Here is a 113,359-nt window from a genome sequence, read left to right on the forward strand (position 1 = left end):
TGATCAGGCTGGTCTTGAACTCCCCACCTCAGGTAATCTGCCCACCTTGGCCTCCCAAAGTGCTGGGATTACAGGCGTGAGCCACTGCGCCCAGCCAAGTTATTATCTAAGGACCTGAAATCAATAGAAAGGAATTGTCTGGCTTAAGATAAGGGGTTGTGGAGACCAAGATTCTGAGGTGGGAGGCAGGACTTGACTCCAGAGGTGGGGCTAGGACACCAGACCAGTTGAAGACTAGCTAAAAACAGGTCAGGGTGCGGGGCGGGGTGGGGTGGGGGGCAGAAGCACATTCTCATAAGACATACCCACCAGTGTGCCATGTCAGTTGACCATTGCCATGGTAACACCTGGAGGTTACTGCCCCTTTCCATGGCAACGACCTAACAACTGGGAAGCTATCACCCTCATTCTAGAAATTTCTGCATAACCCCTTTAATTTGCATATAATTAGAAGTGGGTATGAGTGCAGACCTGCCTCTGAGCTGCTACTCTGGGCACACTGCCTATGGGGTAACCCTGGTCTGCAAGGAGGAGGACCTCCGCTGCTGCTGGTACACTGCTGCTTCAATACCAACCTGGCCAACATGGTGAAACCTCGTCTCTACTAAAAGTACAAAAATTAGCTGGGCATGGTGGTGTGCGTCTGTAATCCCAGCTACTCAGGAGGCTGGGGCAGGAGAATCACTTGAACCCGGGAGGCGGAGGTTGCAGTGAGCCCAGATCGTGCCATTGCACTCCAGCCTGGGTGACAAAGTGAGGCTCCGTCTCAAAAAAAATAAATAAATAAAAAAGATAACATAACTCTTTCAACCAATTTCCAGTCAGAAAATCTTTCAATCCACCTATGACCTGGAAGCTGCTGCCTTGAGTTGTCCCACCTTTTCAGGCTGAATTGACGCACACCTGACACGTACTGATTGGTATCTGTGTAACTTCTGTCCCCCTAAAATGTATAAAATCAAGCTGTGGCCCGAGCACCTTGGGCCCATGTTCACAGGACCTCCTGGGTCTGTGTCGTCGGTCTTGGTCACTCATTTCGCTCAGAATAAACGTTTTTAAATATGTTACACTTTAGCTCTTTTTGTCGACAGCAGCCCTGAGAAGACGCTATTTTGGAGAATATTCCCAGTGCCCGCCTTTCTTGTGCCAACTGAGAAAACTCCTATTCATCATAACTTGCATTCTCACGGAGAGTCGCTTGTTCCTCACCAGGCAAACAAACCGTGGTTTTCCAGGTAACTGTAGGCCCTCTGTATCCACAGATTCCACCTCTGCCATTACAGAAGGCTAAGTGTATGTAAAACCTGTCATTTAGAGCCACGTGATTTAAAGAAAAATATCTCACTCATGGGTTTGATGGGTACTGATATGACTTGGCTATAAGCTATTGGTGTATCCACAAGCTCATTGGAACAGAAACCCAAGTATTACAACAGACCTGAAATTTTGTGAGCTCTCAAAAATTTCTGCTCGAAAAATAGATTCTCACTTTCTGCTTAATTTTTCTGTAAATCTAAAATTTCTCTAAAAATAAAGTCTATTAATTTAAAAAATGTATACTCTGGAAATGGGCAATATTGTCTTTAAGAAAAACTTGTAGTCAGTGTGTTCATTGTTAAGCAGTTACAAAATTTAAGTTATAGCATTTCTGACTTCGATTCTTAGAAACAAAACTAGATTTGTTTTGCTTTAGAAAGAATGTAAGGAAAGCTAATTTGTGAAGTAAGTACTTCCTAAAATGAAGATGAATTCCTGTTTAGATAAACCAGGAGAGGAAGTTAAACTGAGTGAGCGTGGAAAGAAAAAAAAAAAAAAAAGATTCCTTTGAGAGATGTGCCTTTTGAGCATAATTGAAAGTGAGTGAGATGTACAATAACGAGGGAACCAGGCAATAATTCATTAATGGAGCAGCAGCATTACTCTAAACAAATATTTGCTTTTACATAATTAACCAAACTAAAATGATCTGAATGGAAAAGTAGTTTGGAGTATTAACTGTGTACATGATTACTCTCAAGCAGATTACGGGCATAAATGGCCGTTGTATTTCACATAACTGCACATCAATAGCTTTCAAAAGAATCTCAACCCTCCACTGACCACAGTTCAGACAGATTTTCCATTTAGATGCCTGTTTGATGCCTCAAGGCCTTAGACATTGCCAGAAATAACAAATGACAGTTGTCCTGGATATTTCTAGGAACACCAGTTACTATGCTCAGAATGTTATAGTAACTCTTCTATTTATTACCTACAGCCAAAAATCTAGTGATGGTTATTTTATAGTGTCTCTGGAAATCGGAAAGGTAATCATGACCTCGAACTTCTACAAACAGAGTTGGGGGGAGACTTAAAATAAAAAGGCTTGAATTATATAATTAATAAATATCGATTTTTAAGCATAAAATCCATCGGGTTTTTTTATTATTTTGGTAGTGTTAGGTACATAGCTATAAGAAGGTATCCCAAGCCCGTTTTCTCCTCCCAGTTCTGTGTCCTAAAATTTTCCTGATGTGTCAAGAAAGTGTCACTATAGCTCTGTGAATTAGTAGATATCGCTCTAATGAGATATTTACGCAGGATGAAGTTGGGAGAAAGTAAAGGAATGCCTAAGCCAGAGATCTCTGCCAAGATTCACACCAGCACCTTTCAAAACTTTGCAGCCTATGAAGAGCCAAATATTGCATAATCCAGATCATGTTTTCCAATATTGTCAATGGAAAATCCTAAAGTAAGAGATTCTGAGAATCAGAGATACTACTTCAACCCAGATTCTTGTCTCGGTGTGGGTGGTAAAGACAAATAGGTTTGACTCTGACTTGGTACTTTCTTCTATGTTCCTAAGCTATAACATAAATATGCAATACTAGAAGGTCATAATTATTCACAATAAAATGTCAATGCATTTATTTATTAATATGCTTCATTTCAGACAGAATTAACAATCTTATTCTTCTAACATATAGCACGTAGTGAGCCCAGTGAATAAACTCTTGAAAAAACCTTAATCAGACTCTGACTAAATACAGGTTTTGGCAGATGTCTTAGTCCATTTTCTGCTGCTATAACAGACTGTCACCAACTGGGTAATTTATAAAGAATAGCAGTGGCTGCCAGGCACGGTGGCTCATGCCTGTAATCCCAGCACTTTGGGAGGCCAAGGTGGGTGGATCACAAGGTCAGGAGATCGAGACCATCCTGTCTAACACGGTGAAACCCCATCTCTACTAAAAGTACAAAAAATTAGCTGGGCATGGTGGCGGGCGCCTTTAGTCCCAGCTACCAGGAGGCTGAGGCAGGAGAATGGCATGAACCCCAGAGGTGGAGCTTACAGTGAGCCCAGATCACACCACTGCGCTCCAGCCTGGGCAACAGTGCAAGACTCCATATCAAAATAAATAAATAAATAAAATAAAATTTAAAAAGAATAGCAGTTTATTTGACTCACAGTTCTAGAGGCTAGAAAGCCTAAGAACATGGTGTCAGAATCTGGCAAGGACCTTCTTGCTGCATCAACTCATGGCAGAAGGGCAAGCAAGCACACAAAACAGAGAGAGAAAATGGAGACCTAATTCCCACGATAACTAAGCCGTTCCATGATAACGTCAGTCTATTCGTAAGGGCCAAGCCCTCATGACCTAATTACCCTTTAAAGGTCCCATCTCTTAATACTATCATGATAGCAGTTAAATTTCAACATGGGTTTTGGAGGAGACATTCAAACCATAGCAGCAGGTGTGAGCAGGTTTAAGTCAGAAGTCCATTGCTAGCTGTGACTTACTGATGGGAGCCATTGAAACAGTTAAACACCTAGGAAACTACCTTCTTTTGACTCTTCAAGACATTTTGTACCAGATTATATTGGATTGTATGAAGGTGGAAGCAGGTTTTCACATGCCCTCACTTGCAGTACATATTTCCTATGTTAGGCTCTTCTGTGAAAACTTCTTATTAATTTTTCAAATCTGATACTTACTGAGTAACTCTACATTTTTGCACTTCTCGTTTCCAGTAATCCATTTTATCTCTGATTATTTCTGCTTGTCTTCATTACTGCAGTTTTATTTTAGCCTTGCAATCTATTTGATCTTTTCACTAATATTTCCTAGTCTTTTTTACTCATTTTCTATGAATTCTAACTCATGCTTCAGCTACTTTGGTACGCCTTTAAATTCTTTAGTTTCTAATAAGCTTTCCAAAATTCCTAAGGATAGCTAAGTAATTAAACATTGGAAAAAGTGCCTTTAATTTTTATAAACAATCACTGTTATGTCACCTATTAAATGTAAACATTTCCATAAGAACCAGTGTAGTTTTTTCCTGATCACTGGAGACTTGCCCATTTGTGAGCTACAGTGATCACATGAAAACCTCAACAACTAAACCATTTCCCATTTTATGATTTTGTTTTTTGTGAAACTTTTTAAATTATTAGATTATAAACTATATCAGACATACAAAAAAGTATAAGCATTTTATATGAAGAAATTTCATAAGAGTAGTCTCTTGTTACTCTTTTTATCATCTTACACTGAATGACCTTCGTATTTTTCCTATTTAAAAGCTTTGGGAGCCAAATGCTTTTATGGGGGTATGAAATAAAATGTATAGGAGGCCATTGGTTTTGGCTGAGCTCCTATACTAAGCCCAACAGACCAAACCAAAATGGAGTCGCTCATGCTACAGGTCCACATCATCAAGACAAAACTAAGTTGTTTATCTGACCTTCCAAGAAATCAGGAGAGTGAGACATAATAGCCAAATCCCCAAACAACCCAATTTTAGCTGGTAAATAAGGAAGTCCACTCTGCTTTAATCTTTACAAGGAAAATAACTCTGAAACAACCCATCTACCTTTTATTTTCTATTTCTGCTTTCCTCAGCCATTTTCTTCCAATAAAACCAACCACCTCTGCTCAGCTCATCAGAGCACTCATTCTATTTTGTAGGATGAGGTGTTACCTTATTCTAGAATGGCAAATAAAAACTAATTAAGGTCTCTAAATTTGTTGTAATTTTGTCTTTTGTCTTTTGATGGGGGTTAGCCACTTTTGTATCCTCTGATAATATTTTATTATGTACAACATGTACACCTGTACACCATTCTCCTTCATTTGTTTACAAATATGGCCATTTTTTCTTCATGTCAAAAGTATCTACGTCCATCGTAAAAAAAATTTAGGTAATTTGGATGAACAGAAAAGAAGAAAAATAATATAAAAACCATACAAAATTCTACCACCTTGAGATGTTTCTTTTTTGTATAGTTCCTTTTGTGTAACCAGGGAGGAGGCCTACACTGCTTATTTCTCCTTATAAAGGAATTTCCACTCATATAACTCCTGTTGCTAATGCTGCCTTATTTTGTGCCACGTGGCCCCATTCCACAAGTCACGCAAATCACACTGACGATGAAAACCCTACCTATATTAGTCAAGGTTTAGTCAAGAAAACAGACACCACCCTAGACTTTTCAAACCAAATAAAGAGGAACGTTAATAAGGAAATTGGTTACACAGGAAATGGAAAAGCTGAGAAGCCAAACACAGGATGAGATGATGAGGCCACTGAGAGGTCAGCAACAGCCAAAAGCAACTGCCACCCTGGAACTAAAGGGTCAATGGGAGGAGGTAGTTTCATCAGAGCACAGAAGTTGAGGCCAAACAGAAAGAGCCAGAACTAAGGAGAGGGTATTTCCCCCACAGGAGCTGGAACCACAGAAGGAGCGTTTGTTTGGGAGGAATTGGAGACACACAAGAAAAGCTGTCACAGAAAACAGAGAAATAGGGAGCAATATCCTAGCCTTTCCCCTCCTCCCACCCTCCAGTCATCTGCTATCATCTTTCTGTGGCCAAACTTACCCAGAAGACTTCAGGCAAAGGAAATGATGGGAGGTGGGGTGGGATGGGAGTAAAGCACAGGCAACTGGCCAACAATTGTCTAAGAGTAGCCCCTGAAGTGACTGGCCACACATCACCTATGGTGTAGTCTTGCTAAAAATGTTTAAGCTGAATCTAATCATGAGGAAACAATCAGGCAAATCCGTATTGAAAGACATTGTACAAAACAACCAGCCTAGATTCTCCAAAACGTCAATGTCCTAAAAGACAAAAGAGGACAGAGAACTTATCTAAATTAAAGAACATTAGGGAGGCTCATGCCTGTAATCCCAACACTTTGGGAGGCAGAGGCGGGAGGATCACTTGAGCCCAGGAGTTCAAGACCAGCCTGGGCAACATAGTGAGACCCCATCTCTACATACAAGAAAAATCAAAAAATGAGGCGGGAGGATCACTTGAACCCAGGAGGTCAAGGCTGCATGATCAAGCCACTGCATTCCTACCTGGGCAAGGGAGTGAGATCCTCCTGTCTTTCAAAAAAAACGGAACATTAGGGAGACATGGCAACTAATTTTGATGTGTGATCATAGATTAAATATTGGATCAAAAAAGAATGGTATATAAAGGACACTATGGGCAATTGTGGAAATATGAATATAGTTAGTACACTAGATGATAGTTGTATATAAATGTTAAATTTCTTGAGTGTGGTAATTTGGTTGTGGTTATGTAAGAGAATGCCCTTGTTCTCAGCAGATATATGCTAAAGTATTTAAAGGTAAAATGTCATGATGTCTTCAACCGACTCCATATACAGATGCATGGAGAAAGAATGTGTGATCAAACAAATGTGGCCAACGTTAAAATTGGTGAATCTAAGTGAAGCGTCTATAGGCATTCGTCGTACTGTTCTTACAACTATCCCAAAGGCATTTTTTTTTTTGAGACGGAGTCTCACTCTGTTGCCCAGGCTAGAGTGCAGTGGCACGATCTCGGCTCATTGCAACCTCTACCCGCGGGGTTCAAGCGATTCTCCTGCCTCAGCCTCCCAAGTAGCTGGGATTACAGGCGCCTGACACTGCACCCGGCTAATTTTTGTATTTTTAGTAGAGACGGGGTTTCACCATCTTGGCCAGGCTGATCTTGAACTCCTGACCTTATGATCCACCCGCCTTGGCCTCCCAAAGTGCTGGGATTACAGGCATGAGCCACCGCGCCCGGCCCGAAGGCTTTTCAAAATAAAAACTCAGGAAAAAAAAAAAAAATAGGATGGCCTCTGATCTCCGACCACTGACACGAGGTAAAGAGGTGAATTAAACCAACTGTTCTTAGGAATTTAAACCTAAACAAAGAAAAAGAATTTGCTACTTAGCAATAAAGTTGGAGGTGACAGAAAAACACGTAGAGTTCAGCTATAGCAAATTAAAATTACGTACACACCAAAATTATGAGGTGGAAGAAAAGATACGGCAAATTGTTTGCAAAAATAGCTGCCACAAATGCTTCTCATCTAGTAAGCACTTCTCCCATCATAAGGTGAAATCTATGTCTCCCTGCGTTCTAGACTGCCCTTGTGACTTACTTTGACCAACAGAATGCAGAGGTGACACGGTGCCAGTTCTTGACCACGAAGAGGCTTGACATCTTGCACTTTCCTTCTCTTGGAGCCCTGAGCCACTGTATAAAGAAGACCAACTGCCCAGGAAACAACAGGTGCTGGAGAGGATGTGGAGAAATAGGAACACTTTTACACTGTTGGTGGGAGTGTAAATTAGTTCAACCATTGTGGAAGACAATGTGGCAATTCCTTAAGGATCCAGAACCAGAAATACCATTTGACTCAGCAATCCCATTACTGGGAATATACCCAAAGGATTATAAGTCATTCTACTATAAAGACACAAGCACACGTATGTTTACTGTGGCACTATTCACAATAGTAATGACTTGGAACCAACCCAGATGTCCATCAATGATAGACTGGATAAAGAAAATGTGGCACATATACACCATGGAATACTATGCAGCCATAAAAAAGGATGAGTTCATGTCCTTTGCAGGGACATGGATGAAGCTAGAAACTATCATTCTCAACAAACTAACACAGGAACAGAAAACCAAACACCGCATGTTCTCACTCATAAAGGGGAGCTGAACAATGAGAACACATGGACACAGGGAGGGGAACATCACACACTGGGGCCTGTTGGGGGGTGGGGGGCTAGGGGAGGGATAGCATTAGGAGAAATACCTAATGTAGGTGACGGGTTGATGGGTGCAGCAAACCACCATGGCACGTGTATACCTATGTAACAAAACTGCGCGTTCTGCACATGTATCCCAGAACTTAAAGTATAATAAAAAATAAGAAGAAGAAGACCGACTGCCTGCTGGAGAGATTGGTCTGGCCAGTCTTTTGCTGTTCTAGACACCTCTGCTGAGCAACACAGGTAAGTGAAACCATCCGGACCCTCCAGCCCCAGGCAAGGCGGCCCAGCCAACACCACATGAAACAAAACCAAGCTGTTCCTGTCAATCCCTTCCCAAAGTTCAGCATTGTAAACCAACAAATAAGTAGTAGTTGGCTTTTTTTTTTTTGGAGACGGAGTCTTGCTCTGTCGCCCAGGCTGGAGTGCAGTGGCGCGATCTTGGCTCACTTTGCAAGCTCCGCCTCCCGGGTTCATGCCATTCTCCTGCCTCAGCCTCCTGGTAGCTGGGACTATGGGCGCCTGCCACCGCGCCCGGCTAATTTTTTGTACTTTTAGTAGAGACAGGGTTTCACCGTGTTAGCCAGGATGGTCTCGATCTCCTGACCTCGTGATCCGCCCGCCTCGGCCTCCCAAAGTGCTGGGATTACAGGCGTGAGCCACCACGCCCAGCCGGTTGTTATTTTAAGACAAAACATTTTGGGGAGATTCGTTATACAGACAATCCCCAACCCACAATGGTTCAACTTGGTATTTTTCAACTTTAGGATGGTGCAAAAGCAATATACATTCAGCAGAAACTGTACCTCAAGTACCCATACAACCATTCTGTTTTTCACTTTCAGCATAACATTCAATAAATTACATGAAATAGTCAACACTTTATTATAAAATGGGCTGTGCGTTAGATCATTTTGCCAACTTGAGGCTAATGTAAGTGTTCTGAGCACATTTAAGGTAGGCTAGGCTAAGCTACCTTAGCCTAGGGTAGGTGTATTACATGCATTTTTAACTTAACGATATTTTCAACTTACAATGGGTTTATCAGGATACAGCCCCATCATAAACAGAGGAGTGTCTGTAGAGCTAATAGAGAACAGAGCAGACAGACACACAGAGATGCCTGTAGGAAATGCTAAATTTTACTATTCCGGTTCCTTCCGTGCGTAGGCTCAAAACAACTCCTACTCTTTTTGAGTTACAGCGAAAAAAGAGCCAGAGAAAAAAATGTCTCTTCCTGGCTGCTCTGCCTATGGAGTATAGCCATTCTTTTATTCCTTCACTTTCTTAATAAACTTGCTTTCACTTTAAAAAAATAAAATGTAGGGTCGGGCGCAGTGGCTCACGCCTGTAATCTCAGCACTTTGGGAAGCCAAGGCGGGTGGATCACGAGGTCAGGAGGTGGAGGTTGCAGTGAGCCGAGATCGTGCTATTGCACTCCAGCCTGGGCAACAGAGTGAGACTCCGTCTCAAAAATAAATAAATAAAATAGGCTGGGCGCGGTGGTTCACGCCTGTAACCCCAGCACTTTGGGGACCGAGGCGGGCGGATCACGAGGTCAAGAGATTGAGACCATTCTGGCCAACATGGCGAAACCCCATCTCTACTAAAAATACAAAAATTAGCTGGGGCTGGTGGCAGGCGCCTGTAATCCCAGCTACTCAGGAGGCTGAGGCAGGAGAATTGCTTGAACCTGGGAGGCGGAGGTTGCAGTGAGCCGAGATCACGCCACTGCACTCCAGCCTGGGCAACAGAGCAAGACTCCCTCTCAAAAAAATTAATTAAATAAATAAATAAATAAATAAATTGTCCCTTCTTATCCTATCTCTTTGCAGGTATTTTTGTTATCCAAAGATTCAGAATAAATATCCCTTATTTCTAATTGTTTCATTGACTTCCCCTTTTATTGAGTAACAGCACCTGATTTTTTTTTTTTTTTTTTTTTTGAGACGGAGTCTCACTGATGCCCAGGCTGGAGTGCAGTGGCGTGATCTCGGCTCACTGCAACCTCTGCCTCCTGGGTTCACGCCATTCTCCTGCCTCAGCCTCCTGGGTAGCTGGGGACTACAGGTGCCCACCACCACGCCCGGCTAATTTTTTGTATTATTAGTAGAGATGGGGTTTCACCGTGTTAGCCAGGATGGTCTCGATCTCCTGACCTCGTAATCCATCCTCCTTGGCCTCCCAAAGTGTTGGGATTACAGGCGTGAGCCACCGCACCCGGCCAGCACCTGATTTTTAAAATGGCTTGTTGTAAAATGCATCATACAAATAGAAGGATGGATAAAATTTGCTCAATTGAAATATTTAAAAGTAATGGCAAAAGCCGCAATTACTTTTGCACCAACCTAATATTATAATAATAAGGTAAATAATCATCCACCCAGTTTAGGGTATAAAACATAACCAGTCCTTTAGAAGCCTCTGCTTATCCCTCCCCAATTGTGGTCTCTTCTCCACCCGCAGTGATAACCACGGTGATGACTTATGTTAATCATTCTCCTGTTTCCTTTACAGTTTTCCACCAATATATACATCCCTAAACAACATGACTTAGTTTTGAAATAATGAACAGCAAGCACCAATCTAGAATAAGGAAAGGGTGATGTTACCACTGTTTGAGGAAGGCTCAAGAGGAGAAGATAAACTGAACAGCCTCTCGGTCATTGTCTGGCTTCAGCTTCCCTAAGCATTTATAAGAGCTTTTTATGGGAAAATCATTGAGTAAGATGATGAGTAACACTGGGAATCATTGGGCTCAGCACAGGTGAGACATACGGTAACACTGGAGAATGGGCCGGGTTTTAGATGTTTGGCCGGGATATAGTCAGAGGGAGATGGCTATTGTGTATATTCTGCTTATCACGAATTTCCCTCCACTTCCCAGAAGAGGTCAAGGCAGAACATTTCTAGATGACACCCATCGTAGATCAAACATCAGAGCACTGGAGGAATGAGCAGGAACTTTATCAGCATGTGGTCAAAATAAAGTAAGTACAAAGGAAAAATCTGGGCCAGACTCTGGGTATTGAGTCCTTGATTTAAAAGTTAGCATGATGGCAGTGGGGACGGTGGTGATGGAAGCCCTCAGTGTGTCTCTCCCTGGAGTCCTGGTGTCCCACTTCTTCAGGCTGGACTTGTTTCCTTCTGCACCTAGTGCATAACTGTCATTCTGGACTCTCCCATCACCCTTACCCTAGAGTCCCTTCACCACTCTCCTGTGTTAGATTCCTACCTGTTGTGTCCATATGTTCTTTCTCGGCTTGTCCTCTCATTCAAGAAGCACAGCCTCCAGTAGCCCCTTAAGAAAGAATGCATGGGAAGTAAATCTTGCATACCTGAAAATGCCCTTATTTTACACTCATGTTTGATTGATAATTTAGCTGGGTGCAGAATTCTAGGCTGAGAATAGTTTTTCTTAAGAATTTTGAAAAGCATTGCTCTGGTGTCTCTTGCCTCTACCATTGCTTATTGAAGCCGGCAAAGCCAAAGCTGATTCCCGATCCTTTATATTTGATCTTCGTATGTACCCTCTCCCTTGCTCTCTAAGCTTTTAAGATCTCTGGGACTTTGTTCTGAAACTCCATGATAATGTGCCTTGACAGGTCTTTTTTCATCCATTTCTCTGGGCACTTGAAGAACCCTTTCAATCTGGAGACTCACGTCCTTCATAAGTTTTGAGTAAACTTTTCTGTATGGTTTTATTGATGACTGCCTCTCCTACATATTATTTTTCTCTCTTGAACACCAATTATTCAGATATTGAACATGCCAGTCTTTTTTTTTTTTTTTTGAGACGGAGTCTTGCTCTGTCGCCCAGGCTGGAGTGCAGTGGTGCGATCTCGGTTCACTTCCAGCTCCGCCTCCTGGGTTCACGCCATTCTCCTGCCTCAGCCTCCTGAGTAGCTGGGACTACAGGTGCCCGCCACTATGCCTGGCTAATTTTTTTGTATTTTTAGTAGAGACAGGGTTTCACCGTGTTAGCCAGGATGGTCTCGATCTCCTGACCTCGTGATCCACCTGCCTCGGCCTCCCAAAGTGCTGCGACTACAGGCGTGAGTCACTGCGCCCGGCCTGAACACGTCAGTCTTAATCTCTAATCTTCTTTATCTTTGCTCTCCTATTGTTCATCTCTGTGTCTTCTTGGGCGATTTCCTCAAGTTTATCTTCCAACTCTTCTGTTACATTTTTCAGGTCTACTCTCTTGCTTTAATTTTTAAGGGCCCTTTTTTCTTCTCTTAAAATTATCATGATCTTATTCTGTTCTTATAACATGGGTGCAATCTATTCTGTACCTTTCTAAGTAAACTAATAGTAGACTTTTAAAGTTTTTGTATCCTTGTTTATTCAATGGGGTTGTTTTGTTTTTCTTTACTTTTGTTTTGGGCTTTATAGTCAATGTCTGAAGCAGCATCTGATTCTTCTTTGAAGAACTGCTGCCTCCCATATTCTCAATCCATGTGAGTGAATGCATCATTTGCTAATTCTTTCAACTTAAGTAATAAACTTGCTTTAGTTTGGATGTTTGTCTCCTTCCAATCCCATGTTGAAATTTTATCCCTAATGTTAAAGGTGGGGCCCAATGGGAGGTATGTGAGTCGTGGGGGTGGGTCCCTCATCAATAAATTAGTGCCTTCCCTCAAGGGTAAGTTCTTCCTCTATTCACTATCAGGAGAACTGATTGTTAAAAAGAGCCTGGCACCGCCTCCACACCTTGCTTCCTCTCTCGCCATGTGATCTCCACACACGCTGGCTCCCCTTCACCTTCCACCATTAGTAGAAGCAGCCTGAGGCCCTCACCTGATGCAGATGCCAGTGCCATGCTTCTTGTAAAGCTGAAGAACCATGAGCCAAATCAGCCTCTTTTCTTTAGAAATTACCCAGCCTCGGGTGTTCCTTTATAGCAACGCTAAATGGACTAAGACAATAATTAACCTGCCTGAGCTTCAGTTTCTTCATCCATAAAATGAGGATGGACATAGAATCTGTTTCACTAGGATTGCCAAGAGAATTTAGTGAAATAATAAAGAGGACACAGATTATGTGTTCTTTTCTGGTTTAGGAAGATTAAATTGCTCAAAGTTACACATCAAATCATGGGACTCAGACTCATAATCTGACACATGGTCAATACTCAATAAATTTCAGCTATCATTATTATGACATAGTTCAAATGGGACTCACACCTCCTCTCAGTTAAAGAGAAGAGTACATGAGCCAGACCTGGCCAATGAGATTCAGCCCTAGGATTGTTGCTAGAATGATTTGAAAGGAAATTCTCTTGTCCTGTTAGGTTATTAAGTTGGTAAAGCATAATCCCAGAGCTGCTGGTAGCTCTCTTTAACAATGCTTTTAGAGGGTCTATCTGAAAGTAAAGCCAAACCAAGAGATGGAAACAGATTACTGATGATGAGGCTGGATGCAGCCTTACCTGAAGGCATTGTGGCCCTGGACTTTCCAGTATTATGAATCAACATCTTCCTTTTCTTTCTCTTAAGCCATTTTTAGTTGAGTTTTCATTACTTGCAACAGAAAGAATCCCTTGTAATACAAAAAAATACTGTTTTGAAACTATTTATTTCACTGAATGTAACATTATCATATGTTCATGTTATTAAAAGTATTCTTCAACATTATTTTGTGTCTGGTATTTTAATATTTTATGAAGTCCATATTAGTAGACAGATACATTGTTATTAATTTTTCAATATTATAAATAACACTGAAATGAATACCCTCATAGCTAAATTTTTGTGAATATCATGATTGCTTCCTGAAAATAAATTCCTAGAAGTGGAACTTCTGGGTTAAAAGTTGCATGGAATATTAAGAGTTTTGTTATATATAGTAAAATTGACTCCTTGAAAGGTGGTACAAATTTGGTTTCATACCAGAAACATATAAGAATGTCTATTTTCTCCATCCATTGCCTATAGTTGGCAGTATTTCTCTTAAAATCTCTGCCAAGTTAGTAACCTCTGCACAAAAATGGTACCTCATTTTACTTCATATTTATGTATTGAGTTATCTACCATGCACAGATTTTTCATTAATTTGTGCTACATTCAGTTGGTTACTATTTTATTTAGGAATCCTGCATCTATATTCTGAAATCGGTTCTTCTGGTAGTCTATGTGCTCAGGCTTTTTTCTAGTTTTATACAATAAATTTTAAACATAGAGGTTTGAAGATGGAAAACCTGGGTTCGAGTCTGTATTCCACAATACGATGTGGAACCTTGGGCCATTTAATCTTCCTAACCCTGAAGAAGAGTAATGCAATGGCAAGTGAGCCACTAAACCCCCCCAGAACCTGGAAAGGCTCAGCCCTGGGAGGTTCAACGTGGAAAGGTGAGCCATAGAGCCAAAATCAAGGGGGTGCCTAACAGTGTGTCATCGAGGATCAACCACCAAATCCCCTCCTACCCCACACACGCAGGTGAAAAACTGTTGTGTATACTCACTGTGATTGTGGTTACATGAATCTATACATGTGTGAAAATGTGTAGAACTGTATACCAAAAAGCTAATTTTACTGTATGATAATTTTAAAATAAAAAAATTTGAAGGCCAGGCACAGTGGCTCACGCCTGTAATCCCAGCACTTTGGGAGGCCAAGGCGGGTGGATCACGAGGTCAGGAGATCGAGACCATCCTGGCCAACACGGTGAAACCCCGTCTCTACTAAAAATACAAAAAATTAGCCGGGCGTGGTGGCAGGCGCCTGTAGTCCCAGCTACCTGGGAGGCTGAGGCAGGAGAATGGCATGAACCCGGGAGGCGGAGCTTGCAGTGAGCTGAGATTGCGCCACTGCACTCCAGCGTGAGACTCCAGCTAAAAAAAAAAAAAAAAAATTTAAGAGACATAAAAGGATATCAAAGGAGGGCTAGGGAACTGTTAGATTTTAATAGAGACAAGAGACCAAATGCAATATGTGGCCCTGGATTTGAACCTGGATTCAAGGCACCTAATGTTATTGATTGATCAATTGATTGATCGATTGATACAGAGTCGCTCTGTCGCCCAGGATGGAGTGCAAATGGCGCACTCACTGCTCACTGCAAGCTCCACCTCCCGGGTTCAAGCGATTCTCCTGCCTCAGCCTCACAAGTAGCTGGGACTACAGGTGCATGCCACCACGACTGGCTAATTTTCGTATTTTTAGTACAGATGGGGTTTCGCCATGTTGACCAGGCTGGATGCGAACTCCTGGCCCTCAAGTGATCCACCTGCCTGGGCCTCCCAAAGGGCTGGGATCACAGGTGTGAGCCACCACACCCGGCCCAAAGTAACTAATTTTAAAAAGACATTTTAAAACATAAGTGAAAATATAAATGCATAATAACTATTAAATGATATCATGGTATTATATATTATGATATGATAAATGATATGGTAGTTATATATGAAGGCTATGTATTTTTAAAGTCCTTATCAGTTAGAGACACATACTAAAATATTCAAAGGTAAAATGACATGATGTCTGGGATTTGCTTTTAAATACTCCAGAATATATATAGAGAGAGAGAGTAAATATATGGTGTGTAACAGAATAAGAGTGGGATTTTTTTCTCTTTGTTTACTGCTGTGTCTTCAATTTCTACAAGTTTGGGGGTATGTGGTAGATACTTAGCAAATATTAGTTGAATGAACACCTCTTATTGCCTGTCTCACAAACTGTGACTGTACATACCTCTACTGATGTCTCTGTCTCTTAGCTCGACTATCACTCCTGACTGCTCCCATGTACAGTACTGCAACTGTGCATTGATGAATCCATGTCTAAAATCCTGCTCAGATAGAAAGAAAACTCTTTGCTGGTAAAGTTCAATAAGCAGAGTCATCACGAGTTTTCCATTTTCTTTTATAGTTTTCACTGTACATATGAGCCCATGGTAATCTGGCCCCTGACTAACTTTCCAATTACACACTCCCACTGTCTCCTTCCATGAAATCTACATCCAAGTCCCACAAAAAACTTACTGTCCATCACAAGCACCTTGATATATTAAATTTCTCTGCCTTTGTACCTGGAGTTCCCTCTGTTTAGGATGCGATTTTCTCTTCATACATCTAGTAGTGAGTTCTGTTCATTCTTCAAAATTCAGTCCAGGAGTGAAATCAGTAACATGGCAGAATAGGATGTTCCAGCTCTCATCCCCCCATAGAAACACCAGTTAAGGCAAGCAGTGACAGATGAGAATCATTATGGGAGGCCTGGAGTCTGGCTGAGGTTCCGGCACCCCGCTGGAGCAAATCAACCCAAGAGTGGAAGCATCGAAAAGGGTAAGAAGTGCAGTTCCACTTTCCCTGCATCAGCCCTCCCCCAAGGAGGCACAGCTTGTGCTGACAGAAGCTCCTTTGGCCTTCAATCTCTCCACAGGGGAAGGTAAAAGCATAGCCAACACCTGGCTTCCCCAGACTTGAATAACATTGCCCAGGAGGCTCACTTCTGTCTCCCTGCCCAGAATACAGATGATCAGCATGAAGAACATTGAATACAGAATACAGATGATCAGCATGACTGATCATCTAGGAACAGGGAGAAGGGAATGGACTGCACAGCAACCAGCATGTGGTTTCAACAACCAACCACAGATTCTGCCACCTAGCTCACAGACTCCAGCAGGAGACTTGCCCACAAATCCCACCAGATGACTCACGTGACGACCCTCCACCCAACGAGTCTATGCAAACTGCATGCCCCACCCCATCATGAATGGGGCCCAACACACCACTCTGCATGGCCCACATTAACTGTTGCAGAGACAACATGAACATTAACAACAGGCATGGATCTTAGCAGCTGGCTCAACTCTGCTGGACTTATGGGAAAACATCAAGCAAACTAATATACATATTATAGGAATCCCAAAAGGACCAGAGAAAGAGAAAGGAAAAGAAAGCTTATTTTAAAATATAATGACAGAAAACTTTCCAAATCTGTAAAGAGAAAAAAAAAAAAACTCAGATCCATTAAGCCCAAAGAATTCCATATACATTGAGAATAAAGAGGTCTTCACCAAGACACATTATAATCAAATAGTCAAAAATCAAAGACAAAGAGAGAATTTTTTTCCTTTTGTTTTATTTTATTTATTTTTTATCTCCTCAAATTCCTTTCACCAGAGAATTTTTAAAGCAGCAAAAGAAAAACAACTCAACACATACAAAGAAACCTCCATAAGATTATCAGTGGGTTTCTCACCAAAAACCCTGCAGACCAAGATAGAGTGGAATGATATACTCAAAGTACTAGAAAAAAAAAAACTGCCAACCAAAAACATACCCAGCAAAGCCATCTTTCAAAAAGGAAAGAAAGATAAAGACCTTCCCAGACAAACCAACACTGAGGAAGTTCATCACCCCTGGACTTGTCTTACAAGAAATATGAAAGGGAGACCTTCAAGTTGAAATGAAAGGAACATGTATCAGCAACATGAAAACATATACTCACTGATAAAGGTAAGTATATAGTCAAACTCATATACTGTGTCCATGCGTTCTCATGTGAACAATGAGAACACATGGACACAGGAAGGGGAACATCACACTCTGGGGACTGTTGTGGGGTGGGGGAAGGGGGGAGGGATAGCATTAGGAGATATACCTAATGCTAAATGGTGAGTTAATGGGTGCAACCCACCAGCGTGGCACATGTATACATATGTAACTAACCTGCACATTGTGCACATGTACCCTAAAACTTAAAGTACAATAATAATAATAAATAAATAAATAAATGGGATTATATCAAACTAAAAAGTTTCTACACAGCAAAGAAAACAATCAACAAAATGAAAAGTCAACCACAGAATGGGAGAAAACATTTGCATACCATGTATCTGATAAGGGGTTAATATTCCACATGTATAAGGAACTCATACAACTCAACAACAACAACAAAAAAAAACCTGATTTTTAAAGTGGGCAAAATACCTGAATAAACATTTTTCCAAAGGAGACATACAAATGCCCAACAGGTATATAAAAAGGTGTTGAACATCAGTCATCATCAAGGAAATGCAAATCAAAATCACAATGAGACATAATCTCACACCTGTTAGCATAAGTATTATCAAAAATTCAAAAATAACAAAGGTCGGCCAGGTGCGGTGGCTCACGCCTGTAATCCCAGCACTTTGGGAGGATGAGGTGGGCAGATTACCTGAGGTCAGGAGTTCAAGACCAGCCGGGCCAACATGGTGAAACCCCGTCTCTAGTAAAAACACAAAAATTAGCTGGGCATGGTGGCAGGTGCCTGTAGTCCCAGCTACTCAGGAAGCTGAGGCAGAAGAATCGCTTGAACCCAGGAGGCAGAGGTTGCAGTGAGCCGAGATCATGCCATTTTACTCCAGCCTGGGCAACAGAGTAAGACTCTGTCTCAAAAAAAAAAAAAAAAAACAAAAACAAGGGATGCAGGGAGGGGAAAATGAGGAGGTGATAATTACAGGGTACAAAGCTTCAATTATGCAAGATAAATAAGTTCTGGAAATCTACTATATGGCACACCGCCTGTAGCTAACGATGCTGTATTTTGTACTTAAAATTGCTAAAAGAGTAGATTTTATGGTAAGTGTTCTTGCCAAAAAAAAAAGAGCCACACATCATCATCATCATCATCATCATCAATATCACAGAAGGCGACAGGTGGAAACTTTGGGAGATGACGATGGGTTTGATGGTAGTGTTGGTTTCACAGGCATATATTTAACTGCAAATTCATTGATATGTGATAATTAAATAGGAATAGCTTTTCATATCAATCATACCTCAATAAAAGTGGTTTAAAGACTTCAGTACTAACTTCTCATTGAAAACTCCCCTGACCCTTCCAATCTCTGTGCTCCTAGGCTTCAGTCAGGATTCTTTTTTTTTTTTTTTTTTTTTTTTTTTTGAGATAGAGTTTTTCTCTTGTTGCTCGCCCAGGCTGGAATGCAATGGAGCAATCTCAGCTCACCACAACCTCCGCCTCCCAGGTTCAAGTGATTCTCCTGCCTCAGCCTCCCGAGTAGCTGGGATTACAGGCACCCCCACCACCATACCCGGCTAATTTTGTATTTTTAGTACAGACGGGGTTTCTCCATGTTGGTCAGACTGGTCTCAAACTCCCAACCTCAGGTGATCCACCCGCCTCGGCCTCCCAAAGTGCTGGGATTACAGGCATGAGCCACCGCACCCAGCCATGCCAGTCAGGATTCTTACACATTTTATTTGTGTTTTCACTGCAAGGCTTATTTTCCCAGTAGACAGTGGGTCATAATAATAATAGTTATTATCATACACTAAACCAGTGCTTACTAGTTACTATTCCGATCATTTCACTTGTATTGACCTTTAATTTTTGCAAAAATCATTCAGGGTAGGTACTTTTTTTCACAATTTACAAATGAAGCAACTGAGGCACAAAGGAGATGAAATAACTTTCCCAAGATGACACATCTAGTAATAACAGAGACAGAATTGCAAACACAGGTGGTCTGGATTCGTGGTCTCTACTCTCAACAACTACTCTACACACAACAGCTTCTCCACACAAAGTGCCGGGTGCTTGGCTGCAACCTCTGCCTAACGTCATTTTAAGGTCTGCCAAACGTATTTGTCTAAAGAATGCATTTTAAGTTGTAATACATCGATGAAAAGTCAACAAGGATTCAAGATATGTACTATATGGCTGAGTTTTAAAAGGAAAAAAAGAATAAAAAACTATAGAAAGGAGGGAAAGAGGAAGAGAAGGAAGAAGGCAAAAGAAGGATAGAGGGATAGAGAGAGGAAGATAGAAAGAAAATAAAACTGGTTTCAAAGTCACAAGAAATGACCGAAATTGAAAATTAAAATTCTACAGAATACTGAGAAACGTTAACACATAAGTAAATAATAAAGAAGTATACCATGCCCATGGAGCAGAAGACTCAGTATAGTTGAGATACCAATTTTCGGCCAGGCATGGTGGCTCATGCCTGTAATCCCAGCACTTTGGGAGGCCAAGGTGGGCGGATCACCTGAGATCAGGAGTTCAAGACCAGCCTGGTCAACATGGTGAAACCCCGTCTCTACAAAAATACAAAAATTAGCCAGGCATGATGGCAGGTGCCTGTAATCCACTTCTTGAGAGGCTGAGCAGGGAGAATTGCTTGAACCCGGGAGGTGGAGGTTGCAGTGAGCTGAGATCACACCATTGCACTTTAGCCTGGGCAACAGAGCAAGACTCCATCTCAAAAAAAAAAAGACATCAATTCTTCCTAGACTGATTTAGGCATCGATAAAAATCAGAACCTCAGACAGCTATTTTATAGAAGGGGACAAGCAGAATCTCAAGTTTAAAGAGAAAAGCAAAATATCTAGAAGATCCAAAACAATCTGGAAAAATAAGAACAAAGTTGGAAGACTGATACTATCTGACTTTCAAGACTTAGCTAACTATAAAGCTAGCTCAGTAATAGATATTAATATATGAAACAGTAATATATATTATTAGCAAGAGTGTTGGCATCAGGATAGACATATAGATTAATGGGACAGAGTCCAGAAATAGACCTACATGTATATAATCAATTGATTTTCAACAAAGGTATCAAGATAATAGAGGATAATCTTCACAAAAGGTGCTGGAATAATCAGATATCCATATGCAAAACAATGGAGCTCAACTTTATCTCACACCATATAAAAATAATTCAAAATAAATAATAAACCTCAGTATATGAATTGAAGCTATAAAACTTTTTTTTTTTTTTTCTGAGACAGAGTCTCACCCTCTCACCCAGGCTGGAGTGCAACAGTGTGATCTCGGCTCACTGCAACCTCCGCCTCCTGGGTTCAAATGATTCTCCTGCCTCAGCCTCCCGAGTAGCTAGGATTACAGGCACCTGTCATCATGCCCAGCTAATTTTTGTATTTTTAGTAGAGACGGGGGTTTCACCATGTTGGCCAGGCTGGTCTTGAACTCCCGACTTCGTGATCTGCCCACCTCAGCCTCCCAAAGCTATAAAACTTTTAGACAAAAAACATAGGAGAGAAATGTTGTACTTTGGCTCAAGCAAAGTTTTCTTAAATAAGACACAAAAACACAAGCTACAAAAGAAAAAAAGAACAAACTTCATCAAAATTTAAAACTTGTTGTCTTCAAAAGACACAGTTAAGGCAATGAAAATTTCAAGTCCAACAAAGCTTTCTTTTTAAAAAGACTACAAAAACACAAGGCACAGACTGAGAGAAAAAAATTTGTAAAACATATATCTAATGAAAGATTGTATTCAGAATATATAAAGAACTTCTACAACTTCATAACAAGAAGAGAACCCAATTAAAAAAAACGAGGCCAAATTTGTTAACAGACACTTCACTGAATAAGCTATATGAATAGCAAATAAGTACATGAAAAGATGTTCAACATCATCAGTCACCAGAGAAACGCAAATTAAAACTAGAATGACTAAAACTTAAAAGACTATTAAAACCAAACATTGGGGAGGTTGTAGAGCAACTGGAACATTGCTGGTAGGAAAGTAAAATGGTACAACTCCTGTGAAAAACAGTTTGACAATTTCTCATAAAGTTACACACACAATTACCACATGACTCAGCACTTCCACTCCTAGGTGTTTACCCAAGAGAAGTGAAAACAGTCCACACAAAGACCCGACAACATATATTCATAACAGCATTAAATTACGTTCAAAGCAGCACTGTTTCCTAAAGCCAAAAGCTGGAAACAATCCAAATGTTCATCAACAGGTTGATGAAATGGATGATCAAATTGTGACATTTCTATACAATGAAATATTGCTCAGCTATAAAAAGGAATGAACTTAAGATTAAATAGAGGCACTTCTTCCTATACTTCCCACTAAGTATAGCTAAAACCATGGATATTACAGATAAAACAAACACTAAAAGTCTCTTGAAGGTGGAGAGAAGACAGAACAGTTGGAAGCCTTGGGACCTCGGGAATGGCATGGCAGTGAGATCCCTGGGTTTTCTTTTCTTCCTCATATATCTGGAACTGGATGCTGGAGAAACCACTGGAAAGACCAATGGGCACAAACCAAAAAAAAAAAAAAAAATCCCCAAGAAAGCCTGGTCTCTCTGGCCAAAAGACCAGGAAAGGACTAATTTGGCAAGACAGAAAACTTTTAGACAAAAATCACACCATCCTGGCCAAACATCATGGAAAGAATCGCAACCCTGTTGCCATCCCATTAGCAAATGCTGAGTGGCAGCCTGGATTTCTACCCTTGCCTGACTGGGACAGGGCACACTTAAAATTCCCCTGCTGGGCCAGGCGCGGTGGCTCACGCCTGTAATCCCAGCATTTTGGGAGGCCGAGGGGGGCAGATCACATGAGGTCAGGAGTTCAAGACCAGCCTGGCCAACATGGTGAAACCCCGTCTCTACTAAAAGTACAAAAAAATTAGCTGAGCATGATGGTGCACGCTTGTAATCCCAGCTACACAGGAGGCTGAGGCAGCAGAATCGCTTGAACTAGGGAGGCAGAGGTTTCAGTGAGCTGAGATTACACTATCGCACTCCAGTCTGGGTGAACAGGCTGAGACTTTGTCTCAAAAAAAAAAAAAAAAAGAAGTTTCAATGAGCAATTATAAACACGCTTGAAACAAATAGAAAATGAAAAACATCAGCTGAGAAATAAAAAATTTAAAAAGAACCAAATGGAAATTTTAGAACTGAAAAATAGAATAACCAAGATAAAAAGCTCAATGTATGGGCTTAATAGCAGAATGGGGGAAACAGAGGAGAACTTAATGAAATGCCAGACAGAATAGAAATTGCCCAATCTGAACAACAGAAAGAAAATGGGCGGAAACACAAAATAAAATAAAATAAAATAACCTCAGGGACCTGAGGGGCTACGACAGAGGATCCAGCAATCCCATCACTTTAGTCACAAAAGGAAAGGAGACGGGGGTGGAGCTGAAAAAATATTCAAAAAAAAAAGATGAAATTTCCCCAAATTTGGCAAAAGATCTAAACCTACCTTAGCAAACCCCAAACAGAGTAAACTCAAAGAAATCTATGCCAAAGACACATCATAATCAAATTTCTGAAAACTAAAGACAAAGAAAACAAATTCTGAAAACAATGGGAGAGACAGACATTATACCTTCAGGAAGAAACAATTTGAGTGACAGCAGATTTCTCATCAGCAATCACGGAAGCCAGAAGGAAGTAGAACAGCCTTTTTTAAATACAGTCACACATCACTTAACCACAGGGATACATTCTGAGATGTACATCACTCTGAGAAATGCATCACTAGCCAATTTCAGGGTTGTGCATACATTATCGAGTGCACTTAAACCTACATAGTATAACCCACTACACACCTAGACTATATAGTATAGTCCATTGCTCAGAAAACCTGCACAGCATGTTACTATACTGAATATTGTAGGCAATTGCAACACAATTGTGAGTATTTGTGTATCTCAACACAGAAAAGGTACAGTAAAAGTATGGTATTCAAGATTCAAAATGGCACACCTGTACAGGGCACTGACCATGACTGGAACTTGCAGAACTGAAAGTTGCTGCAGGTGGCTCAGTGAGTGAGTGGTGAGGGAACGTGAAGACCTAGGGCATTGCTGGACACTCCTGTAGACTTTATAAACATTGTACATCTCCCCTACACTAAATTTATCTTTAAAAACTTCTTTCAGCTGGGCACGGTGGCTTACGCCGTAATCCCAGCACTTTGGGAGCCCGAGGCGGGCAGATCACGAGGTCAGGAGTTCGAGACCAGCCTGACCAACATGGTGAAACCCCGTCTCTACTAAAAATACAAAATTTACCTGGGCGTGGTGGTGCACGCCTGTAATCCCAGCTACTCAGAGGCTGAGGCAGGAGAATCACTTGAACCCAGGAGGCAGAGATTGCAGTGAGTCAAGATCGCACCACTGCACTCCAGCCTGGGTGACAGAGTGAGACTCTGTCTCAAAAAAAAAACAAAAAAACTTCTGTCTTCAATAATAAATTAACTTTAGCTTACTATAACTTTTTTACTTTATAAACTCTTTAATTCTTTTTAACTTTTTGACTCATTTGTAGTAATGCTTAGTTTAAAACACAAATATATTTTACACTTGTACGAATTTTTTCTTTATATCCTAATTTCATAAGCTTTTTTCTATTTAAAAATTTTTTTTTTACTTTTATTGATTTATTTATTTATTTTTGAGACGGAGTCTCACTCTGTCGCCCAGGCTGGAGTGCAGTGGCGTGATCTCAGCTCACCACAACCTCCGCCTCCCAGAGTCAAGCGATTCTCCTGCCTCAGCCTCCCAAGTAGCTAGGATTACAGGCGCCCTCCACCACACCCAGAGCATTTTTGTATTTTTAGTAGGGACAGAGTTTCACCATGTTGGCCAGGCTGGTCTCGAACTCCTGACCTCAGGCAATCCACAAGCCTTGGCCTCCCAAAGTACCGGGATTACAGGAGTAAGCTACTGCACCCACTGCACCCAGCCTTTTTTTTTATTCTCAATTTTTATTTTAGATTTGGGATACATATGCAGGTTTCTTTCTTTTTTTTTCTTTTTTTTCTTTTTTTTTTTTTTTTTTTTTGAGACAGAGTCTGGCTCTGTTGCCAGGCTGGAGTGCAGTTGCCCGATCTCAGCCTCAGCTCACTGCAACCTCCGCCTCCCAGGTTCAATCGATTCTGCTGCCTCAGCCTCCCGAGTACCTGAGATTACAGGCGCCTGTCACCATGCCTGGCTAATTTTTGTATTTTTAGTAGAGACGGGGTTTCACCATGTTGGCCAGGCTAGTCTCAAACTAGTGGCCTCAGGTGATTCACCCACCTCGGCCTCCGAAAGTGTTGGGATTACAGGTATGAGCCACCGCACCCAGCATACATATGCAGGTTTCTTACAAAGGTAGATTACATGATGCTGAGGTTTGGAGTATAATTGAACCCGTTACCCAGGTAATGAGCATAGTACCAAATAGGCAGTTTTTCAACCCCTGCCCCGTGCCCTCCCTCCCCACTCTTGTATTCCCCAGTGTCTATTGTTCCTGGTTTTATGTCCATGTGCACCCAATGTTTAGCTCCCACTTGTAAGTGAGAACATGTAGTATTTGGCTTTCTGTTTATGCATGAGTTTGCTTTGGATAATGCTCCACCTGTATCCATGTTGCTGCAAAGGACATGATTTTGTTCTTTTGATGGCTGCATAGTATTCCATGGTATAGATGTACCATGTTTTCCTTATCCAGTCCACCATTGATGGGTACCTGGGTTGATTCCACGTCTTTGCTATTGTGAATGGTGCTGCAATGAATGTATGGATGCATGTTTTATTGCTGGAATGATTTATTGTCCTTTGGGTATATAACCAGTAATAGAGTGGCTGGGTGAAATGGTTGCTTAACTCTTAGTTTTTTGAAAAATCTCCAAACTGCTCTCCACAGGGGCTGAACTGATTTACATTCCCACCAACAGTTCACGAGCATTCCTTTTTCACTGCAGCCCCACCAACATCTGTTATTTTTTTTACTTTTTAACAAAGCCCATTCTGACTGGTGTGAGATGGTATCTCATTGTGGTTTTGATTTGCATTTCCCTAATGATTAGTGATTACGAGCATTTTTTTCATATGTTTGTTGGCTGCTTTTATATTGTCTTTTGAGAAATGTCTGTTCATGAGCTTTGCCCACTTTTTAATGGGGTTATTTGGTTTTTGCTTGTTGATTTGTTTAAGTTTCTTATAAATTCTGGATATTAGGCCTTTTTTGGATGCATAGTTTGCAGATATTTTCTCCCATTCTGTAGGTTTTCTGTTTACTCTGTTGATGGCTTCTCTTGCTGTGCAAAAGCTTTTCAATCAGGTCCCACTTGTCAGTTTTTATTTTTCTTGCAATTATTTTTGAGGACGTACCCATAAATTATTTGCCAAGGCCAATGTTGAGAAGATTATTTCATTTTCTTCTAGCGTTTTTATAGTTTAAGATCTTACATTTAAGTCTTTAATCCATCTTGAGTTAATTTTTGTTTACGGTGACAGGTAGGAGTCCAGTTTCAATCTTCTGCATATGGATAGCCAGTTATCCCAGCATCATTTATTGAATGGGAAGTCCTTTTCCCATTGCTTATTTTTGTTGGCCGTGTCGAAGATCAGACAGTTGTATGTGCAGCCTTATTTCTGAGTTCTCTATTCTGTTCCATTGGTCTATGTCTCTGTTTTTGTACCACTAACCACTACCATGTTGTTTTGGTTAATGTAGCCTTATAGTATAGTTTGAAGTAAGCTGGTGTGATGCCTCTGGCTTTGTTCTTTTTGCTTAGGATTGCTTTGGCTATTTGGGCTTTGTTGTTGTTGTTGTTCCGTATGAATTTTAGAATTTTTTTTTCTAATTCCATGAAGAATGGCATTGGTAGTTTGATAACAATAGCACTGAATCTGTAAATTGCTTTGGGCAATATAGCCATTTTAATGATATTGATTCTCTCAAACCATGGGCATGTTTTTCCATTTATTTGTGTCATCTATAATTTATTTCAGGAGTGTTTTGTAGCTCTCCTTGTAGAGATCTTTCACTTTCTTGGTTAGCTGTATTTCTATGTATTTCATTTTCTTTGTGGCTATTGGAAATGGACTGTGCTCGTGACTTGACTTTCAATCTAGATTCTAGATGTTATTGGTGTATAGAAATGCAACTGATTTTTGTACATTGATTTTGCATCCTGAGACCTTGCTAAAATCATTTATCAGATCTAGTAGGCTTTTGGCAGATTCTTTAGGGCTTTCTAAGTATAAAATCATATTGTCAGTGAAGAGACATAGTTTGACTTCTTCTTTTCCTATTTGGATGCCTTTTATTTCTTTCTCTTGCCTGACTGCTGTGGCCAGGACTTCTAATACATTATGTTGAATAGGAGTTGTGAGAGTGGGCATCCTTGCCTTGCTCCAATTCTCAAGAGACATTTCTTCCAGCTTTTGCCCATTCAGTATGATGTTGACTGTGGGTTTGTCATCGATGGCTCATATTATTTTGAGGTATATTCCTTCAATGCCTAGTTTGCTGAGGGTTTTTATCAGGAAGGAATGTTAGATTCTATCGAAAGCTTTTTCTGCATCTATTGAGATGACCATATGAGTTTTGTTTTTAATTTTGTCTATGTGGTGAATCACATTTATTGATTTGTGCATACTGAACTAGTCTTGTATCTCAGGAATAAAGCCTACCTGATCATGGTGAATTAACTTTTGGATGTGCTGTTAGATTCTGTTTGCTAGTATTTTGTTGAGGATTTTTGTATCTGTGTTCATCTGGAATATTGACCTAAAGTTTTCTTTTTTCATTGTGTCTGCCAGATTTTGGGATCATGATGATGCTGGCTTTGAGAAATAAGTTAGAGAGGAGTCCCTCTGTGATTTGGGGGAATATTTTCAGTAGAATTGGTACCAGCTCTTCTTTATACATCTGATAGAATTTGGCTGTGAATCCATATGGTCTGGGGGTTTTTTGGTTGGTAAGTTTTTTTAATTACTGATTCCATTTCAGAACTCATTATTGGTCTGTTCAGGGTTTTAATTTCTTCCTGGTTTGATCTCGGAAGGCTGTGTGTTTCCAAGAATTTATCCATTTCTTCTAGATTTTCTAGTTTGTGTGCATAGAGGTGTTCATAATAGTCTCTGGAGATCTTTTGTATTTCTGTGGGGTCAGTTGTAATGTCATCTTTGTAATTGCTGATTGTGCTTATTTGAATCTTCTGTCTTTTTTTTTCTTTGTTAATCTAGCTAGCAGTTTATTAATCTTGTTTATCCTTTCAAAGAACAAACTTTTGGTTTCATTGATCTTTTGTATGGATTTTATGCATTTCTATTTCATTCAATTCTGCTCTGATTTTGGTTATTTCTTTTCTTCTGCTACCTTTGGCATTAGTTTGTTCTTGTTTTTCTAGTTCCTTTAGGTATAATGATAGATTGTTCATTTGAGATCTTCCTAACTTCTTGACGTGTTTAGTGCTGTAAACCTTCCTCTTAACACTGCTTTGGTTCTTTCTTTCTTCCTTTCTTTCTCTCTTTCTTTTCCTCTTTCTCTCCCCTTCCTTCCTTCCTTTCTTTCCTTTTCTTTCTTTCTTCTTTCTTTCTTTCAAGATGGAGTTTCACTCTGCCGCCCAGGCTGGAGTACAGTGGCCACCACCTCAGCTCACTGCAACCTCCAGCTCCTGGGTTCAAGCAATTCTCCTACCTCAGCCTCCCAGGTACCTGGAATTACAGATGCGCACCACCACGCTTGGCTAATTTTTGTATTTTTAGTAGAGACAGGGTCTCACCATGTTGGCCAAGCTGGTCTCAAACTCTGGACCTCAAATGATCCACCCGCCTTGGCCTCCCAAAGTGCTAGCATTACAGGCATGAGCCACCGCGCCCGACCTTAATGCTGCTTTTGCTGTATCCCAGAGATTTTAGTATGTTATGTCTCTGCTTTCATTAATTCCAAACAATTTTTTGATTTCTGCCTTAATTTTGTTGTGTGCCTAAAAGTCATTCAGGAGCAAGTTGTTTAATTTGAATATAATTGTGTGGTTTTGATCTTCTTGGTAATTTTTTCTTTTTAAACTTTTTTTTGTTAAAAACTGGCCAGGCACAGTGGCTCACTTCTGTAATCTCAGTTACTGAGGAGGCTAAGGCAGGAGGATCACTTGAGGCCAGGAGTTCAAAACCAGCCTGGGCAACATAGTGGGACCCCCATCTCTACAAAAAAAACAACAAAAGATGTACATGGGACCTCTTAGTCCTATCTTTGCAATTTCCTGTGAATCTAGAATGATTTCAAAATAAAAAAGGTTTTAAAAATGAATGAGCTACATACACCCCTTCAGAAATGAGATATTTTATATATGATTAATTTTAGAAAGATTTTGAAGCTGGAGTTTGTCCATGTGATTTAAGATCAAAGTACAGTATGTGTATATGCAAATATGTATATTTGCAATTTTCAAATTATAATTTCCTATTACAATAGTCTTTATTTATATCTATTAAAGTATTGCTTTGCCATGTGGTTTGTTAGGAATTTTTTTTTTTTTTTTTTTGAGACAGAGTCTCACTCTGTCACCCAGGCTGGAATGCAGTGGCGCGATCTCGGCTCACTGCAACCTCTGCCTCCCAGGTTCAAGTGATTCTCCTGCCTCAGCCTCCTGAGTAGGTGGGATTACAGGTGTGCACCACCATGCCCAGCTAATTTTTGTATTTTTAGTAGAGACGGGGTTTCACCATGTTGGTCAGGCTGGTCTCGAACTCCTGACCATGTGATCCGCCCACCTTGGCCTCCCAAAGTGCTGGAATTACAGGTGTGAGCCACCGTGCCCAGCCAAGACATTTTTTTAGGTAATGAATTACAGATAGCCACAATAAAGTGAATAAATTACAAAGACATGATGCTGAGTAGATAAAGCCAGATACAGAAGAGTATATTATATATAATTCTATTTATATACAACTTTAGAAAAGACAAATCTGTAGTGACAGAAAGCAGACCAGCTGTTTCCTGGGGCCAGGGAGACCGACTGGTATGAGCACAAAAGAACATTTAAGGTAATGAAAATGTTCCCTATTTTTATGTAGTGATGGATACACGGGTGTATACATTTGCTGAAACTTGGAAATGTACATTTGAAATGAATACATTGTATTGTACATGAGCTATACCTCAAATACACTTGATTTAAAATCCCTTCACAAAACATTAGAAAGATAATCAAATTATATCATTTTATGAAAAAGAAAAGAACAAAATAATTTAAGATACAGTAAAATATTTAACTGTATATTTTTTGTTACAAAATACGGCATATTTGGTCATTTGAGTTTAAGATGATTGAGAAACTCCAATCCAATTGTAAGACATATCCTACACATATGCAAAAGCCTTACTAACACTGATACTTTGTATAAAACAAAGTCATATATTGTGCATCCTCATATTATCCTCAAAATCTGATAGGTGGAACCTTAAAGGCCTATTTTCACTGATCAACCACTTCACTGGCTGTGCAGAAATGTATCCCACCATAAACCAGACAGCAACCACAGTTGTATAGATATAATGAGAGGGAAATGCTGCTTCAATAGAGGAGTTTCTTGACATACTCTACTCAGATTACAGGCGACTGAGATCCAGCTACTACTTGAAATATTTTACTTAGCCGTTATACAAGAGTACAGGGTCACCACAAATAACCCCAAAGAGAACCCCAAACCTAAAAATTTTTAAACAAATTTCAAAACATTGGTGATAAATTCTCTGTACTACCTTTGCAATTTTCCTATAAATCTAAAACCATTCTAAAATTTAATGTTTATTTTTTAAAGCTATTGTTTTATAAAATAAATCACGGAATATTTTTTAATGTTGGTAACACCGTGGCATGACCGGGTGGTGTGACATTTCTGAATCACACATCAGTGGAATCTTGATGTCACCGATTTTACATGTTACTTTTTGAGGTTAGGTGGAGACTGCACGTCCTCACAGATTAATGCTGTAAAGTAGATTTATGAAAGGGAGACTTTAAAAACCTCACCCAAGACACACTCCCAAAAAAAGTATTGCTGCTGCTAGCAAAAATACCTCCAGATACCAGAAACCACTGAAAAGATAATAAATATTACTATAAAATTAACACCAACTAGAGCCAAGTGTGATGGCTCACGCCTGTAATCCCAGCACTTTGGGAGGCCGAGGTGGGTGGATCACCTCAGGTCAGGAGTTCGAGGCCAGCCTGGCCAACATGGTGAAACCCTGTGTCTACTAAAAATACAAAAATTAGCCAGCTGTGGTGGTGGGCGCCTGTAATCCCAGCTACTCAGGAGGCTGAGGCAGGAGAATCACTTGAACCTGGAAGGCGGAGGTTGCAGTGAGCCGAGATCACGCCATTGTACTCCAGCCTGAGCGACAGAGCGAGACTCCATTTCAAAAAAAAAAAAAAAACAAAACAAAACATTAACACAAACTAGCTGGCCAGCAGTAAGGTGATCTCTACATAATGATAGAGAAATTTGGAAGATTATCTGTGTAAGAATACAAGTTGAATAGGAGATGCCAAATCAAGGTGGCTGACTTTAAAGGACCTCCTCTAGGAGCTGGTGGACAGAACTGTCGATAGGATTTGAATATCCGGCCCCTCCAAATCTCATGTTGAAATGTGACCCCCAGTGTTGGAGGCGGGCCTAAGTGGGAGGTGTTTGGGTCATAGGCGCAGATCCCTAGTGAATGGCTTGGTGCCATCCTTGAAGTAATGAGTGGTAATAAGTTCATACAAGATCTGGTTGTTTCGAAGCGTGTGATACCTTCTTGCTCGCTCCCTCTTGCTTGCTCTCTTGCCATATGACATGCCTGCTCTCCCTTTGCCTTCCAACATGATTGGAAGCTTCCTGAGGCCCTCACCAAAAGCAGAAGTTGGCACTATGCTTCTTATACAGCCTGCAGAACTGTGAGCCAAATAAACATCTTTTGTTTATAAATTACCCAGCCTCAGGTATTCCCTAATAGCAACGCAAAGCAGACTAATGCTAACACAACTGTCTTCTATCCCTCCTAAGTTTAATGGGCAAGAACCAAGATAATAATAATAAAATAATAATAATAATAAATTCTCTAGAAAAAAAAGGGATGACTACTTCCAACTACATGAAGAATTTTAAAAGAAATATTAAATAGTGAGTCAACATGCAACTGTAAGGCCAGTCACTAGGCAGTCTTCTCATACCCAAATGCAGTGACCTTTATCCTGGCTGACTCACCCACAGAAATATGAAAAAAAACCTAGGAGAAGCCAACTTCCCACCCCTGAGGGGTGAAGGTCCCAGCAATTTCGAGAAAATATCCCCACTAAAAGGACCCAGGTGGCTGGGCACGGTGGCTCATGCCTGTAATCCCAGCACTTTGGGAGGGTGAGGCGGGCGGATCACCTGAGGTCAGGAGTTCAAACCAGCCTGACCAACATGGAGAAACCCCATCTCTACTAAAAACACACAAAAAAATTAGCCAGGCATGGTGGTGCATGCCTGTAATCCCAGCTACTCAGGAGGCTGAGGCAGAAGAATCACTTGAACCTGGGAGGTGGAAGTTGCAGTGAGCTGAGATCCCATCATTGCACTCTAGCCTGGGCAACAAGAGCATAACTCTGTCTCAAAAAAAAAAAAGGACCCAGGTATGAGGATAGCAAGAAATTCACTCCACAGGCAAACTCACTTGCACAAATCCTGGACTGCCAGGAAGAACGCCACTCACAGGCTGGTACATTGTTTGAAGTCACTAGTTTTTTAGCCCCAGTCTACAGTTGCCCAGGTGCTCCAGCCTAGAGACCGTTCCTCTGCTTCACCTCTGGCATTACCCAGTACTCTTTTGTCTACATGTAACAGAAAGTGAATTCAAAGTGGCTTTTTAAAATAGGCATTTTTAGGCTGGCGCAGTGGCTTACACCTGTAATCCCAGCAGTCTGGGAGGCCATGGTGGGTGGATCACCTGAGGTCAGGTGTTCAAGACCAACCTGGCCAACATGGCGAAACCCTGTCTCTACTAAAAATACAAAATTAGCCAGGCATGGTGGCACATGCCTATAATCCCAGCTACTCAGGAGGCTGAGGCAGGGGAATCACCTGAACCAGGCAGGCGGAGGTTGCAGTGAGCCAAGGTTGCACCACTGCACTCCAGCCTGGCAACAAGAGTGAAACTTCATCTCAAAAAAATAAAAAATACAAAAATAAAATAAAATAGGCATTCTTGTCTCACCTGAGTTGGAGGGAAACAGAAAAAAAAACAATAAAGATAAAAGGAATTTATTGGTTCCTATAACATAAAAGGTCAGGGTTAGTCTGACCTCAGGCATGGCTGGATCAAGGGGTTCAAAGAATATCATCAGGATGAAGGCTCACTCTCTTGCCCCCTCTCCGTGACCTCGATTTGCTTTCCTGTCTGTTGGCTTTATTCTCTGATGGGCTTTCTCCAAGAGTGTCACTGGAGTCAACAGGCCTGTAGTCTACCAGCTTGGCAGCCACCATGGAAACACAAAGATTTCATTCCATTTCCATCAAAGCCCCAGAAAAAGCCTCGTTAGCTCTGATTAGCCCATCTTGGACCATATGTCCATCTTTCAACCAATCACTGTCCAAGAAGATGTGATACTCTCATTGACCAGTGTTCAATGGGGACCTACTCTCCTAGCAGTAGACTAGCAGAAAAATAGTAGGACACCCTGAGATTCACCAGAAATATCGTATGTGAGTAAAAGCAACAACAGCCAAAGAGAACAGGAATCTCTGGCTGACTGAGCAGGTTTTCAGGCTTTGTTCTTCCAAAGATAATAAGAAGTGCTAACCCATAAAACTTAACAAGCCTCTCTAAGGAGTCTGGAGTTGTTATGAGTTATTATATGTAAAAAGCACTTAGAAAAATGTCTGGCCCAAAGTAAGTACTGTAGAGCTGTTAGCCAACATCCTGGAAGAAGGATCTTGGAGAAGGGAAAAGAACATATTCTAGTAGTCAGGGTGGAGACACAGAATTGTTTAAATATTAAAAGGAGTGTAACCTAATTTTGTAACAAACTGGTGAAGCAGGATATATGAGTTAAACTACTTTTTGCTTCTTTGATTCATAATTTGAGAATGACAAAACTGTTTTAAAATAAATATTTTCCGTCACCAACACAAGGGGATTTGATGTAAAATAAAATATCTGGCCAGGTGCGGTGGCTCATGCCTGTAATCCCAGCACTTTGGGAGGCTGAGGCGGAAGGATCCCTTGAGTCCAGGAGTTGGAGACCAGCCTGGGTAACATAGGTTGACCCCATCTCTATAAAAATAAGAAAATTAGTTGAGTGTGGTGATGCCTGCCTATGGTTTCAGCTACTTGGGAGGCTAAGCCAGGAATATCACTTGAGACCAGGAGATTGAGGCTGCAGTGAGCTATGATCACATCACTATACTCCAGCCTAGGTGACAGAGTGAGACCCTGTCTCAAAAAAAAAAAAAAAAAAAAAAAGGAGAAGAAGAAGAACAAAATATCCAATACTGGTTATAAGATGATGAACTAATAGATACTGCAGTCTACCCTTCTACACCAAATTCTAACCACAAAAACAATAGAAGCATACTATTAATAAATTAATAATTATGCTCAAAAACCAGAAATGCTTGCTGGACTGGGGAGAGAGAACATGCTAAAAGACAGAAATCATACTGAGGTAGGAGGCAGGTGGGACTCATCTCCAGACCAGATTGAAAACTGACTGAAGGCCGGGGGTGGTGGCTCACGCCTGTAATCCCAACACTTTGGGAGGCCGAGGCGGGCAGATCACTTGAGGTCAGGAGTTCAAGACCAGCCTGGCCAATATGGTGAAACCCTGTCTCTACTAAAAATACAAAAATGAGCCAGGCATGGTGATGCACACCTGTAATCCCAGCTACTCAGGAGGCTGAGGGAGGAGAATCGCTTGACTCCAAGAGGTGGAGGTTGCAGTGAGCCAAGGTCGCACCACTGCACTCCAGTCTGAGTGACGGAGCCAGACTCCATCTCAAAAAAAAAGAAAAAGACAAAACAAAACTGACCGAAACCAGAAGAGGTGCTGAAAGAACCTCTCATTGCCAATCACCATAAGACATTCCTATCAGCACCATGACAATGTACCATTGCCACAGCAACACCCAGAAGTTACTGCCCATTTCCTAGCTATTCCTGAATAATGTACCCCTTAATTAGCATCTCAGTAAAAGTGGGCATAAATATGGCTGCACACCACCCTGCACTGTCCTCTCGGACTGCCTCCGGTGTAGCCCTGCTCCCCGGGAGCAGTCACAGAGCTGTGACACGGCTGCCTCCCCAGTAAAGCTGCTTTCTTCCAGCACTGGCTTGCTCTTGAATTCTTTCCTGAGCAAAGCCAAGATCCTGCCCTTCATCAATACTAGATTAGACGGAAAGGGGGAACTGTAGCCTACAGTACCTGCAGGAATACATAGAAGACTTCTCCCTCAGGAGGAAGCAAGAGCATGCCCTGAGGTGTGGTAACCACAGGAAGCACTCCACAGGGAGTATGGAACCATCACACCCTGCACACACACCTCCCATACACCTCAAGAGCAGCCCAACCCACCCACTCCCAACTTTCAGTGAAAATAAATACCTATCCGCCAGGCATGGTGGCTCACACCTGTAATCCCAGCACTTTGGGAGGCCAAGGAGGGCGGATCACCAGGTCAGGAGATCGAGACCATCCTGGCTCACATGGTGAAACCCTGTCTCTACTAAAAAATACAAAAAATTAGCCGGGCATGGTGGCAGGCAGCTGTAGTCCCAGCTACTCAGGAGGCTGAGGCAGGAGAATGGCATGAACCTGGGAGGCGGAGCTTGCAGTGAGCCGAGATGGCGTCACCGCACTCCATCACGGGTGACAGAGCGAGACTCCGTCTCAAAAAAAAAAAAAAAGAAAGAAAATAAATACCTATTAACCCATCGCCTAGGTATTATGCCCAGCAATGCATCTGCTCTTTTTCCTAATGCTCTCCCCCCAAACTCCACCCTCTCCTGACAGGCCCCAGTGTGTGTTGTTCCCGTCCCTGTGTCCACATGTTCTCATTGTTGAGCTCCCACTTACAAGTGACAACAAGCGATGTTTGGTTTTCTCTTCCTGAGTTAGTTTGCTGAGGATAATGGTTTCCAGCTTCATCTGTGTCCCTGCAAAGGACATGATCTTGTTCCTTTTTATGGCTGCATAGTATTCCATGGTGTATATATCACAGTTTCTTTATCCAGTCTATCATTGATGGGCATTTGGGTTGACTCTTTGCTATTGTGAACAGTGCTGCAGTGAACATATGTGTGTATGTATCTTTATAGCAGAATGATTTATATTCCTTTGGGAATACACTCAGTAATGGGATTGGCGGGTCAAATGGTATTTCTGGTTCTAAACCTTTGAGGAATCACCACACTGTCTTCCACAATGGTTTAACTAATTTACATTCCCACCAACAGTGTAGAAGCATTCCTATTTCTCCACAGCCTCACCAGCATTTGTTCTTAACTTTTAAATAATCACCATTATGACCTGGCACACATTTGCCCATGTAACAAACCTGCACATCCTGCACATGTACCCCAGAAACTCAAATAACTTAATTTAATTTTTTTAAAAAAGAAAATAAATACAAGGTGTAACCCTGACAGCAGTGGCAGCACCCTCTCCCCAACTGAGCTGTGAAAGCCAAGACAGCAGTCTAGTAAATAACATCAACTGTAAACAGCTGTGCCCCAGAAAAAGACTCACCAAACAGTTGAGAAGTTCCTAACACCATAAGAGAGAAACAAAGTCAAAAAATTGGAGGAACTTACACCCAATAAATTAATAAGGTATCAGGATATGACTTTAAAAATAAGTATAATGAATGTCTTCCAAGAGCTAAGTGTGGGTAGTATAATCATGAAACAAGAACTGGAAGTTACTAAATGAAGCAATTAGTGATCTTCAAAGTAAAAAATGATAATTGTTGAAATTTGGCCGGGCACGGTGGCTCACGCCTGTAAGCCCAGCACTTTGGGAAGCCGAGGCGGGCGGATCACGAAGTCAGGAGATCGCGACCATCCTGGTTAACACGGTGAAACCCTGTCTCTGCTAAAAATACAAAAAATTAGCCAGGTGTGGTGGCGGGCACCTGTAGTCCCAGCTACTCGGGAGGCTGAGGCAGGAGAATGGCGTGAACCCGGGAGGCAGAGCTTGCAGTGAGCCAAGATCACACCACTGCACTCCAGCCTGGGCAACAGAGCGAGACTCCGTCTCAAAAAAAAAAAAATGATAACTGTCGAAATTAAAACTCAATGGCAGGATGGACAGAGCTGAAAAGCCAACTTGTGAATTGGAGGACTCAGCTAAGGAGTTCTCTGAAAGTGCACCACATAGAAATAAGGCTTTGTAATGTGAGGAAGAAACATTGAAAAACATGGAGAACAGGTCCAGAAGTTCTAATCAGCTTCCAACAGTTCAAAAAGGAGGGACTAGAAAAATGAGGGGAAGGCACTATTTAAAGAAATAATGTTTTGCAGTTAATCATGAAGGACTGAACAAATGCTCCCTTCTTCACTCTCCTCCCTCCCCACTAAAATGCCAGTTGATGGGTTAAAAAGGAAGACATAAGCCCACCAATACAAAGAGAATTGCAAAGATACACAAGTATATGAGAAATGGCATCTGGCTGGGCGCAGTGGCTCATGCCTGTAATCCCAGCACTTTGGGAGGCCTAGGCGGGCGGATCACCTGGGCTCAGGAGTCCGAGACCAGCCTGGCCAACATGGAGAAGCCCTGTCTCTACTGAAAATACAAAATTAGCCAGGCGTGGTGGCGCATGCCTGTAATCCCACCTACTTGGGAGGCTGAGGCAGGAGAATGGCTTGAACCCAGGAGGCGGAGTTTGCGATGAGCGGAGATCACACCACTGCACTCCAGCCTGTGCAACAAGAGCGAAACTCCGTCTCAAGAAAAAAAAAAGAAAGAAATGGCATCTATATTTTGGAAGCTGAAAGCAGATAAACAAAGGGTAATCAATTCAGCAGACCAGGGAAAGTTAAAAGTCAAATGCTTGCAGTATGTAGGAGAAGCAATAAGCACAACCCCTTAGAAAGACTCAGGAAGAGGAGTACAGATGATTTCCCCTCATCTGTGGTTTTGCTTTCCCTGGTTTCTGTTTCTCGCAGTTAGCCACAGCCCAAAAATAGGTGAGCACAGCACAATCAGATATTTTGAGAAAGGTCACATTCACCTAACTTTTACTATAGTAGATTGTTATAATTGTTCTATTTTATTCCATTTTATATTAGTTATTGTTGTTCCTCTCTTTTTTCACAGTTTTCTTTTTTTTTTTTTTTTTTTTGAGATGGAGTCTCGCTCTGTCACCCAGGCTGGAGTGCAATGGCATGATCTCGGCTCACTGCAACCACCACCTCCAGGGTTCAAGCGATTCTCCAGCCTCAGCCTCCCAGGTAGCTGGGATTACAGGCACCCACCACCATGCCCAGCTAATTTTTTTTATAGGTTTTTCTTTATTTTTAATTTGCATTTATATTTGTTTATTCCTAATGTTCTTAATCTCTTACTAGGCCTAATTGATATATTAAACCTTATCATAGAGATGTATGTACGATATAGGAAAAAACATATACAGTATCCCTCAGTATCCATGGGGAGACTGTTCCAGGACCTCCCATGGTCTAAGACGAGTCCCCCCTCTCTTATACCAAAATCCTCAGATGCTCAATCCTCAAATGCTGTACAAAATGGTGCAGTATTTGCATTTAACTTATACACATCATCCCACACACTTTAAACCATCTCTAGATTACTTATAATACTGCATATGATGTAAATGCTATATGGAAAGTTGTAATACTATATTATTTGGGAAACAATGACAGGAAAAATTCAAAAATTTTGAATTCTGGTCAGTGCAGATGCAAATTTTTTCCAATATTTTCGAAACACGGTGGGCTGGATCAATGGGTTCTGCCCCCATGGATAAGGAGGGCTGACCGTATCTATAGGTTTGGTATGTCTATGGCTTCAGGCATCCACTGGGGATCTTGGAAGTTGGAAGGTCTCCCCACTAGATAAGGGGGGCTACTGTACCAATAACTACTGAAGGTAGGGGTACACATGAGGCTGAACACAGTAGATTTGATTGAAAGTCTATATAAAGGCCAGGCGCAGTGGCTCACGCCTGTAATCCCAGCACTTTGGGAGGCCAAGGTGGGTGGATTGCCTGAGGTCAGGAGTTTGAGACCAGCCTGGCCAACATGGTGAAACCCCATCTGTACTTAAAATACAAAAAATTAGCTGGGCATGGTGGCGCGCACCTGTAATCCCAGCTACTCGGGAGGCTGTGGAAGGAGAATTGCTTGAACCCAGGAGGCAGAGGTTGCAGTGAGCAAAGATCATGCCACTGCACTACAGCCTGGGGGACAAGAGCAAGACTTCATCTCAAACAAACAAACAAACAAAAGAAAGTCCATATAAAAAGCAAATAGCCCCCATATTCCTTTATCATCCACTAAGTCGGGCAATTCTCCCTCCTCTCCAGCAGAAGACTAGAAGTTTATCATCTGATAGAGCAGAGGGGGACTCTGGACTTCGGACATCAGGTAAATGTGCCCTGTGGAACAAAAGAAAATATAACAAAAGCAATACACTGAATGGTGACTCCCCAGTCCTCTTCAAATACTGCCAATAATGCTGATGGTTGGGCGTCTACACCTCAAACGGGAAATTAGAAGGTTGGTCTCCGAAGAAACCAAGCATCCCAATAGAAAAGACCTACAAATACTGACCATGGGAGGAACCATGTCAATTACCAATTGACCAGATCTCTGCTCATTACATTGAAAAACCCCACCAACAGTCCTGATTATCTTTTTTAGTGCCTCACTCTTAAGTAAAGTCAAGGATCAGGGGCCGGGAGCAGTGGCTCACGCCTGTAATCCCAGCACTTTGGGAGGCCGAGGCAGGTGGATCATTTGAGGTCAGGAGTTCGAGACCAGCCTGGCCAACATGGTGAAACTCCATCTCTATTAAAAATACAAAATTAGCTGGGCATGGTGGCACATGCCTGTAATCCCAGCTGAACAAAGACTAATGCCACGTGCATGTGTATGTAAGCTAGGTGCACAATAAACAGATAGCTGACTTTGTCTCTACAAAAAATAAAAATAAAAAAATAATTAGCCTGGCATGGTGGTGACAGCCTGTAGTGCCAGCAACTCATGAGGCTGAGGTGGGAGGATCAGGTGAGCCTAGGATTTCAAGGCCATTAATGAAGAAACTAAAGAAGGAATAAATGAAGTGTATCCCTTCATTTGTTAAAGAGATAAATAATATCTACTACTTAGGGTTTTGTGGGATTAAATTGAACACATTACTTTTCTTGCTTCCATCAAAATCATACACACACACACACACACACACACACACACACACACAAACACACACACACAGAGCCCTGATTTTGGCCAATTGTTCTTGAGGGTAGGAAGGCAATATATGAATCTTAAGAGAGTCAATCTGCATTTTTCAGTTTATAGACACTGGTGAAAACAGTGAAACCGGAGAACTTGACCTCAGAAAATAATTCATTTATGTTAAGAAGTAGATGGCCCATTATTATTTACAAAATACCTTGAAGAGCCATTTTGGGTTTGGAAAGAGGGCTGGCAGAGCAGAGCTCGGAAAGGAGATGAAACAATGAGAGATAAGCTGTTTTACATAATAAAAGAATACAGATTTTCCCCAATTATACCAAACAGAACCAAGATAAAGTAATATTTTCCACAAGGCACACAGCGATGGAGGCGCTGTGGATCAAGTCAGCCAGAGAGAAATTTCTGGGGGCTGGAACGGTTACAAAATAATGTTAAGAATATAGCCAGGTGTGATGCCACAACCCTGTGATCCCAGCTACTTGGGAGGCTGAGGCAGGAAGATGGCTTGAGGCCAGGATTTCAAGGCCATCCTGGGCAACATAGCGAGATGCTGTCTCTGCAAAAAAAAAAAAAAAGAAAGAAAGAAAAGTATGTTAGGAAGATGATAGATGGCTAATATCAAGCTTTACAGCTGATCCTGTCCTTATTTAAAATTCTAATAGTTGTTCATTATGGATTTCTTCCATTCATTTTGGTGTTTTAAATATTGCATTAAATTGTTATTTATTTTGAGCACTGAGTTTTTGGTGCCCCCTTAAACGTGGCACTCAAGGAGAGTGCCTCACTGGTTTCACCCTGGTCCCTGTCCTTCTAAACCTTCAGGAAAAGTCTGTGACATGGACCAGCTCTGTGTTAATGATAGCTGCCAAATAGGGATCAGCTCAGGGTGGAACAAAGACACCATCAGCAGCAGGCAAGACATGAAAATTCTCTATCAATCAGTGACAGTGATTTGAACAATGGAGGATTACAAGGTAAACCTTAGAGCAAAGAGAAAAATAAACAGAGCATGGAATAGTGACGGGGTGTTGCCGGGTATCCCAGAGAAGGGGTGAAGTTTTGCTGCCCCTCATGCCCACTGTTGGACCCTACAGCTCAACTGTTCTTTTAGCTGAGCTTCTTCCAGATAGAATGAAAAATGCAAAATACTCTGGCTGGTCTTGCAGCTGGGTCCTGAAAGGAGAGTCGGAGGGTTGGGTGTTGTGTCCCTGAAGAATAGTCTAGCAGTGGGGGCTTGAAGGGGGGTGTGCCAGGATGGGCCTTCCAATCTCTTTATGGAAATGTTAGAGGCCGGGCGTGGTGGCTCACGCCTGTAATCCCAGCACTTTGGGAGGCTGAGGCAGGTGGATCACTTGAGGTCAGGAGTTCGAGACCAGCCTGGCCAACATGGTGAAATCCCATCTCTACTAAAAATACAAAAATTAGCTGGGCATGGTTTTGCATGCCTGTAATCCCAGCTACTCAGAAGGCTGAGGCAGAAGAATGCTTGAGCCTGGGAGGCGGAGGTCGTGGTGAGCCGAGATCGCACCACTGCACTCCAGTGTGGGTGACACAGTGAGACCCTGTCTCAAAAAAAAAAAAAAAAAAAGGAAATGTCGAGTAGAGCCAGCTCCAGAATAAGTGAATGGAAGACGTTCAGAGATGCCATTCAGTGCGCAGTATGTGTAGGAGGGCTGTTTTGACATCTTGTTTGCTTAAAATACAAATTGATAACAAATAAGAATGGTGCTCGTGTTCATACCTGCTCCACCACTGATGTCTAGGGAGATAAGAACAAGGAAGGGGCTCCTGTCAGCCTCTGCCAGGCAAAGCCTCAGGGTACCTGTTCCACCCCTTGATGTTCTGATGAGTCCAATGTTTTATTTTTCCAGTGTCAGCAATCGAGCAGTGAGTACTACTAGAGAAATCACACCCTTGACCGGGCACGGTGGCTCATGCCTGTAATCCCAGTACTTTGGGAGGCTGAGGTGGGCAGATCACCTGAGGTCAGGAGTTTGAGACCAGCCTGACCAACATGGGGAAACCCCATCTCTACTAAAAATACAAAATTAGCTGGGCATGGTGGCACATGCCTGTAACCCCAGCTACTCGGGAGGCTGAGGCAGAAGAATCACTTGAACCTGGAAGGTGGAGGTTGCAGTGAGTTGAGATCGCGCCACTGCACTCCAGCCTGGGCTCGAAACTCTGTCTCAAAAAAAAAAAAAAAGAAAGAAATCACACCCTTGAACAAACAGGTAAATTCATGATCACCAATTTTCACCTAGCGTCTCAGCCATGCCAAGCATTCCTATCCCAGCCCCTCATTCAGCTCTCTCTCTTATGCCCTCAGGGTCTATTCAAACTTTCTCCACTCTCCTTCTATCTCTGAAATGCCCCCTACAACTTCCTTGACCCTCAGAAGCCAGATCCTTGCCAAGCACTTCACAGAGAAAATGCAATTCATCAAATGGGATATTTCCCCACATGTCATTTTCAAGTTGATTTGCTGCCAATTCCATTTGTTTTGCTTTGTTTCCTATTACGAAGGAAGAATTGTCTCTCTTACTTCAGGTCATGTTCCTCTACTTTTTTCCATCATTGCCCCCTTATGGAGCCTTTATGACTTTTTTTTTTTTTTTTTTTTTTTTTTTTTTTGAGACAGAGTTTCACTCTTGTTACCTGGGCTGGAATGCAATGGCACAATCTCAGCTCACTGCAACCTCCGCCTCCCGGGTTCAAGTGATTCTCCTGCCTCAGCCTCCCGAGTAGCTGGGATTACAGGCATGCACCACCACACCCGACTAATTTTGTATTTTTAGTAGAGACGGGGTTTCTCCATGTTGGCCAGGCTGGTCTTGAACACCCAACCTGAGGTGATCCGCCCACCTCAGCCTCCCAAAGTGCTGAGAATTACAGGTGTGAGCCACCACGCCTGGCCATAAAGCATTTTTTCCTAATTGCTCCCCGCTTCTGCTACCTTGTGAAATTTTAACCCCTTAATATGTGTTTGTGTACTCTGACCCTTTCGAGGGCCATGAATCATTGCAGTATCTAAGACGTGGTTGCCCACTCTGAGAATGCACGATCTGTCTACGGCTATAGCACCCTGAACACATCCAATCTCATCGGATCTCAGAAGCTAAGCAGGGCCAGGCCTGGTTAGTACTTGGATGGGAAAATGCAGATGTAAGGCCAGTTCCTCCATGCATTCTCCAGATTTTATCTCCTCCCTCAGGGTCTTCCCCTCATCACTTACACCCAAGGCCTCCAGCATGTTAACCTGTCCGTCTCACTAGGTCTACTGGCTACCCATCTCCAGCTCTGGCCTTCTGTTTGTTACCTTCACAGCCCTATTTCTCAAAAGGCATGCTACACTCCAAAATGCACTCTGCCTCCATCTCTCCACTGAATCTATTCTCTGTAATATCACAAACACATTGTGTGCCCACACACACACACACTCTTTCACTCAGCATTCCCTCGTAAGAGCACATCAGCAGCCCTTGCCTAGGACATAGCAATACTGAATGATGTGTTTCACCAGAACTGTTTAGAATCAGCCAAAGCCTTTTTACCAGCTTTACTGAGGTATGACTGACAAATAAAAGTTGGCTATTTTAGGGTGTATGACGTGATGTTTACTATACGTCTACATTTTGCAATGATTGCCACAATCAAGCTAATTAATATATTCATCACCTCACATAGTTACCTTTTTTCCATTGTGCTGAGAATACTTCAGCAAATTTCCAGTATACAATACATTATTATTAACTATAGTCACTGCTATGGTTTTGATATGGTTTTTTTTTTGTTTGTCTCCATCAAATGTCATGTTGAAATTTAATCCCCAACTGGGAGCAGTGGCTCATGCCTGTAATCCCAGTACTTTGGGAGGCCAAGGTGGGCAGGTTGCTTGAGTCAAGGCGTTAGAGACCAGCCTCGGCAACATGGTGAGATCCTGTCTCTACAAAAAAACAACAAAAAAACAAAATTAGCCAGGCATGGTGGCACATACCTGTAGTCCCAGCTACTACAGAGGCTGAGGTGGGAGGATCGCTTGAGCCCGGGGAAGTCTAGGCTGCAGTGACCTGAGACTGTACCACTGCACTCCAGCCTGGGCAAGAGAGTGAGGCCCTATCTCAAAAAAAAAAAAGGAAATGTAATCCCCAGTGTAGCAGTGTTGGGAGGTAGGGCCTGGTGAGAGGTGTTTGGGTCATGGGGGTGGACCCCTCATGAGTGGCTTGGTACGCTTCTCACAGTAGCAAGTTCTCATTCTCATGAGCCTGGATTGATTCTCGGGGAAATGAATTCATTCCCATGAGAGTGTGTGGTTATAAAGCCAGGGTGCCCCTTGGGTTTGATTCCTCTTTGCAGGTGCTCATTTCCCCTTTGACCTTTGCCACCATGTTTCAACTCATCACAAAAGCCTTCACTGGCCAGGCACAGCGGCTCATGCCTGTAATCCCAGCACTTTGGGAGGCCGAGGTGGGCGGATCATGAGGTCAAGAGATCGAGACCATCCTAGCCAATATGGTGAAACCTGGTATCTATTAAAAATATGAAAATTAGCTGGGCGTGATGGTGCTCACCTGTAGTCCCAGCTACTCAGGAGGCTGAGGCAGGAGAATCGCTTGAACCCAGGAGGTGAAGGTTGCAGAGAGCCGAGATGGCACCACTTCACTCCAGCCTGGCGACAGAGCAAGACTCCATCTCAAAAAAAAAAAAAAGAAAGAAAGTGAGATAGCCTTATTACTGATATGGAGAAAGTTTTAGTGGTCCAGATAGAAGATTAAACCATCCACAACATTCCCTTAAACCAAGCCTAATCCAGAACAAGGCTCGAACTTTCTTCAAATCTGTTAAGGGTGAGAGAGGTAAGGAAGCTGCAGGAAGCTAGCAGAGTTGGCTCATGAGGTTTAAGGAAAGTAGCCATCTCCATAACATAAAAGTGCAAGGTGAAGCAGCAAGTGCTGATGGAGAAGCTGCAGCAAGTTATCCAGAAGATCCAGCTAAGATCATTGAAGAAGGTGGCAACACTAAACAACGGATTTTCATTGTAGTTTAAAGTCTTATATTGGAAGAAGCACTTTGGGAGGCCGAGGCAGGTGGATCACAAGGTCAAGAGTTCGAGATCAGCCTGGCCAACATGGTAAAACCCCATCTCTACTAAAAATACAAAAATTAGCTGGGCATGGTGGCACATGCCTGTAGTCCCAGCTGCTCGGGGGGCTGAGGCAGGAGAATCGCTTGAACCCGGGAGGCGGAGGTTGCAGTGAGCCAAAATCGTGCCACTGCACTCCAGCCTGGGCGACAGAGCGAGACTCTGTCTCAAAAACAACATAAAAAAAGACTTCAAAGGGCAAGCTGACTCTCATGAGAAGCTAATGCAGCTGGTGACTTTAAGCTGAAGCCAGTGCCCATTTATAATTCTGAAAAGCCTAGGGCCCTTGAGAATTTGGCTAAATCTACTCTGCCTGCGTCTTTACATGGAACAACAAAGCCTGGATGACACATCTGCTTACATCATGATTTACTAAATATTTTAAACCCACTGTTCATACCTACTGCTCACAGAAACATTCCTTTCAAAAATGACTGTTCATGGAGAATGCACCTGGTCACCCAAGAGCTCTGATGGAGATGTACAGGGAGATTAATGCTGTTTTCGTGACTGCTAACACATCATTCATTCTGTAGCCCATGGATCAGGAGTAATTTTGACCTTTCACTGTAATTATTTTAAAAAACAGGGCCGAGGCGGGCGTATCACCTGAGGTCAGGAGTTAAGAGACTAGCCTGGCCATCATGGTGAAACCCCGTCTCTACTAAAAATACAAAAATTAGCTGGGCGTGATGGCAGGCACCTGTAATCCCAGCTACTCGGGAGGCTGAGGCAGGAGAATCACTTGACCCCAGGAGGAGGAGGTTGCAGTGAGCCAAGATCACACCATTGCACTCCAGCCTGAGCAACAGAGCAAGACTCTGTCTAAAAAAATAAATAAATAAATAAAAATAAACAGGGGCCCAGACATGGTGGCTCATTCCTGTAATCCCAGTGCTTTAGGAGGTCAAGGCAGGAGGATCACTTGAGCCCAGGTATTCAAAACAAGCTGAATAACATAATAACATAGTGCAACCTCATCTCTCTACAAAAAATTTAAAAATTAGCCAATGCAGTGGTGTGCACCCACAGTCCTAGCTACTCACGAGGCTGAGCCAGGAGGCCCACTCGAACCAAGGAGCTCAGGGTTGCAGTGAGCTATGATCACACCACTGTACTCTAGCCTGGGCAACAGAGACTCTGGCTCTAAAATTTTCAAAAATAATAACAATAAAGTAACAAAGAAACAAATATATTTCATAAGGCTATATAGCTGCCATAGATAGATCTGGGCAAAATGAACTGAAAACCTTATAGAAAGGAGTCACCATTTAGATGCCATTAAGAAAATTCATGATTGAGGCCAGGCGCTATGGCTCATGCCTGTAATCCTAGCACTTTGGGAGGCTGAGGCAGGCAGATCACTTGAGGTCAGGAGTTCGAGACCAGCTTGGCCAACATGGTGAAACCCCGTCTTTTTTTTTCCCAAGACAGAGTCTCACTGAGTGGCCCAGGCTGGAGTGCAGTGGCCTGATCTCGGCTCACTGCAACTTCCACCTCCCGGGTTAAAGCAATTCTCCTGCCTCAGCCTCCCAAGTAGCTGGGATTACAGGCACCCACCACCATGCCCAGCTAATTTTTGTATTTTTTAGTAGAGACAGGGTTTCACCACGTTGGCCTGGCTGGTCTTGAACTCCTGACCTCACATGATCCGCCTGTGTCAGCCTCCCAAAGTGCTGGGATTACAGGCTTGAGCCACCGCACCTGGCCTGAAACCCCATCTCTACTAAAAATACAAAAATTAGCCAGGCGTGGTGGCGGGCACCTGTAATCCCAACTACTCGGGAGGCTGAGGCAGGAGAATCGCTTGAACCCGGGAGGCGGAGGTTGCGGTGAGCAGAGATTGTGCCACTGTACTCCAGCCTGGGCAACAAGAGCGAGACTCAGTCTCAAAAAAAAGAAAAAGAAAAAAAAAAAGAAAATTCATGATTCAATGGAGGAAGCCAAAATATCAACATAAAAGGAGTTTGGAAGAAGTTGATTCCAACCCTTATGGATGACTATGAGGGGTTCAAGACTTCTTGGAGGAACTAACTGCAGATGTGGCAGAAATTGAAAGAGAACTAGAATTAGAAGTGGAGCCTGGGCCGGGCACGGTGGCTCACGCCTGTAATCCTAGTACTTTGGGAGGCCGAGGAGGGCGGATTAGCTGAGGTCAGGAGTTCGAGACCAGCCTGGCCAACAAGACGAAACCCCATCTCCACTAAAAGTATAAAAATTAGCCAGGCATGGTGGCGGGTGCCTGTAATCCCAGCTACTCAGGAGGCTGAGGCAGGAGAATCGCTTGAACCTGGGAGGTAGAGACTGCAGTGAGCCAAGATCATGATTCTGTCTCAAAAAAACAAAAAAACACACAGAAGGTAAATTGTTCTGCAAAGAGAGGTATTGGGAATGTGGGAGTTGGCTACTGGCACAGACAGCAGGGAATCGAGAGTTTGAAAGAAGAAGATTTACATTTGGCATCCACGTGTGCCTCCATGGCCTTTCCTACTGCAAAGGGTACTGACAAAATCAAGCCCCTGATCCTTCCTGTGGCATACATAAGAACAAAATGGTAGTTGTTAGGGACAAATCAAAATTTAAAAATAAAATGGCCAGGTGCGGTGGCTCACCCATGTGATCCCAGCACTTTGGGAGGGAGGCCAAGGCCAGTGGATCACTTGAGCCCAAGAATTTGAGACCAGCTTGGGCAACATGGCAAAACCCCATCTCTACAAAAAATACAAAAATTAGTCGGGCATGTTGGCACAGGCCTGTAGTCCCAGCTACTGGGGAGGCTGAGGCAGTATAATCACCTGAACCTGGGAGAGCAAGGCTGCAGTGAGCCGTGATGGCGCCTTTGCACTCCATTCTGGGTGACAGAGTGAGACCCTGTCTCAAAACAAAACAAAACAAAAGGCTCCTAGTCAGTTTGGGCTACTATAACAAAACACTGGCCAGGCGCGGTGGCTCATGCCTATAATCTCAGAACTTTGAGAGGCCAAGGGGGGTGGGAATCACCTGAGGTCAAGAGTTCGAGACCAGCCTAGCCAACATGGTAAAACCCCATCTCTACCAAAAATACAAAAATTAGCCAGGCATGGTGGTGCGTGCCTGTAATCCCAGCTACTCAGGAGACTGAGACAGGAGAATCGCTTGAACCTGGGATGTGGAGATTGCAGTGAGCCAAGGTAGTGCCGTTGCACTCCAGTCTGGGCAACAGAGCAAGACTCTATCTCAAAAAAAAAAAAAAAAATTAAAGGCTTAGTTCTCCATGTTGAAAGTAAGGGAAGAGACTTCTCCACCCTCTCTTTTCTTAGAAAATTTGCTTTAGAAAACTTCTAAATTTTTTTTTTTTTTTTTTGAGACAAAGTCTCGCTCTTGTTGCCCAGGCTGGAGTACAGTGGCACAATCTCGGCTCACCGCAACCTCCGCCTCTCGGGTTCAAGCAATTCTCCTGCCTCAGCCTCCCGAGCAGGTGGGATTACAGGCATCCTCTACCACGCCTGGCTAATTTTTTGTATTTTTAGTAGAGATGGGGTTTCCCCATGTTGGCCAGACTGGTCTCAAACTCCTGACCTCAGGTGATCCACCCACCTCAGCCTCCCAAAGTGCTGGGATTACAGGCGTGAGCCACCACACCCAGCCAGAAAACTTGTAAGTTATTTTCTGTGTCTCCAAAACGTGTATAAATATTTTTAGAAGCCACACAGCCTCTTGCCAGCTTTACTACCCAGGAATGTCTTTCACAAAGACCCAGGAGCCATCTCCTTGAAATATAAACACCAAGAAACATGGAGCCTTCATTTCCCAGTTTCTGTGGGAGGGTAGGACTAACTTAGATGGACACTTTGCTTGAGCTGCAAAACTATCTGATGTCATAAAAATCTGAAAAGCTGGCTAGGCATGGTGGCTCACGCCTGTAATCTCAGCACTTGGGGAAGCCGAGGTGGGTGGATCACCTGAGGTCAGGAGTTTAAGACCAGCCTGGCCAACATGGCAAAACCTCATCTCTACTAAAAATACAAAAACTAGCCAGGCTTGGTGGTGCACACCTGTAATCCCAGCTACTCAGGAAGCTGAGGCAAGAGAATCGCTTGAACCTGGGAGGTGGAGGTTGCAGTGAGCCGAGATCACGCCACTGCACTCCAGCCTGGGCAACAGAGCGAGACTCTATCTCAAAAAAAGAGAGAAGTTTTTCTTCTGATTAAGCCAATTAACTAACATAGATGGTCATCACAATTGCCAGGTGCCTCTAGACTGCACTATATGTGACAAATGGTGATATTGAGTCCTCTTAAGGATTACTTATAGTTTATCTTGAGAATACGTATGTAATGGGCTGTATCTGCTTGGCTAGATAAAAGTGAGACTTCCTTCTGTCTTTGCAGTCTCTTAGCAAACTGCCTGTGGTGTGCATCACATTCTGGTTTAATGCTTATTCAATAATAAAACTGTTTTCTTTCTTCACTACTTTCATGGAGAGGTTTTTTCTGGGTTGGGAGAAAATTTTGCTTCTAATTATATTCTCCCAATGTAGCGCACGTGCTTAAAAGGGAAACAAAAGCAGGAGGGGGAAGGGTCTAGAGTGATAAGAGCTCTAGTGAGAGGCTAGGCCTAGAGAGGGACATGGAGAAATAGCATGTGGAGAGGAACGGTAGAGGAGCAACGCTAACATTCACTTGGAAATAATAAAATCACAGCAGCTAGTACATAGAGGGACTACGCGCCAAGCACTGTTCTCACTGTTTAGCCATATTCACTCATTTAGCATGCTCAGTAGCTTGAATCTGTTTTTTCAATTATTCATTCCCTCTCTGCACGTGGCCGTAGAGTACACTAGAGTGGGCAGAAAAGGAGTCACAAAACAGCAGAGGAACAGCGCTTTTGGAAGTAGGTATGAGACAAACTCTTTTCTACGCATCTACGCAAAAGTAACCCACGAAAATGTGTGTGGAAAAGCCAGATCCTACTATTAGGCAGGATGGGAATTTGAGCCATTTTATTTGGATATTACAGAATAGGGTGATCCCAGAGAACTAGAAGAACTGGGGACCAGCAAATGGCCGACCGGTAGTCCTGAGCACAGAGGATGTAGGCCAGAGGGGACCTAGAAGATAAGGGAATTGAATCCAGTATGGGACAGACACTTTTTTTTTTTTTTTTTTTTTTTTTGAGATAGAGTCTGATCTGGAGGCTGGAAGGCGGGGCTGAAACTCCCACTCACTTACCTCTAGCAACAACTAGGCCACCAAGTCATTTTTGAGGACTGGCTCAAGAAAGCAGATTTACCTTACACTGGCCTAGCCCAGGCCACCAGATACATCCACGGAGAGCCAAATGCATATAATCACTTGGATCAAGATCTAGACAGGGACCCGTGCAGCAGGCTTCATCTGACTGATTCCTGGACGGGAGAGAAAGCCTGAGCTCCGAATCATCCTTCAATGTTTACAAAGGCCCTAAATAGCAGTGGGCTAATTGCTGTTCCTGGATTTCCAGGAGACCGGAGACCCACGAAGGAGCAGGAAACAGCTTGGGGATAAAAAATTAACCTGGAACCTACTGGAGCAGAAGGGGCTGCACTCACCTGGAAAGGACAAAGTTCGTGGGAACTGCCCATGTAGGCCAGGTCCCTAAGCAATTCCATCCCGCACCCTAACACCCCGACTGGTGTTCCTGGGTCCCTAACATTGTCTGTACCCGCTGTGGAGGCTGGACAAAATGAGTTTTTCACTGCCCTGCCTCAGGCCTCTCTCAAAGGTCTGACCCATGATATTTGGTGCACTTTGGGACACCAGCGCCCAGATATTTGAAACGGGGTGGGGAGCAGGTGTTGAGCTGCTACATTTCCAGGTTCTAGGTAGCCTGGGGAACCCCTGGTCGTTGACGGAAGCACAGCGTTCAAGGGCGGTAGAGCTCAGGTACTGGAGGACACATGGGCCGCGCCGGGTCTAGCTGCCGGACATCCCCAGACCCCAGCAAAGCCCCCCAGGCCAACCTTCCAGAAGCCGGCCCACTGCCTTCCCTGGGTCCCAGCCCAGAAAAGCGGAGACCTTCCCCTCCGTTTGGAAGATGGACTCATCCCCTACTTCCTCCTGGCTCCCCAGAAGACCTGGAGACCTCGGGAAGTGTCCTCATCCATGTTCGCTCCAACCCGGGGGCTCAGGCCCACCTCGATCCCGCCTTCCTGGGAGGTCCAGGAAGGCCCCGCCGCACCCACCCCGTTGGCCTCACCCTGGCTCGGGCCCCTTTATCATCCTGCAGCTACGCTCCGACCAGGAGGCACAGCCAGTCCCCGCAGCCGGCTCTACCGCTCTGCTCGCAGGTTTGGGCTAGTCTGGGGCGGGGACTTGGGAGCGCCTAAAACTTGCGAGGAGGGCGGGGCCGCAGACCGGTCCTTTAAAGGTTGGAACTGGCCCCAAGGCGCCGGCAGCCCTGGGCGGTCCCGGGAATCGCGCAGGACCCGGCTCCCCTCGCCTAAGCTGCTGGGGGGCGCCATGGGCCGCTACCGCATCCGCGTGGCCACCGGGGCCTGGCTCTTCTCCGGGTCGTACAATCGCGTGCAGCTTTGGCTGGTCGGGGCGCGCGGGGAGGCGGAGCTGGAGCTGCAGCTGCGGCCGGCGCGGGGCGAGGTCAGCGCGGGGAGCGAGGCGAGCGTGGGCAGCGGGGACCCCGGGCCGAGCTGGGCTCGCGGCGGGAGGGCGGGAGGGTGGGAGTCTGGGGGCGAGGTGACAGCGCGACCTCGCGGACTGGGACTTCCACGAAGTTGGGATGAGGTGGGCAAGATCAGGGACACGGTCCGGAGCTGGGATCCCGGGCTGGGCTCAACCCCATCTCCCTTCCCCGCCCCTGGTCCCAGCAGCCCCCAGCTCCTTCTCCCAGTGACCCAGAGCCAATGTAAGTATGAGGCCAGAGGTCAGACTTGAAGCTCCTCCAAGCACCAGCGCGGGGAGAGCTCAGTTAATGGGACCCACGTGGGCGATGCTGCTCCAGCATCAGCTCCAGGCGCTTCGGGCCCTCGTCCTCCACCTGACTCCGGGCGTCTGAGACCCAAAAAGCAGGTTGTGCGGGGGCGGGAACGAGGCGATGCCGTCTTTGGAGGCCCTGAGAAACGGAGGTTGCACAGGAGCGCGGCTCCGTCCTTGAAACGGCCTCAGTCGGGTCCCTCCTACTAAGTCTGGCCTGGGTCCGGCCTGTACAGGAGGAGGAGTTTGATCATGACGTTGCAGAGGACTTGGGGCTCCTGCAGTTCGTGAGGCTGCGCAAACACCACTGGCTGGTGGACGACGCGTGGTTCTGCGACCGCATCACGGTGCAGGGCCCTGGAGCCTGCGCGGAGGTGGCCTTCCCGTGCTACCGCTGGGTGCAGGGCGAGGACATCCTGAGCCTGCCCGAGGGCACCGGTGAGCAGGCGGCGTCGCGGAAGGAGGCACAAGGTCCCGGGAACTGCTGCAGGGCTAGGAGGACAGAGTTAAGGACGGTCGGAGCAGACTTAGAGGATGTATGGGCCCAGTGCAGGTGAAATGTACGGATCCCAGGGTGCTGGACAGAAAACGGGAAGGAGTTATGAATTCCCAAAGTTTTACACAGGCTAAGAGAGGCTGCGTGTGAGGCTGAGGCAGGGAGTAAGTGATCTGGAGATCCCATCTTCCAAGAAGGCAAAGACAGAAAGTGGGAGTTGTAGCGATCCAGGAAAACAGAAGCAAAGTGAAAGTAGGAAGATGTAAAGGTGACTCAGAAGTCAGGTGAGAGGACCACACGGAACAGGAGGGGGTGGGTGACCCGTGAGAGCAGACAGCTAAGGGAAGCAAACATAGGATGCTGGAGAGCTGGTTTGGTTGGAATAACACGGAAGACACCTGTGAAAGACAAGAAGCACAATGGCCCGCAGGAGACGGGGAGGAATGAGGATGGCAAATAGTGAATTTTTTTTTTTTTTTTTGAGACAGAGTCTTGCTCTGTCGCCCAGGCTGGAGTGCAGTGGCCCGATCTCGGCTCACTGCAACCTCCACCTCCTGGGTTCACGCCATTCTCCTGCCTCAGCCTCCCGAGTAGCTGGGACTACAGGTGCCCGCCACCACGCCCGGCTAATTTTTTATATTTTTTTTTAGTAGAGACGTAGTTTCACCGTATGAGCCAGGATGGTCTCGATCTCCTGACCTCGTGATCAGCCCGCCTCAGCCTCCCAAAGTGCTGGGATTACAGGCTTGAGCCACCACGCCCAGCCCAAATAGTGAATTTTTAACCATGGGTAACGAGTAAAAGAGAGATGAATCCAGAGATGAGTGAGGGCAGTAGGGATGGAACATCAAATCTATGACTTTGAGACAGGTGAGTGTAAATGCAGAAAAGACCAAGAATAAGTCAATAGATACAGATTATGATGGTAAATCCAGAAAGATGAGGTTTAAAAAAAAAAAAGCAAATGTAGAATCTTTTGAGGACAGGTGAAGACGCGGCAGGTGAGGTTTAAGACGTGAAATTAATCAAAGCAATCTGTAGTAGACAGTAGGTGTAGGTGGATAGGTGACTAAGATTTCATCACCTTAATTAAGGTGATTTTTTTCCAACCATAGATATTGATGAAGTAAGGCCAGGCAGGGGAAGATGAATGAAGGAGCAAGAAATGGTGGCAAACAGGAGGTTTTTATCTACAGGCAAAGGATGAGAGCTGAAATAAGAGAAAGCAGGAGTGCAAAGTTGGCAAAGATGGGATAAACGTGTCAGGGGAATAATCAAATGAGGCAAAGCCAGAGATAAAAGCAACAGTACATGGCTGAAAACATGGAATATGGCTAACCACAGGGAGATGAGGACAAGAGGCGGGCATAGGACCAGACAGAGCCGTGAGGCCAATTGTCCTGATGTCTCCCCAGCCCGCCTGCCAGGAGACAATGCTTTGGACGTGTTCCAGAAGCATCGAGAGAAGGAACTGAAAGACAGACAGCAGATCTACTGGTGACCACCCACCCCTTAAACTAACCCCACCACCACTGTCCCACCCCTTCCCTGCCCCTGCCCCCATCACTGACCATGACATCCTTCCTGAAGCTTTGTCCCCAACTCCTAGCTGGGCCACCTGGAAGGAAGGGTTACCCCTGACCATCGCTGCAGACCGTAAGGATGATCTACCTCCAAATATGAGATTCCATGAGGAGAAGAGGCTGGACTTTGAATGGACACTGAAGGCAGGGTGAGAAAAAGGCTAGACGTCGGAGTGAAATAAGGGCTGGGAGGGCCAAGAATGATGGTAGATGGTGAGGGACTGAGGGATCAGCTGATGAGTTAAGCCTCAATACCTGTCCTAGGGCTCTGGAGATGGCCCTCAAACGTGTTTACACCCTCCTGAGCTCCTGGAACTGCCTAGAAGACTTTGATCAGATCTTCTGGGGCCAGAAGAGTGCCCTGGCTGGTCAGTGGTTCCCCCAAGTCTCCATAATCCCTTAATGGCCCCTCTGGATGACTCATCACACTCTACAGTCCCCCGTAACTCTTTGCAAGAAGAGACCTTATCATATCCGGTCAACTCAGAGAGGCCCTGAGAATGAAAATGCAGAAGCTGGGTTCAGGGTGGGTCATATACCTGAACCCCTGGGGTAGACTTTGGAGAAGGGATATGCAGGCTGTGGTACATATATCCTCCTTTCACCGCCCACCAAAGAGAAGGTTCGCCAGTGCTGGCAGGATGATGAGCTGTTCGGCTACCAGTTCCTCAATGGTGCCAACCCCATGCTGTTGAGACGCTCGACCTCTCTGCCCTCCAGGCTAGTGCTGCCCTCGGGGATGGAAGAGCTTCAGGCTCAACTGGAGAAAGAACTTCAGGTACCTCTCCTTCCCCTGCCTGGCACTGTTCTCTCCTTAGTAGTGTGATGAGAACGGACAGAGAGAATCCAAACTGAGTCAGAGGAAGGCTGCAGTACTGCGTTGCCCCTTGGTGCAGTCCTGTGCTGGAAAAATACAGAAATAAAATATGTACGGGAAGAAACTCTGAGGAGCTCCCAGCAGGAAGGGGAAAATAGAATGGATCCCCAGCACACAGAGAGGGGCTGGAGATGTTAGCAGGAACAGTGACATTGCCTGGCCGTAGTGTTCCAGACTCCAGTGTTCACGGGCAGGGAAAAAAGTGAGGAAGTGCTATCAGGTGGGGAGGATCGGGGAGGCTTTCTAGAAAAAGAGAGCGGGGTTTGGAAGCGATGGACTGTACTGAGGACAAGCCTAGGCAAAATGTGTGCGTGTGCATGTGTGTGCTGTATGCGGTGGCAGGGGTAGCTAGGGGGAGCTCTCTGGAATATTTGGCAGAGGAGGTGAGATTTGAATAGGGAATGAAAGAGCATTTGCTGAGCTGATAGGAGCCAAAACCAGAGTGCAGACCATTCGGGAATGATCAGAAAGGGGCCTGGCCATTTGACAGGTGGTCAGTTTACAATGCCTGTAACGCCAACTGGATTGAGCAGGCCTGGTTCCAAACCCAGATCTGCCACCACATCCACGCACAAGACATCTGCCCTCACCAGACTGTTTCTTCACTTTAAGATGAGAGGAACTGGACCAGGGGCTCTAGTTCTCCCAACAGGACCCCGGTACTGACGCAGGAGAATGGCAAGAAGCTAGACTAAATCTCTTGCCCTTTGCCCTGGCCCCCTGGGGGTAGACTTTGAACTCTAAAAATGGATACGTCCCTCCTGTCCCCAGAATGGTTCCCTGTTTGAAGTTGACTTCATCCTTCTGGATGGAATTCCAGCCAACGTGATCCGAGGAGAGAAGCAGTACCTGGCTGCCCCCCTCATCATGCTGAAGATGGAGCCCAATGGGAAGCTGCTGCCCATGGTCATCCAGGTAAGGGCCCCGGGCCTCTCCCACAACGCTGCACTCTGTTCACCTCAACCTCTGCTCCCAGGGACCCAGCCCTCGGCTCTTGGCTCCCAAACCCCATCCTCACTCAGTGAGACTTGTCTTCATGTCACTATTTGCCTGTACCCTCGTCTCCCCTGCCTCATCCAACTAGAATTACTTTTTCAAGAATCAAAATGGCCTCTTGGAGTTCTCACCCTGTATCCAGTGGTCCTCACACTTCAGTGTGCATCAGAGTCACCTGAAGTGCCTGTTGAAATGCAGATTTCTGGATCCCATGACCAGACTTTCTGATTCAGTATGTCTGGGGTGGGAACTGAGAGTTTGCGTTTTTATAAGTTCCAAAGTGATACTGACACTGCCAGTTCAGGACTACACTTTCTGAATCACTATCTCATCTCTCAGTGGCCTCTGACTCTGAACCCTCACTATCTCTTGAATATCTTTTCTCGCAATTTCTTTTTTTTTTTTTTGAGACAGAATCTCACTCTGTCACTCAGGCTGGAGTACAGTTGTGCGATCTTGGCTCACTGCAACCTGCGCCTCCTGGGTTCAAGCGATTCTCCCACCTCAGTCCCTCCAGTAGCTGGGACCACAGGCATGCAGCACCACGTGGACCTGGCTAATTTTTGTATTTTTTGTAGAGATGGGGTTTCGCCATATTGCCCAGGCTGGTCTTGAACTTCTGGGCTCAAGTAATTTGCCTGCCTCGGCCTCCCAAAGTGCTGGGATTACAGGTGTGAGCCACCGCACCTGGCCTTCTCTCACTATTCTTAACAGTCAGGTGACGAGAACTGTCAATAATCTTACACCTCCTACTTCTCCTTCACATTCCACCACCATCTGAGCGCCGACCCCAAAGCAGCAGGTTTCTCCCACATCACTGTTAGGGCCTCCTTCTGGACCCCCTTCTTCCAGTCCCTCCTGCCTTCCACCTGACATCAGGGCACTCCAGCTATCGAGCGGCAGGCTGGGAGGGTTCACAGTCCTCCTGCTAGACTATAACCTCCTAGAAGGCAATAATCTTACTCTGTTTCCCCAAGAATGCTGACTATAATGTCATATACGGAATGGGAGTTCAATAATTTCTCTTTCTCCCAGATTCAGCCTCCCAACCCCAGCTCTCCAACCCCAACACTGTTCCTGCCCTCAGACCCCCCACTTGTCTGGCTCCTGGCAAAGTCGTGGGTCCGAAATTCAGATTTCCAACTGCACGAGATCCAGTATCACTTGCTCAACACTCACCTGGTGGCTGAGGTCATCGCTGTCGCCACCATGCGGTGCCTCCCAGGACTGCACCCCATCTTCAAGGTACTTATTAATCTATTAAATCACATATCCCTCAGACCCCAGAGAGAGGAACAGCCCAATATCCAAAGATATTGCAGCAGCAAAAACTCTTTGTAGCAATTTGTGAGTGAAGAGGAGACTGTCTCAATATCTTGAGATGTTGATTTTAATTAAGTTTATTAAGTTTAGTCACTTAACATTATACAGGAACCCTCCAAAATTCTCAGAGATCTGACAGTCTAGCAGTGCGCTCACAGTAGGGCTTGAACACTGTTAGTAAAACAAAAGCCGTATTCCTACCTTAGATTTAGTATTTAGCCAGAAAAACAAGTGATCCCCATAAGAACCAACCAGAGAACAGTATCTGGTACTAGAGTTTGAAATCACAAGGGACAGCCTATAACAGTCTAGTATTGATGAAGAATGTTTCTCCCCAACTGAGGAGTCAGCTAAGTAGAAACAGACCAAAAGGCAAGGAAGAGCAGCCAGCAAGCCGCTCATACCTGCCCAACAGTAAGGTGGATAGAGATGTACGTTAGCATGGTAATGACAGGAATGAAAAGGAAAGAATCTAAAACGTAGTGAAGGGAGGAAATGGTAGCTGCAGCATGCCTGGGTGCAAAAGAGAGAAAAGCCAGAAGTCCAAGCTTCAGCCACACCTATAAGTCCCTGGGGCAGGTGTGTTATACTGACCTAGAAATACTGTGGTTTTAAAAGCTGGGTGTGGTGGTTCACGCCTGTAATCCCAGTGCTTTGGGTGGCCAAAGCAGTATGATTGCTTAAGACCAGGAGTTCAAGACCAGCCTGGGCAACACAGCAAGTCCTGGTCTCTAAATTAAAAAAAAAAGAAAGAAATACTGTAATTTTATAAAACAGTGAGTTCCATATATATTGCTGGGAGAAGGCAAAATAAGACCTGTGTTTGCTTAAGAAAATGTTCTTAAAATCTTGATGATATTTTATATACAGGGAACTTGGCAGAGGGAGCACAAAAATGATACAAGCTTACAAACCAGCCTAATTGTCAGAAACAATAAAGTTAGAAGAAATCAGAGTCGGCAAAAATGAGGTGTTTGGTTTTAGGTGTTTGGTTTGGTTTGATGTATTGGCAAGATATGCAAGTAAGTCCTGGGTAAAAACAACCAAATTGTGTTTCAGCTGGGGGCCTCCACCCAGACCCCCCAAGCCTGGCCAGTATAGCTGTGCCGCCTCTAGAATTTTCCCCTTCGGTAACATAGACAAGATGGAGACCAGTCTGATGAATGGAATCTTGGATTTCATTCATCTCATGCTGTCTCCTGTTTCCCCATCCTCTGCTCCACACGAACAAGTGAAGCCTCTATTCACACTTACAATTCCTTTTCCTAGTTCAGTCCTCTCCATGTCTCCACTCACCACAGTAATGCCATCCCCCAGCAGACAGCTGACTTGCTGGCAGATGCACACGAGGGTCAAGCCTGCAGATGTCTTAACAGCGGCCTATGCAGACTCTGGCTTGGATTGCTGGGGTCTTAGTCCTGAACCCCGGCCTCAATAATTTCCAGATGTCCTCACATGTTCCATCGTGAGGTTGTTAAAGGTTAAAATGACTTAATGGTGTGACACCAGCTAAATGCTACAAAAAACATTAGTTCTTGCAAAAATTTTTTTTTTCAGAGACAAGTTCTCACTCTGTCACCCAGGCTGGAGTGCAGTGGCGTAATCATAACACTGCAGCTTCAAACTCCTGGGCTGAAGCGATCCTCTAACCTCAGCCTTCAGAGTAGCTGGGACTACAGGTGTGCACCACCATGCCTGGCTAATTTTTTTTTTATTTTTTGTAGAGACAGGGTTTCGCTATGTGGCCCAAGCTAGTCTCAAATTCCTGGGCTCAAGCGATCCTCCTGCCTCAGCCTCCCAAGTAACCTGGATTGCAGGCATACGCCGCCACACCCGGCTAGTTCTTGCAATTATTATTATGCGGGACTGTTTATCCTTAGGCATCCTTTCTCCTCATGTGGACTTTGGCCTTTCCGTGACATTCGGCATCTTTCATGAATCTTCTGAAAAGCTTCAGGTTAATGTGAGCTGCTTTGATATCTTAACACCAAAAGGTGTCACTGGGGTCATTGCCAGTGTCCAGCATCAACAATTCAGACAAACACCAAAACTGCTTGAAACCTGCATATTAACTATGTGGAAAGGAAGACAAACAGTCTAAGACAAAAAGAAACACATGTAAGGACCAGGTGGCCTTTTTTTAATAGCTAAGGAAAAGCAGGAGAGGAGGGGCCCAACAGTGGAGAAAGATTTGCTTAAACAGGTAGCTGAATATAGCTTTTCTAGTTCTGACAGAAAGTACTCTCCCCACCCATCCCCTAAAGAAACCCCCAACTGTGAAACAACTAAAAGATGGAGATGCAGCTTTGATCATAAGCAGAGAGGCTAGTTTAAGAGAATGTGAATGACAGAGGAGGCAGCAAAGAAAATCAGAAGGGGCTGATTCATAAGACACCTATACTCAAGGTGGAAACAATGAAGCAGACAGCTGCTATTCCAGGACTCTTGTGTGTAATGGACACTCTCCAACATCACTTAGGTGAGCAACACCGCAGCCCCTGAGATGAGAGTCTATTACTGCCCCCTGTTGACAAATGAAGAGATTGCAGATTAAAAGGTTATTAACTTGGCCGAGTCTCAAAATGAGGAGTAAAGTGTAGGTAAAGATCCTGGTCAGTCTGCCTCCAGGGCCCAACTCGCAGGGAAGTTGGAGAGCACCAGAGTGAGTGATCAGAGCAGCAGGAGACGAGCCTGTCAAGGAAAGCATCAAGAGGAGAAGGCGCCATGCTGGGTGCCAGGCCCTACAAAGACCCAAGCATGGCCTCCACCAGTCACGCCCTCCAATCTCCTCCTCTCCAGTTCCTGATCCCCCATATCCGCTACACCATGGAAATCAACACCCGGGCCCGGACCCAACTCATCTCAGATGGAGGAATTTTTGATAAGGTGAGGAGGGTACGGGGCATGGGACTGCCTCATTCATCTCTCCATGAGCTGCCACTTTCAGGATCCAAGACCAACTATGTGTGAATGTTCTCACTCTTAACCTATGAACCTGTCCCTTTTATACCCATGTCTTTTTTTTTTTTTTTTTTTGAGACAGAGTCTAGCTCTGTCGCCCAGGCTGGAGTGCAGTGGCGCCATCTCGGCTCACTGCCACCTCTGCCTCCTGGGTTCAAGCGATTCTCCTGCCTCAGCCTCCAGAGTAGCTGGGATTACAGGCGCCCGCCACCATGCCCAGCTAATTTTTGTATTTTTAGTAGAGATGGGGTTTCACTGTGTTGGCCAGACTGGTCTCGAACTCCTGACCTCATTCATGATCCACCCACCTCAGCCTCCCAAAGTGCTGTATACCCATGTCTTAATATCTGAAAATCCCACATCTGCCCCACTTTATGGAAGATGTGATGGTTCTCCATTCCTGTTTTCCCCTCTAAGACCTGTGATCTCCTGTCCCAGGCAGTGAGCACAGGTGGAGGGGGCCATGTGCAGTTGCTCCGTCGGGCGGCGGCTCAGCTGACCTACTGCTCCCTCTGTCCTCCTGACGACCTGGCTGACCGGGGCCTGCTGGGACTCCCAGGTGCTCTCTATGCCCGTGATGCTTTACGGCTCTGGGAGATCATTGCCAGGTGAGTAAGGAGGAGCTGAGAAATGAGTGGGGGGGGCTCTGGCCTGAGGCCAGCATGGGGCAAAAGCAAGAAGGTCCAGACAAGAGAAGCAGAGAACTCAATCCTGGGGAGAGATGAGGAAAAGTGAGGACACAGTGGGTGGCTCTGAAAATGAGGAGACTGGGATGGGGCAGAGAGAGGAGGTGAGGGGAGCTGTGGGGGGAGACTGGGGGAGGTGTCTGGAAAAATCAGGATTTTCTGAGGATGTATGACAGCAACCGTGTGAATTCCTAGAACTAAAGACCCACATCTTCCATGAGATGCTAGTGTGTTTAGAGGGCTGAGGATGTCCCAAAGGCAAGGTGTCTTCCCAGATACTGTGGAAGCAGTGGACAGACGCCACAGAAAGAGGAATAGAGGTCAGAGGCCGGGGCCTTCTGCCCTCAAGTGCCTTTTCCCCCTGGGCAGGTATGTGGAGGGGATTGTCCACCTCTTCTACCAAAGGGATGATGTAGTGAAGGGGGACCCTGAGCTGCAGGCCTGGTGTCGGGAGATCACGGAGGTGGGGCTGTGCCAGGCCCAGGACCGAGGTAAGATCTGTTCTAGAGACAGAAGAAGCTCCTGGGAGACTCTGTCAGGGCCCCTTCCCAGCCCCACCCTTCTAGGGACAGGACCCCAGCCTCTCATCACACCTGCCTTCCTCCCTCCACACGGGAAAGCATGTGTATCCCATTCCCACCTCCTCAGACTCAGGGCAATTCTAGAGACCCGAGGACTGTCCTCCTCAGAGACCCTGGCCATCAACCCCTAGTCCCACGCCACCCCAGTCACAGATGCCCCTGAACTGCCATATCCTGGGGCCCCCCAGGCCACAGCCACAGCCGGGAGGGGTCGGCACAGTCCCTGCTGGGCTCATAATCTCTCCTGATGGTTCCGTTTTCCTGAGGATGCAAATGGGAAGATTTTCCCTCCAAAGCCCATAAGGACCCACCCTGGCTTTCCCTCCCTCTCTTCCTGCCTGCCGCTGTCCAGCATGCCCAGAGGGTCCAGGAATACTGCACGCTTGCTACAGTGCAAGGTCAGCTCTTGATGCAAGCTCAATCCTATACATGCTTTGCCTCAAACCCAGACCCAGCACCCTGATCCTTGGGGCTCAGGTTTCTTTGGCTAATCCAACCCTTCCACCCTAACCACCCCTTGGCCAAAATCTAGCCACTACCTTTAGTCAACTCTCACTCCCCACATTTGAACCTCTGAGGAAGAAAAAGCCTTTGCTGAGCTCTTAGGTTTAATCACACAGGCACCAGCCTGGACTGCTGTCACTCATCCTTCGGCCCCTCCCCCTCACACTTCAGATCTAGGCGGTGAATACCATCCTCTGCCTCTGTGGTACAACTACAGACATTTACTGGGGAGCCCTTATGGCCAATCCTGGGAATGTGGCAAACATCCTTACCCTGGAGGAAGCCTCTCCCTGGGGAATCCACACCACCCTACCCTTCCAGGACCAAACTCTCTCGTTTTTCTCAGTACAGTCCCTTAGGCTACTAGCAGTTTGGGCTACTACAACAAAACACTGGCTGGGTGCAGTGGCTCACGCCTGTAATCCCAGCGCTTTGGGAGGCTGAGGTGGGTGGATCACGAGGTCAGGAGTTCGAGACCAGCCTGGCCAACATAGTGAAACCCCCATCTCTACTAAAAATACAAAAATTAGCCAGGCGTGGTGGCACACGCCTGTAATCCCAGCTACTCGGGAGGCTGAAGCAGGAGAATCGCTTGAACTTGGGAGGCGGAGGTTGCACTGAGCTGAGATCACGCCATTGCACTCTAGCCTGGGTAACAGAGCGAAACTCCGTCTCAAAAAAAAAACAAAAACAAAAACAAAACCACACACCATAGACTGGGTGGCTTATAAACAACAGAAATGCATTCCTCACAGTTCTAGAGGCTGGAAGTTCAAGATCAGGTTCTGGTGAGTGCCCTCTTCCAGGCTGCCCACAGCCGATATCTCCCTGTATCCTCACACAGCAGAAAGATAGCAAGCTAGCACTCTGTCCTCTGCTCATAAAGGTATTAAACCCATTCAGGAGGGCTGCACCCTCACGCCCTAATTATCATGTGGGGCTCCACCTCCAAATACCATCACAATGGGATTAGATTTCAATATAAAAATTTTTCGGAGCCAAAGACATTCAGTTCATGACACATGTTAACTTTAACCTCCACTAACTGCCCTCTCCCTTGTTCTCTTTCAGTTCTCATAGCTCACTTTTGTCTAGTTTTCCCAACAGACATTTTAGAGGCTAAAATTAAAAATGCCATGGGATTAGCCGTCAGGAACCTGAGTTCAAGGTCAGCCTCTGCCTTTTCCCAACTATGCAGTCCTGACAGTTTATTCTCTATGGGCTTTGATTTTCTTACCTATAAAATGAGAGTAATTATATTTATTCCACCTAACTGATAAGATTATCGGGTCTCCCAGCACTTTAGGAGGCCAATGTGAGCAGATCACCTGAGGCCAGGAGTTCCAGGCCAGCCTGGCCAACATGGTGAAACCCCATCTCTACTAAAAATACAAAAATTAGCCGGGCATGGTGGTGGGAGCCTGTAATCCCAGCTACTTGGGAGGCTGAGGCAGGAGAATCACTTGAACCTGAGAGGCGGAGGTTACAGTGAGCCGAGATTGTGCCACTGCACTCCAGCCTGGGCAACAGAGCAAGAGTCCGTCTCAAAAAAAAAAAAAAAAAGATTATCGGGTCTCTGAGCCCCCATATCCACTGTAAAATGAGTGGCCTGAGATAACCTTTGTGGGAGCCCCTCTTAGCTGTGACACTGGAAACCCATGACTTATTCCCCACGTTATAACACAGACACTTGTAATTCTGTCTGGGAATAGGATTACGCATTCTTAAATTACTTATTTATTTTTTAATTTTTAAATAGAGATAGGCTCTTGCTCTGTCACCTGACTACCAGCAATCCTCCTGCCTGGGCCTCCCAAAGTGCTGGGATTACAGGCATGAGTCACCGACCACGCATCCCTCAATTCTTGTTTTTTTTTTTTTGAGACAGAGTCTCGTTCTGTCGCCCAGGCTGGAGTGCAGTGGCGCGATCTCAGCTCACTGCCAGCTCCGCCTCCCGGGTTCACGCCATTCTCCTGCCTCAGCCTCCCGAGTACCTGGGACTACAGGTGCCCGCCACCACACCTGGCTAACTTTTCGTATTTTTAGTAGAGACAGGGTTTCACCGTGTTAGCCAGGATGGTCTTGATCTCCTGACCTCGTGATCCGCCCATCTCGGCCTCCCAAAGTGCTGGGATTTCAGGCGTGAGCCACCGCGCCTGGCCGCATCCCTCAATTCTTAACCACTTTTTGAGGCAAGGGATATTTGGTTAATCAGAACTTTTCAGCCCCCAATCCTTCCATAACAATAACTATTACTTATTGAGCATTTATTACAGACCAGGTGATTTTGATACGTCATCTCTTTTATAATGTAGGTATTGTCCATATTTTACAGGTGAAAAAACTGAGGTTCAAAGAGGTTAAGCTGGCCTATGGTAACTAAGTGTAAGTGACTGAGTCAGGACTTAAACCCATGTCTGATGCAAATATGTCTAAATAAAATGAACAAATACTCATCAGTTCTAAAATATGGGCATCCCAAAACAACAGCCTTTGTTCCTCTCCTCTTATGCTGTAGCTTCTAACTCCTATTCCTTCCTGCCCAGGTTTCCCTGTCTCCTTCCACTCCCAGAGTCAACTCTGCCATTTCCTCACCATGTGCGTCTTCACGTGCACTGCCCAGCATGCCGCCATCAACCAGGGCCAGGTAGGGACAGCTGAAAGCCCAGGTCCCTGAAGGCAAGGTGACCTGAGGGAGAGATGGGAGTTCAAACCCTAAGTACCAGGGTTCTAGGGTTACAGTTTCTTCCTCCAGCTGGACTGGTATGCCTGGGTCCCTAATGCCCCATGCACAATGCGGATGCCCCCACCCACCACCAAGGAAGATGTGACGATGGCCACAGTGATGGGGTCACTACCTGATGTCCGGCAGGCCTGTCTTCAAATGGCCATCTCATGGCATCTGAGTCGCCGCCAGCCAGACATGGTAAGAGGGGACTCTCGGGAGAGGGAAATGACAGTTGGAAAGGAAACATCAGAGTGAGGGGCTGGGCTCTAGGTGCGTTTGTCTTTAGAAACTGACTGATCCTTTGTTTTGTCTCAGGTGCCTCTGGGGCATCACAAAGAAAAATATTTCTCAGGCCCCAAGCCCAAAGCTGTGCTAAACCAATTCCGAACAGATTTGGAAAAGCTGGAACAGGAGATTACAGCCCGGAATGAGCAACTTGACTGGCCCTATGAATATCTGAAGCCCAGCTGCATAGAGAACAGTGTCACCATCTGAGCCCTAGAGTGACTCTACCTGCAAGATTTCACATCAGCTTTAGGACTGACATTTCTATCTTGAATTTCATGCTTTCCTAAAGTCTCTGCTGCTAAGGCTCTATTTCCTCCCCCAGTTAAGCCCCCTACATTAGTATCCCACTAGCCCAGGGGAGCAGTAAACTTTCTCTGCAAAGACTAGATCCTTTTTTACGCTTTGCAGGCCACATAGTCACTGTCTCAACTACTCAGCTCTCCTGCTGCAGCATGAAGGCAGCCACAGACAACATGGAAATGAGTGTGACTATGTTCCAATAAAACTTTATGGACACTGAGATATGAATGTGACATCACAAAATAGTCTCCTTTTGGTTTATTCAACCATTTAAAATGCAAAAAAAATCCACAAACAAATGTGCTTTGTTTGAGACATGCACAGCCAGGCTACAGACTGGATTTGGCCCTTGAACCCTGCACTAGCCTGAGGCCCTGACCCTACTTCCAAAACATCCAAGATCATGGAGCAGTGGGATTTCTTAAAAAAATCAGCTTACCTCAGTTAACTCTCCATTCCCGGGAACTAACCTTCATGCCTGGTGGCCAATGTACAAAGTCCTGACTCGGTTCTTTGGCAATTTCCTTCCATCCATGTTTCTCCTATTCACTCATGTGCCCCAAAAGTCCCTGAATAAGAATGATGTTTCTGGGGCAGAATAAAAACCACTGCCCCAAAATGGCTTCTTTCTCCAAACAGTCCCAGATGATAGGCACATAATTCATGTCTCAAGGCTACTTTTCCAGCCCCTTTAATACTCTGGGATCTATGTGTTTCCCACATTGCAAGTTATCTTTCACAAGCCTTTGAAGAACAATATGCACAAAATAAATGGACAAGAACTACAAAGTTATTCTAGCCAATGATAATGTTTATTTGTTAGGTCCTGGGGTCTCAAGGTCAAATGATCCTTCTCAATTATTCTGAGGTCACTGTCCTCACTAGAGTGGGTACAACTTGTTCAGTGCAAAATTGTGTTCTTCAAACATCCCTATTTCTTTTCTTTTTTTTTTTTTTTTTTTTGAGAAGTAGTCTCTATCGCCCAGGCTGGAATGCAGTGGCACCATCTCAGCTCACTGCAACCTTCGCCTCCCGAGTTCAAGCGATTATCCCGCCTCAGCATCCCGAGTGGCTGGGATCACAAGCTCATGCCACCACACCCGGCTAATTTTTGTAATTTTTAGTAGAGACAGGGTTTCGCCATGTTGACCTGGCTGGTCTCGAACTCCCGACCTCAGGTGATCCGCCCGCCTCGACATTCCTATTTCTAAATAATTATTACAGATCTGTCACTCACCAGTTAAGCATACAAACAGCTTTTTTGGAGGGGATGACCTATTTATATTTTTAAATCTTATATCCTACCTTATTCAAAAGACCTATCAGTTTTCCTAGTTTAAAGTAGAGAAGCAAAGTGACATTTTTGTGTACATTTAAGAGGACTGCTTACCTTCACAAACTGCTCAGTCGGCTTTCCCTGGACTTCTAACCGCCCATTTTTCCTGGATTTGGCATCAAGAGTTACAGTATTTCCAGTGTGATGATAAAATGTTACTTAGGACAAACAGTTCCAATACCAAGAAACTTCAGCAATTTTAAAGCGTTTTAAAGCCACAAAACCATGCCTGATCCCCAAAAGGGGGTCCTAAGTCCTTTATACTGTCAGAATCTCAATTTTAAAAGGGAGGAGTAGAGAAGAGATAGAAACGCTCTCTGTTGGTGAAAATCTGTCTTACTTACCATTTCCCCAACACAGGAGAGACTAAGGAATTTCAGGTAAAAATCAGACGGTTCCAATCCTCCGATACTAAGAGCCCATCGCCCCAGTTCCCAGGAGTTCCGCCAGTTAGACTTTTTCCCCCAAGGCTTCATTACGGCTAGTTCCTCGTCACGTGACGTGACAGACTTGGTCACTTGACATACCAGCTCCTTCCATTCCCGCGTGCGGGGGGGAGGGGGACCAACAAACCGGAGGCCCTCGCTCTTCCAATACTCAAGCCCCAGCTACAGAAGTCAAGAAGGGTTTCCCCAGGAGCAGTTTCGGTTTCAGACGGCGCCGTCTCCCGCGAAAGTCCTGAGAGGAGCCCAGCCTTGTCCGCCTGCCGCCCCCGGGTGGGATGGTTGAGGCCGGGGCCACGCCCCCTCCGCAGCCCTGCGAGGGCATCTTGGGCTTTCTCCCACCGCTTCCCGAGCCCGCTTGCATCTCGGCGATCCCCGACTCCCTTCTTCATGGCGTCGCTCCTGTGCTGTGGGCCGAAGCTGGCCGCCTGCGGCATCGTCCTCAGCGCCTGGGGAGTGATCATGTTGGTGAGGGGACTCCCCGGCAAGGATCGGAGAGGGCCTGAGGGGCTCCGGGCTGAGAGGGCTGGGAGGCGAGGAAACTCCGGGCCGCAGGCAGGGGATCTACAGGCCCCGGAGAAGGAGACAGACTGAAATTGAAAAATGGGAACTGTTCGAGACCAGCCTGACCAACATGGTGAAACCCGTCTCTAATAAAAATACAAAAATTAGCCAGGCGTGGTGGCGCCCGCCTGTAATCCCAGCTACTCAGGAGGCTGAGACAGGAGAATCGCTTGAACTCGGGAGGCGGAGGGTGCAGTGAGCCGAGATCGCACCACTGCACTCCAGCCTGGGTGACAGAGCGAGACTCCGTCCCCAAAGAAAAAGAAAAAAGGGAACTGGAGCGAAGGGCCCTGGAGTGGGAGGAGCCAGGGCTGGTAAATGTGGAGACCCCTCAAGGTAGGAGAAACAAGAGCGGGGTTCCTGAGAGATGCTTGAGTTGAATGGAAGACATGGGAGGAAAAGAGAGTGCTTGTTCCAGAAATGGGTAGCTGGGCCTTGTTTTCCCAGTAATCCACCCACCGCCACTTCAAGAAAAAATGATATGAAGAAGTGCCGGTTCTCCCTCCCCTCTTCCACACTGTCCCGTGATGATGACGCCTCCAGGGAGGACGATAATCTGGGTTCCTGGGAGAGATGGCTTGGTCACTATTCCCACCCTTGCCTCGGCCACTTGTCTCAATGTCACCACCTCACGCCCTGTTCAGGTGGCTGAGTCCGAATCCAGTAACCACCACCTCGTTTTGGTTGATCTCAGGCTCGGGTGTTGTAGCAACATTGGAAATGGGAGGGGTTTACGAAGTGAACATGAGGTCAGGTGCCTGAATTCAACAGTCTATCCATTTCCCTTTTCCAGATAATGCTCGGAATATTTTTCAATGTCCATTCCGCTGTGTTGATTGAGGACGTTCCCTTCACAGAGAAAGATTTTGAGTAAGTATTCGGGTCGGGGAGGCGGGCCGGGAGCAGGTGGGAGGTAGCGAGGCCTAGGGTCAGAATTACGTCTGGGAGGCCGGGTGCTTAGGGCCCCTAGGTTAGAGGACTTGGAGAGGAGAGCGGCTTTCTTGAGAATGTGGTTAGGAGCCAGGGAGTCAGACCTCAGCGGCCATCCCAAACCCACCACTTTAGGTGTGGCCTCTTTAGGGATTTTACTTTTCTGTGCCTCTCAGTCCACCTCTGCAAAATGGCTGCTATGACAGATCTCACCCCATAGGATGATCAAGAAGATTGAATAAAGTAATATACATAACAGCGCCTAGACAGGCGTCGGGCACATAGTGCTCAGAAAATGTTGGCTCCTATTAATGTTTGACCCCTTTGCTTCATTCCCACCCCCAGGAATGGCCCCCAGAACATATACAACCTTTACGAGCAAGTCAGCTACAACTGTTTCATCGCTGCAGGCCTTTACCTCCTCCTCGGAGGCTTCTCTTTCTGCCAAGTTCGGCTCAATAAGCGCAAGGAATACATGGTGCGCTAGGGCCTCGGCGCGTTTCCCCGCTCCAGCCCCTCCTCTATTTAAAGACTCCCTGCACCGCGTCACCCAGGTCGCGTCCCACCCTTGCCGGCGCCCTCTGCGGGACTGGGTTTCCCGGGCGAGGGACCGAATCCCTTCTATCTCTGGCATCCGGCCCCCGTGGAGAGGGCTGAGGCTGGGGGGCTGTTCCATCTCTCCACCCTTCGCTGTGTCCCGTATCTCAATAAAGAGAATCTGCTCTCTTAAGCCCTGTGTCTGTGCTTGAGTAGGGTCGAGTACCGGGCTGAGACTAGAGGTCGGCCTCTGCCTGGGGACTCCCGACCCTGAACGGAAGTGGAGTGAAGTGTGGCGCGGAAGTGAGGCGAAGGCTTTCCCCATCGCCTGGGCGCGCCGAGCGGTCTAAGCGACTGCGTCTGATGGGGCGGGGAGCCGCCGGGTTGAGCCTATCCGCTGCGGGGAGGGCGGGACTTCCTGCGCGGGGGCCCGAGCCGCTCCGTCTCCCTGCTCTCCGTGGTCCCGGCTCGCGTGTAGCGGCAGCGGCGGCGTCTCCGTGAGGAGGCGCGCGGGGCCATGACGTCAGCGTCCACAAAGGTTCGACCTCCCTCGCGGACAGCGCTCCCTGGCGGCCACGGGAGGGCGGGCCCCCCACTTGGCTCGCGGCTCTTCCGCCCCGGGCGGGGGGCGGGCGGGAGCCGAGCCTGGGGTGGGGCTAGGGGCTCCGGGCGGGACGGGGAGGGCGGGCGCCGGCCCCCCGTGACGCTGCCCCGCCCCCAGGTCGGAGAGATCTTCTCGGCGGCCGGCGCCGCCTTCACGAAGCTCGGGGAGCTGACGATGCAGCTGCATCCCGTGGCCGACTCTTCCCCTGCGGGGTACGTGAGCCCGGACTGGGACGTGGACGCTGAGAGCGGGCGCTTGGACTCGGTCACAGACACGGACCCTCTCTAGCACAGGGACAGACATTAGTTTCCCTTTGTGCCTGGCACAGCACAGAGTAGGTGTTAATAAATGATCGTTGGATGAGGGAATGAATGACAGATAAAAACACAGACAGGCCCATAGCCCAGACTCCTGTTTCACAGTTCTCCCTGCTGCGAACGGGCCGACCACAAACCACCGCCACTCCCAACCACCCCAGTTCATGGAATTCCCCCAGACGGCTGCAGGCTGTGTTGGTGGATCTGTTTGAAAAGCCCTTCTTGGCGAGTTGGTTTCAGTGTGCTGTGTACAGCAGCCGTTTAACGTTGATGGTGGAAAGGGGTGTCTAAGGTGGAGGTGGTTGTGATTTCTTGTGATTGGGGTCCTCCCGGTTCCCGCAGGGCCTCAAGAGCTTTCCCCCTCCCCTTATGGAGGACCTCTTTATGCATCCGTGGAAGGGGTCCCAGAAATCGGAAGGAGGCGGCTGGTTGGCTGTGGGATGCATAGCCTGTGGGCTGGCTCCACACCCCCCCTCCCATTTTTGCTATCCCCCCTCTCCCCTTCTGACAGTGCGAAGTGGACGGAGACGGAAATAGAGATGCTGAGGGCTGCTGTGAAGCGATTTGGGGACGATCTTAATCACATCAGCTGTGTCATCAAGGAACGGACAGTGTGAGGGAGGGTGGCTGCCAGAAAAGGGCGGGTGGGCAGCCTTCTTCCTCCTTACCCAAGGTTCCATCGTCCTCAGAACTCCTTTCCAGCTCAGCTGCTTCCCTACTTTGTCACTAGTTTTTTAGAATCCCCTTGAGGACTGAAAGAATAGAATTGTCACAGTTGGTCAGAAGTTCCTAAAATGCTGTGGTAACCTTCCAAGAATGTGAATTTAGGTTGCCTGAGATGCTGTTATTGTATTTGATGATGGAAGTCCCCTGGTTATTTATATAAATGTTTGAGGACCCCACTGCAGTGTTTCCAGGGATATGGTGATCCTGAACTAGTTGATCAGTAAATCTCAATCCATCTGTAAATCACCAAATTTTACCTGATGTCTCTCCCGGAAGAGAATTAGGAGATGGGCCTTTCCCACTGCTCAGTTCAGGGACTCCACTCTCCACACTCCATCCACCCTGAGTGAGTGTAAAACTTCGGGAAAGTGAGAACCCTACCAATGGGTTGGGGCCCCAACCTGGATTCTTATGAAGGGACTCCCAGAACCCCTTCCCCTCCCGTCCCCTCTTCTGTAAGTCTCTTTGATGACTCCTTTCCTAACCTCTTCTCTCTTTTCTTCAGGGCTCAGATAAAGGCCACTGTGAAACGCAAGGTATATGAAGATTCTGGCATCCCCCTTCCAGCTGAGTCACCCAAGAAAGGGCCCAAGAAGGTGGCATCTGGTGTCTTGTCACCTCCTCCAGCTGCCCCTCCTCCCAGCAGCTCCAGTGTCCCTGAGGCCGGGGGTCCCCCCATAAAGAAACAGAAGGCTGGTGAGGGCTGTGGAGTTGCTTCCTAGGGGTTAAAGGTCCCATCTGAGGTTTAGTGAGAGAATTGGGTCTGGGTCAAAGAAGGGTCAATCTCTCTTCCTGTCCCTGTGGAGGTTCCCAGAGAGGGGCAGAGGGGAGGGGAGAGGAGGCACGAAGCTTTGGGAAGCTTGGGGCTGGGGGAGAGGCTGTCAGGGGAACCTAGAACCTAGCTTATGCCCCCTTCCCAGATGTGACACTCAGTGCTCTGAACGACTCTGACGCCAACAGTGACCTGGTGGATATTGAAGGGCTAGGAGAAACTCCTCCAGCTAAGAAACTCAACTTCGACCAGGGTAGGAGTCCTCCTCCTCCCACATAGCTGACGGGGTTGGGGAGAAAGGGCTCACCTGGATGGCAGGGCACGGTCTCCGCAGGGGCCCCTCCCTTGTATAGGGGTTTCAGAAGAGAAGGTGCTCTCATACACAGCGCAGGGCATTGGATCAGTACGTAGCAGGGTGTTTCAGGGAGTTGGGAGTGGCCTTGGAAGCACACTGGGGGCTCGCTCCATCTCGGCCCATTTTACTTCCTGTTCCAGACAGCCTGACCCTGGATTCTGGCCTTCTCATGACCTCTGCTGATCCTCCTCTCCTCTCCTGCTGAGCCTTCCACCTCTGACCTCTCACTGTTCATGCCGGACCTGTGGATCTCCTGGGACTCCGAGCAAGGCCTGCACGAGAGAGGGCTGAAAGGCTGCTGGGGCTGCCACCTCGCTATTCCCGCATAAGCACCTGCCCCCAACCCCTTTGACCTTCATCTGATGGACATTTTTATACAGAAAACAATAAAGATTTCCCTCTCAGCTTCGTGCTGTCTGCTTAACATTATTAGCAGGAAAGGCCTGTTCCCTCTTCCGTCCTAGGCCCGTGGGGGCTCAGCCCCTCCTCGGTAGTTTTCACCACCCTGCCTGGAGCAGCACAGCCAATATTGGCAGACTCGCTTCCCTGTGCCAATATTTCTGTGCTGCTAGAGCCAGGGAAGCTGGGTGTGGGCAACAAAGACTCCACTTTGTTCTCTTGAGGCAGAACTTACTCCCAGGGTCTCTGGCCGTCAGTATTCTTGAAACTGCCCTGGAGATTTTAGAGGGGTGCTTACATGCTCCACCCTCTCCTTCCCCACTTGGCAAGAAATTTGTCACAAGGCCCCAGATGTTTTTTGTGTCACTTCTCCAGGATGGCCTCCCAGGGCCAAGCCTCGGCGGTGCCTCCCCCACCCTCGCTCTAACACCACAGTGTGGTTTGGACGTGGCCACAATGCCGCACAAACCACAGTGTGCTGCTGGGGCGGGAGCAGGACCGGGGTGGGTTGAAAGGAAGAGAGCACACAGCAGTGCTGGGAAGACCCCAGCACCACCTCCAGGAGCGGGGGGATAGAGAAGCCTTAAAAGGCAAACATGGCCCCCAAAAACGTTTGGGAGGAACCAGGGACGGGCTGAGCAGGCAACTGGAAGGCGAGGGACCATGGGGATGAGCTCACAGTGGAGTAGGATTGGACCATCTTCCCTCTGTAGGAACTCAGCTCAGGGGATCCCTCGGGTGGGGTCAGAGGCAGAAGAAATAGGGAATGACTGGAGGGGCCAACACACTGCCTTCTGTCTCAGCAAGGGCAGGGACCCAAGGCTTCCTGTGTCCGTCCTTCCTCTCCCTGGGTCAGAACCCAAGAGAAAAGCAAGGAGAGACAGAGGGCCAAGGCCAGCAGGGTTGGGAGTTGGCAGTCCAGAGGTGGTGGGGCCGGAACATGGTTGGGAGAGGGGGGCCGGAAGTCGCCCTGGGCCCTGGGCCTGCCACAAGATGGAGGCCAAAGGCAGGAAATGGAGACCAGGGGGAAGGGGAGCAGCAGAGCCCAGGAAGAGGGCCATCTGGACCTGGGGGGCCAGGTATTCAACCCCCAGTGCTGTTCCCACTCTCCAGGGCCCCTGAGGACCCGAGCCGGCCCCCACAGCAACCTCCATCAGCCCATCCACCAGGCCAGGGCAGGCGGGCCCACCCCAGAGAGCCACGTTTAAGCTGAGACAAACATGCCTCTCCCCACCCCCAACTCCAGGCCTTCCCTCAGCCCTTTTCTCCTGTCCAGGACTTGATTTTTTAAAAACACCCCTCAGAAAGCAAAATCCAAGGGCCAAAATTCCTTTTGCAAATCAAAATATGACCCCCTAAAATCCAGAAGTTATCTTCCTATATCCCATCGCATCTTTTACCACCCCCTCTTCCGACACACCCCCCAAAACTCTTAGCAATCTGAAAGATCTAAGGTGGTGTATGTAAGCAGTCTTTTTAGGCCCCCGAAGATGCCAGACCCCTCCCGGACACCCCTATCTGTCCTCCATCAAATCTTGCCAAGGCCTCCTGCTCCTCCACCACCCTCCATAGCCCCCAAACTAACAGTTGCCCCCAGCTCCCACCTCGGCAGAGCCTTTGTGGGGGGTGAAAGAGAAATTAAACACTATCCTAACGGCTGGGGATGTTGGGGGGCTCTCTGGTCTCAGCCTTTGGTTTCCGTCTGGGGGGCTGCAGTTTAGGGGTATAAGAGAAAGCCTCTCCAATCATCCCCCCAATTCCAAGACTGACAAAGCCAACCCCACCCCAGCACGCACCTCCAAACCTCCCCCCAAACCGCCACGTCTCTCCTGAAAACAGAGGACACTTCCCTCCCCACTTACCTCAGCTACTCTCCCCTGAGATCCTGGTCCCCTATTTTGAAAAGAGCAAAATTTAGGGTGCATCCCTCACATTTGGGGTGCAGGAGAAAGGAGCCGCCCCAGTCGCATCGCTGGCCTCCTTCCTCTCGGCTGGCTCAGGGACTGGGGAGTGCCCTGGGGAGGGGGCACCCCCACAAGAGAGCTCAGGAGGGGTTCCTCCACTCCCAGTCAGAATTGGGGACACCCCCCCAAAACCCGTCCCAGCCCATCCGTCTCCAACTCGGCGGGAGAGGCAGCTGCAATGCCCCAGTCAGATTCACCCAACACTACATTCCTCACCCCATCTAGAGGGGTCCCGGGGTCCCCAAAAAATCCCAAAAAAATCTAGGATGTTGGGAGGACGGTCCTGGACTAGCTCCCCAAATTTGGGGTCCTCAGATACCCCCGTTTTTTCAGGAAAATTCCGTCTTTTGCCTGCCTCCCGCCAGCCCTGCTCTGTCCCGATGCCAATTTTGGAAGTCACTCCCTCCTTCCTCCTCCCCGTCTCTCCAGGCCCCCCCCACCGCTCGGGGGCTAGGGTCCAGGACACCTGGCTTCCAGACCGGGGGGAAGCACTCCTCAAAGGGCTAGGGGCCAGGAGGTCAAGCTCATTGCCCCTGTCTTAAGGAAGCAGGAAAGCCCGTTCCTCCCTTCCCCTCCCCCCTGGCTGGTCTCCGTGGTAGTTTAGGGAAGCCTGGAGGATTGGAATCTGCCATTGCTGTTGCACAGGCAGTTTTTTTTCTTGGGTTGGGGGGGTGGGCGGTGGGAGGGAGAGAGGGGAGGAGAGCCGAAGAGAGAAGGGACCCAGGCGCGAAGAGCTGGCCTGGCTTACCCTGTAGCCCCGGCTGCCGTGGGGAACCCCTCCCCCCCATCTCACCCACACTCCCAGTCCTCTGTCTGCTTTCTGTTTGGGGCTCATCCTAGAAAATCAGGGTGCAAGAATCACCTCCTTGCACCCCACCAGCACCCCTCCTTGCCACAGTTCCAACAGCACTGCCCTGGTCAGGGGTGCCCACTTGGCCAAGGGACACCCCGTTTTCCTCCAACTTCCCCCAAACTAAGGGGTGCTCCCTTAAGAAATTGGGATTCAGAGTCTGAAGCCGCCTTTTCTCCCTCTCTTCTCCCTCAAGCCACATAATAATAAAAGGAGATACCACACCCTTTCCAAGTTTCTCCCTTCAAATCCTGGGCTTATTTGGGGGTTCACTAAAGAAGCTTCTAGAATCTGGGGTGAGAGGGCACTATAAGCAAAAGACATCCCAAACCAGGGTCCAAATTAAGTGAACTCCCAAATCGGTCTCACTTTATGATTATCCCTTGGCTTCACCAAAAGCATCCAGAGTGACAAAACACCCCCAAAATAAGAACACCCCAGAACTTTAGTCTCCTGTCCTCGCGGCCCTCACCTTGTTTCTCCCCTGGGGAAAAAGCTTCTTGGGTATCCATGGATACACAGGAATACCCCACGTCTTTCCACTTTGTGGAACGTGAGTGTCCACAAGACTCAAATATAAAAGTTTGCTCCCCACTCCCAGGACCCCCAATCACAGAAAGCTTCGAACTTGCTCCCAGCTTCCTATAATGTTCCACCTCAAACTAATTTTTAAAACTCCAAATTGAACTTATCCCCCAAATCTAATCTGAGCCTTGAAACTTAGATGGCACCCCAAAATAGACTGCACCCCCAAATCAGCATGAGTACTTTGGTTCTGCTGATAGTCCAAGATGACACAGGTGAGCACAATCTCCAAACTGTGGGTGTCAGAACCCCCAGAACTAATGTAGCTTCAAAGTCAGCCCCATACCTGAAACTTACCATATAGGCCTCAAAGGCTGAATGCAGCCACCGGTGCTCACAATCAAATCAACACCCCATAATAAACAGACACCCCACAACTGATCAAATAATACTCCATCCTGATGCCAAAGGGAGCCCCTAGTCTAATTCTCATCTCCAGGCTGGGCAGAGACCTAAATAACCCTCACATGTCAAAGCCACCTCATCGTCTTGAATTTCCCAGTTCCCGGTTTCTCAGCTGTTCTTTCACGCATTCAAATAAAGACACACTCCGGTCTGAAGGGGAGGGCCCCGGGCCTGATATCCAGCCCCGTGGACCATGGTCGGCCATCCCTGGCCAACTGTACACTCTCCCCAGCCCAAATCCGGGGAGCTTCTGCCTTGCAGTTGGATTCAGCTGTAGCACCCCTTCTCCGAATGAGCTTTGCCTTGCCTCCCCGCAATGTCTCCCGAAACAAAATATGAGGGTGTGATCCATGCCCATCTCTCAGATCAGGGACTTCCAATTAGGGTGGTTAAGCCCCCCCCCCCCGCCCTCTCTCCCTCCTCCTTGTTTTCCCTTCTCTTGTTTACCCCACCCAATTTTAATGTTCAATTAAAAGTCACCTCCAAAGACATCTGGGTAGCAGTGTCTAGCTTAATTCGAAAAGAAAACCCGGAGTTCCCAGGCTCAGGTCCCGCTTCTTGTCCCACCCATTCCCCTGGCTCCTCAAGCCCGCGATTTCTCACCTCGGGTAGGAACCCCAGCCTGGGGGGAAAGTCCCCTCGGTCTCCTAACTCTAGCTCCCTCCGCCCAGCCCTAGTCCCCTCCTAGGAGACAGAGGTGCAAAATAAACCCGCGCAAAGGGGAGGAGGCTAAAGGTTTCAGCCGCCCAGACCAAATGGATCCTGCGCCCGGGTCTGAGCGCACCCCCGGCCGGGTAGAGACGAGGGGCGAGGCGAGGCCAGTGCTCGGCCGCCCCCTCGTGGAAGGAGCCGCACATTGCCGAGCCTTGCATGCTTGCCGCGCTGGACCCCGGCGTCCCGCCAGCCTCCAAGCGTAGCCGACCGGCGGGTGCCCGAGGCCCTCGTGAGCTGGGATTGGGGGAAAGCGAGAGGGCTTTGGGCGGGAGTCCATCTCTCTGGATCCCTACAAGGACTCAGAAGAGAGTCGGGAGCGAGAGAGGCCGGACGCCCAGGTCTCCCGAGCGTCTCTCGCCCCTCCACCCCCACCTCGGGGCTTTCCCCACCTCCTCGAGGGGAAGCAGCTGGCGGAGCCGTCCGGTCGCAGGACAATGGAAGGAAACCAACTAGAAATCATATCCGCCCTCTCCGTACCCCGCCCGGCCAGAGCCCCCCTTTTTGTAGGCCCGGATAGAGTGGCCTGTCATTCACACCACACCCTCCCCGTCTGAGACCCTACGGGAGCCCACTGTCGTCTGCCCAAACCTGCTGTCTCGTCGGGCTCCCCCTTTTCTCCCTTAGCACAGTACAAGAGGGGGAGAGGGGGTTGCCGTATGCACTTTGTCCTGCAGCAAAGGTTGGCTCCTGGAAAACCCTCCCAAAAGCCAACACACCAATTTGCACTGACCCAGGCCTTCCGACGACTCAGACTCCCGTATTTCCAACCTCCATATCCCTAACCTCCTCCCCAATTCCAATATCCCCGTCCTCGTGTCCACCTGCAGTGACCCAAGACCCCCTACGTTACGACCACCCCTTGTTTCTGAGGTCCCGCCCTCGAGACGGAGACCCCGCCCTGGGCTCGCCATCTGGAGAGCGAGGGAGGAAGGAAGGATACAGACCCAGGCGTTCACCCCACCTCCACCCCCGCCCCCGACATCCCGGCCAGATAAAGGAGCCGAGGCCAAGAGGGGAGAGAGACCCCGCCCCCCTTAAGAAGAGAAGCCGCGGCCCCTGCAGGACGGGGGTAAGAAAAAGAGACTGAGGGAGCCAGACTCCTGGGTCCCCCAAGAGGGTTGGAGCTTGTGTGGAGCTTGCCATCAGCAAGCCTGAGTCCCAGAAATTGGGCTAAACTAGGGATTGGGGACTAGATAGGAGACGCAGAATTCCGTAGTTCGGGGAAGGGAGCCTCGGCTGGGATTTGGAGGTGTGTGGACGGCAGGCCGTGAGATCTCTAGGCAGGGTTGGACACCTGAGACGCAGGCGCGCAGAGGGGAGTGGCGGTGCTGGAGGGGCACTGGGAGTCGAACCCAGGGCGATGGGCGCGGGATTCCCCACGCTCGCCAACGACGCCGTGGTGTGGAACCTTCAACTGGCTCCAAGCGCTGTGGGATCTGGAAGAGGCAAGGGAGCGAGGGTGTCGTAGAGGGCAGAATGAACAAGAAGAATTAGGAGGGAGGCTGCGTGTGCCGGGGCTAGGGGCTGGAGGTCCTGGCTCTAGTTGCACCTCGGAAGGAAAAGGCAAACAGAGGAGGGAAGGCGTCTTAGGACTGCCTGGATCCAGAGCACTTTCCACGGCCTCTACAGGCCTGTGTCGCTATGGGTTCCCCCGCCGCCCCGGAGGGAGCGCTGGGCTACGTCCGCGAGTTCACTCGCCACTCCTCCGACGTGCTGGGCAACCTCAACGAGCTGCGCCTGCGCGGGATCCTCACTGACGTCACGCTGCTGGTTGGCGGGCAACCCCTCAGAGCACACAAGGCAGTTCTCATCGCCTGCAGGTTCGAGGGGTGGGGCCCGGGGCGGGGCCAAATGGGAAAGGGTTGGGACCACAAGGACGTTGAGAGGGAATCCGAAGCTAAGTCTTTCAGAAGCAGGAGGCGGAGCGTCCCAGAATTGGGGGCGGGGCGATAGTGAGGAGGCGGGACTTTTCAGGGGGCGGGGCTTCCTGAAGCTGCGCGTGTCTCCCTTGGTTCCCCAGCCCCCAAAGGACCTATCTGCTCTCTCTCTAGTGGCTTCTTCTATTCAATTTTCCGGGGCCGTGCGGGAGTCGGGGTGGACGTGCTCTCTCTGCCCGGGGGTCCCGAAGCGAGAGGCTTCGCCCCTCTATTGGACTTCATGTACACTTCGCGCCTGCGCCTCTCTCCGGCCACTGCACCAGCAGTCCTTGCGGCCGCCACCTATTTGCAGATGGAGCACGTGGTCCAGGCATGCCACCGCTTCATCCAGGCCAGGTGAGGGACCCTGGCTAGGCGTTCTCTGTGGATGAGGTGTTAAGGGCAAAGGCAGAGTTTAGGAAATGGCACTAACGTTCATCACACTTTCCCCAGCTATGAACCTCTGGGCATCTCCCTGCGCCCCCTGGAAGCAGAACCCCCAACACCCCCAACGGCCCCTCCACCAGGCAGTCCCAGGCGCTCCGAGGGACACCCAGACCCACCTACTGAATCTCGAAGCTGCAGTCAAGGCCCCCCTAGTCCAGCCAGCCCCGACCCCAAGGCCTGCAACTGGAAAAAGTACAAGTACATCGTGCTAAACTCTCAGGCCTCCCAAGCAGGGAGCCTGGTGGGGGAGAGGAGTTCTGGTCAACCTTGCCCCCAAGCCAGGCTCCCCAGTGGAGATGAGGCGTCCAGCAGCAGCAGCAGCAGCAGCAGCGAAGAAGGACCCATTCCTGGTCCCCAGAGCAGGTACAGAGTCTAGAACCTCAAGAATTTGTCAGAGCTGGCCTCAGCTAGAAGACAGAGTCATTGGGCCTTGATGGTCATCAGGAGGAAGGGAGATAGGGGGTGGGTTTCAGAGACACTAGCCCACCTTAAGGAGCTGGCCAGAGACCAGGTTTATTCAGCAGGGTGGCACTTGGGCAGTACAATGGATGTGGCTTATTGGTCAACAATATTGGCTCACCCTCAGAGGGCAGGCCTTTGGCTCCAAATTTCCCAGGAGAGAACCCCCACCCCGCAACCATACAATCTCTTTTAACCCTTTCCTTGCCATCTGCCTAGGCTCTCTCCAACTGCTGCCACTGTGCAGTTCAAATGTGGGGCTCCAGCCAGTACCCCCCACCTCCTCACGTCCCAGGCTCAAGACACCTCTGGATCATCCTCTGAGCGGGCTCGTCCACTACAGGGTAAGAGCACCTCTTTCCTGGCTTTTCTCCCGCGACTGCTCCAGGCAAGTTTGTGCCAAAAACCCTCCCAGAAAGGCCTATTCCAATGGTTCCTAAACTTTATTACAAATTAGAATCACCTAGGAAGCTTTTAAACTCCCACTGCCCAGGTCACACTCCATAGATTAAAATATCTGGACATGGGACGAGTCATCAGTATTTTTCTAAAGCTCTCCAAGTGCTTCCAATGAGCAGCAAAGTTTGAGAATTTCTGGCCTATCCCCTTTCAGAGCTGAATGGTCAGCCCAAAGTTTGTCAGGGCCTCTCTGGCAGGCTGTCATTCAGAGTGTTGCAAGTGAGGAGGAGATTTTAGCCAGGCATGGTGGCTCATGCCTGTAATGCCAGCACTTTGGGAGGCCAATGCAGGAGGATCACTTGAATCCAGGAGCTCAAGGCCAGCCTAGGCAACATAGTCAGATGTGGTCTCTACAAAAAATAAAAATAAAAATTAGCCGGGCATGGTGGTGCGCACCTGTAGTCCCAGCTACTTAGGAGGCTAAAGTGGAAGGATCATCTGAACCCGGGAGGTGGAGATTGCAGTGAGCCGAGATCACACCACTACACTCCAGCATAGGCAACACAGCAAGACCCTGTCTCAAAAAAAAAAAAAAAAACAACAGGAGGAGAAACAAAACTTCTCCCACTAGCAGGGGCCTCCACCTACCACCACTGCTTTTTTTTTTTTTTTGAGAAGGAGTCTCACTCTGTGGCCAGGCTGAAGTACAGTGCCGCAATCTCAGTTCACTGCAACCTCCACATCCCAGGTTCAAGCGATTCTCCTGCCTCAGCTTCCCGAGTAGCTGGGACTACAGGCACGTGCCACCACACCCAGCTAATTTTTGTATTTTTAGTAGAGATGGGGTTTCACCATGTTGGCCAGGATGGTCTCCATCTCTTGACATTGTGATCCGACCGCCTCGGCCTCCCAAAGTGCTGGGATTACAGTCGTGAGCCACCGCACCTGGCCCCCACCGCTGCTATTGAAGAGGAGATTAGCTGAGTACTCAAATCAGACAGATGTGGAGTCAGATCTCGCTCATCTTACTATCTTCTTACTTGGCCTTGAGCAAGTCAAACCAGCCCCAGAAGTCTTAACAATAAATTGGGAAAAAGAAAGCCTGCTACTATGTGGTTTGAGGATTCAGTAGTACCTAGATAGCCCTCATTAGTAACTACGGTTGCCGTTACCCACTCCCCTTCCCAGGAAGTGAATTTTTCAGCTGCCAGAACTGTGAGGCTGTGGCAGGGTGCTCATCGGGGCTGGACCCCTTGGTTCCTGGGGACGAAGACAAACCCTATAAGTGTCAGCTGTGCCGGTCTTCGTTCCGCTACAAGGGCAACCTTGCCAGTCACCGTACAGTGCACACAGGTAGGGGAAGAGAGGGCCCTGGCCTTCAAGCCCACAGCTGTCCTAGGGCAAAGTCCCTGACCTGCCATCTTCCCTGCCTCCAGGGGAAAAGCCTTACCACTGCTCAATCTGCGGAGCCCGTTTTAACCGGCCAGCAAACCTGAAAACACACAGCCGCATCCATTCGGGAGAGAAGCCCTATAAGTGTGAGACGTGTGGCTCGCGCTTTGTACAGGTACGGAGCCAGCCTCCAAGTGGCTTCCAAGGCAAACCTGCAAGAGGTGGGGTGGGCCAATAGGGAGGGTTCTCTTCCTCCCAGAGACAGGACTTGAAGTCTCCTCCCTCCCAGGTGGCACATCTGCGGGCGCACGTGCTGATCCACACGGGGGAGAAGCCCTATCCTTGCCCTACCTGCGGAACCCGCTTCCGCCACCTGCAGACCCTCAAGAGCCACGTTCGCATCCACACCGGAGAGAAGCCTTACCACGTGGGTACCCAACCTGGCCTGCCCAGTGCCTTAGAATTACCTCTCCTTTGCCTAGGGGTGGGCTCTGAGAGGTGCGGGCCTGGCTGTCCCCAGATCTCTTAGAAATGAGCGGTGGCCGGAAGAGTCCAAGCAAATAAGGGGTGGAGGCTGGGAGTTGGGATGGGCAGGTATGGAAGTGATGCTCCTGGGCTGAGCGCTGTTTTCTCGGAGAGGAGCTAACAAGTGGGAAAACCTTTGCTAAATAAGGCGGGGCCTATCCCCTCAGCCACCCCTGAGGATTTGGGGGGATGTGAGAGTCAAAGAGCTGATCTTCCGCTGGATAGTTCCCTCCTGGGAGAGCTGGACAGCCCCCTGGCTCAACACCTAAAAGGTGATTGTGGATGGGGCAGGACCTGACTAGGCTGTCCTCCCACAGTGCGACCCCTGTGGCCTGCATTTCCGGCACAAGAGTCAACTGCGGCTGCATCTGCGCCAGAAACACGGAGCTGCTACCAACACCAAAGTGCACTACCACATTCTGGGGGGGCCCTAGCTGAGCGCAGGCCCAGACCCCACTTGCTTCCTGCGGGTGGGAAAGCTGCAGGCCCAGGCCTTGCTTCCTTATCGGGCTTGGGCACAGGGGTGTACAAGGCTACTTTGGCATCAGAAATTGCCACCATCTTAATTTCTCACTGGGGAGAGCAGGGGTGGCAGATCCTGGCTAGATCTGCCTCTGTTTTGCTGGTCAAAACCTCTTCCCCACAAGCCAGATTGTTTCTGAGGAGAGAGCTAGCTAGGGGCTGGGAAAGGGGAGAGATTGGAGTCCTGGTCTCCCTAAGGGAATAGCCCTCCACCTGTGGCCCCCATTGCATTCAGTTTATCTGTAAATATAATTTATTGAGGGTTTTGGGTGGCACCAGGGCCTTCATTCGATCGCATTTCCCACTCCCCTCTTCCACAAGTGTGATTAAAAGTGACCAGAAACACAGAAGGTGAGATCACAGCTCTGCTGGCAGAGATTACTAGCCCTTGGCTCTCTCCTTTGGCTTGGGTATTTTATATTATTTCTGTCATAACTTTTTTCTTTAGAATTGTTCTTTCTCCTGTTTGTTTGCTTGTTAGTTTGTTTAAAATGGAAAAAAGGGGTTCTCTGTGTCCTGCCCCTGTAATTCTAGGTCTGGAACCTTTATTTGTTCTAGGGCAGCTCTGGGAACATGCGGGATTGTGGAATTGGGTCAGGAACCCTGTCTGGTATTCTGGATGTTGTAGGTTCTCTAGCAGTCTAGAAATGGATACAGACATTTCTCTGTTCTTCAAGAGTGATAGGAACTATTACGTTGAGCCCAAAATGGAGGTAATAATAAATGCCTCCTGGAGGCTGTGGGTGTGGGGGATTCTGTATCTGGATTCCGTATCGCTCCAAGTGGAGGCTGGCAGCTTTTTCTGCAAGATGGTCCAGAATCTAAAATGTCCCATTAATCTGGTCACTTGGGTTTGGCTCTGCTGCATCCATCTATAATGGTAGAGACCCACCAGGGCTCAAGTGGAGTCCATCATCCTCCCACGGGGGCCTGTTCTTAGCACTGAGTTGATCGCTCCATGGGGCAGAGATCAGACATTCCTTATCAGAGATGACGTGACCTTTTCTGACTCTGCCCAGTCTCTATGAATGTTATGGCCTAGGGAAGAAACATGAAACTCTTTAGCTTGATTAGATGGTAAACAGTGTTAACCCATCCTTTACTACAGAGGCATCTGGGTTTGAATGTTACTTGGGGTTCTCTCTATTGAGTTGAGCCCCTTCTTCCTTTAGTGGGTTTTGGACATCTTCTGGCAAGTGTCCAGATGCCAGAACCTTCTTTGCCTCTAGAAGCGATGGTGCTTGGTAATCTTACCTTTTAAAAGCTGGGTCTGTGACCTGGTCTTCCCATCACTGCATTCCTGTCTGGAACCAGTGAATGCATTAGAACCTTCCATAGGAAAAGAAAAGGGGCTGAGTTCCATTCTGGGTTTGCTGTAGTTTGGTTGGGATTATTGTTGGCGTTACAGATGTAAAAGATTGACTAGCCCATAGGCCAAAGACCTGTTCTAGTTGACCAAGTTTCAAGTAGGATTAAGAGGTTGGTTGAGGGGTGCAGTTGCTGGTGTAGGCCAGGTAGGTAAAAAGTGAGGAATGGGGTTGCCTCTTGGCTTGGTGGAGTCTCTGAAATGTTAGAAGAAGCCCTGAAGCCTTGATTTATAGTTCTGCCCCTTGTTGCCTGGGGCCTATTTGATTATGGGACAAGGGTAGAAAGTAAGAAGCACTTTTGAATTTGTGGGGTAGAACTTCAACGATAAGTCAGTTCTAGTGGCTGTCGCCTGGGGATTAGTGAGAAAGCTACTCTTCTCCCTCTTCCCTCTTTCTCCCCATGGCCCCATTGCAGAATTAAAGAAGGAAGAAGGGAAGGCGGAGGAGTCTGTAAGAAGGAACGATGATTTCTATTTAGCAGATTGGATGGGCAGGTGGAGAATGCCTGGGGGTAGAAATGTTAGATCTTGCAAGATCTGATCCTTGGAATAAAGAAGCCTCTCTGTGCTGCCTGCTGTGTCCTGGGTTCTTGCCTTGGGGGACTCGGAGAGCAAGGAAGAGAGCTCTTCCTCCTGGATAACATCTTGGATTCTGTACCATTCCACTGTCCCTTCCCACCAAACATTTTAAATGGTCCTCATTGTCCCCTTCCCTGCCCTTGCCTTCCTGCTCATTGTGTAGGAACCAGTGACTTCATGAAGTTTCTCCGGAGCCACCTGCATCCTGCCGCTCTGAAGTCACTTCCTGCCTGAGGTGTGGAGGCGGCAGGGAGAAACCAGGAAGCCACTAATAATATCAAGAGGCCGGGGCGTGCATCTGTGCTGGGGATCTTAATGCTCGGGACATGCCTCCATCACCAAGGAAAATGGATAGGACTTGGGTCCCCTAAAGACCACAGGGGCTGGAGGTGGCACTGAGAAGACTGAGTTAGAACTAACATGCCAGCCCACCCCCAGCAAGGGTATCTTGAATCTATCCAGGGTCCAGTGCATGCATCTCTCCCACCCTTTCCCCTGTCCTGTGTGTGTGCTGGGTGCAGAGGTCACTAATTCTGATGTTACCTTCCTCTGGGCCTTAAATTCCTCATGTGTGAAAAAGTCAGTTATCTCTGCTTTGAAAGTTTGTAGTTGTCTTAATCAGTTTTCTGTTGCTTATTGTAGAATACCTGAATCTGGGCAATTTATAAAGAAAAGGAATTTATTTCTTACAGTTACGGACACTGAAAATTTTGCCCAAGGTCAAGTGGCCACATCTGGTGATGGTCTTCTGGTTGGTGGGGGCTCTCTGCAGCACAGGGTATCACCTAGTGGGGTAGCAAGCGTGCAGACGTTGCCAGTTCAGGTCTCTCTTCCTCTTCTTATAAAGCCACCAGTTCCCTTCCCATGATAACCCATAATCCATGAATGGCAGAGCCCTCAGGATCCAATCATCTTCTTTTATTTTTTTTTTGAGACAGAGTCTTGCTCTGTCTCCCAGGCTGAAGTGCAGTGGTGCAATCAGCTCACTGCAAGCTCCGCCTCCTGGGTTCAAGCCATTCTCCTGCCTCAGCCTCCCAAGTAGCTGGGACTACAGGCGCCCGCCACCACGCCCGGCTAATTTTGTATTTTTAGTAGAGACACGGGGTTTCACCGTGTTAGCCAGGATGGTCTTGATCTCCTGACCTCGTGATCCACCCACCTCGGCCTCCCAAAGCGCTGGGATTACAGGCATGAGCCACCGCGCCCAGCCCCCAATCATCTCTTAAAAGCCCCAGCTCTCAATACCGTCATGTTAAAAACTAAAAGTTTCCATATGAATTTTTGGAGGAGACATGCAAACCATAGCATTCTGTCCTTGGGCCCCCAAAACTCATGTGCTTCTCACATACAGATACATTCATTCCATTCCCATAATCCCAAAGTCTTCGCTCATTGCAGCATCAAAGTCTCATCTGTGAGCTACTTATCTACTTCCAAGTTATGGAGCAAGTTATCTACTTCCAAGATATAATGGTGGGAACGAGCATAGTGTACACATTCCCATTCCAAAAGGGAGAAAAAGGCAAAAAGAAACGGGTGAAACAGGCCCCAAGAAAGTCTGAAACCCAGTGAAACCCAACAGGGCCAACATTACACCTTTTTTTTTCTTTTTTTGAAAGGAATCTAACTCTGTCACTCAGGCTGGTGTGCAGTGGCGCAATCTTGGCTCACTGCAACCTCCGGCTCCCAGGTTCAAGTGATTCTCCTGCCTCAGCCTCCCAAGTAGCTGGGATTACAGGTGCCCACCACCACGCCCAGCTAATTTTTGTATTTTTAATAGAGATGGGGTTTCACTGTGTTGGCCAGGCTCATCTTGAACTCGTGACCTCGTGATCTGCCCACCTCAGCCTCCCAAAGTGCTGGGATTACAAGCGTAAGCCACCGCACCCAGCCAACATTACGACTTAAAGGTAGAGAATAATCTTTTTTGACTACATACGGAGCCTCCTGGACACAGGGTGGGATCCCCAAGGCTTCAGGCAACCCAGCCCCTATGGCTTTGGTGGGTGGGTTGGAGTCTGGTGCCTGAAGTTTCCTGGGGGGGAGGGGGGCGCTGCCTGCTGCCTGTGACTCCAAAGTTCTGGGGCCTGGTGGTGCCACGTGCTTCCACTAGGCATTGCCCTACTGGGGACTGTATGCAATTGGCCTTGTTCCTATGGCTCCACCAAGGACTACCCCAGTGGGGGCTCTGCAGTGGCCTCGCTTCCACAATTCCAATAGGCGTTGTCCTGGCAGGCACTCTCTGAGGCAACTTCAACATCACATTTCTGCTGGGCATTGCTCTGGTGGGGGCTTTCTGAGGTGGCTCTGCCCCTGTGACAAGTCTCTGCCTGGGCCCCTAGGCTTTCAACAACATCCTTTGAAATCCAGGTGGAGGCTGCCAAGCCTTCACAGCTCTTACTTTCTGCAAGACTGCAGAATTAGCACCACAAGGATGCAGCAAAGGTCTACGATTTGCACCTTCTGGAGCTTCAATACAAGCAACACACACACACACACACACACACACACACACAAACAAGCAACACCTGGGGCTGCTTAAGCCACCACCAGGCTGGGGTGGCCACAGAGTGCTACGCTGGGGTGGCCACAGAGTGCTACACTGGGGTGTGGGGTGCAGAGTCCTGAGGTTGCCCTGGGCGGTGAGCCCATGGAGAGCACCCAGAGCCTGTCCCCTGAAACCCTCTGTCCTCCAAGGCCTCTGGGCCTGTGATGGGAGGGCCAGCCTCAAAGACCTCTGAAATGACTTGAGGGACTTTCTTCCATTTTCTTGAGGAATAGCACCTGGCTGCTTTTTAGCCATGTTAATCTTTTTAGCAAGCAGTGGCTTGGCCACACCCTTGGATTCATCTCCTGAAAATGCTCTTTCATTCTCTACCACATGGCCAGGCTGAGAATTTTCCAAATTTCTCCACTCTGTTTCTCTTTTCTCTGTGAGATCATCATAAGCAGTTAGAAGAAATCACACAGCAGCCTCAGCATTTTGCTGCTTAGAAATTTCTTCTGCCTGCCAGATACCCTAGTTCATCACTCTCAAGTTCAGCCTTCCACAAAGCCCTTGGGCATGGATACAGTTCAGCCAAGCTCTTTGCCAGTTCATAACAAGGATGGCCTTTACTCCAGTTTTCAATACCTTGCTCCTCAATTCCATCTGAAAGCTCATCAGAATGGCTTTTGCTTCCATATTTCTTTTATTTCTTTTTTTTTTTTTTTGAGATGAAGTCTCACTCTTTCGCCCAGGCTGGAGTGCAGTGGCACCATCTCGGCTCACTGCAACCTCCGACTCCCTGGTTCAAGCGATTCTCCTGCCTCACCCTCCCGAGTAGCTGGGATTACAGGCGCGTGCTACCATGCCCAGCTAATTTTTGTATTTTTAGTAGAGACGGGTTTCACCATGTTGGCCAGGATGGTCTCAGTCTCCTGACCTCGTGATCTGCCCGCCTCAGCTTTCCAAAGTGCTGGGATTACAGACATGAGCTACCACGCCCAGCTGCTTCCATATTTCTATCAACATTCTCGTCATGAACACTTAACCAATCTCTAAAGAATTCCAAACTTTTCATAGTCTTCTTGTCTTCTAAGCCCTCACCAGAATCCAGGCTTTTTCTAGCCTACTCCTCCAAATGCTTCCAGCCTCTGCCCATCACCCATTTCCAAAGCCACTTCGTCATTTTCCGTTATTCATTATCAGCAACACCCCACTTCTTGGTACCAATTTTCTGTCTCATTCAGTTCATTTTCTGTTGCTTACAACAGATTATCTGAAACTGGGTAATTTATAAAGAAAATGAATTTATTTCTTATGGTATGGGGGCTGAGAAATCCAAGGTCCAGGGGCCTCACCCTCTAGTGAAGGTTTTCTTGCTGATATGGATTCTCTGTGGCACAGAGTGTCACATGGCAAAGGGGGCTGGGCATGCTAATGTTCTAGCTCAGATCTCTCTGAAAAAGCCAACAATTTCCCTCCCATGATAACCCATTAATCTATTAACGTATTAGTCCTTTATGATGGGGTTAATCTGTTAACCTATTAATCCATTATGGTGGGCTAATTCATGGGGATTAATTAGTCCATTAATCCCATCCAATCACCTTTTAAAGTTTCCACTTCTCAGGACCGCCAGGTTGGGGATTAAGTTTCGATATGAGTTTTTGGAGGTAACATGCAAACCATCACAGTGGCTGTTTCTCAATCTTTTTAAACCCATGACCTGGATTCGATTTTTTTTTTTTTTTAATCAAAAAACAAAAACTAGGCAGGGTGTGGTGGCTCACGCCTGTAATCCTACCACTTTGGGAGGCCCAGGCAGGCAGATCACCTGAGGTCAGGAGTTCGAGACCAGCCTGACCAAAATGGTGAAACCCTGTCTCTACTAAAAATACAAAAAATTTAGCCGGGCATAGTGGCAAACACCTGTAGTCCCACCTATTCGGGAGACTGAGGTAGGAGAATCACTTGAACCCAGGAGGTGGAGGTTGCAGTGAGCCGAGATCACGCCACTGCACTCCAGCCTGGGAGACAAGAGCAAAACTCCATCTCAAAAACAAACAAACCAAAAAAAAAAAACACTAAACTAAAACCTTCCTTCACTTCCCACTACAGCAGCTTATCCCCTGTTGAAAATAAGACCAATAAGACCAGCTAAGCTAATATTACTTGGCTCCTGCTGCATGTCAGGACATAAACTAAGCATTTTAGTGCATGGATTTTCTAACTGAACCCTTTGGGCAACACTTAATAGTAGGTACTATTATCCCCAATTTACAGATGGGGAAACCAACTGAGAGACTCAGCATCTTGATCGAGTTAAGTAATGAAGTCAAGATTGGAACTGTGGGCCAGGGACGGTGGCTCACGCCTGTAATCCCAGCACTTTGGGAGGCCAAGGCTGGTGGATCACTTGAGGTCAGGAGTTGGAGACCAGCCTGGCCAACATGGTGAGACCTCATCTGTACTAAAAATACAAAAATTAACTGGGCGTTGTGGTGGGAGCCTGTAATCCCAGAAACTCGGGAGGCTGAGGCAGGAGAATCACTTGAACCCAGGAGGCGGAGGTTGCAGTGAGCCGAGATCATGCCACTGCACTCCAGCCTGGGCCACAGAGCAAGACTCCGTCTCAAAATAAATAAAAATAAATAAATAAATAAATAAATAAATACAAGACTGGAACTGTGATCTGATTCTAAAGACCGAGTTCTTAATCACTATGTAATACAGCCACACCAATTTCTGTATCTTTGGCATATTCCCCACCAGCCGACATTTTGACTCTTAGAAAGTATTATGTGTGTATTATTGATGATTACTTTTATTTCCCACATATAAAATTATTTAAGGCTCGATATTTTTTTAAGACTATACAGCCTCCCTCCCTGCCTCACTTCTTGTTTGCTGCTTTCCCCAGTAATCTGGGAGTGAACCCTGAGTCCACGGTTTCAAGGTCAGGGTCCTGGGAAGTATGGCTTATAATGAAGGAAGAGGAAATCCAAGCCATTGGTGTTATGGAGACTGGGAAGGACTGGGGACTGTTTGCTAGGGGCCTGAGGACTACTTGGGTAGGAGGGGGCTGACTGCTCCAGTAGCCAGGGTCATAGTTTGTCTCTTTAGTCTACCCCACCATCAGATCAAAAAAGGTGGTTAGGAAGTGGTTGTTACTAGAGGGCAGAGGAAAAGGTTCCAGCCCCAGTGAGGAAGAGGTAGGTGGTGTTGGTGGGGCCCTGTGTGAGCTTACAGCCGCCCTTCCTCTCCTCAGTTATTTTTGGTCTCTGTGACCTGTAGGTTTCCTGTTAGTGGGAACAGAAGTGACAGGAACGAGTTCCCACTACAGAAATGAACGCCGGGAGTCCAACACGTTCCCCTTCTCTCTTCCCTTAGCCGTTGAACTTCTCAGGGATCCAGGCCTCTAGGTCTGCGTGCCTAGTGGCTTCAGGGGCTGCGCCAGACACTTCGTTTGAGTCTCATCTCCTAACCCCTCCCCTACCCCCAATAGGGCCTTGCAATTCCTGGACCCCTCATTAAAGCAAGAGAGTCCTCTCCTCTCCAGACCCAGTTTACCCACCACTAACCCTTCCGTGTGGCTCTGGGTGCTGAAATGGGGATGACTTGGCCCGCTAGGTGAAGAGGAGACGGAAGCTTCCTAGCAGTCCCCGAGTCACGTGGGGCCCTACCTAGTCAGCCTCCTACCGCCCCTCCTTACGCATGCGCCCATTCACTGCCGGGCCCCAACAATGCCTAAATCCCGCCCTGCCCTTCTCGTTCCGCCCCTGCCCGGGAGCCCCGCGTCCTCATTGGCGAGCTCTGGACGTGGATGTCGGCCAGGGTGGCCCGGCGCGGACACCTCAGGGATAAAATAGATCATCTACACGGAAACTAGCGCGCTCCAGGGGTGTGGCCCAAACGCAGTTCCGCCCTCTGGCTCCCAGCCGAACACGGAACCGGGACCGATCCGGCCCGGGCTTGAACTAGCTCAGCTCCGAGCTCGCGGAACCACGCCCCCGGGAGACTCTGGCCCGGCCATCGCGGGCCAGGTCTTCAGTCCTATATCGCCCCCCCTTGGGAAAAGGGGCAGGGGCCTCTCGCCGCCTCGTCGGGACCTTCCTCTCTACCTGCCTCTCCAACCCCTCTCGGCCCCGAGCCACCCGGCAGCGGGGGTGGGTGTGCAGAGGGGCGGCGTCCAGAACCCGGCTCCCGCAGAGGCTCTGGGTGGCAGCAGCCCTGTTACGGCTTAGATGGCGCGCAGGACCGAGCCCCCCGACGGGGGCTGGGGATGGGTGGTGGTGCTCTCAGCGTTCTTCCAGTCGGCGCTTGTGTTCGGGGTGCTCCGCTCCTTTGGGGTCTTCTTCGTGGAGTTTGTGGCGGCGTTTGAGGAGCAGGCAGCGCGCGTCTCCTGGATCGCCTCCATAGGAATCGCGGTGCAGCAGTTTGGGAGTGAGTGCGGCGCCTGGATCTGGCGGACTGCGACCCTCGGAAGGGAGAGGGAATGCGGCGACTGGGAAGTGGAAGGGCTAGGGGCGGGAGACGCTGGGGGCGGGGAGACGCCTGAGATCTTCTCGCAGCGCCCCTTCCACTTCCTTAGGCCCGGTAGGCAGTGCCCTGAGCACGAAGTTCGGGCCCAGGCCCGTGGTGATGACTGGAGGCATCTTGGCTGCGCTGGGGATGCTGCTCGCCTCTTTCGCTACTTCCTTGACCCACCTATACCTGAGTATTGGGTTGCTGTCAGGTGAGAGCCTGCACAAGAGCAGGAGAGTCAAATGCTTAGATCGTTGGATGTTCACCTCCTTCCTGCTCCTTCCAAAGGGTTCGGGGAGAAGCTGAGGGAAAGTTTAGTTAGCACCTGTACCCAGAAGGGAATTCTTAATAGGAATGACTAAAGCAACAAACATGGTGAGGAATTAGGAAATTCAAGGATGATGAAACCTGGCCAGGCGCCGTGGCTCACGCCTGTAATCCCAGCAATTTGGGAAGCCGAGGCGGGTGGATCACGAGGTCAGGAGTTTGAGACCAGCCTGGCCAACATGGTGAAACCCCGTCTCTACAAAAAGCCGGGCCTGGTGGCGCTAATCCCAGTTACTTGGGAGGCTGAGGCAGGAGAATCGATTGAACCCGGGAGGCTGAGGTTGCAGTGAGTCGAGATCGCACCACTGCACTCCAGCCTGGGCGGCAGAGCAAGATCCTGTCTCAAAAAAAAAAAAAAAAAAAAGATGAAACCAAGTATACAAGCCCAGGGCTAGTGGGACTGGAGTGTAAAAGGAAGAATTACTATAAAATGGTGCTAGGGGCCAGGCACGGTGGCTCACGCCTGTAATTCCAGCACTTTGGGAGGCCGAGACGGACGGATCACGAGGTCAGTAGATCAAGACCATCCTGGCTAACACGGTGAAATCGCGTCTCTACTAAAAATACAAAAAATTAGCCGGGCATAGTGATGGATGCCTGTAGTCCCAGCTACTCGAGAGGCTGAGGCAGGAGAATGGTGTGAACCCGGGAAGCAGAGCTTGCAGTGAGCCGAGATTGCACCACTGCACTCCAGCCTGGGCGACAGAGCGAGACTCCGTCTCAAAAAAAAAAAAAAAGAAAAAAAAAGGTGCCAGGTACTGTGACTGTGAAATCGATATCATTATTCTATTTACAGCTGAGGAAAAGCTTTAAAGCTTATACAACTTGGCAAATGAAGGTCACACAGCCAGAAATGGTAGAGCCCAGGTTTAACTCCAAAGTTCTGTGCTAGTTACCTTACAAACTTTGTCTCTAATCTTCCACAATCCCAAAAAGTGTATTATTACATTTTGCAGTTGACAAGGTTGAGGCTGGGAGTGTTAAGTAAAACACACAAGGTTACACAGCTATAAAGTATCCAAGCCAAGATTGTATCCCAGGTCTGTGGGACTCCAAAGCAAGTGCTACATTCTGCTGCTGGGCAATGTGGGGATTACTGGGTGCCTTGAGCTCCCTAAGAGTTCTCAACACCACTTCTTCCTTTTTGACAGGCTCTGGCTGGGCTTTGACCTTCGCTCCGACCCTGGCCTGCCTGTCCTGTTATTTCTCTCGCCGACGATCCCTGGCCACCGGGCTGGCACTGACAGGCGTGGGCCTCTCCTCCTTCGCATTTGCCCCCTTTTTCCAGTGGCTGCTCAGCCACTATGCCTGGAGGGGGTCCCTACTGCTGGTGTCTGCCCTCTCCCTCCATCTGGTGGCCTGTGGTGCTCTCCTTCGCCCACCCTCCCTGGCTGAGGACCCCGCTGTGGGTGGTCCCAGGGCCCAACTCACCTCTCTCCTCCATCATGGCCCCTTCCTCCGTTACACTGTTGCCCTCACCCTGATCAACACTGGCTACTTCATTCCCTACCTCCACCTAGTGGCCCATCTCCAGGACCTGGATTGGGACCCACTACCTGCTGCCTTCCTACTCTCAGTTGCTGCTATTTCTGACCTCGTGGGGCGTGTGGTCTCCGGATGGCTGGGAGATGCAGTCCCAGGGCCTGTGACACGACTCCTGATGCTCTGGACCACCTTGACTGGGGTGTCACTAGCCCTGTTCCCTGTAGCTCAGGCTCCCACAGCCCTGGTGGCTCTGGCTGTGGCCTACGGCTTCACATCAGGGGCTCTGGCCCCACTGGCCTTCTCCGTGCTGCCTGAACTAATAGGGACTAGAAGGATTTACTGTGGCCTGGGACTGTTGCAGATGATAGAGAGCATCGGGGGGCTGCTGGGGCCTCCTCTGTCAGGTAAGTGGAATGGGGTTCCCAGGGGGTGAGAGCTGCCATGTTGCACAACTAGGGGAGAGTACTGTTCTCATTACAGTGTATATGAATATTGCCCTCTGATGTAGTACAGTACACAGCCTGCGTGGCCAACCATAGCATCCCTGAAATGGGTCCATGGGGCAAAGAACTTGGGGCTGGGAAAGTCTGAGTGGAAAGACAAAGAGAAGCTAAGTGGAACCCTTGGCAGGGTGCCTACGGCTTGGGTTTTCAGAGGACCTGGCAGAACCTGGCCAGACACAGACGTATCATTCCAGTGTGCACCCTTTCCTTTGGCCTACTGGGCCCCAAACCAGGTATCTGAGGCACCTGGTCAAAGTTCTGCTGGCTCAGGGTGCCAGAACTTTCAGACCTTTATCTTCTCTTACCCATTAACTGAAGCTTTAGAAAGGCCACAGTTGGCGGGCGCCTGTAGTCCCAGCTACTCGGGAGGCTGAGGCAGGAGAATGGCATGAACCCAGGAGGCGGAGATCGCGCCACTGCACTCCAGCCTGGGCGACAGAGCGAGACTCCGTCTCAAAAAAAAAAAAAAAAAAAAAAAAAAGAAAGGCCACAGTTGCCAGAAAGAAAGGCACAAGTATGCCTGACTCAATCGGGATCTCCAAATCCCTGCAGGCTGGTTTGGAGGTCCTTTCTGAAGGCGGGGAGGTGGTTGAAATTAACTTTTGAGGCCCTTTTGGGAAACCAGAGTTCTCAAGTTTATCCAACTATTCCATGGGAGTTCCAACTCCTCTGAGATGATAAGTCTTCCCTCCACCCAAAAATGTATCTGAGCCATCAGCCGCAGCAAATAGATCACTCATGTGTATTCTTTTTCTCTCTTGGACCTAGGCTACCTCCGGGATGTGACAGGCAACTACACGGCTTCTTTTGTGGTGGCTGGGGCCTGCCTTCTTTCAGGGAGTGGAATTCTCCTCACTCTGCCCCACTTCTTCTCCTGCTTCTCAGCTACTACCTCCAGGCCCCAGGACCTTGTAACAGAAGCACTAGATACTAAAGTTCCCCTGCCCAAGGAGGGGTTGGAAGAGGATTGAACTCCACAGAGTCAGGCCTGGAAAGCCAGAGCTTGACATCTCCAGGTCTTCTCTTGCCACATCTTGGTCTCCACAGAACCACAGTGCCTTAAGATTCTTGACCTGCCTCCACCTAGGGCAGGCCTGGGGCTCCTGCAATGTGTGTGCCAACCCTTTGTATTTTGTTAAGGACTCTTATTTCTCCTTTACTCTCCTAACCTTTTCTTCTTTTTCCTTTTTCCCGAGACGGAGTCTTGCTCTGTTGCCCAGGCTGGAGTGCAGTGATGTGATCTCAGCTCACTGCATCCTCCACTTCCCGGGTTCAAGCAGTTCTCCTGCGTCAGCCTCCCAAGTAGCTGGGATTACAGGCGGGAGCCACCACGCCCGGCTATTTTTTTTTTTTTTTTTTTTGTATTTTTGGTAGAGGTGGGGTTTCACCGTGTTGGCCAGGATGGTCTTGAACTCATGACCTTGTGATCCACCCACCTTGGCCTTCCAAAGTGCTGGGATTACAGGCGTGAGCCACCGCACCCAGCCTCCCCTAACCTTTTCTAAAGGACCCAGGAGTTTTGAAGGATCCGGGAGTTCCTGCTTCACTGAGCTGTGAATCAACTGTGAAAATCAAAGGCCAAGAGACTTATCATGTTTTATATACCATCTCTAGTGTTGCCTCCTAAGTTTCTTCTCTGAAGACACATGTTTGGGAAACAAAACTGTCCCTTAGAGATAAAATCAAATAAGAAAATTGGATAATAATCACAACCTCAAAATGAGCTGGGGCCCATATGCTTGGGTTGGCCGAATGGAGTCATGCCTGGAAGTGGAGGAGAGTGTCCAGGAGCTCTGATGACCCAAGGCATTTTAACCCTGGAATCTGCTCTCCAGGCCACCACCACATACCTCCCTCTTCCCCATTATCCCTGTGGCTTAGAAAAGAAATTGAGGGCTGGGCGTGGTGGCTCACGTCTGTAATCCCAACACTTTGGGGGACCGAGTCGGGTGGATCATGAGGTCAGGAGTTTGAGACCAGCCTGGCCAAGATGGTGAAACCCCGTCTCTACTAAAAATACAAAAATTAGCTGGGTGTGGTGGCGTGTGCCTATAGTCGCAGCTACTGGGAAGGCAGACGCAGGAGAATTGCTTGAACCCAGGAGGCGGACGTTGCTGTGAGCCAAGATCGCGCCACTGCACTCCAGCCTGGGTGACAGAGCAAGACTCTGTCTCAAAAAAAAAAAAAAATAAGAAATTGAGAGAATGCTGAGGACACAGGGTATAGATGTGTGAATAGCTTTGATAGAGCTGAAGTCTGGGCCTAGGATTCTTGTATTTCCCTCAGGCCCATAGAAGGAGATTGAAATGCAGGGAAGAGTTAAGTCTGGGAGGTCTGGGAACTAGGGTAAGGGACATGAAGATGGGGCAGATAGCACCCACGAGCAACCCACCCCCAACCCCAGCAACACACTGAAACTGGCTGCCAGACAACTTCACAAAGATTCCCTGTTACGGCCAGGACTTGGGCAAAGAGAAATGGGTTGGCTGGACAGTCACCCTTCTTCATACCCAGGGCCTTCTGGGATCCTGTTCCTTTGAACCAGCCTTTCTGGCTGTCTTAAGTAGAATATTTTCAGGGTCCTAGATTGGTGAATAGTTGGAGGTTTCAGGAAAACCCGATAAAAATTCTTTATTGGGGGAGGAGCTCAAACAAGAAAATAATCAACAAGTGGTGTCCAGAGTGGAGCCAGGGCCTCCTGGGGACAGCAAGACTGCCTGGGGAGCGGGAAGCAGCTCCCCCCTCTCTGGGGGAGGCGTGGCTGGAGGGGAGGCTGGACCACAGGAGGGCAGCGCCCTGGGCAACCCTATGTAGATGAAGCTGCCGGAGAGGATCAAAGAGCCAGACACGAGGAAAGAGGCGGTGAAGTCTCCTGTCTCATCCCTTAGGAAGCCTGAGGAGATGGGTAAGGGAATTTAGAAGCCTCGAACCCCAGGGGCAGAGGATAGTTGTACACAGATCTGCAAGCTCAGGTCCTTACCAGACAGGGGAGGGCCCAGGAGCCCCCCGAGGCTCATCAGCATCATCACCAGCCCCGTGGCCTGCACCACACCTCCGATGCCCACCAGCCCAGGGAGTACACCGAAAACCAGAGGGGCGTAACTCCCCGCGCTCAGCCCATAGGCCACAGCCGCGGCCAGCAGGGGACCACCCCAGCTCTCTTCGCCCCCTACCACGGGCACCAGCCCCACCACCCACAGCCCCAGCCCAGTCAGAGCCCCGAATACGGCCAGCAGCCGCGGGAGGGGCACCCAGCCTTGGTCTGCCAGACACCCGCAGACCAGCCGGGCGCCCGCATCCCCCATCGCAGCCACGGCCACCACCAGCGCTGCTCCGTATCCCCCCAAGCCCCGGTCTAAAGCGTGGGGAGCCAAGTGCACGTAAGGAACGAAGTACCCGCCCCCAACCAGGGCTGTGCCTAGAGCAAAGATTGAGAAGGCCCGGCGTGTGAAGAGACCCAGGCCGAGGGTAGCTAGGGGACTACGCGGTGGGGCTGGGGGGTCGCCAGGAAGGGCCAGGGGTAGCAGCAGGGCGCCACAGGGGGTGAGGTGGAGGGTGATCGCGCCGAGGAGGAGCAGAGCGCCCCGCCAGCCGAAAGTATCGAGGAGAAGCTGCAAGGCGGGCGCCAGGAGCAGCGAGAAGGCCCCGTTGCCGGTGAGCGCCAGCCCCACCGCCAAGACTCGACGGCGGGAGAAGTAACGCGAGAGGGTGCCTAGGGCAGGGGCGAACACCAGGGCCCAACCAGAGCCTGCGAATGAATGGGAGGGGATGGGAGCCGGCACTGGGGACGCCCGCCCCAGCATTCCCAGCACGGCTCTCCGCACCAGGCCCCCGCCTCGTTCGCTACCCCAGACCCCAACAAGCTCCTGTCCCCACCTTCACCCTGAATGACCCGGGCATGCCACTTCCCTCACCAGCGAGGAGGCCCAAGCCGAGGTAGAGATGCAGCAGACTGAGGGCGAAAGCCGAGAAGACGAAGCCCAGCGAGGCGAGGACGCCCCCAACCATCACCACGGGGCGGGCCCCCCAGCGCGTGCTCAGGGCGCTGCCCACGGGGCCTGAAAGGGGGCGGAGTCAACGGAAGACACGCCCCCGGGCCCCCAAACTCTCTCCAACACTTCTCATTGGCTGTTTGCCTCCCTCGAACTAATGGTTCTTCTCCTTGACCTCAAGATGCACTCTTTTCTAGAGCCCGTCGCCCTTTCTCAGGTGGTCGGGTAATCAGGTGGGTCTCCCATCCCTCCACTCACGGCTCCTCCTCCCCGTTTCCGTCTCCCCCCTCAGGGCCCCCCTCACTGGCTGCCTGCTGCACGGCCAGGGCCAGGGCGCTGATCCATGCAGTGTCCTGGGCGCTTCGGTCAAAGTGCTCGGCAAGGTCAGGGAAGGCAAGGCCCAGCGAGCGCAGCAGCCCGTAGGACAGCCCGTTTATCGCGAAGGCTGCGGCCGCCACCACCCAGCCCCAGCCTCCGTCCGGGGGTCCGGCGGGCTGGGGGGTCATCGCCGTCTGCGGGGTGGGGAAACACCTGTGAGAGAAGCCTCCACGCCTGTGCTTCCGCTGGGGAGCTGGCATCCCTGAGATCCAGCCTCTGGCTGCTCGCCCGGGGTGGGCCCGTCACCCCGAGCGCGATGGCGCGGGGCGGAGGGAGCCAGAGCCTGGCCTAGGGCTGGAACTGCCGGGTCTGCGCGAGGTACGGGCACGGGGACAGCCAGATCCTCAGGCCCGAGGCTCCCCGTCCCACGCACACTCCTTCCCCCTTACCCGACCTCTCCGGGTGGTGCGGGGAGGGGAAGGGCGAGGAAGGGCTGGGCCCGGCTTTCTCTCTGCTTCCCAGGCGGGCGGGGGCCCCGAAGGGGAGCGAGGGCAGCGATGGAGCCCAACTTGGACGGGCTCTCTCGGTAAACAGAGATCACCACAGGGGCCCGAGCCACCTGGGACACGGGGTGTACAGAGGGCGGGGGCGAGCTGAAACAGCCAATCCGCCAAGCCGCGCGTGAGGCCAGACGCCAGTCCCACGGGGATTGAATTATGTACACGCACAACCCCCAGGCCCGGGGAGGGAGCGGCGAGGAATGAATGCCGAAGGGCCCTGCCCTGCTCACACCCATGCACCTGCCGCCTGCTGCGCGCAGGGGAGACACGTGGATTGCAAACCCCAGCGAGCCCAGGGTCCACCGCCAACACGTGGAAATAAGGATGGTCCCAAAAGCCTGAGGGGATGAGTAGTTTTGTTCTCAGGAACGTTGCTGAGGACCAGGTAAATCTCGGATATCAATCAGACCACAGACCTCCACTGAGTGCCAGCTCTGTGCTTAGAATAACAGACCCCCAGGCTGGGCGCGGTGCAAGCCTGTAATATCAACACTTTGGGAGGCCGACGTGGGTGAATCACCTTAGGTCAGGAGTTCGAGACCAGCCTGGCCAACATGGCGAAACATCATCTCTACTGAAAACACAAAAAAATAAGCCGGGCGTGGTGGCGGGCGCCTGTAGTCCCAGCTACTTGGGAGGCTGAGGCAGGGGAATCGCTTGAACCCGGGAGGCAGAAGTTGCAGTGAGCCAAGATCATGCCACTGCACTCCAGCCTGGGCGACAGAGCGAGACTCTGTCTCAAAAATAAATAAATAAATAAATAAATAAATAAATAAATAAAATAAAATAACAGGCCCTCAAGGACAGAGGGATGAAACAGGACTCCCTCAATGTGAAGACCTGCGGTGTACCAGGCACCGTTTACACATGCTATCATTTCATCTTATGATAACCCTATGAAGAAGGTGTTGCTTTTTTTTTTTTTTTTTAGATGGAGTTTCACTCTGTAGCGCAGGCTGGAGTACAGTGGCAAGATCTCGGCTCACTGCAACCTCTGCCTCTTAAGTTCAAGCCATTCTCCTGCCTCAGCCTCCTGAGTAGCTGAGATTACAGGCGCCTGCCACCACTCCCAGCTAATTTTTGTATTTTTTAGTAGAGATGGGGTTTCACCATGTTGGCCAGGCTGGTCTGGAACTCCTGACCTCAGATGATCCGCCCACCTTGGCCTCCCAAAGTGCTGAGATTACAGGAGTGAGCCGCGCCTGGCCGATGTCGTGCCTCTTTTATAGATGCAGTAACTGAAGCTCACAGGGAAAAAATGGTATGAATATTTGAATTTAGGTCTGTCCAACTGTGGACCTACAGGGAGAACAATCCCAGGACTGAAACAAAATCTGGCACAGTTAAGGGAAAGATCCTGGATACAGCTTGATGCAAACTGCCCTGGAAAGGGCGGAACCATCGCAGGGACAGAAAACTTACGAATCTAAAATAAGGGGTCACTGGGAATAGAAAGGATTCTTGAGATCAGAATCTCTAAACACTTAGGTTAGAATTTTATTTTTTATTTTTTATGTAGGTATGTATGTATGTGTGTATGTATGTGTGTGTGTATTTATTTATAGAGACAGGCTGAAGTGTAGTACTGCCATTATGGCTCACGGCAGCCTCGACCTCCCAGGCTCAAGCAATCCTCCACCTCAGCCTCCCGAGTAGCTAGGACTACAGGCTCCACACCACCATGCCTGGCTAAATTTGTTCATTTTTTTGTAGAGAGGGGGTCACAGTATGTGATTGACAAGGTGAAGCAAGTCACGTGATCACGGGACAGGGGGCCCTTCCCTTTTAGGTAGCTGAAGTAGACAGAGAAGGCAGCATACGCACAGGCTGGTCTCAAGCTCCTGGATGTAAGCAATCCTTCCACCTCGGACTCCCAAAGTGCTGGGATTACAGTCTACCATGCCTGGCCAGGTTACAATTTTAAAAGCAAAGTAAAAAATCAGGTCATTGAACCCACGTATTGATTTTTTGAAAAACTTTATAGAAAATGTCCTTTTTTGACAGGTTGACGTTCTTTACCTCAGCTGTTTGAATTCAGAGATGTGTTGTTTGGTTTAATTATTAAACAATATGATAGAACATTCAGCAACTTAAGTTAGGAGCATGCATCCATTGAGCCACATGATGGCAGTGTTTCCTAATTATTGGAAAAGAATCTGCACATAAAGACAAGAAAAACAACTTCTTAAGGAGCAAAACTGTAAACATAAAAGACACAGCATGGCTATAGGCAATGGCTCTCCATTGCCTATAGAGGGAAAAAATTACATTTCTCTATTTGTACAGGCCTTTTACAATAATCAAAGGTAGACCTAGGTTACCGTTCCAAACTATCTCCCCTCTCTCCTTTTTGCAGCCTCCCATCAGCCACTGTCTTCTCTGCTCTGTGGACATGCCTAGCTTTTTCTCACTCCTCAGTTTTTGCATATGTCATGCTCTCTGCTTGAAACGTCCTGTTCATGAAGGTCCTGACAGACACACCTTAGGGAAGTGGCCCCACCGGTTTCCCCAGCCTGGAGTGCTGTTGTGAAAGCTACCAGGGAGGCGGAGCCAGCAGGTCCTCAGCCACCCGGGAGGGCAGGGATCCCGCTTCCTGAGAAGGCTGCTGAAGACTCTGCTCCAAGCTCAACGAATCACTGTCTACCCATGGTGATGCAGAAATGCAGGGCAGTCAGAGCGAAGACCGGGCCCTCTGCATCTGGGAGTTGTGCTAAGTGATGCTGAGCACCTTCGCAGGATGCTTACGAAGCCAGAAGGGCATCCCAGAGCCTGGGACTAGGGCTGTGAAAGGGTACATTCCTCTTCTACCTCAGGCTCCCTATATTCTTAGCAAAACTTGTCATCTTTTGCTCACGGAGGTAAAATAGCACACAGATTAGGAGAATGGACTCCCAAGCTAGATTTCCTGAGGCTGAATTCCAGCTCCACTGTAGGGTCCAGCCCTACGGGGCTTAGCGGGTGTTCTCCCTGTGTGCGGAGATGAGAGATTGTAATAAATAAAGACACAAGACAAAGAGATAGAAGAAAAGACGCTGGGCCCTGGGGACCACTACCATCAAGACGCGGAGAACATCTTGGCCCCGAACGGCTGGGTGCGCTGATATTTATTGCATACAAGACAAGGGGGCAGGGTAAGGAGGGTGAATCTTCTAAGTGATTGACAAGGTGAAGTAAGTCACGTGATCACAGGACAGGGGGCCCTTCCCTTTTAGGTAGCCAAAGTAGAGAGAGAAGGCAGCATACGTCAGCGTTTTCTTCTATGCACTGATAATAAAGATCAAAGACTTTCACTATTTCTTCTACCGCTCTCTACGACAAACTTCAAAGAGGAACCAGGAGTACGGGAGGAGCATGAAAGTGGACAAGGAGCGTGAGGATTGAAGCACAGCACCACAGGGAGGGGTTTAGGCCTCCGGATGACTGCGGGCAGGCCTGGATAATATCCAGCCTTCCACAAGAAGCTGGTGGAGCAGAGTGTTCCCTGACTCCTCCAAGGAAAGGAGACTCCCTTTCACGATCTGCTAAGTAATGAGTGTCTTCCCAGACACGGGCATTACTGCTTGACCAAGGAGCCCTCAAGCAGCCCTTATGCAGGCGTGACAGAAGGCTCACCTCTTGTCTTCTAGGTCACTTTTCACAATGTCCCTTCGGCACCTGACCCTATACCCGCCGGTTATTCCTAGGTTATATTAGTAACGCAACAAGCAGTAATATTAAAAGCTAATGATTAATAATGTCTATAATAATGATTGATAATTGTCCATGATCATCTCTATATCTAATTTGTATTATGACTAGTTTCATTCTAACTAATTTCTTTATTACACTGAAACAGTTTGTGCCTTCAGTCTCTTGCCTCGGCATCTAGGTAATCTTTCGCCCATACTCTACCACTTAGTAACTATATGATTATGAGCAAGTGTGACTCAACCACTCTGGGCCTCAGTTTCCTCATCTCTACAATGGGGGTAATAACAGTAGCTACCTGATGGGTTGTTATAAGAATTAAGTGAGTAACTGTGAGTACATATATAAGTAAGGAACTTAGAACAGTGCTAAAATATACGTGTTAGAGCTCATTGCCGCTATTTTCTTTTTCTTTTTCTTTTCTTTTTTTTTTTTTTTTTTTTTTTGAGACAGAGTATTGCTCTACTGCCCAGGCTGGAGTGCAGTGGTACAATCTAGGCTCACCACAACCTCTGCCTCCCAGGTTCAAGTGATTCTCCAGCCTCAGCCTCCCAGGTAGCTGAGATTACAGTTGCCCGCCACCACACTGAGCTAATTTTTTTGTGTTTTTAGTAGAGATGGGGTTTCACCATATTTGCCAGGCTGGTTTTGATCTCCTGACCTTAAGTAATCCACCCACCTCGGCCTCCCATAGTGCTGGGATTACAGATGTGAGCCACCGCGCTCGGCCTCCATTGCTGCTATTGCTGTGAGTTGAGGAACCTGGCTGGACCTAACAGCACGGCAGCCCTTTCCCACCTGACTACCTTTGCTAATGCCTCAAGGCCAAGGCACCACATTGCCCTGGTAAGTTCTCAGTAGAGCCACATGAGCTATAAAATGTGAATGGCTATAAAGAGATTCAATGGAAATTTCTGCTTTTCTTCTTTCTTTTCCCTTAGCATTTTACAAAGTTTATGTGAAAATGCTGGTCTCCCTGTCTTAACTCTAAAAACAAAAGAGAAGGCCGGGCGCAGTGGCTCACACCTGTAATCCCAACACTTTGGGAGGCCCAGGCAGGTGGATGACCTGAGGTCAGGAGTTTGAGGCCAGCCTGGCCAACCAACATGGTGAAACCCTGTCTCTACTAAAAATATAAAAATTAGCTGGATGTGGTGGCACATGCCTGTAATCCCAGCTACTTGGGAGGCTGAGGCAGGAGAATCACTTGAACCCAGGAGGCGGAGGTTGCAGTGAGCCGTCATCGTGCCACTGCACTCCAGCCTGGGGGACAAAAGCAAGACTCCATCTCAAAAAAATAAAATAAGGCCAGGCATGATGGCTCACGCCTGTAATCCCAACACTTTGGGAGGCCAAGGCAGGTGGATTACCTGAGGTCAGGAGTTCAAGACCAGCCTGACCAACATGGAGAAACCCCATCTCTACTAAAAATCCAAAATTAGCCAGGCGTAGTGGCAGGTGCCTGTAATCCCAGCTACTTGGGAGGCTGAGGCAGGAGAATTGCTTGAACCTGGGAGGCAGAGGTTGCCGTGAGCCAAGATCATGCCATTGCACTCCAGCCTGGGCAACAAGAGCAAAACTCCACCTCAAAAATAAAAAATAAAAATAAAAAATAATAGAGAAGAAAAAAGACAAAATAAGTTTTATTCATTCAGTCCTCATACAAAATATTTATAGACAGCTACCACGTGCCAGGTGCTATGCTTAGGGTTCGGGATACAAATGTGAATAAGATACAGTCTCTCCCCTCCCAGCCCCACAATCAAATCAGAGGATCATCGCATAAAGAAAAGAATTCTCAGCACAAGGACGGGGACACATACACCGTAGTGCATGGGAAGAACTGATTCATTCCTCTTAGGACTGCTGGGAGGCTTCACAGAAGAGGAGCCCCTTGGGTCTTGAAGGATGAGTAGGAGTTTGCCAGATGGATCTGTGGGCAGGGGCGTTCCAGGCAAAGGGAGAAGCTTATGGAAAATCACAAAGGCATGAACCAGCTTGGCACATTGTTTATTGTTTGGGGAGCTATAAATAGCCGCTGTGTGGAGAACCAAGCATGTGTAGGAGGATAATGTAGGATTAAGCTGCTAGGCAGAGGGTCCCGTCTGAAAGGCCTTGAAGGCCAGGCTACGGAAGTTAGATATTCCTCCAGAGGCTGATACTACTCCAAAATGTCCAATGAAGTAGCACTCACTAATACTCACTAATAATGGAAGCTGAATACAGAGGAGAGACGAGTCATGCCACAACCAGAGGCGCAAGGAGAGTTTGCCTTTTGCATGTGGGAAATTTCTTTGAAATATCTTGTTTTATGTTAAAAATTCTTGCAGAATTTTTCATTCTACTTTTTTTTTTATGAGACTGAGTCTCTCTCTGTCGCCCAGGCTGGAGTGCTGTGGCGCAATCTCGGCTCACTGCAAGCGCTGCCTCCCAGGTTCACGCCATTCTCCTGCCTCAGCCTCCCGAGTAGCTGGGACTACAGGCACCTGTGACTACGCCTGGCCAATTTTTTGTATTTTTAGTAGAGACGGGGTCTCACTGTGTTAGCCAGGATGATCTCGATCTCTTGACCTCGTGATCTGCCCACCTCGGCCTCCCAAAGTGCTGGGATTACAGGCCTGAGCCACCGCGCCTGGCCTACTTTTTCAAAGACAGAGTCTCACTCTGTTGCCGAGTGCAGTGGCACAATCTCGGCTCACTGCAACCTCCGCCTCCTGGGCTCAAGTGATCATCTCACCTCACCCTCCCAAGTGGCTGGGACTTGAGGCGCACACCATCCCACCTGGCAAATTTTTGTATTTTGGCAAAACACAGGGTTTTTCCATGTTGTCCAAGCTCATCTCAAACTCCTGAGATCAAGCAATCCACCCGCCTCAGCCTCCCAGAGTGCTGGGATTACAGGCGTGACCCACCACACCCAACCGCATTCTACTTTATAACCATTTTTGATGGATGTTTTCATAGGAAAATAATGCTTTAAAGGACAAGATAAATTATTGAACTTGTTCTCCTCATATCATCAAGAAAAAACTATAACTCTCCAGGAAGATGTATATATTTATTCCAAGGTTTTGTTTTCCCTGGCACACTGCTGTTAGGGGTGGTGGGGAGCTGCTAAGGTACAGCAAGGCCTCCCCTGGGAAGTCCCACCTGACCACACCAGCTCCTATCTGCCTGTGTTAACCCCATCAGAGCACTTCTCAGCCTGTAGTGAAATCATCTTTTAAAATTTTATTTTATTTTATTTGAGACAGAGTCTCACTCTATTGCCCAGGCTGGAGTGCAGTCGTGGGATCTCAGCTCACTGCAAGCTCCACCTCCCAGGTTCACGACATTCTCCTGTCTCAGCCTCCTGAGTAGCTGGGACTACAGGCACCCGCCACCACACCCAGCTAATTTTTTGTATTTTTAGTAGAGACGAAATGTCACCACGTTAGCCAGGATGGTCTCGAGCTTCTGACTTCATCATCCTCCCGGATCACTGGCCTCTCAAAGTGCTGGGATTACAGGCGTGAGCCACTGCGCTCCGCTAATTTTTTGTATTTTTAGTAGAGGCAGGTTTCACCGTGTTAGCCAGGATGGTCTCGATCTCCTAACCTCGTGATCTGCCCGCCTCGGCCTCCCAAAGTGCTGGGATTACAGGTGTGAGCCACCGTGCCCGGTGCGATTTCTGGAATTCTCACACACAAAGATGCCAAAGGTGAGTGGTGAATCACTGAATGAGAGAAACATCGAACAAAGGCGTCATTGAATGAGTGGACTCGGTGCCTGGTGCTCCACAGAATGCAGCAGTGGTACAGGAAAGAGTCGCGGATGGACCAAACATGAAGGCCTGCCCATGTGGGGACAGCCCTCAAAGCAGATGCTGAGCTAGATGATGTCTATAGGGAGATCGTAAAAGAGTGTCAAGCATGGCACATCATTCGCTTTGGGAACCACAGGATCTGGGAATGCATCTATGTTTGCAAACTCTAAAACTGCTCTGGGGCTTTTTCATGGGAGCTCCTGCTGGAGGTTCTTGGGCCCTCTGGAGTCTGCAGCCTCAGGGAATCCCTGAACTAAGCCCCTCTATTTCCCAGCACCCCCACCAAGGGGCTCCCTCTGCAGAAGGTGGACGGGGAGGGAGGCGGGCAGGCAAGAGTCAGTGGCGTTACTCACAGGAAACATTCCTCTATTTGGGATGCTCAAAAATATGAGGCTCTATACTGCTTGGCTAAGCTGATCTTGGGTTGTTGTTTTTTTGTTTTGTTTTGTTTTGTTTTTTGAGACAGATTTTCGCTCTTGTTGCCCAGGCTGGAATGCAATGGCATGATCTCAGCTCACCACAGTCTCAGCCTCCCGGGTTCAAGCGATTCTCCTGCCTCAGCCCCCCGAGTAGCTGGGATTACAGGCATGTGCCACCACGCCTGACTAATTTTGTATTTTCAGTAGAGATGGGGTTTCTCCATGTTGGTCAGGCTGGTCTCAAACTCCTGACCTCCAGTGATCCACCTGCCTCAGCCTCCCAAAGTGCTGGGATTACAGGATTACATGGCCTGGGTTTCTAAGACCTAATAGAGCTGCCTCTCACCCCTCACCCCCCAGAATGTCCTCTTCCCTGGATCACCCAGAGACCAGGCCGTGGATAGTCAGCATAGATCTGAAGCCCACACCAGGGCCTGGAAAAGTGGGAGAAGCACATGACCTGCAGAGGAGATAAGGACACAAAGGTCAGGGTTTGTGGCTCAGGGCCAGGTAGCACGTCGCTGAGATGCTCTGAAACGGGGAGTGGGTCATTGAAGCAGGAGGCCAGGGGCTCCTTGTGTATCGGGAACAAGTCTGCTTGGACGACCATATCAACTGGAAGAAGGGAGATGGAGCCGAGTCTCCTGAGCCTTCCTTGTGTGGGGACTGGGACTGCGGTAGGACTTTGCTGAGTCTGAGGCTGTGGGGAGGCTGGTAATAGGGTTGAGGGGGCACAGATGAGACAGAGCTAAGGCTGGAGCTAGATTGGAGCCAAGGCCTTGGATGGGCTGGGAATCCTACCTCACATTACTCTTCTTTCTTTCTTTCTTTCTTTCGTTCTTTTTTTTTTTTTTTTGAGACAGAGTCCCACTCGGTCACCCAGGTTGGAGTGCAGTGACATGATCTCGGCTCACTGCAACCTCCACCTCCCGGGTTCAAGCAATTCTCCTGCCTCAGCCTCCCAAGTAGCTGGGATTATAAGAGCCCACCACCACGTCCAGCTAATTTTTGTGTTTACATTACTCCTTTCTTATACCCTCTACCAAATCTGTCTCCAGTGTCTTTTCCAATCCAGGCCTCATCCCTTCCCTCTGTCATCACCACCCCCTTCCCACCCTATTACATGTTGGGGGTCTGGAGGACCTGACTCCTGGGTCTCTCTGGACAGCCCAGAATCCAGGACAGGGGATCAGGGACAGTAGGGGAAAGTGCCCAGCTAAAGGCTCTGCACCTGGTCTGTGTCTAAATCTCCAAAGGTGTCTTTTTTTTTTTTTTTTTTTTTTTTGAGATGGAGTCTCGCTCTGTTGCCCAGACTGGAGTGCAATGGTGTGATCTTGGCTCACTGCAACCTCCGCCTCCCGGGTTCAAGTGATTCTCCTGCCTCAGCCTCCCGAGTAGCTGGGATGCCTGGCTAATTTTTGTATTTTTAGTAGAGATGGGGTTTCACCATGTTGGCCAGGCTGGTCTCAAACTCCTGACCTCAGGTGGTCCACCCACCTCAGCCTCCCAAAGTGCTGGGATTACAGGCGTGAGCCACCGCGCCCAGCCTAAATGTATCTTACCTGGCATATTCTATTAACAGTCTGGGACTTTGGCCAACATCTACATCAAAGTTGTGAGTCGTAAGCCATGGGCACTAACTGTGACTTATTTAAGGAAAGAAATGATTTATTACAGGATACTGCGTAGTTCACAAAATCACCAAGAAACCTACAGAGCCAAGACTGGCAGGAGCAGAAGCCACAAGCCTACAATGGGTTGCTAAAGCCGCTGTTATCACCACAAGACACTAGATGTCGCTGCTGGCAGCCCTCTGTGACCACTGGGCCTGGAAACAGCTGCTGCTCCTCAGACTTGTTCTCTGCTTCCGTGACTTCAAATCCAAGTCCAGTGATCCTGACCACCGGAACCTAGGCCACATGCTCTCATCCTAGCTGGAAGGGGTGGCAGGAAGAGTGAGAACCTAGTGCTTTCAGTGTCTATAGGCAGATGGCTCCCTTCAAAAATAATAAGGTGGGCCTGGGCACGCGGTGGCTCACGCCTGTAATCCCAGCACTTTGGGAGGCCGAGGCAGGTGGATCACCTGAGGTCAGGAGTTTGAGACCAGCCTGGCCAACATCGCAAAACCCCGTCTCTACTAAAAATACAAAAATTATCCGAATGTGGTGGCACGCACCTGTAGTCCCAGCTACTTGGGAGGCTGAGGTGGGAGAATCGGTTGAACCAGGGAGGCAGAGGTTGCAGTGAGCTGAGATCGTGCCACTGCACTCCAGCCTGGATGATGGGGTGAGACTCCATCTCAAAAATAATAATAATAATAATAATAATAATAATAAGGTGGAAATTTTCTTAAAGGCTTCAGATGCAAGAAGGCCAAAAATATCCTAAAACTGTGTAAGCCCAACTAAAATGGATTATTAGAATAGGAATGAGATTCCAATTAGATCTGGTGATTTTTTTTTTTTTTTTTTTTTTTTTTTGAGACGGAGTCTCCTCTGTCACCCAGGCTGGAGTGCAGTGGCGTGATCTCGGCTCACTGCAAACTCCACCTCCCGGGTTCCAGCGATTCTCCTGCCTCAGCCTCCCAAGTAGCTGGGATTACAGGCGCCAGCCACCACGCCTGGCTAATTTTTGTATTTTTAGTAGAGACGGGGTTTCACCACATTGGCCAAGCTGGTCTCGAACTCCTGACCTTGTGATCCACCCACCTCGGCCTCCCAAAGTGCTGGGATTACAGGCATGAGCCACCATGCCCGGCCAGACCTGGTGAGTTATTAAAAGCACAGTCCCTGAGTTCCGACTCCCACCATTTCCAGGCATCTATAAAAAGGGGGCAATGCTTCAAAGGATTGTTGGTGAGACTTCAGTGAAGTAAAGCTTGAGAAGGACCCAGCACAACTCCAGGCACAGGGCAGGCGTCCTACAAATGTAGGTTCCCATCCATTTCATTCCATCCCATTTTCTGGCCACCGGTAGCCACCCCTTCATCTCTACGCCAGTCCAATTCTACTCCAAGTCACTGTGCCCCTCCTGTCTGGATTTGTGAGGGGCAGTCAGACCAGAAGGGGCCAGAGGATGATATTTGTCATCTCCCTGCTGCTATACCAACCTCTCAGCTATCTGAGTTTTTTGGGCCCCTTTGTCTGCCTTCCCAGCCCCAGCCTGAGACCTGGGCATCTGACTTGAAGGATGCAGGCTCTTAGCGGACATGGTAACAACACCCACATCAGCCCTTAGGGCTGCAGCAGCGCTGCCTGGCCAGAGTCTCTACCTCCCCGAGGAATGTCAACCAGGACCAGAAGCCAAGGCAGGAGGGGACAGGAAGTCAGATAACAGGTTTTCTGCAGGGATGTAAATTATGCATCTTGGAGGATCTAACATATGCAAGGCAGAGTTTTAGGGGCCAAGTAAGCAAATGGTGCCTGTTTTCTTGCCCCAAGGCAGAAATGCCTTTGTGAACACTGGGAGGAGTCTGGTGGGGGCTAAGCCCTGAGAAAGTCCCAAAGCCATAGGAGGGCCCAGATGCTGAAGAGGCTGCAACTGGCTGCAGTAGATGCCACATAAGCCTCTTCCTGTCCTTGTGCAGGTGGATCTTGTCCCTGCCAGTGCGTTCCTTTCTGTACCTCTTGTTGGCCATGAATCTCCTTTGCCCCGCCCACATCTCCATGCCATTTCCTCTGCAAAACCTTCTCCTGCTTCTCCCCTACTGTCAAAACATTTTAGATGCTGGGCAGCATCTCTTCCTTAGGGTTCCTTCCCTCTATCCCATTCAAAGAGTCATACCCAGCTTTATCTACCTCCATCTCAAGCTTTCATCCTATCTCTCTCTCCTCTGTTCACAATCAGGAGTCCCTTGCAATGAGACCGATTCTGGTTTAAAACGCGTTTGTGAGGGAGGGGTGTCAGGGTCTCACCTGGAGGGAAGTCACACCTGCACAGGCCTACAGAGAGGTGAGGCGGGGCCTCGGGCATCTCATCAACTGGGTGCGTAGAAAAAGCACTCTGATTTTTTTTTTTTTTTTTTTTTTTTTTAGATGGAGTCTCGTTCTGTCACCCAGGCTGGAGTACAGTGGCGCAATCTCTGCTCACTCCGCCTCCCGGGTTCAAGCAAATCTCCTGCCTCAGCCTCCCGAGTAGCTGGGATTACAGGCACACGCTGCCATACCCGGCTAATTTTTTGTATTTTAGCAGAGACAGGGATTCACCATGTTGCCCAGGCTGGTCGTGAACTCCCGAGCTCAGGTAATCCACCTGCCTCGGCCCCCCAAAGTACTGGGATTACAGGCGTGAGCCACCACGCCCGGCCGAGCACCCTGGCTGGTGTAATCAGTATGGGTAATCAGCTTCTCCTTCCCTGGGCCCAGGGATCTGGGAGATAGGAAGTTGATGCCACCGCCCCAAGAGCTGATGTTTCAGGACAGTGGCCAGTGAGTGCTGAACACAGTGAGCAGCAGGGTGGGCTGAGACCTGAGCTCCAGGACTCATAAAGCCCCGCTGTTCTTGCATGGCGTGTGGTTTCTGGGTTTATTTCCCTGTTGTCCTTGAGGAGAGTATATTTATTCCCTAAGTATGCAGGGCTTAGGGCTAAAAACATTCCCCATGCTTACAGAAATGCTAGGGATATGAAAAAGTGTACCCATTTCCAAATACAAAAGGCAAACTTAAAAATCTAAAGTAATGAATATTGAAGTGTTTTAAAAAATGTCTACAAAACATAATATTAGTCCATTTCTTTGTTAAATTTCATGTTCCTAAATTTTCATTACATTAGAAAATAATTTGAAGCTTTTTTTCACTTTGCAGGATTTCCTAAATGTTTATCATGATTGCTGAGAAATCAGAGCCAATCATAGATTCACTGAGTTTCTTATAGACAAATAATCCTTTAAAAGAATAAACGTCCTTTTAAGATTTTAAACGGCAAAAAATCTTAGAAATCTTTTAAATTTTTCAGCCAGGCACAGTGGCTCACGCTTGTAATCCCAACACTTTGGGAGGCCGAGGCGGGCGGATCACGAGGTCAGGAGATCGAGACCATCCTGGCTAACAGGGTGAAACCCCATCGCCACTAGAAATACAAATAAATTAGCCAGGCGTAGTGGCGGGCGCCTGTAGTCCCAGCTACTTGGGAGGATGAGGCAGGAGAATGGAGTGAACCCGGGAGGCGGAGCTTGCAGTGAGCGGAGACAGCACCACTGCACTCCATCCTGGGTGACAGAACGAGACTCTGTCGCAAAAAAAAAAAAAAAAAAAGAAATCTTTTAAATTTTTAATTGTAAAAATATATTTAGTGTGGAATGTGAGTGTATTTTAGTATATGATATTAAGAGGTAACATAACATGGTGGGACAAGCATGAACCCTGGAACCAGATTGCCTGGGTTCAAGCCCTGGCTTTGGTACTTACTGGCTATATAACCTAGAGCAAGTTATTCAACCTCTCTTTGCAATAGTTCCCTCATCCCCAAAGCAAATCATAATAGTTCCTACTTTTGAGGAAAAAAAAGATGGTAATTGCTATGATCTTAATGTTTGTGCTTCTCCCCATCAAATTCATATGTTGAAATCTAATCCCAGGCCGGGCCCGGTGGCTCATGCCTGTAATCCCAACACTTTGGGAGCCCGAGGTGGGCGGATCACCTGAGATCAGGAGTTCGAGACCAGCTGACCAACATGGAGATACCCTGTCTCTACTAAAAATACAAAAAAGTTAGCCGGGCATGGTGGCGCATGCGTGTAATCCCAGATACTCGGGAGGCTGAGGCAGGAGAATCACTTGAACCCGGGAGGCAGAGGTTGTGGTGAGCCAAGATTATGCCATTGCCCTCCAGCCTGGGCAACAAGAATGAAATTCTGTCTCAAAAAAAAAAAAAACAAAAAAGAAAAAAATTCTAGTCCCCAATGCAAAGCATTAAGAGGTGGGGCCTTTAAGAGGTGACTTGAGTCCTTCATGAGGATGAAGACCTTGTGAATGAGATTAGTGCTCTTATGAAAGAGGCCTGAGGAAGCCTGTCCACTCCTGCCCTGTGAGGACAGAGCTAGAAGGTGCCATCTATGAGAGCAAGCCCTTACCAGACACCAAATCTTCTGGCTTCCCAGCTTCCAGAAATGTGAGCAATAAATTTCTGTGGTTTTTGTTTGTTTTTCAGAGATGCGTCTCACTTTGTTGCCCAGACTACTCCTGGCCTCAAGCAGTTCTCTCACCTCAGCCTCCAGAGCTGCTGGGATTACAAGCATAAGCCACCGCACCTGGCTCAAATTTCTGTTGCTTATAAATTAATAGTTTAAGGTGTCTTGTTATAGCAGCCCGAATGAGTTAAGACAATAGTAATACTACCTTGTTACTATTAGCACAACTTCTTAGGAATGTTGAAAGGATTAAAGGAGTTAATATTTGTAGTTTTTGGAACAATTCCTAGCAAGAAGTAAGGGCTATTTAAGGGTTTGTTTTTTGAGACAGGGTCTCACTCTGTCACCCAGGCTGGAGTGCAGTGGTGCCATCGTGCCTCACTGCAACCTCTGCCTCCCAGATTCAAGCAATTCTCCTGCCTCAGCCTCCCAAGTAGCTGGGATTACAGGTGCCCGCCACTACTGCCCAGCTAATGTTTGTATTTTTCATAGACACGGGGTTTCATCATCTTGGCCAGGCTGGTCTCAAACTCCTGACCTTGTGATCCACCAGCCTCGGTCTCCCAAAGTGCTGGCAA

The 113,359-nt window shown here is 47.9% G+C and overlaps 6 protein-coding genes and 3 long non-coding RNA genes across 22 annotated transcripts; 6 read left to right on the forward strand and 3 right to left on the reverse strand.

The window, feature by feature from the left end:
• Positions 1-10,136: 10,136 nt before the first annotated feature.
• LOC134738682 (uncharacterized) lies at positions 10,137-13,683 on the forward strand. Its single transcript, XR_010124603.1, has 2 exons — positions 10,137-11,037; positions 12,720-13,683. It is a non-coding gene; the product is annotated as an uncharacterized LOC134738682 (long non-coding RNA).
• A 26,412-nt stretch (positions 13,684-40,095) lies between these two features.
• On the reverse strand, positions 40,096-67,334 carry LOC129016646 (uncharacterized). 4 transcript variants are annotated; one of them, XR_008494927.2, is made up of 7 exons: positions 67,123-67,334; positions 64,722-64,815; positions 57,989-58,125; positions 51,389-52,611; positions 44,601-44,721; positions 43,721-43,975; positions 40,096-40,585 (listed from the first exon to the last, which is right to left on the reverse strand). It is a non-coding gene; the product is annotated as an uncharacterized LOC129016646 (long non-coding RNA). The 4 variants fall into 4 exon arrangements; XR_010124600.1 differs by having other exon boundaries at positions 51,389-52,696; XR_010124599.1 differs by lacking the exon at positions 51,389-52,611.
• On the forward strand, positions 51,652-65,680 carry ALOX12 (arachidonate 12-lipoxygenase, 12S type). 4 transcript variants are annotated; one of them, XM_063655931.1, is made up of 15 exons: positions 51,652-51,786; positions 52,356-52,557; positions 54,031-54,112; positions 54,225-54,347; positions 54,463-54,566; positions 54,816-54,976; positions 55,847-55,990; positions 57,107-57,316; positions 60,194-60,280; positions 60,794-60,963; positions 61,411-61,532; positions 61,889-62,020; positions 64,673-64,773; positions 64,882-65,052; positions 65,170-65,656. In XM_063655931.1, the coding sequence occupies exons 1-15, from the start codon at positions 51,652-51,654 to the stop codon at positions 65,347-65,349; spliced, it is 2,124 nt and encodes a 707-aa protein (XP_063512001.1). In that variant the 3' UTR covers positions 65,350-65,656. The 4 variants fall into 4 exon arrangements, with proteins under 4 accessions (XP_063512001.1, XP_054312062.1, XP_063512003.1 ...); XM_054456087.2 differs by lacking the exon at positions 61,889-62,020 and having other exon boundaries at positions 65,170-65,680; XM_063655933.1 differs by lacking the exon at positions 65,170-65,656 and having other exon boundaries at positions 61,975-62,020; positions 64,882-65,037.
• RNASEK (ribonuclease K) lies at positions 67,305-69,445 on the forward strand. Of its 2 annotated transcripts, none has more exons than XM_054456097.2 (3): positions 67,305-67,689; positions 68,579-68,655; positions 69,061-69,445. In XM_054456097.2, exons 1-3 carry the CDS (start codon positions 67,612-67,614, stop codon positions 69,200-69,202), a joined length of 297 nt encoding a protein of 98 aa, XP_054312072.1. In that variant the 5' UTR covers positions 67,305-67,611; the 3' UTR covers positions 69,203-69,445. The 2 variants fall into 2 exon arrangements, with proteins under 2 accessions (XP_054312072.1, XP_054312071.1); XM_054456096.2 differs by having other exon boundaries at positions 67,317-67,685.
• A 215-nt stretch (positions 69,446-69,660) lies between these two features.
• Positions 69,661-72,430, forward strand: C19H17orf49 (chromosome 19 C17orf49 homolog). 5 transcript variants are annotated; one of them, XM_054456090.2, is made up of 6 exons: positions 69,661-69,790; positions 69,974-70,068; positions 70,685-70,786; positions 71,405-71,595; positions 71,820-71,924; positions 72,167-72,430. In XM_054456090.2, exons 1-6 carry the CDS (start codon positions 69,770-69,772, stop codon positions 72,229-72,231), a joined length of 579 nt encoding a protein of 192 aa, XP_054312065.1. In that variant the 5' UTR covers positions 69,661-69,769; the 3' UTR covers positions 72,232-72,430. The 5 variants fall into 5 exon arrangements, with proteins under 5 accessions (XP_054312065.1, XP_054312066.1, XP_054312069.1 ...); XM_054456091.2 differs by having other exon boundaries at positions 72,171-72,430; XM_054456094.2 differs by lacking the exon at positions 71,820-71,924.
• On the reverse strand, positions 70,784-74,570 carry LOC129016647 (uncharacterized). The gene is made up of 4 exons (XR_008494928.2): positions 74,288-74,570; positions 71,979-72,298; positions 71,157-71,241; positions 70,784-70,925 (listed from the first exon to the last, which is right to left on the reverse strand). It is a non-coding gene; the product is annotated as an uncharacterized LOC129016647 (long non-coding RNA).
• Positions 74,571-77,926: 3,356 nt separating this feature from the next.
• On the forward strand, positions 77,927-85,122 carry BCL6B (BCL6B transcription repressor). Of its 2 annotated transcripts, none has more exons than XM_054459033.1 (9): positions 77,927-78,012; positions 78,573-78,763; positions 78,995-79,216; positions 79,313-79,669; positions 79,985-80,109; positions 81,353-81,517; positions 81,601-81,731; positions 81,846-81,983; positions 84,712-85,122. In XM_054459033.1, the coding sequence occupies exons 2-9, from the start codon at positions 78,585-78,587 to the stop codon at positions 84,727-84,729; spliced, it is 1,335 nt and encodes a 444-aa protein (XP_054315008.1). In that variant the 5' UTR covers positions 77,927-78,012; positions 78,573-78,584; the 3' UTR covers positions 84,730-85,122. The 2 variants fall into 2 exon arrangements, with proteins under 2 accessions (XP_054315008.1, XP_054315006.1); XM_054459031.1 differs by lacking the exon at positions 84,712-85,122 and adding an exon at positions 82,399-84,699.
• Positions 85,123-90,835: 5,713 nt separating this feature from the next.
• Positions 90,836-95,479, forward strand: SLC16A13 (solute carrier family 16 member 13). The gene is made up of 4 exons (XM_054459084.2): positions 90,836-91,476; positions 91,625-91,768; positions 93,036-93,773; positions 94,641-95,479. The coding sequence occupies exons 1-4, from the start codon at positions 91,278-91,280 to the stop codon at positions 94,841-94,843; spliced, it is 1,284 nt and encodes a 427-aa protein (XP_054315059.2). The 5' UTR covers positions 90,836-91,277; the 3' UTR covers positions 94,844-95,479.
• Positions 95,480-96,477: 998 nt separating this feature from the next.
• On the reverse strand, positions 96,478-98,945 carry SLC16A11 (solute carrier family 16 member 11). 2 transcript variants are annotated; one of them, XM_054457484.2, is made up of 5 exons: positions 98,632-98,945; positions 98,169-98,376; positions 97,787-97,930; positions 96,853-97,620; positions 96,478-96,765 (listed from the first exon to the last, which is right to left on the reverse strand). In XM_054457484.2, exons 2-5 carry the CDS (start codon positions 98,368-98,370, stop codon positions 96,536-96,538), a joined length of 1,344 nt encoding a protein of 447 aa, XP_054313459.2. In that variant the 5' UTR covers positions 98,371-98,376; positions 98,632-98,945; the 3' UTR covers positions 96,478-96,535. The 2 variants fall into 2 exon arrangements, with proteins under 2 accessions (XP_054313459.2, XP_054313458.2); XM_054457483.2 differs by having other exon boundaries at positions 98,169-98,752.
• Positions 98,946-113,359: the final 14,414 nt, after the last annotated feature.

Source organism: Pongo pygmaeus, chromosome 19 (assembly GCF_028885625.2).
Source record: "Pongo pygmaeus isolate AG05252 chromosome 19, NHGRI_mPonPyg2-v2.0_pri, whole genome shotgun sequence".
In the NCBI taxonomy this organism is placed as follows: domain Eukaryota; kingdom Metazoa; phylum Chordata; class Mammalia; order Primates; family Hominidae; genus Pongo; species Pongo pygmaeus.

Excerpts from the sequence above, each read along its gene's own strand:
- C19H17orf49 (XM_054456090.2), top strand. The coding sequence starts at position 69,770 with ATGACGTCAGCGTCCACAAAG. Across the intron at positions 70,069-70,684 it reads GCCGACTCTTCCCCTGCGGG|TGCGAAGTGGACGGAGACGG; the intron begins GTACGTGAGCCC and ends CCCTTCTGACAG. Across the intron at positions 71,596-71,819 it reads CATAAAGAAACAGAAGGCTG|ATGTGACACTCAGTGCTCTG; the intron begins GTGAGGGCTGTG and ends CCCCCTTCCCAG.
- RNASEK (XM_054456096.2), top strand. The coding sequence starts at position 67,500 with ATGGTTGAGGCCGGGGCCACGCCCCCTCCGCAGCCCTGCGAGGGCATC. Across the intron at positions 67,686-68,578 it reads AGCGCCTGGGGAGTGATCAT|ATAATGCTCGGAATATTTTT; the intron begins GTTGGTGAGGGG and ends TCCCTTTTCCAG. Across the intron at positions 68,656-69,060 it reads TTCACAGAGAAAGATTTTGA|GAATGGCCCCCAGAACATAT; the intron begins GTAAGTATTCGG and ends TCCCACCCCCAG.
- SLC16A11 (XM_054457483.2), bottom strand. The coding sequence starts at position 98,442 with ATGCCAGCTCCCCAGCGGAAGCACAGGCGTGGAGGCTTCTCTCACAGG. Across the intron at positions 97,621-97,786 it reads CGGCTTGGGCCTCCTCGCTG|GCTCTGGTTGGGCCCTGGTG; the intron begins GTGAGGGAAGTG and ends ATTCATTCGCAG. Across the intron at positions 96,766-96,852 it reads CCTGGGCCCTCCCCTGTCTG|GCTTCCTAAGGGATGAGACA; the intron begins GTAAGGACCTGA and ends CCATCTCCTCAG.
- ALOX12 (XM_063655931.1), top strand. The coding sequence starts at position 51,652 with ATGGGCCGCTACCGCATCCGCGTGGCCACCGGGGCCTGGCTCTTCTCC. Across the intron at positions 52,558-54,030 it reads GAGCCTGCCCGAGGGCACCG|CCCGCCTGCCAGGAGACAAT; the intron begins GTGAGCAGGCGG and ends ATGTCTCCCCAG. Across the intron at positions 54,567-54,815 it reads CCAGAAGAGTGCCCTGGCTG|AGAAGGTTCGCCAGTGCTGG; the intron begins GTCAGTGGTTCC and ends CGCCCACCAAAG.
- SLC16A13 (XM_054459084.2), top strand. The coding sequence starts at position 91,278 with ATGGCGCGCAGGACCGAGCCCCCCGACGGGGGCTGGGGATGGGTGGTG. Across the intron at positions 91,477-91,624 it reads CGCGGTGCAGCAGTTTGGGA|GCCCGGTAGGCAGTGCCCTG; the intron begins GTGAGTGCGGCG and ends CCACTTCCTTAG. Across the intron at positions 91,769-93,035 it reads GAGTATTGGGTTGCTGTCAG|GCTCTGGCTGGGCTTTGACC; the intron begins GTGAGAGCCTGC and ends CCTTTTTGACAG.
- BCL6B (XM_054459031.1), top strand. The coding sequence starts at position 78,585 with ATGGGTTCCCCCGCCGCCCCGGAGGGAGCGCTGGGCTACGTCCGCGAG. Across the intron at positions 79,217-79,312 it reads CACCGCTTCATCCAGGCCAG|CTATGAACCTCTGGGCATCT; the intron begins GTGAGGGACCCT and ends CACTTTCCCCAG. Across the intron at positions 81,732-81,845 it reads GTGGCTCGCGCTTTGTACAG|GTGGCACATCTGCGGGCGCA; the intron begins GTACGGAGCCAG and ends CCTCCCTCCCAG.